This window comes from Neoarius graeffei, chromosome 8 (genome assembly GCF_027579695.1).
Source record: "Neoarius graeffei isolate fNeoGra1 chromosome 8, fNeoGra1.pri, whole genome shotgun sequence".
NCBI classification, from domain to species: Eukaryota; Metazoa; Chordata; class Actinopteri; order Siluriformes; family Ariidae; genus Neoarius; species Neoarius graeffei.
In genome coordinates, this window is record NC_083576.1 from 9269414 (window position 1) to 9413592 (window position 144179).

The following is a 144179-nucleotide window of genomic DNA, read 5'->3' on the forward strand; positions in this document are numbered from 1 at the left end:
TTTCTTTCTTTCTTTCTTTCTTTCTTTCTTTCTTTCTTTCACTGTGGCATGGGTGTTGCTTTGAGCCAGATGAGTATTTTTGGTTTGAGCATTTCAGAAACTGCTGATCTCCTCCTGGGGTTTTCACACACAACAGTCTCTAGACAGAATGGTGCGAGAAACAAAAAACATTGTGTGAGTGAGCGACAGTTCTGTGGGTGGAAAAACCAAACACCTTGTTGATAAGAGAGGTCAGAGGAAAATGGACAGATTTGAGGTGGTTCGAGGTGTTTTTTGTTTTTTTATTTGCCAGGAAGGATATAGTAACTCATATAATTACTCTTTACAACCGTGGTGAGCAGAAAAGCATCTCAGCATGCAACAGCAGATGGAAGACCACATTAGGTTCCACTCCTGCCAACCAAGAACAGTTAACACCATGTGCCAGGAGCCTGGTACCATTCGACAGAGCCATATGGCAATCCGACAGTTTTTAAAAATGAAGCAACTGATGCAGAACGGCAATGCTAACTGCAAAATAATAACAGCGTTCTATATCCGATGCCGTGTGTCTACACCATGTGTTTAAAGGAGAACTGAAGTCATTTTTAAACTTGCTTTATTTCTTAATTAACATGTTATTCAATTACATTTTCGGTTTTAGTAACCTTATATTGTGACTCATATTGGCAGCTAATTGCAATTAAATATTATACTTATCGGCCTATTCGGTTTTTAGCCGTGTTGAATTTAGTTCGTTTGGTCCACAGCAGGCGTCGCTTATCCGTGCGATCTTCACGAGACTTGTGTGAGACTTCGAAACGTGAAGTGTCAGCACCGCCATTTTGAAAACTGTTTTCCAAACGAAATATTGCACAAAAACGAGTTTAAATGACGATTACTGCCTACTTTTTTCAAACTTTCCTGATTGCTATCAAAACAAACAAAACTTCCGGCTTGATTACATCAGCATTCGAAAGAGGGCGCGTGCGTCTTTTGACAACGTCGGCAGATGTCGGTCACTTTGATTTCCGCTGTACGTTTTACTTCCGTCCTACGATGTCTCGCACAGGTCTCAACGAATCTCGTTTACGCCCATTGCTTTGACATATGGACTGATATATTACAGCATATTTCAAACACTCATAACTTGCTACAGTGGCGACAAAATAGCGATCAAAAATGCATTCCGATATTTAATAAAATGAGAAATAGAATTTTGATGATAAAAAAATTTGCCTTTAGTTCTCCTTTAAGGTGTAAATCTACACCTGAGGCTTGAATGATTAATGTGTTATGCAAGGCTGACACTTGCACGACTTTTGGCCACGATTTTGTCGTGGTAAGTCGTACCATTTTGGGGCACGAACTGGGAGGCTCTCGCACTGTTCACGACTAGTTCACGCATAGTTCACGACGAGTTCACGAATGCGTGCCCGTCCACATTCACGAACTGGCATGACGAGTTCACGCATAGTTTGCGCATAGTTTACGCACTTCCCGCATTGGCACGACGAGTTTGCGCAATTCGGACAGTGTCGTGCCGACTTGGGCACGCGATATAAAAAGGGGGCCTCCCCAACCCCTGGTCATTTTTGAATTGGCTGTGGAAGAGACAACATGCTGAATACCAGAGACACAATCATTGCAGAGAAGAGAAGATGCCTATACCTGGCAGCTGCTCTAGCCATTGTTGAAGAGCAGCAGAAAAGGCTGGAAGAGGCAGAAGAGCAAGAAAAGGCAACCCCACCTCGAAGAAAGACACAAAGGAAAGTGTGGGTCCGGGAATGGTTGACCAGAAGGCACGAGTTTGGACAGTATGACAGTCTGCTGTAAGTTGTCTCCTCGCTGGTGATCTCTGGAATGGCGAGAAGTGTCCGGGAAGCCCTATATATACCCCCGCACCGACGCGAGCGCCACTGTCGCGCAGTAGTCGTGAACTGCTCGTGAACTCGTCGTGAACTGCTCGTGCCATGCGCAAACTGTTCGTGAAGTGCGTAAACTAGTCGTGAACTGCTCGTGCCATCAATGCGTGACCGTGTCAGTGGGAAGGCATGGCCACGCTGCGACGCGCACCAATTCGTGAACATGTCGTGAACTACTCGTGAACTCGACGTGAGCTGTTCGTGAACTATTCGTGGCAGTTCGTGACAGTCGTGGCATGGCGCGCACTTCCACGCACTGGCACGCATCCTCCTGCATCGTCCCGACGAGATCACGAACAGTTTGTGCATAGTTCACGACCCGGTCGCGAAATTTTGTCGTGACCAAAATTTTGAACATTTCAAAATTCTCATCCCGACATGGCACGCAGTCACGACGGGTTTACGCACACTTCATGCCAGTTTACGACTAGTTTGCGCACTGGCACGACTCGAGTCGTGCCAATGCGTGCTACGGAATCGTGCAAGTGTCAGTCTTGCATTAGAGCTGAAGTGTACTGGGGAGGACGATTTTTAAAAAGAGAGACAGACAGAGAGAGAGAGAGAGCAAGTGGCCACACACAGTGGCTTATGGGACAATTTGGCCACAGATGCATTTTGAAGAGTGCACATTAGACAATGCCATAAAAACAAGACAAGACAGGAAGAGACGCATCAGCTGTTTCAAAGAGACATGAGTTCTCATACTTTTTGGTCCCAGGGTCCTTTTAAACTCTTAAACATGGACGCCCTCAGAACAGATTTATTTAATTAGCGTAAATATTTCAAATACATATAAAGACTACTAGCATTATTTAAACTCTCCACTCGCATGTCAAACTGTCTTAGGATTCATTATTCATCATTACACCACAGCGCAGTGGAATTCTTGATCCTGATTGGTTACTAGGTGTTGATTCATGTTATATAACAGCAGCTCTGACAGTAGTTCCAGCTGTTATTCCAATCACATTAATATCAATACACTCGTTCTGACATGCTAAGTAACATCCACTCATCGAACACTTTAATAGGAACTTGTTGTTGATTCTAAGATCCCTGTTCTTGGCTGCAGGACTGGGACCCGATGTGTTCTTCCATCTGGTGTTGCTTGGCTGCTGAGATGCTTTTCTGCTCACCACGGTTGTAAAGAGTGATTATATGAGTCACTATATCCTTCCTGGCAGCTTGAACCACCTCAAATTTTCCTCTGACCTCTTTTATCAACAAGGTGTTTGTTTTTTCCACCCACAGAACTATCGCTCACTCACTCACACAATGTTTTTTGTTTTTCGCACCATTCTGTTGTGAGACTGTTGTGCGTGAAAACCCCAGGAGGAGATCAGCAGTTTCTGAAATACTCAAGCCAAAAATACTCATCTGGCTCAAAGCAACACCCATGTCACGCTGAAAGAAAGAAAGAAAGAAAGAAAGAAAGAAAGAAAGAAAGAAAGAAAGAAAGAAAGAAAGTCACACTTCACTGTGAGATCACAATTTTTCCCATTCGGATGTTTGAACATTGTGAACGTTAACCGAAGCTCTTGATTTGTATCTGTGCGATTTGATGCATTATGCTGCTGATTAGAGAACTGCAGAAAACAGGACGTGGATGTAAAGGTGTTTGTAATAAAGCGGCCTGTGAGTGTTTTGTTAAAATTCAACTTCGCAAATGTCATTGACATTTTCATCCCAGTCTCACAAATCTAATTTAATTTTGAAATTTTTTTATCCCCCGCCCAAACGAAGTCAGCCATCCGTCCGGTCACGTTTTCGTTTCCGAGATATCTTCATGAAACTTTGTATACATATCAAGCAACATGTGAACTGCTGCCTTTTGCTATTTTGGATTGTTGACAAAAAGTACTTTTCAAAGTTTTACATAAAAAATAGATTTTGACGGCGGCACGGTGGTGTAGTGGTTAGCGCTGTCGCCTCACAGCAAGAAGGTCCTGGGTTCGAGCCCCGGGGCCGGCGAGGGCCTTTCTGTGTGGAGTTTGCATGTTCTCCCCGTGTCTGCGTGGGTTTCCTCCGGGTGCTCCGGTTTCCCCCACAGTCCAAAGACATGCAAGTTAGGTTAACTGGTGACTCTAAATTGACCGTAGGTGTGAATGTGAGTGTGAATGGTTGTCTGTGTCTCTGTGTCAGCCCTGTGATGACCTGGCGACTTGTCCAGGGTGTACCCCGCCTTTCGCCCGTAGTCAGCTGGGATAGGCTCCAGCTTGCCTGCGACCCTGTAGAAGGATAAAGCGGCTAGAGATAATGAGATGAGATGAGATAGATTTTGACTTAGTTTCTTAGAGCAATGTTCGTTTCCGGAGCATATATCCAAAACTATTCATGATACGGATTTGAAACTTGGTATACATGTTAACAAGGTGATGCAGATGTGCCTTTTCATACTGAGAAATTTGAGAAATTTTAACTTTTCATGTTTCCATGGAGCCCTGTGATGACCTGGCGACTTGTCCAGGGTGTACCTCGCCTTTCGCCCGTAGTCAGCTGGGATAGGCTCCAGCTTGCCTGTGACCCTGTAGAACAGGATAAAGCGGCTAGAGATAATGAGATGAGATGAGATGTTTCCATGGAAAGAATTTCAGACTTAGTCTTTCAGGTTAGTCTTAGGGCTAGGTTTTGTTTCCGGAGCAGAACTTGAAAACTATGAGTGGTATGGTGTTGAAAGTTGGTATATGTGTTGATTAAGTAATGTATATGTGCCTTTTGATATGAAGAAATGTGAGAAATTTTAATTTTTAGCTCAGCTGGACCAAAGGTCCGGTGGGTTTATGCCATGGGCTGCTGAGGTCAGTGCAGAGGTAGGGTTGGGTTCCTGCAGCAGAACTTGAAAAAAATGTGACAAATAATATCTTGAAACTTGGTATATAGTTGGTATATACGGTAGGGCGGGGGATATAGATGACTCTGGTGGGGTTTACATTAGACCGTATCAGCGGATCATCAGATTAACGTTTTTAAAAACGATTAGCGTGCACACAGCAACGCCAATACACGATTAGCGTGCACACAGCAACGCCAATACACGGATACGCTAATCACATGACTAATTCGGCACGTAAGTTGAAATGTGTCAGTGCGGCTCAGCGCTTCCTCCTCAGCGGCTGCGCTCCAAATCACTCCGCCCTGAACAGCGAGTGCCCTCTGGAGGGTGCGCACTCCGGCCCTGTGCAGCTCACAGAGCGCGCGAGTATAGCGCACGAGCAGTGATTCGGGACTGAGCCGCTGTGTGTGTGATCTCAGTGCATATCACTTACCACTTGCAAGTGGAAGGATGGCAAGCCTAAAGACAATCATAACTACACAATGGGCAGTATTTGCATCAGTATTTGCAGTATTTTCATACTTTTATACTCTTTAATGAAAGGTGATACAAGGCGGAAGTCCGCGCCGTTTTTCAGCAGTCGCGTCACATGATCAACGCCAGCGAATCAGGAAGGTGGATGTCACAGTGACGTTGTCCAATGACGACGCCAGCTAGAGCTCAGTACAGCGTATCCGCGTATCCTCAATGTTTACACAGCACCGGACCAGACATGATCTGGATTGAATACGTGGACCCTGGCGGATTCCCGTTTCCCAGCGTTTCAATGTAAACGGACAGTGCATCCGTGAAGAAAACAAGACAGATACGGTCTAATGTAAACTTGGCCTCTGTCTTCTTGTTTTGTTTTGTTTTTTGTTTGGACTTGACGACTTTGACTGCTTGTGCTGTAATTTATTAGAAATTGAAAAAAAAAGAAAACACAAAAACTACTGAACCTTTTCATTTTCCCCTCCATAAGTCACAGACCCACTCGTTCCATCAAATCAGAGTTCTCTTAACCAATCGGACCGCTTGTTCTACACCAGCAGTATTATCAAAGTACAAATCAGACACTGCTGCATTTTTAAAACCAGATGAATGACCCATTCTCAGCCTCAACTGTGACTCATTACAGATCAGTGCAGTTGTTAAGTGATGTTCAGACTTGAGCCGTTCCACTTAAGAGTTTCTGTGACTTTCTGAATACCTGCCGTGCCAACCCTCGAACAAACAAGCTCTGAGAAACCACATCCTCTAGAATTAATACGCTTCTTTTTTTTTTGGGGGGGCAAAAAACGTTTGGATGTGGGTGCGTGCGTATCCTGCTTTCCCCTCTGGCCTCCCACTCGACTGACAGGATGCACACAGATGCTTAGTTTTCATCATGCTGGATTTAACAAGAAACATCAAATGAGAAGAGACCAATTCGCTTTAGTGATTGATTTTTCTTTCGTGATATTGTTTCCAAATTGTTAAATCCTTACTAAATGATTTACTAAACACTAACAGCATGGTAAAGGACTCAGATATTTGCACTACACTTCACCGACCTCTTAAAACGATGTAGATCCGTTCTACACGGCGCTATTCGATTACCAGCAAGTGTTATCACTGTCACTCTGAATTCTGTTCTCGAAGGCTATAAACGAACCGTGTGTCTGAGATCAGAGCGCATTGACGTTCTCCTGGAAACCTTCAGCCATCTCTCTTTCCCAAGCTCACATTACACGTTCCTGTATCTCTAAAGTACCGCAATCAGCTCTTGGCAGCAGGGTCCCATTTGTGGTCAGGAAGGTTAATGAGAATCATAGGATTGAGTGTTTTCTGGGGCCTAAGCAGAGGTTTTTCCGCTTCCTCCTACACTACTGTGGTGACTTATAATCACAAATTATTCCACAAAATCGTCTCGCACATGAGCTGATATCGCCATGTACAACGAGATTGAGTGGAGTAACTGTTTTGTTCGATCCACATTCACTGGATTTTGAGAAACAGAGCATTTTTATTTTTATTTTTTTCACAAATTCAATAAATAAAAACTTCATACAAAATATCTGACAAAATAATTTCCGCTTCGTCGGACTTCTGAAAAACCTATCGATGGCTGCATGAATTGACTTTAGTGTTGTTTTTTGTAGAAAGTGCCGTCTTGCTGTCGTACCGAGGTATAGAATAGCTTTAGACATTTATTTAATTCTTCCTTGGATATTTCAGTTCTGTAATTTTCAAACTTCTTTGAGCTTTTGAACCAGTCTAAAAAAATTCAACAAATTTTAATGCTTAAAGATGAAGAATGTAAACCAACCGGCGAAATCACAGGAGCAATTTGTGAAAAATGCTATAATGATAATAATTCTTGAAAAATAAAAAACAAAAGATACATTCTTACCATCAAATACTTTTATTCCATATATATATATTTATTTTTTTCGCGGTCCAAATCCTGCGCTCTGATTGGCTGGCGAGCGGGTCTGTATCCTACGGTACGGACCCTGGTTACGGACCTCTGGCGACTCACTCGTTCACAACAACAACAAACATAGTAGCATTTTTTGTCAACATTTGTTTTCACATTTCTCAGGAGAATAGCATTAATTTTACAGCATGGATAGCGATAACGACAGTGTTCATAGTGAAAGCGAGTTTTACTACCCTGAGGAAGAAGAAATAAAAGAAAACATTTCAGGAGAAAGCTAAAAACCTGTAACTTGCTAACACCGAGCAAAAACATGGCTGAATCCTGAATGACTCAATTTTGTATAAATAGGGAACTACATAGGTGGCAAAATGTAGTTTTTTTCCTGCCGTGGAAGTGCATTTGTATACCGAGGAGGAAGCAATTTGCATTACAGCCGTGAATGAGGATTCAAAATGGTGGCTCGCTTCGGCCCGGTTTTCCCTTTCAGGCGCTCTCGTTTTCTGTTAGAATTTGGTAAAGAAAAAAATAAATATATTATTTACCAGCTTAAGGTCGTTCCGTATGGTGAAATACCATGACCTCAGCCTTGAATACTGACCTCGGCCCAGAGGGCCTCGCTCAGTACTTTCAAGACCTCAGTCACGGTATTTCACGATACGGACCTCCCAACTGGTAAATAACATATGTATCTCATCTCATTATCTCTAGCCGCTTTATCCTGTTCTACAGGGTCGCAGGCAAGCTGGAGCCTATCCCAGCTGACTACGGGCGAAAGGCGGGGTACACCCTGGACAAGTCGCCAGGTCATCACAGGGCTGACACATAGACACAGACAACCATTCACACTCACATTCACACCTACGGTCAATTTAGAGTCACTAGTTAACCTAACCTGCATGTCTTTGGACTGTGGGGGAAACCGGAGCACCCGGAGGAAACCCACGGGGAGAACATGCAAACTCCGCACAGAAAGGCCCTTGCTGGCCACGGGGCTCGAACCCAGACCTTTTTGCTGTGAGGCAACAGTGCTAACCACTACACCACTGTGCCGCCCCCTAATATAATATAATATAATATAATATAATATAATATAATATAATATAATATAATATAATATAATATAATATAATATAATATAATTAAGGAAAAGGCCAGATTGGTTTAGCGCAATAATGTTTGTTATTCACGGTTATTCCTGGTCCTGCTCTTACCTTGACCTACACCACTAATGATTCCTCTCGGAAGGAATTGTTTAAACAGCTAGCCGGCACCACAGCTGGCTCAGGATTACCACGGGAAATGAGCACACCGCTGCTTCTTCTTGACTGAAGTTTGAGGAAATGTTGAAATTTGAAGTCTTGGGGGGCATCTCGTGTAAACTAGCTCACCAGATGCATCCTTATTTAAATCTCCTGAATTTGCACCATGTTCTCACTCTGGTCCTGGAGTGTTGGGTGACTGGCAGTGTGAGCCTCGGGAAACATCAGTAAAGTTGTGTCAGGACAGGACGTACCAGCTTATAAAACCCCGAACCCCTGCATCCCCCATGGAGACACACACACACACACACACACACACACACACACACACACACACACACACACACACACACACACACCACACAGCTGGAGACCTCTGCACTTCTCCAGTGCCCTCTGGACCAGACTGACCCCATTTCAGGAAACGTTAAAAGGGGCTCATTAGCGTAAGGAGCTAATGATGTGGTAGGTAAGACCCCTGCTGGAGACATCATGGACAGTCTGTGTTCTGTCTTCAGGCTGTTTTTGGAGCACATACCTCATCAGTAGGACATTTTCAGGTCACACTGTGTGGAGAAATGCGTACAGAAATGTGCTGCATATTTTTATGTGCTATATATAAGCAGGAATCCAACCACATCAATGATTACGGACTTCTCAGTGAACCATGATTCTGGTTCAGGATACGAGCTGCTTTTTAAAGATGCATCCCACGTTTCCACAGTGGGATGAAATAAAAGTCAAATGATTATTTATTAATTCATGGCAGTAAAATAACTACAATTTTACATGTTGTTACACCGGCTTTGAGAATCTATTTTACAATCCAAGGTTGAATCCTATCTTGAAGGATGCTTATACAGCATGAATTTTATTCTCCGCTTCGAGTTGCCTATATCGTTGTCTATATTGTTGCAACCGAATGCAAAAATGTGGTCTAGTTCAACGTTTTTGTGACGGGTGATAACGTGGAAACGTCTGTTAAACCGAACACACGAAATATCTTTTGGTTGTAAATTTTGATTTGTGTTATTCATTTTGTCCTGAGGGTGTGCAAACTTTTGCACTCGACTCTACAGTGATTTACAGGCACTTGTAGTCGGATGTGCTGATCCTGACAGCGAGAAAGCAGAAACAGAAGCAGGAGAGCAGCTGAAAGTGATCAGCACGGCTCTAAAACTCTGAGTGGGTTATGATGAGACATGCTGCTGGGCCTGATTTTGTGTAAACTCTCGCAGCATCATGGTGTGAAGCTGACATTTTTAAACAACAGGTTTTTCTCATTACGTAACCTGACACCTGAAACCGAAGCCAACAGATCGCTTTTCTGTTCTGCCACATTGCAGTATCTCTGACATCACCGTGTTTCATGTGTTCTTGTTTCTGGAATCATCCATGATTCACTCTGTATTTAATTTATTAATTTAATGTAATTTTGGCTGTAGATTTAATTTTTTATTACGTACTCTATTATAATACTTCTGCTGTTGCATGCTGAGATGCTTTTCTGCTCACCACGGTTGTAAAAAGTGATTATACAGTGGTGCTTGAAAGTTTGTGAACCCTTTAGAATTTTCTATATTTCTGCATAAATATGACCTAATATATCGTCAGATTTTCACACAAGTCCTAAAAGTAGATAAAGAGAACCCAGTTAAACAAATGAGACAAAAATATTATACTTGGTCATTTATTTATTGAGGGAAATGATCCAATATTACATATCTATGAGTGGCAAAAGTATGTGAACCTCTAGGATTAGCAGTTAATTTGAAGGTGAAATTAGAGTCAGGCGGCACGGTGGTGTAGTGGTTAGCACTGTCGCCTCACAGCAAGAAGGTCTGGGTTCGAGCCCCGTGGCCAGCGAGGGCCTTTCTGTGCGGAGTTTGCATATTATCCGCATGGGTTTCCTCCGGGTGCTCCGGTTTCCCCCAAAGACATGCAGGTTAGGTTAACTGGTGACTCTAAATTGACCGTAGGTGTGAATGTGAGTGTGAATGGTTGTCTGTGTCTATGGCCAAATTTACATTAGACCGTATCTGTCTCGTTTTCTTCGCGGATGCACTGTCCGTTTACATTAAAACGCCTGGAAACGCCGGGAAACGGGAATCCGCCAGGGTCCACGTATTCAGTCCAGATCGTGTCTGGTCCGGTGCTGTGTAAACATTGAGAATACGCGGATACGCTGTGCTGAGCTCTAGCTGGCGTCGTCATTGGACAACGTCACTGTGACATCCACCTTCCTGATTCGCTGGTGTTGGTCATGTGACGCGACTGCTGAAAAAAGGCGCGGACTTCCGCCTTGTATCACCTTTCATTAAAGAGTATAAAAGTATGAAAATACTGCAAATACTGATGCAAATACTGCCCATTGTGTAGTTATGATTGTCTTTAGGCTTGCCATCCTTCCACTTGCAAGTGGTAAGTGACGCGCATGCCCGATATGCACTGGGATCACACACATAGTGGCTCAGTCCCGAATCACTGCTCGTGCGCTTCACTCGCGCGCTCTGTGAGCTGCGCAGGGCCGGAGTGCGCACCCTCCAGAGGGCACTTGCAGTTCAGGGCGGAGCGATTTGGAGCGCAGGATGCCTGCGGAGCCAAGCGTATCCGTGTATTGGCGTTGCTGTGTGCACGCGAATCGTGTATTGGCGTTGCTGTGTGCACGCTAATCGTTTTAAAAACGTTAATCTGATGATCCGCTGATACGGTCTAATGTAAACCCCACCTATGTGTCAGCCCTGTGATGACCTGGCGACCTGTCCAGGGTGTACCCCGCCTTTCGCCCGTAGTCAGCTGGGATAGGCTCCAGCTCGCCTGTGACCCTGTAGAACAGGATAAAGTGGCTAGAGATAATGAGATGAGATGAGAAATTAGAGTCCGGTGTTTTCAATCAATGGGTGACAATCAGGTGTGATTGGGCACCCTGTTTTATTTAAAGAACAGGGATCTATCAAAGTCTGATCTTCACAACACATGTTTGTGGAAGTGTATCATGGCACGAACAAAGGAGATTTCTGAGGACCTCAGAAAAAGCGTTGTTGATGCTCATCAGGCTGGAAAAGGTTACAAAACCATCTCTAAAGAGTTTGGACTCCACCAATCCACAGTCAGACAGATTGTGTACAAATGGAGGAAATTCAAGACCATCATTACCCTCCCCAGGAGTGGTCGACCAACAAAGATCATTCCAAGAGCAAGGCGTGTAATAGTTCTCGGTAATGTCACTGTTGTCCCATATTTTCTCCACTTCTTGATGATGGTCTTCACTGTGCTCCATGGTATATCTAATGCCGTGGAAATGTTTTTGTACCCTTCTCCTGACTGATACCTTTCAACAACGAGATCCCTGTGATGCTTTGTAAGCTCTCTGTGGACCCTGGCTTTTGCTGGAGGATGCAACTGAGTAAATGTCTGAACTTTATTTGGGGTTAATCAGAGTCATTTTAATTGATGGCAGGTGTGAACCCAAAAAGACTGAACGCTGTAATTAAATCAAAAGGTGCGTCGACAAAGTATTAGTTTAAGGGTGCGCACACTTATGCAACCAGCTTATTGTACGTTTTTTATTTTTTATGTTTTTCCCCTGAACAGATGTGTTTGTTTTTCAATTGAATTGTACAGGTTATAGGTCACATTAAAGGTGGGAAAAGTTTTTAAATAATTTATCGTGGTCTCATGTTTTTACATCAGAAAAACCTAGCATTTTAATCAGGGCTTTGAACCAGAATTTTTTTCCTATTGGTTCGTTCCGAACAGAAACGGAATTTTAACGTTTCCGGTTTTGGGTTCCACCATTAAATAGACGTTCCCGAACCGGTTAGAACAAAAAAATTTCGTTCCCGGAACGGTTAATTACGTTCCCTGTCAGCTGTTTAACAAATGGCTATAAAATTATGTCTCTGTCTCATCCAGCTTAAGCCAAATGTAGGCTAATTCTATTACAACCTTCATTAAATAAGACAATAAATAATTCAAAACAATTATTATTTCAAATGTTGGCGATTTGGATTCTCAGTATGTCTTCCCATCTACACAAACAGAAAAAGTGCCAAAAATGAAAGATAATTCGTTTAGTGTGTTACCAAAGGCTAGTCAGGCCCTATGCATTGATAGGCTAACAGAAGTTAATATCATTTAATGTTCGCGAGCCTCTCATTAACGTGGACAAATATATTGATATCGTGTTTGAAATTGACGTTTTTGAATAATGATAGACTGCAATATTTACCTCTTATTTAAGATGTGGAGACGTGATAGTAGTCCACCCTCCTGCTCTCTCCATTCAGTCAGCGAACGTCACACAGGAAATGAACCCCAGCGGGTCATAGAAACTTGCGCAGGAGAAGAATGACTTTTTTATTTGTAGGCTACGGAAACTTTGAGGAACGAAATAAAAACCGGTATTAACCGGTTACCATTATTTTTAATAAGCGTTTCTGTTCCGGAACATAAAAAATAATAAAGTTTCTGGTTTCGTTTCTGTTCCATGTGAAATAGAAAAAGTTCCCGGTTTTCGTTTTCGTTCCTTGAACCGGTTCAAAGCCCTGGTGAAAACCCCAGGACATCAGCAGTTTCTGAAATACTTGAACCAGCAGTCTGTCTGGCTCAAACCAACACCCATGCCACAGTGAAAGAAAGTCACACTTCACTGTGAGATCACAATTTTTCCTGTTCTGATGTTTGAACCGCAATTCAAAATGGCAAACTCACTATACCGGTATAGTCCACTAGATAGTGAGTAGTGAGTGATTTCGGACACAGGGCCTGTTTCAGGCAGTTAATATCTGCTCGTAGTTGCAATCGTGGGTGTGTCTTGGCCTTTCAGAAGCCTGGAGCGGCCATTATTTCTGCACTAAATCGTCCCATGCTTTGGTTGATTTCTTCTGTTAATTAGTAACTACAGTATGCTGTTGTTAATCATGTGACCAACGGGCGAGCTCACTTGTCTGTATCTACCTAGTAATGAATAAATGGATAAATCCTGATTGGATAATTTTCCATGTTTCCAGTGAAAGTAATTACTTCAAATCTCACAGAGATTACTTGTAAAAGAAAGACTGTTCCTGAAAAATGAGAGTTTTACATTTTGAATTCTTCAGAAGTCCCATAAGCGTAAGAAAATTTCCCCTTTGCTATTTTTATCCGGTTTACAAATTCTGAATTATCCTGACTTTTTTGAACTCCACTTCAGTACCACACCCGTCATTAACACTATCACTTTCACGAACACTAACAGGTTCTGGTGTGTTCTGCTGTTCTGGCAGCTCCTGATTGTCGATGTCATGTTTCATGTGTGGTCACGGAGTTTATGCTGACCTGTTCACGTCTCTTACATATGGTTAAGGTTTCGGCCGCATGCATTGCACATTACGACCCTGATAAGAGCTGTTCTAATGAAATGACGGAGGATTTGCTTAAGATTTTACAGATTAAGCCAATCACGGTCCATTAACCCCAAGTGTATGTGTGTGTGTGTGTGTGTGTGTGTGTGTGTGTGTGTGTGTGTGTATATATATGTGTGTGTGATTATTCAGTGGCGTGTGCGTGTGGCAGGCAGGCAGTAGATGCATATCTCAGGCCTCGAACATCCATTAGTTCCAGCAGCTCGTGATCCCAGCCGGCTGAGGAATTCCTGGGACAAGAACTATGACAGCCTGTTTTGGCCATGTTTACTGGAAATCCCAGCCTTTCACTCAATTAAACCAATTTTATCCTTACATGAACATTTCTTTCATGCGCATTCAATCCAGCTGTCTATAGCATCCTCATTTCAGCATGGTAATGTAAAGTAGAAATTAATTATCGAAAAAAGGTGACGGTCCATGTGATATCTGGTGTCACCTCAAAGAAAACTGATTCCTTTGGTACCAAACTGGTACCAAAGAATCTGGTGCCTTCTTTATTTCATCTCAGAGAGAGCCACTGTCACCTGTGGTCTAGGTTGAGATCCGGACTTTTGTGGAGCTGATTTTTATAATATTTATAAAAATATTTTAAATATTTATACTGTTTATATTGTTTCTCTGAGTGTTTAGTCTATGTCTAGTTCTTATCTAGAGTGTTTATACTGTTTATATTGTTTGTTTTTTCAATTATTCTATTTTTATTTTTATTTATTGCATTGCCTGTTTGCACCGTGGGTCAGAGAGGACTGAAATTTCATCTGTGCTGTATGTCGAGCATGTATAGCATATTTGACAATAAAGTTGACTTGACTTGACTTTTAGCTCATCCAGCCGTAGACCAGGCCAGATGAGCTTATGCGATCATGCGTCGTCCGTCCATCCATTGTCCGTCCACAATTTACAAAAATCAGTCTCTGATCACCTCAAAGATCAATCTCTGATCACCATTATTCTCCAAAGATCCATCACTGATCACCATTATTCCTCAAAGACCCATCACTGATCACCATTATTCCCCAAGGATCCATCACTGATCACCATTATTCATCAAAGATCAATCACTGATCACCATTATTCCCCAAAGATCCATCACTGATCACCATTATTCATCAAAGATAAATCACTGATCACCATTATTCCTCAAAGATCCACCACTGATCACCATTATTCCTCAAAGATCAATCATTGATCACCATTATTCCCCAAAGATCCATCATGATCGTCATTATTCCCCAAAGATCAATCACTGATCACCATTATTCCTCAAAGATCAATCGCTGATCACCATTATTCCACAAAGATCCATCGCTGATCACCATTATTCCCCAAAGATCCATCACTGATCACCATTATTCCCCAAAGATCCATCATGATCACCATTATTCCCCAAAGATCAATCTCTGATCACCATTATTCCTCAAAGATCCATCACTGATCACTATTATTCCCCAAAGATCAATCATTGATCACCATTATTCCTCAAAGATGAATCCCTGATCACCATTATTCCTCAAAGATCAATATCTGATCACTGTTATTCCCCAAAGATCCATCACTTACCACTGTTATTCTCCAATGATCCATAACTGACCACCATTATTCCCCAAAGATCAATCACTTATTACCATTATTCTCTAAAACTATTCCCTGATCACTTCCGTTCCCAAAAGCAAATCACTGATCACCATTGTTCCCAACATCAAATCACTAATCACCTTTGTTCCCCAAAACAAATCACTGATCACCATTGTTCCCAACATCAAATCATTAATCACCTTTGTTCCCCAAAACAAATCACTGATCACCATTGTTCCCAACATCCAATCACTAATCACAATTGTTGTCAGAGCATTTTCACTCATTAGTGCGGATAATCCTGAAATATTTGAAAACGCTGATGTCCTTTTCATCACACCAACTCATCGTTAATTATTTTCCTATGACAGCATGCAAGCAAGCGTTTTCTCTCTGAGATAACTCCCTTATGATTGATTCTCAATCCTGTGTGTGAGCAGGAGCTTGATGCTGTAAAGAGATCTGGCGCTCAGCCATCGTCTCTGCTGCTGCATCTCCAGATGTTTGTGTCTGCATGTCATGTTTGGACTGGAGAGTGTTTTGTCCTTTCCTTTGCCGCCGCGTGTATGAGAAAAGCCCGATCAGGAAACTCGCGGCTAAACTTAATTCAGCATGACTCACAAGCAAGCTGCTTTGTGTACAGCATCTGAACTGGCCAGATGCTGCGACGTAAACACTCTCACCTCAAAAGGGAAAGGAGCAAGGGGAAAACGCCTGGTGCGTGTGATGCGACTGAATTTTATCATCCTTGCTCATATACAGGCAAAACTGTTTGATGTCCTTGTGTTTAGTTTACAGAAAGTGGATGTGTAACGACTGAGCGCACATTTCACATGATTTACAACCATACTTAATATACGTCTGATGTCAGATGCTCCGTCTTGTCCTTGTCCTCTTTCCCCTCTCACCGGTTCACCTTTGTTCACTTGTGACTTGACTGACAGCTCGATACATTGAAATGACGCATGCACACAGGTCTTATTACTACAGTCTCTGAGGTTTACAGTGGTGCTTGAAAGTTTGTGAACCCTTGAGAATTTTCTATATTTCTGCATAAATATGGCCTAAAACTTCATCAGATTTTCACACAAGTCCTAAAAGTAGATAAAGAGAACCCAGTTAAACAAATGAGACAAAAATATTATACTTGGTCATTTATTTATTGAGGAAAATGATCCGATATTACATATCTGTGAGTGGCAAAAGTATGTGAACCATTGCTTTCAGTATCTGGTGTGACCCCCTTGTGCAGCAATAACTGCAACTAAACGTTTGCGGTAACTGTTGATCAGTCCTGCACACCGGCTTGGAGGTATTTTAGCCCATTTCTCTCTACAGAACAGCTTCAACTCTGGGATGTTGGTGGGTTTCTTCACATGAACTTCTCGCTTCAGGTCCTTCCACAACATTTTGATTGGATTAAGGTCAGGACTTTGACTTGGCCATTCCAAAACATTAACTTTATTCTTCTTTAACCATTCTTTGGTAGAACGACTTGTGTGCTTAGGGTCGTTGTCTTGCTGCATGACCCACCTTCTCTTGAGATTCAGTTCATGGACAGATGTCCTGACATTTTCTTTTAGAATTCGCTGGTATAATTCAGAATTCATTGCTCCATCAATGATGGCAAGCCGTCCTGGCCCAGATGCAGCAAAACAGGCCCAAACCATGATACTACCAGAACCATGTTTCACAGATGAGATAAGGTTCTTATGCTGGAATGCAGTGTTTTCCTTTCTCCAAACATAACGCTTCTCATTTAAACCAAAAAGTTCTATTTTGGTCTCATCCATACACAAAACATTTTTCCAATAGCCTGGCTTGTCCACGTGATCATTAGCAAACTGCAGACGAGCAGCAATGTTCTTTTTGGAGAGCAGTGGCTTTCTCCTTGCAACCCTGCCATGCACACCATTTGTTGTTCAGTGTTCTCCTGATGGTGGACTCTTGAACATTAACATTAGCCAATGTGAGAGAAGCCTTCAGTTGCTTAGAAGTTCCCCTGGGGTCCTTTGTGACCTCGCCGACTATTACACACCTTGCTCTTGGAGTGATCTTTTGCCGCTTTTCCACTACCAACGCGGCTGAGTTCGGCTGAGCCGTGCCGTGCTGAGTTGGGCTGAGCCGTGCCGTGCTGAGTCGGGCTGAGTTGAGCTGAGTGGGGCTGTTGGAGTTGCATTTCGACTACAACCACGCTGAACCGTGCTGGCTGGAAGTGGGTGGACAAATTGGGTGGAGTTAGCGAAAGTGGGTGGACGTCACGTGATGTCTTTAGGCAGCGCAAACAGTGACATCAGTGATCTTTTAAGCGGTAGTCTCACGACCCGGAGAGTAAACAATAAACATGGAGGACATGGAGTCGTTAGTGTTGCTGGTCTTGGTGCTGTGGCTTGTTGTCACCGACAACGCCAACACATACTGGCAAGAGCGTATAGATGAGGCGAGGCGCATAAGGCTTCAGAAATTCTCGTAATTTGTAATTCTTCTTCTTCCGGGTTTACGGTGTTTACAGATCCCAGCGTGCTCGCGGGGCGTGTGTGGGCGTGTGAGGACACTCCTCCTCACCAATCAGTGCACAGGGGAGTGTCTGCTCACGTCCCTAGCCCCACTCTGCTCGGTTTGGCTCGCTTCAGCCCCACTCCAAAACCGTGTGAGTTTTGGGTGCTGAGCAGGGCTGAAGCGAGCTGAGTCGTGCTGTTCTTAGATAGTCGAAACGCGAGCCGTGTCGGGCTAAAGTGAGCTGAAGTGAGCTGGAAAAGGGCCATATGTTGGTCGACCACTCCTGGGGAGGGTAACAATGGTCTTGAATTTCCTCCATTTGTACACAATCTGTCTGACTGTGGATTGGTGGAGTCCAAACTCTTTAGAGATGGTTTTGTAACCTTTTCCAGCCTGATGAGCATCAACAACGCTTTTTCTGAGGTCCTCAGAAATCTCCTTTGTTCCTGTCATGATACACTTCCACAAACATGTGTTGTGAAGATCAGACTTTGATAGATCCCTGTTCTTTAAATAAAACAGGGTGCCCACTCACACCTGATTGTCATCCCATTGATTGAAAACACCTGACTCTAATTTCACCTTCAAATTAACTGCTAATCCTAGAGGTTCACATACTTTTGCCACTCACAGATATGTAATATCAGATCATTTTTCTCAATAAATAAATGACCAAGTATATTATTTTTGTCTCATTTGTTTAACTGGGTTCTCTTTATCTACTTTTAGGACTTGTGTGAAAATCTGATAATGTTTTAGATCATATTTATGCAGAAATGTAGAACATTCTAAAGGGTTCACAAACTTTCAAGCACCACTGTAGCCTTTGCTCCGTTGCCCTGATGCTACTCTAAATATAGACACAGTAACCAGGTCACAGACGGAAACCTTCATCTCATAGATTTATTCTTATAGTCTCTGGGAACTTGTGTGTGCAGTGACACCTGTCACTCCTTAACCAATTTAGTCTTTCTTTCTTTCTTTCTTTCTTTCTTTCTTTCTTTCTTTCTTTCTTTCTTTCTTTCTTTCTTTCTTTCTTTCTTTCTTTCTTTCTTTTTTGTTCCTGGAAAGGAGGGGTGGAGCAGTGTTATCAGTGAGTGAGGACAGATGGACATCATTCATCACCAAGCCCTCTAACACATGACCTCACAGCTGGACAGAAGCCATAACATGTGTGCATGAAATAGACAGAGCTAGAGAGAGACAGAAATGAAAAGAGAGGTGAAAACAAATTATTCTTAAGAAATCGGATGAATTACTTAATAAGCCCTTTGAAAAAAAAAGATGTGCCCATTTCTCCAAGACATCTACAAGTATACGAGTATTTAAGTATGCTAAGACTACTTGTACACTTATTTTTCTTATTTTTGTTTGTTCTTACTGCTGGTTAAGTTTTATCATTCACTCTGAAATGCTTCATCCTACACCAGGAGGTTTAGGCCATTAAACAGTTTACTCAGTTTTAATGTATCTGCACCAGCAAAGACGGAACAGTGAAGTCAGAAGTCGTTCATACAGCGTTGGATTCAAAGCATTTCCTCTCACACATAAAAACAGCTTTTACTTTATAAAACTTTGAACAAAACATCACCAATATACTAGAAAAGCACTCGGAGAGTGCAGACCTCCGCCAAGAATCCTTTAAAAAAATCCAGGATCCAGAAGGTGATCCGGATCACCGCCAGAATTTAATGGATTGTTACTTGTGCCCAGTCACACCTCTGGAAAAAATTTCAGAGCAATCCGTTCATAAGTTTTTCCGTAATGTTGCTAACAGACAAACTAACAAACAAACCAATGCTACCGAAAACACAACCTCCTTGGTGGAGGTAACAAGGATCACATTAAATCGAGTCCTCTGGGATCATGTGACAGTCAGGAGCCAATCACAGGGCAGCAGATATCAGCATTTTCAAATATTTCAGGATCATCCACACTACTGAGTGAAAATTGCTCTGACTACAATGGTGATCAGTGCTTGGATGTTAGGAACAATGGTGCTCAGTGATTTGAGGAACAATGTTGATCAGTGATTGGATGTAGGGATCAGTGGTGATCAGTGATTTGTTTTGGGTAACAATGGTGATCAGTAATTGTATGTTGGGGAAATGGTGATTAGTTAGTGAATGTTGAGAACAATGGTGATCAGCGATTTGATTTGGGGAAGAGTGGGGATCAGTGATTGGATGTTGGGAACAATGGTGATCAGTGGTTTGAGGAATGATGGTGATCAGTGGTTTGAGGAACAATGGTGATCAGTGATTGGATGTTGGGGAACAATGGTGATCCTAGCAATAAAAAAGTGATTCTGATTCTGATGTTGGGGAACAATGGTGATCAGTGATTGGATGTTGGGGAACAATGGTGATCAGTTATTGGATGTTGGGAATGATGGCGATCAATTATTGGATGTTGGAAATGATGGTGAACAGTGATTGGTTTTGGGGAGTAGAAGTGATCAGGGAATAGTTTTGGGGAATAATAGTAATCAGTGATTGATCTTTGGGGAATAATTGTAATCAGTGATTGGATATTAGGAAACAATAGTGATCAGTTCTTGGTCGTTGGGAAATAATGGTGATCAGTGATTGCTCTTTGGGGAATAATGATGGTCAGTGATTGATCTTCAGAGAATAATGGTGATCAGTGATGGACCTTTGGGTAATAATGGTGATCACTGATTGATCTTTGGGAATAATGTTGATCAGTGATGGATCTTTGGGGAATAATGGTGATCAGTGATTTATCTTTGGGGAATAATGGTGATCAGTGATTTATCTTTGGGGAATAATGGTGGTTAGTGATGACTCTTTGAGGAATAATGGTGATCAGTGATGGATATTTGGGGAATAATGGTGATCAGTGATTTTATCTTTGGTGAATAATGGTGATCAGTGATGGATCTTTGAGGAATACCAGTGATGACTGATTGATCTTTGGGGAATGTTAGTGATCAGTGATGGATCTTTGAGGAATAATGGTGATCAGTGATGGATCTTTGAGGAATAATGGTGATCAGTGATGAATCTTTGGGAAATAATGATGATCAGTGATGGATCTTTGGGGAATAATGGTGATCAGTGATTGAGCTTTGGGAATAATGGTGATCAGTGATGGATCTTTGGGGAATAATGGTGATCAGTGATTGAGCTTTGGGGAATAATGGTGATCAGTGATGGATCTTTGGGGAATAATGGTGATCAGTGATTGAGCTTTGGGAATAATGGTGATCAGTGATGGATCTTTGGGGAATAATGGTGATCAGTGATTGGTTGCATCGACTTGGTAACATTGCGAGCAGTCATGCAAACAAACTTGCTCTCTCAAGTCAGTTGTGATGTGAGATGGAGAGCTGAATCAAATCCAGAAAATTCAATAATGTCTGCACAATCAGATACTAGATTTGTTCCTAGGTTCATTTTTGAAATAAATTTGCTAATAAAATTGAAAACACTATCCTCATTGTACGTTATAAATTAATAAATATTCTGTGAATTTATAATTGAAATAATTTCAGGCTTTGAGTGAGGGGAATTTTTTTTTAGTTATTTAGTTTCACTCATTAATTCCTTCTGGGTTTTTTCCCCCCATAATTTTAATTCATCATTTTTGGCAGTCCTTATTTTTATGTGCAATGCCTCCAAAAGCAAACAGTTCCTCATACATGTTCCTGCGATGTGTAATATTACAACACTGAACACTATTTCCCAACAAAGCAAAGATCTGCATTATAATATTGCTTTCCTAAGCAGTGCCATAAATACTTTGTGCATGTCACGGTGATGGATCCCTAATGGACCAGACAGCGGTCTACTGAAAGCGCACTGAGGGCTGTGAATGAAAGCCTGTCCTCAGTCCCCTGCGCTCCACTTGTCCCCGCTGTGTCTCTCTGTTGGCTTTGAGTGCACCGAAAACAACACTCATTCATCAGCACGCAGATATATGATGCAAATGGTTCTTATTAGCACTGTTTGGGCATGTTTCTTACCAAGGGGCCCTGTTTCAGCTGCACCATTCCAGATGTTCTGTTACAAGATGCAGAGGTGCAGCTTAGGAGAGGAACGTGACAGAACCGACCAACTGGAGTGAAAAGAAGCAGAAACTCACAGAGTATGTTATGCAAGCTTGAGGATTTCTATAAATCAAAGCGGATGATTCATAGCTGACCAAACAGTGGCTTATGGATTGTTTTTTTTTTTTTTTAATATATTAAAATATTAAATTAAAAATAATAGGAAGCACTGGATCAAGTGCTATTTTATAAAGCTGCTGAATAATGTGGGTAGAATTTTGCAGTGTTTAAATGTAATAATTATTTGATGTTTATGTTTATTTCAGCGATTAACATGGTATCTTATAGTCTTACAAGGATATCATCATAGTCGTCTGTTACTTTTCATTTTTTAAATCACCTCGTGTTTATTTTATGTTGTATTACATTTGACAGCAAAGACATGATTTGCATATTTAGCCCGTATTTTCTATCCCTGATTTTTTGGTGGGTTAAAAGTGAGGGTTTATGGTCATTTATTGCAAAAGTATTTTCGCACAACTCTAAAGTTCTTTCTCACAAGTTCTACGAACATTTAATCTTTATTATAAATACCGACTCATGTTTAAAGATGTTTGATTGATTTTTTTTAAAATGGAAGTTGCTGAGATTCTGATCGAATACGAGTGATTGTATTGCGCCATTCCGCCATCTTCAAACCACCATGTTTGATTTTGCCCATATGTTAGTCACCAATCCTCCCTCCAAACAATTTCACACAGTACACCAGTTTGTTTGTTTATATCTCGCAACTGTCGGTTACTACGGAGAACACGATTCTCATTTTCTCATAGAAATGCATCTTTGTCGGTCAAAGACTTTGTGGCATTATTCAGGGATGAGAGTTTTCCGCTTTTTCTGAGCAAAAATCGATATTATGCCAAATCCGTTGAGATGTTTTTTTCATTGAGGGGGGTTGGGGTATGTTCCTTCGTGATACTCAAGCGTACGACGATGTTACATGTTTACATTTTCGCCATCTTTAGTCTCGCTAAGTCTCGCGGTAGAATACGTGTTTTCTACAATGTAATTGGCCAAAACATCGCTGGCGAGAGCATGATAGCCAATCATAACAGTTCTTACAAGAGTGTGAGAGAGAACAAAAGCCAATCATAACAGTTCTTACAAAAGTACCCGCATCTGTTCTATTTTATCGAAACTTGCACATGTTCATCGTCGCTGCGCTTCAAAAATACGTTTCTCTTTCGTATCGGCTTTTTTACTCAAAGCGAGACGAAGCGAAGGTACGTGAAATCGGTGCTGGTATAAAAAACAGAGAGAGGACTGACAAGCTTTGGCTTTGGCCAAAAAGCTGAAGAAGTCGAAATGATGAAATGAAAATGAGAAGTGACTGTGAACTATAAATAATTGTATAAAGTGTACATAGACATTATCCCATAAACTTAGCATTCGTTTGATTTAATACATTGAACATGTATATGATGGTCAGTAAATCTGAGTTAATGCTGACAGTTTTGAAAACTTAAATATTTCAAAAGACTTTTAAATCATATGCAACTAATGAGGACATAGGGTGACTGACCTTTTCTCCCGAAGAAATTTTATTTAATATATGACCATTTTGATAATTAATAAAACTTGCGTTTAATGTGAATTTAGTTTGTCATTTTTGTTGATCATAAATTATAACCATACCCTTGAATGTAGAATGTGATTTTATTTTGAATTCAAACAATACTCCTATTGATTTGAAACATATTTTCATGTAAATATATAAAAAAGACAACAGATTTTTTATCTACTACAGCTCAGATTGCAGGAAAAGTGGTTTGTAAGGCCTTATTTTTCAACATTTTCCTGGGGGGGTATCCCTCCCAGACCCCCGGCTTCGGGCGCCATCTTGTTTTCTGCTTTTTTGGTGACCACCCTCTCATCCCTGATTATTAGTCAAATCCATACAAAAGCAATTATATGTGATATCAAATGGACTTGTAATAATTAGAGGAAGTTTTCAGGATTAGATTTTGCTCTCAGTCAGCAAAACACACATTATCAAGCAGAGTAAGAGACAAAATAATCCCAGTGAATTATTTTGGGAAATGCGTAAATGATTGACGGTCAGTGGAGTTTGTGATACGATCAGAAGTGACAGTGAAGTTCTCTGTGAAGATGCCCACAATTCAAGGTTTCTTATGACTTAAAGGAGAACTGAAGTCATTTTTAAACTTGCGTTATTTCTTAATTAATGTGTTATTCAATTACGTTTTCAGTTTTAGTAACCTTACAGCGCCCTCCACAATTATTGGCATCCCTGGTTAAGATGTGTTAAAAGCCTTAAAATAAATTAAATTTTTATTGCAGAAGCATAATCTCACACTGAACATTGTAGAAAAATGTAACCCTTAACTCAAGTGAATGAAAAAAAAAATCCCTGACTAAGAAATAATTAATATTCATAAAATCACCTGTTCCACAATTATTGGTACCCATAACAATTCCTAGAAAATAAATGTAATTGAAGCATTTCTGTCATTTCTACTGTAGTTTATAAAGTTGATCAGAGTATCTAGGAACCTTTAATTAGTAATTCATCGCATCCTGTTTCCCTGGGGTATAAATATGATGTGACACAGAGGCCTATTTCTCTTATCCAGTCTTCAACATGGGAAAGACAAGAGAACACACCATTCAAGTAAGGCAGATGTGCGTCGACCCTCATAAGTCAGGCAATGGCTACAAGAAAACAGCCGCTCGCCTACACCGGCCCGTATCTACAGTCAGAGGAATCATCAAAAAGTTTAAAACAACTGGAACAGTGGCAAACAAGCCTGGACGAGGATGCAAGTTTATCTTGCCACCACGCACAGTGAGGAGGATGGTAAGAGAAGTAAAAAGTTCTCCAAAGCTCACTGTTAGAGAATTGCATCAAAGAGGAGCATCTTGGGGTCACAAAGTCTCCATAACAACCATCAGGTGCCATCTACATGCCAACAAGCTGTTTGAGAGGCATGCACGGAAAAAGCCTTTTCTCACTTACAAGCATAAACGTAAACGTCTGGAGTTCGCTAAGCGGTACTGGGACTTCAACTGGGACTGTGTGCTTTGGTCAGATGAGACCAAGATAGAGCTTTTTGATAACAAACACTCTAAGTGGGTCTGGCGTAGCACAAAAGATGAGTATGCGGAAAAGCACCTCATGCCCACTGTGAAGTATGGGGGAGGATCGGTGATGCTGTGGGCCTGTTTCTCTTCCAAAGGCCCCGAGAACCTTGTTAGGGTGCATGGCATCATGAACTCTTTGAAATACCAGGACATTTTAAATCAAAATCTGGTGGCCTCTGCCCGAAAGCTGAAGAAGGGTCGTCACTGGGTCTTTCAGCAAGATAATGACCCTAAACATGTGGCCAAATCTACACAAAAATGGTTCACCAGACACAAAATCAAGCTCCTCCCATGGCCATCTCAGTCCCCAGACCTCAACCCAATTGAAAACCTGTGGGGTGAGCTGAAGAGGAGAGTGCATAGGAGAGGACCCAGGACTCTGGACGGTTTAGAGAGATTGTGCAAAGAGGAATGGTCGAAGATCCCTCTCTCTGTATTCTCCCATCTTGTGAAATGTTATCGGAGAATATTAAGTGCTGTCTTGTTGGCAAAAGGGGGTTGTACAAAGTATTAACATTAGGGGTGCCAATAATTGTGGCACATATGATTTCATGTAAAAGAATTATTTCTTAATGTGGAATTTTTTCCCCACTGAATAAATGCACTTGAATTAAAGGTTGGATTTTTCTCTTTTTTTGCATTGTTATCCTATATTATTTAAAAAAAAAAAGAATTTATTAGAAGCCTAAGAACATATCTCAACGAAGGGTGCCAATAATTGTGGAGGGCGCTGTATATTGTGACTCGTATTGGCAACTAATTGCAATTAAATATTACACTTATCGGCCTATTCGGTTTTTAGCCATGTTGAATTTAGTTCGTCTTTTGACAACGTTGGCAGATGTCGGTCGCTTTGATTTCCGCTGTACGTTTTACTTCCGTCCTACGATGTCTCGCACAGGTCTCAACGAATCTCGTTTATACCCATCGCTTTGACATATGGACTGATATATTACAGAGCATATTTCAAACCCTCATAACTTGCTATAGCAGCGACAAAATAGCGATCAAAAATGCATTTTTATATTTAATAAAATGAGATAAATAGAATTTTGATAATAAAAAATTTGCCTTCAGTTCTCCTTTACCTTCAAATATCTGACCACACCAAAGAATCGGATTTTCAGTCTGTGGTTCAGGAATCACTTGTCAAGAACTGATCCATAACATGCACAGGAGCAGAAAATGAACGTTTAATATTTGACGGTTATTCCGGTTTCTCATCCAGAAACAATCATAATGAACCCCTTGCTATATCAAGAAGAGGATTTTATTTTGATTATTGTGACCAGTCCACATTGAATGGTGGCTCGGTGGTGTAGTAGTTAACACTGTCGCCTCAGAGCAAGAAGGTTCTGGGTTCGAGCCCAGTGGCCGACGGGGGTCTTTCTGTGTGGAGTTTGCATGTTCTCCCCGTGTCTGTATGGGTTTCCTCCACAGTCCAAAGATGCGGTTAGGTTAACATGGGGCAGCCAGGGCCTGAGGTTGGGCTGAAGTGCCCTTGAGCAAGGAACCTAACCCCAACTGCTCTGTGGGCGCTGTAGCATAGCTGCCCACTGCTCTGGGTATGTGTGTGTGTGTGCATACGTGTATTCACTGCTTCAGATGGGTTAAATGCAGAGGTTGAATTTGAGTATGCATGTGACAAATAAAGACTTCTCCTTCTTTTTCGAAACGAGAGTTGTGCGCAAAGACTTTTGTGCTCAATGACCGGACACCAAAGTGCGGGTTCGGTTTAAAAGGGATCCTACAGCAGATTTATTCTCAAACTTCATCTCATCTCATTATCTCTAGCCGCTTTATCCTGTTCTACAGGGTCGCAGGCAAGCTGGAGCCTATCCCAGCTGACTACGGGCGAAAGACGGGGTACACCCTGGACAAGTCGCCAGGTCATCACAGGGCTGACACATAGACACAGACAACCATTCACACTCACATTCACACCTACGCTCAATTTAGAGTCACCAGTTAACCTAACCTGCATGTCTTTGGACTGTGGGGGAAACCGGAGCACCCGGAGGAAACCCACGCGGACACGGGGAGAACATGCAAACTCCGCACAGAAAGGCCCTCGCTGGCCACGGGGCTCGAACCCGGACCTTCTTGCTGTGAGGCGACAGCGCTAACCACTACACCACCGTGCCGCCCTATTCTCAAACTTATTTTAAGTAAAAGTAATCACAGATTTAAAAAATCAAACTTTCATTTTCAGACACCAAACAGTGTTTGAGAAAAATGAATTTTCTTTAAAATGTCAGATGGGCTTCCTGCTGTGGTGACGTACCGTATGCGATGACGTCAGGTAGTGCTCGCTTGGAACAACTCAGCTGTTTATATTCTCTGTTTACATCGTAGTTTTGCTAGTTTTACAAGTATTTTACCGAATTTATCAATTTTTAAATAAGTATGCCTGATTGTGTAGCATATAAATGCTACAGTGATGCTAAAAAGAAAGCATAAGCTGGAACTAGACTGCATTTCCACAGAGAAAATGCAAATTGTGCTTGAATAGCTGGAGCAGAGGGTCACTGACAAAAACTGGATCAAATATGAAACCTCGCGGTGCAAAATCTTTAAAATCCTATATATACACTACCGTTCAAAAGTTTGGGGTCACTTTGAAATGTCCTTATTTTTGAAAGAAAAGCACTGTTCTTTTCAATGAAGATCACTTTAAACTAATCAGAAATCCACTCTATACATTGCTAATGTGGTAAATGACTATTCTAGCTGCAAATGTCTGGTTTTTGGTGCAATATCTCCATAGGTGTATAGAGGCCCATTTCCAGCAACTCTCACTCCAGTGTTCTAATGGTACAATGTGTTTGCTCATTGCCTCAGAAGGTTAATGGATGATTAGAAAACCCTTGTACAATCATGTTAGCACAGCTGAAAACAGTTGAGCTCTTTAGAGAAGCTATAAAACTGACCTTCCTTTGAGCAGATTGAGTTTCTGGAGCATCACATTTGTGGGGTCGATTAAATGCTCAAAATGGCCAGAAAAATGTCTTGACTATATTTTCTATTCATTTTACAACTTATGGTGGTAAATAAAAGTGTGACTTTTCATGGAAAACACAAAATTGTCTGGGTGACCCCAAACTTTTGAACGGTAGTGTATAAGATTTTACACGGTGACACAAAGATATGAAGTTTATCTTCAAGTGGTGAACATATTCACAAGTGAGCAAAGCAATATATTTTTCAACACGAGAAGATAAACTTCATATCTTCCACCACTGTGTAATGTTCTTTATATTATATGGACACATCCACACAAAAAAAATACGCAAGTTAAATAAAATAATTTTAATTTTGAACCGGTTCAAAGTTGTCATTTTGACAACTCACATCTAGTCAGCAGGAAAACACTTGGAGTGACGTCATCGGAGTGAAATATTGGGAATTATTATACGTACAGGACACTTTTTCCATGGAATAAAAACATCTGTTCTATTCCCTTCTGGCAAGTTTCATTCATTTGGTTTGATAGCATGCAGTATTGTTAGCATATTGCTTATCCTACGTGTATTACGTCACTCTGCCCAATGGAGAATGAGCGTTGAATCTGGCTTACGATATTGCATGGTTGTCAAGACAACATGACGTCACACGTCAGAGACGTAAAACTTCCGCGCTAGCGAGCGACTGGGACAGTTTTAAGCAAACATGGCTGTCAGGTTTGCTTCGTTTCATATGGAGGACTTTGAAAGAATTTTGAAAGAGAAAGACTCGTCGAACACCCGAAAGTAATGCGTATGTAGAATAACGATGATAATAATAATAATATAGTTTCAAACCATGAGATAAAGAGAAGAACTGGGTGCTCTACACTAGCAACCGTCATCAGTTATCGACGTCTGCTCTACTTCGGCCATGTAGCTAGAATGCAAAGTGAAAGGCTCCCGTTACATCTCCTCTACTGGTTACCCACTCATGGATCTCGACGCGTGGGGCGTCCCAGGCTATCCCTGTTGAAGATCTTAGAACAAGACCTCCGGCTCCTCTTGGGTGACGATTGCAACATCTCGGATGGTGCGAGACTAGCATTAGATCGCAACAGATGGCGTCGCCTCTTGTTAACTGCACTGAACGAACGCAAAAAATGTGAGCAGGCAGAGCCGTCACCTGACGACGACTGAAGACCTGGACAAGGTACAAGGTACAATATGGTCTGGCTTTTTATTCATGTTATATCAGATATATTCCTTTCAACTAGCATGACTTGTCTTCAACTCGCTCAATATCATGGGAGCTGAATGGAATATATCTGATATACCATGGAAAAAAAGCCAGCCAATATTATTTAAATATGTCACTCAGATCCATGATGTATTTTCGAGTTTTTCAACACAAGAAGATAAACTTCGTACCTTCAAGCCAACATATGAGCTTCTTTTTATTATATCGACACATTCACAAACAAAAAGTGTCCAAATTTATCAAAACAAATTTATCATCGATTTTTTTCATAACTGATATATAGAGATTTATGTCACGGTTTTGGTTCTCCATGTCCCAGATGGAGCTCGGATGAAAAATACGAGTGGTGTATTTCCCAGTAAAACACTCATGTCTATATAATATTACAACCCCGATTCCAAAAAAGTTGGGACAAAGTACAAATTGTAAATAAAAACGGAATGCAATAATTTACAAATCTCAAAAACTGATATTGTATTCACAATAGAACATAGACAGCATATCAAATGTTGAAACTGAGACATTTTGAAATTTCATGCCAAATATTGGCTCATTTGAAATTTCATGACAGCAATGCATTTCAAAAAAGTTGGAACAGGGGCAATAAGAGGCTGGAAAAGTTAAAGGTACAAAAAAGGAACAGCTGGAGGACCAAATTGCAACTCATTAGGTCAATTGGCAATAGGTCATTAACATGACTGGGTATAAAAAGAGCATCTTGGAGTGGCAGCGGCTCTCAGAAGTAAAGATGGGAAGAGGATCACCAATCCCCCTAATTCTGTGCCGACAAATAGTGGAGCAATATCAGAAAGGAGTTCGACAGTGTAAAATTGCAAAGAGTTTGAACATATCATCATCTACAGTGCATAATATCATCAAAAGCTTCAGAGAATCTGGAAGAATCTCTGTGCGTAAGGGTCAAGGCCGGAAAACCATACTGGGTGCCCATGATCTTCGGGCCCTTAGACGGCACTGCATCACATACAGGCATGCTTCTGTATTGGAAATCACAAAATGGGCTCAGGAATATTTCCAGAGAACATTATCTGTGAACACAATTCACCGTGCCATCCGCCGTTGCCAGCTAAAACTCTGTAGTTCAAAGAAGAAGCCGTATCTAAACATGATCCAGAAGCGCAGACGTCTTCTCTGGGCCAAGGCTCATTTAAAATGGACTGTGGCAAAGTGGAAAATTGTTCTGTGGTCAGACGAATCAAAATTTGAAGTTCTTTATGGAAATCAGGGATGCCGTGTCATTCGGACTAAAGAGGAGAAGGACGACCCAAGTTGTTATCAGCGCTCAGTTCAGAAGCCTGCATCTCTGATGGTATGGGGTTGCATTATTGCGTGTGGCATGGGCAGCTTACACATCTGGAAAGACACCATCAATGCTGAAAGGTATATCCAGGTTCTAGAGCAACATATGCTCCCATCCAGACGACGTCTCTTTCAGGGAAGACCTTGCATTTTCCAACATGACAATGCCAAACCACATACTGCATCAATTACAGCATCATGGCTGCGTAGAAGAAGGGTCCGGGTACTGAACTGGCCAGCCTGCAGTCCAGATCTTTCACCCATAGAAAACATTTGGCGCATCATAAAACGGAAGATACGACAAAAAAAGACCTAAGACAGTTGAGCAACTAGAATCCTACATTAGACAAGAATGGGTTAACATTCCTATCCCTAAACTTGAGCAACTTGTCTCCTCAGTCCCCAGACGTTTACAGACTGTTGTAAAGAGAAAAGGGGATGTCTCACAGTGGTAAACATGGCCTTGTCCCAAATTTTTGAGATGTGTTGTTGTCATGAAATTTAAAATCACCTAATTTTTCTCTTTAAATGATACATTTTCTCAGTTTAAACATTTGATATGTCATCTATGTTCTATTCTGAATAAAATATGGAATTTTGAAACTTCCACATCATTCCATTCTGTTTTTATTTACAATTTGTACTTTGTCCCAACTTTTTTGGAATCAGGGTTGTATAATATAAGTAGGGTTTTTGTCTGATTTTTTTCTTCTGAGAAATGGTTATGGTTAGAGTTAAAAGCAAGTATCTTTTCTTCAGTCAATAATCAATATCTTAAATCTAATTTTCAAAATCCATTCGAGAATATTTGCTTTGTAGTTGCGTGTGTTTCATTAGTGACTGCTGGAAAGGTATGTGTGTCTAAAATGTGAGGTCAGATGTCAGAGGCAATGAAGATGTTTCACGCTCATTTTTGACACGGTTTCACTGTCACAAAGTCATAGCGACTGCAGAGGAGGATTTACACGGAGCCATCGACTAACTAACACATTCACTAGCTCACACCACATGAAGTCAGTTCTACAGTGCACAAGACTACAAGATATGTGTGTCGAGGTCACATTACTTTTCTGCAGCATTATGTCTTTTCTACGTGCCGATACCTCTTGTGCCTCAATTCATGTCCTTGATTTATATTACATCTCTTTTCCAACTGATCAGAACTGACTTATGGGAAATTTTATGGACCATTCCATGTGTCTGTACATCTTGTGGTTTATTTCATGTCCTTGGTTTAATTTAGTGCTAAGACTGGCAGACAAGTATAAATAATTAGTTTCTGTGTGTAAGTGTGTTTGTGCTTTGACCAGCTGGGGGATGTTGGGTCACTGGGGTTATCCTAAGCATGGCTTCATCTTCATCATGACCCTGTCTTTAGGTCAGCAGTTTCAGAGCAGCTTCAGTAACTACACTGACTTTCTGCTTCTTTGCTTCTTTATTATACCCTCGCTCCGAAGGGGGTGAGGGTGGGGGGTATACTGGTTTACCTCTGTCCGTCCGTCCATCCGTCTGTATCTCCGTCCATCCGAAACACCTTTTTTCTCAGCAACCACAAATCGGAGCCACTTGGTACTTGGTACCAAACTTCAGCTTGAGGTTCTATACCATGTATACCATTTTCAGGTCTGTCGCACATCGACTTCCTGTTTACCGACTGAATGTATTTACAAAACATATAACATGGATTTACAACATTTTCATAGCACTTTTCTCAGTAACTACAAATCATAACTGCTTGATATTTGGTACTGAGCTTCAGCTTGGGGTTTGATACCATGCATACCGTTTTCAGGTCTGTCGCACATCGACTTCCTGTTTACCGACTGAATATATTTACGAAACATATACGGTGGATTTACAAAATTTCGTAACATTTTTCTCAGCAACTACAAATCACAACTGCTTGATATTTGGTACCGAGCTTCAGCTTGGGGTTTGATACCATGCATACCGTTTTCAGGTCTGTCGCACATCGACTTCCTGTTTACCGACTGAATATATTTACAAAACATATACGGTGGATTTACAAAATTTCATAGCACTTTTCTCAGTAACTACAAATCATAACTGCTTGATATTTGGTACCGAGCTTCAGCTTGGGGTTTGATACCATGCATACCGTTTTCAGGTCTGTCGCACATCGATTTCCTGTTTACCGACCGAATATATTTACGAAACATATACGGTGGATTTACAAAATTTCGTAAAATTTTTCTCAGCAACTACAAATCACAACTGCTTGATATTTGGTACCGAGCTTCAGCTTGGGGTTCTATACCGTGTATACCATTTTCAGGTCTGTCGCACATCGATTTCCTGTTTACCGACTGAATATATTTACGAAACATATACGGTGGATTTACAAAATTTCGTAACATTTTTCTCAGCAACTACAAATCACAACTGCTTGATATTTGGTACCGAGCTTCAGCTTGGGGTTTGATACCATGCATACCGTTTTCAGGTCTGTCGCACATCGACTTCCTGTTTACCGACTGAATATATTTACAAAACATATATGGTGGATTTACAAAATTTCATAGCACTTTTCTCAGTAACTACAAATCATAACTGCTTGATATTTGGTACCGAGCTTCAGCTTGGGGTTTGATACCATGCATACCGTTTTCAGGTCTGTCGCACATCGATTTCCTGTTTACCGACTGAATATATTTACGAAACATATACGGTGGATTTACAAAATTTCGTAAAATTTTTCTCAGCAACTACAAATCACAACTGCTTGATATTTGGTACCGAGCTTCAGCTTGGGGTTTTATACCGTGTATACCATTTTCAGGTCTGTCGCACATCGATTTCCTGCTTACCGACTGAATGTATTTACGAAACATATGGCGTGGATTTTGACGCTATTTCAAGAAGCAAAATGCTGTTTCAAAATGACAGTTTACCAGGATGCAATTTGAAATCCCTGTGGAGAGACACTGCTCTTTACTTACTTGTTTCAGGGTTCATTATTTGTTGATGTCAACATTCATAATAAGTGTCCTATTCCTTCGATCGCTTGCATTCTGATACAAGTGAGAGCGGGGGGGGGGGATACGGGATACGTAAGTGAGCAGTAACTCACAGTTGATCTTGTTTGTCCTAAATTCTGAGTTACTGATGAAAGATGAAAAGACGAACATTGTCGCTTTTAATTTGATCTTACAGAGTCATCAGATCAAACATACATATGTTACTGATTGGTGGACTGGTGATGGCAGGTGGCTTTGAGTTACATGTTAAAAATTTGCATCTTATTGTTCATTGTACGCGGAAACAAAAGAACTGTATGTGCGGTTTGAATGTTTATTCACCAGATTGAGACAATCATTATGTTTACATGCACACAATATTCTGGTTCTGAAAAAGAAGAATATTCCTACTAAGCTGTTTACATGGCGAATAAAAATGCCCCCATGTTGGTTTGTGTACAGTGCACAGAGCAGACCATAAACAGGCAAGAGGCTGCGTGTCATAAACTGCCATAAAAATCCCAATTGAGACATATAAACACAATATGCTGTATACATGTCCTCAGAATGCTCTGAAAAACCAAATAATTCACAGTTATTCCATGAAATCGAGTCATACATGAGCTGAGTCATGTATGATGAGATTGAGTGGAATAATTATTTTATTCTATCTACATTCACTGGATTTTGAGAAACATCATTTTTTAGAGGCCCACATAGGGTCTCTCTCTCTCTCTCTCTCTCTCTCTCTCTCTTTATATATATATATATATATATATATATATATATATATATATATATATATATATATATATATACACTTTCAAAAATGCTTGTCACCAAACTCCAGGAAATACTAAGGCGTGGGACACACATATATTCAGAATGCCTTTTTCTCGACCTGGCAACAGTTTGGCGACAAACTGTCAACATCTAACATCAGAAAACTGACTTTTATTCTGTCAACCAGTCTTCGTCACCACTCATTTATATAGAGATTCACTTGCACGGATTCATGACCATTCTTGTCAGCAAACTCCAGGAAATACTAAGGCATGGGGCAAGCATTAATGGGCGGAAATATATTAAGGATGCCCTTTTCTTGACCTGGCTACAGTTTGGATAAAATCTGTCAACATTTCATATCAGAAAAAGTGACTTTTATTTAATGAACCGGGCATCAATCCAACCGCCATGGCAGTGGATGAACAGGCTGGATTTCTCTGAGAATGGATTCAATTCGTGTTCTTGTTTCACATGTTGGGGATTATTCCTGCTGAAATACCAAAAATGCTTTGAAAAAACTTGAAATAAACGCTTGATATTCCTCTTGCGTTATGCACGCTCTGCATCGTAATGTAATGCTCTGGATCTCATTGACACTGTGTTTAATTCTCAGGCGAATGGCGTGTGTGGTCCAATAAATCGACAGTATAGATTGGCCTCCTGTTTTTGGGCTCCTCTGTTGCTTCCATGCTCTCTATGGTGAAAATGACAAAGAACTATGACAGGCCAGCAGACTGATCTGCTTTTTTTTTCTTTGAATACCATAATAAGCTTTTTGACAGAAACTGTGATTCAACTTCCAGAAAAAAAATCATAGAAAAATCTCGATAACTGACCATTCATGACGGCTGCATGACCGCCTACAAAAATGCTGTCGGGAGGGGCCTCGTGTCCCTTGAACAAATTTCTAGTTTTATATATATATATATATATATATATATATATATATATATATATACTACCGTTCAAAAGTTTGGGGTCACTTTGAAATGTCCTTATTTTTGAAAGAAAAGCACTGTTCTTTTCAATGAAGATCACTTTAAACTAATCAGAAATCCACTCTATACATTGCTAATGTGGTAAATGACTATTCTAGCTGCAAATGTCTGGTTTTTGGTGCAATATCTCCATAGGTGTATAGAGGCCCATTTCCAGCAACTCTCACTCCAGTGTTCTAATGGTACAATGTGTTTGCTCATTGCCTCAGAAGGCTAATGGATGATTAGAAAACCCTTGTACAATCATGTTAGCACAGCTGAAAACAGTTGAGCTCTTTAGAGAAGCTATAAAACTGACCTTCCTTTGAGCAGATTGAGTTTCTGGAGCATCACATTTGTGGGGTCGATTAAATGCTCAAAATGGCCAGAAAAATGTCTTGACTATATTTTCTATTCATTTTACAACTTATGGTGGTAAATAAAAGTGTGACTTTTCATGGAAAACACAAAATTGTCTGGGTGACCCCAAACTTTTGAACAGTAGTGTATGATGAAAATTACAGGCCTCTCTCATCTTTTTAAGTGGGAGAACTTGCATAATTGGTGACTGACTAAATACTTTTTTGCCCCACTGTAATAATCATAATAATTCTTGAAAATTAAAAATTTGAAGTCCCTGGGGAGAACACTGCTCTTTACTAACTTGTTTCAGGGTTAATTATTTGTTGAAGTCAACATTTATAATAAGTGTCCTATTCCTTCGATTGCTTGCATTCTGATATAAGTGAGAGCGGGGGGAAACGGAAGTGGTCTTTTTTGGAATATGCTGCTCAGATACAGAGGGTTTTTTTCCTGTAACATTTAATTTTGTGCTGGAAAAAAATGAACGTTTGGAAGTGGAAAATGTTTTTGTACCAACAAAGTTAACGAAATGTCATTTCTCCAGGATTTTTGTGCAACATGTAATAACACAATAAGACTACACAAAGGGCAAATATACAACATGTGAGATGAGTGCAATACAATAAACAGAACAGTAAATACACAGGACATGGGCTGTAACCTGTAAACTAATTATTTGTAGTGTAGCAGTAATAAGTATAACATTCAGTAAAGTAGTACGGCGTTCATAAAGTCACGCGTCTGCCTTCAAACGCATTCCACAGATGCTCATGTGTAAAAGCCATATTGAACAAGTCTGAGGTCAGAGCAAACAGATTGTTCCACAAAGTGAGTCTCTTGGAGACGCTGTCTGAAACACGGTGTGTTATGGGGACCTGTGTGATGCTCCTGTGATAAGGAAGTTGTATCTGGCTGACGGTTGCTTCTGAATCTCACACGACGCAGACGGTGTTCCATTTGGTCCCTTTTTCTGACCTGTTAATGAGTAAAAGTGTTCAAGAGCATATACGTCTTTATAAGAACCGCATGTGAACTGACTTTTTATCACGGTGGAAATCTTGGCTTGGTGCGTGTTTGACACTGGAACCCCGTGTCTCAAAATTGTAAGATTATTACATCCAGTTTAAAGTGAGAAATTACTCTCACGTGAAGCGAAAACATGCCGTGTGTGTCTGTGTGTCAAAATTAATTCACAGAGGTGACCATGTATGGGGTGCCAAGTGTCACCGGGCCCATTTTGTGGACGAAATGCATTTCGTCCATCACAGAATGCATTTCGTCCATCACAGAATGCATTTCATCATCACAAAATGCATTTCGTCCATCACGAAATGCATTTCGTCCACGAAATGCATTCTGTGATGACGAAATGCTTTCTGTGATGGACGAAATGCATTTCGTCCCACGAAATGCATTTCGTCGGATGAAATGCATTTCGTCCATCATGAAATGAATTTCATCCATCACGAAATGCATTTTGTCCACAGAATGCAGTATGGTAGATCACGAAATGAATTTCGTGCATCACAGAATACATTTCGTCATCACAAAATGCATTTCGTCGGACAAAATGCATTTCGTCCATCACGAAATGCATTTCGTCCACGAAATGGGCCCGGTGATGGACGAAATGCATTTCGTCCGACGAAATGCATTCTGTGATGACGAAATGCATTCTGTGATGGACGAAATGCATTTTATCCCACGAAATGCATTTCGTCGGTTGAAATGCATTTCGTCCATCACGAAATGCATTTCGTTCACAGAATGCAGTACGGTAGATCACGAAATGAATTTCGCCCATCACAGAATGCATTTCGTCATCACAAAATGCATTTTGTCAGACGAAATGCATTCTGTGATGGACAAAATGCATTTCGTCGGACGAAATGCATTTTGTGATGACGAAATGCATTCTGTGATGGACGAAATGCATTTTGTCCACAAAATGGGCCCGGTGACACTTGGCACCCCATAACCATGTGCTACGTTTAACGCTTGTCTATAGTAATGATTGAAAGGTTTTTTAAAACGATTTTGGACACAGTGGCTATAAATACGTTCTGAGATTCTTTAAAGACGAACAGGAAAACGTGTTTGCATGCATCAGGTTTTAAATCTGGGTTAAAATGAGAGCGGATGTTTCACCAGCAGTCATGATTTACAACAACTGTAGACAGCGAACAGTGTAGATGCGTGTGAATTTATTCTGATGGGGTGAGACTGTAGGGCAGAGCTGCCTGACGTGATGCGTTATATTTAATGTCATGGAACAAAAGTTTGACCTTGCACCTACAGTTGTGGTCAGAAGTTTACATACAGTGACATGAATGTCATGGCAATATTTGGGCTTTCAGGAATTTCTTTGAACTGTTCTTTTTCTGTGGCCGAATGATTGTACAGCATACATCTTTAATAAAAAAAAAACCACTAGAATTTGGTGCACAAGTTTTAATTTTCTTTGGGTTTCCTGAAATCAACACAGAGTCAAAATTATACATACAGCACACCTAATATTTGGGTAAAATGTCTCTTCGTAAGATTCACCTTGACCAAATATTTTTGTTTACCATGAACAAGCTTCTGGCAGAATTCTGGTTGGATATTTCACGACTCTTCATCGTAGAATTGGTAGAGTTCAATAAAATGTTTTTTTTCTTGGCATGGACTCGACTTATAAGCACGGTCCATATATTTTCAATAGGGTTGAATTCAGGGCTTGTTTTAAGCTTAATGTTAGCCTGCTTTATCCTCCACAACCAGCTCTGATGCGTGTTTGGGTTCATTGTCCTGTTGTAACTCCCAAGTCGTGTTCAAGTTTCTGATGTTTTATGCTGAAGAATTCTTCATTATTCCACCCACTTTGTGCAATGAACCAGTTCCACTGGCAGCAAAACAGCCCCAGAGCATGATGATCCTACCACCACCAGCAGCTGGTACAGCGTCCCTCTGTACATGGTGGTCATTGTGGCCAAACAACTCAATCTTTGTCTCATCTGACCATACAGCTTTCCTCCAGAAGGCTTTTTCTTTGCCCGTGTGGTCAGCTTCAAACTGTAGTTAAGCTTGAAGGTGTCGATTTTGGAGCAGGGGGTTATTTCTTGGATAGCAGCCTCTTAGTCCACAGTGATCTGAACTGTAGACAGTGATCCATCAGCTTCCAGTTCATGGCAGGGCTGTGCCATTGTGGTTTTCAGGTTGTTTCCGACCATCCAAACCAATTACCTTTCAGCTGAGGGTGACAGTTTGGGTTTTCTTACGGCAAAGTGGCTTGGCAAAGTGACTACACCTCACAATAACTTGCATACAGTTGTTTGAAATGATCTTGGAATTTGCAGTTGTTTAGAAATGGCTCCAAGAGACATTCCTGAGTTGTGTATATCTGCGATTCTCTTTCTCAGATCTGCACTGAGCTCCTTGGACATTCCCATTTTACTGTGTGTTGGTCAATCCATTGAGTGCTGTAAACAAACCCTTTTTATGAAGGCACAGACAAGCTACCAGCTGTAGTCAATCATGATCACTAACAGGAAGTAAAGAGACCTCGGCCTTGGCAAGATAAGAGACATTTTGGAAGTTTCAGCACCTCTGAATTAATAACCTAAGTGAGCATATGTACATTTTTGACCCTGTATGTATAATTTTGACCCTGTGTTGATTTCAGAAAACCCAAAGAAAATTAAAACTTCTGCACCAAATTCTAGTGTTTTTTTTAATCAAAGCTGTATGCTGTACAATCATTCTGCCACAGAAAAAGAACAGTTCAAAGAAATGACTGAAAGCCCAAATATTACCATGACATTCATATCCAAGGTGACATTCATGTCACTGTATGTAAACTTCTGACCTAAACTGTAGCTCATGTACGAAGCTTAAAAATAATCCAAATGTTTTTAAAGATAGTTGAAGTAAAAAAAAAAAAAATTTGATCCAAACTCTAGACCATTCAGATAATGGAATACTTTTTATTTTTTACTAATTTAACACCAGAAGCATTATATACAAAACTTACCAGGTGCTATGGACAGGTCTCATCTCATTCATCTCATTATCTCTAGCCGCTTTATCCTGTTCTACAGGGTCGCAGGCAAGCTGGAGCCTATCCCAGCTGACTACGGGCGAAAGGTGGGGTACACCCTGGACAAGTCGCCAGGTCATCACAGGGCTGACACATAGACACAGACAACCATTCACACTCACATTCACACCTACGCTCAATTTAGAGTCACCAGTTAACCTAACCTGCATGTCTTTGGACTGTGGGGGAAACCGGAGCACCCGGAGGAAACCCACGCGGACACGGGGAGAACATGCAAACTCCGCACAGAAAGGCCCTCGCCGGCCACGGGGCTCGAACCCGGACCTTCTTGCTGTGAGGCGACAGTGCTAACCACTACACCACCGTGCCGCCCGCTATGGACAGGTCATTTTTTATTTTATTGCAACCACAACAACACCACCACCAATCCGACCACACTGAGTTGTCCAGCAAGAGTAATAACTGTAAGAACCCTATGGATAAATCACATTTACGACGTGTTCAGACACTGTTTCGAGGATTCTGGTTATAAGTCCTCTTAGAAATTCTTATTTCCGTGATAAGGTTTGGAAAGTGTAGCAGATGGTTTCTGTTTCATTGAAGCTTCTTTCACTGTCCGATTATTTTCACTTCATCGGTCATTCATGATGATTGCACATCTGCATGCAAGGAGAGGATCCTGAGCAGATGTGTGTATGGGTGTTTTACTGGGAGATTCACTCATATTTTTCATCCGAGCTCCATCCGGGACATGGAGAACCAAAACCGTGACATAAATCTCGCTATGTCACTCATGACAAAATGGATGAATTATTTCGATAAATTTGGGTACTTTTTGTTTATGAATGTGTCGATATAATAAAGAAAATCACGCGTTGGCTTGAAGATATGAAGTTTATCTTCTCATGTTGGAAAAACTCACATTTTTCATATGAAATAAATCGCGGATCTGAGTGACACATTTCCCGATATTTCACTCCAGTGACATCACTCCCAGTGTTTTCCCGCTGACTAGACACGTGTTGTCAAAATGGCGAGCTAATTTTATCCCTAATTTATCCCCGATGAGCAAGCCTGTGGCGATGGTGGGAAGGAAAAACTCCCTCAGACGATATGAAGAAGAAACCTTGAGAGGAACCAGACTCAAAATGGAACCCATCCTTATCTGGGTGATAACAGATAGCGTGATTATAAATAATTTGCTTCCATAAATAATTTGTGTCCGTCTAATATAAAGAACATCACATGGTGGTGCAAAGATATGAAGTTTGTCTTCTCGTGTTGAAAAATATTTTCACACGTTCATTTTGCTCACTTGTGAATATGTTCACCACTTGAAGATAAACTTCATATCTTTCCACAACTGTGTAATATCCTCTCTCTCTCTCTCTCTCTCTCTCTCTCTTTTATCATTCAAAAATTTGGACACACCTTCTAATTCAATGTTTTTTCTTCATTTTTATTCATTAGAAGCAGTGTTGTAGTCGAGTCACCAAACCTCGAGTCCGAGTCCAGTCTCGAGTCCCCAGTGTTCAAGTCCGAATCAAATCCAAGTCATTAAAAAATTTTGAGTCGAGTCCACTATTGATTCAAGTCGAGTCCGAGAACAAGACTCCAACCGCACCATTTGACGGTGGTTGTTTCAGCGCCATTAACATTAGTTTGTTCCTGAACATGACGTATGAACAGGTGAATGTGCTTCTCTTTATCAGGGAGTGTGAAGTATTTTGTCAGAGATGGTTGGGAGACGTATGTAAGTACAGAAGGTGTGTTTATTAATACAAGTGAAGACGGTAAACAATCCAGAACGGCAGGCAAAATCATAAAACGGTGAAACAGGCAATGAGGCACAAACAGGCTATCGTAGACTCGACAGAATCAAAGACAAGAAACAGGAAATCAGGGATCAGGAAACCAAACAAGGAAATAAGGCTCGGTCAGCAGCGCAGCTCAATACTTCGCAAAGTAAGTGCGTTTTCACAGTTTTTATATCGGCGCACTGATTGCGCCTTAATCCTGTGCAGGTGCAAATCATTTACGGCGTAGGCAAGAGTCCGCTTGGCGCGTGCGCTGTCTGGAGTGTGCCCGAGTCTATCTGATGCATGCGACAAGGTGCGTAGGTGTGACATTCTTGCATGAAATTAGTACAAAAATTAATGTAGATATAAATATCTTATGCCAAATTATTATGGCATGTTACAAAAAATAAAGAAAAAAATCCAAGTCCTCATCTCCAATTTACGAATCCGAATGCAGTTAATGCACGAGTCCGAGTCATCAGTGCTCAAGTCCAAGTCGAGTCACGAGTCCTTAAAATTAGGGCCCGAGTCAGACTTGAGTACTACAAGCCTGATTAGAAGATACTTCATGTCTTAAAGTAATGATGGATGTCATTTCTTTTTACTTAGTTGAGTGGTTCTTGACATAAGAAGAAGCCTTTATTCGTCACATGCACGCTTCAAGCACAGTGAAATTCATCCTCTGCATTTAACCCATCTGAAGCAGTGAACACACACACACCCAGAGCAGTGGGCAGCCACACCAGAGCGCCCGGGGAGCAGTCAGGGGTCAGGTACCTTGCTCAAGGGCACCTCAGCCCAAGGCCGCCCCACGTCAACCTAACTGCATGTCTTTGGACTATGGGGGAAACCAGAGCACCCGGAGGAAACCCACGCAGACACGGGGAGAACATGCAAACTCCACACAGAAAGGCCTTCGCTGGGCTCGAACCCAGAACCTTCTTGCTGTGAGGTGACCGTGCTAACCACTACACCACACTGTACGGATTATTACATTTATAGAATGTAGGGGATAGATTAGGGATAAAATTAGCTCATGTTTTAAGTTATTCAAATTCTGTAAAGCTGCTTTGTGGCAATGTTTATTGTTAAAAGCACTATACAAATAAACTTGACATTTGTGGAATAGAGCTATTTACCGTATACTTATTATTTACTGTTTGATGATTTCATTAAGTCGCATTAAGAAGGCGAGAAACTCATCCACTAATTAACTTTTGACGAAACACACCTGTTAATTGAAAAGCATTCCAGATGACTACCTCATGAAGCTGGTTAAGATAATAGTGTGTAAAGCGTCATCAAGGGACACGCTGGATACTTCAAAGAATCTAAAATATCAAACATTTTGTTTTTTAACCCTTTTTTGTTTACGACATAATTCTATATACAGTTGGGTCCATATATATTTGGACACTGACACAAATTTTGTTTTTTAACCTGTTTACTGAAACATATTCAAGTTATAGTTATATAATGGACATGGACATAAAGTCCAGACTTTCAGCTTTCATTTGAGGGTATCCACATTAAAATTGGATGAAGGGTTTAGGAGTCTCAGCTCCTTAACATGCGCCACCCTGTTTTTAAAGGGACCAAAAGTAATTGGACAGTTGACTCAAAGGCTATTTCATGGGCAGGTGTGGGCAATTCCTTCATTATGTCATTCTCAATTAAGCAGATAAAGGCCTGGAGTTGATTTGAGGTGTGGTGCTTGCATTTGGAAGATTTTGCTGTGAAGAAAACATGCGGTCAAAGGAGCTCTCCATGCAGGTGAAACAAGCCATCCTTAAGCTGCGAAAACAGAAAAAACCCATCCGAGAAATTGCTACAATATTAGGAGTGGCAAAATCTACAGTTTGGTACATCCTGAGAAAGAAAGAAAGAAAGAAAGAAAGCACTGGTGAACTCATCAATGCAAAAAGACCTGGACGCCCACAGAAGACAACAGTGGTGGGTGAATGATCGCAGAATAATTTCCATGGTGAAGAGAAACCCCTTCACAACAGCTAACCAAGTGAACAACACTCTCCAGGAAGTAGGCATATCAATATCCAAATCTACCATAAAGAGAAGACTGTATGAAAGTAAATACAGAGGGTTCACTGCACGGTGCAAGCCACTCATAAGCCTCAAGAATAAAAAGGCTAGATTGGACTTTGCTAAAAGAACATCTAAAAAAGCCAGCACAGTTCTGGAAGAACATTCTTTGGACAGATGAAACCAAGATCAACCTCGACCAGAATGATGGAAAGAAAAAAGTATGGTGAAGGCATGGTACAGCTCATGATCCAAAGCATACCACATCATCTGTAAAACACGGCGGAGGCAGTGTAATGGCTTGGGCATGCATGGCTGCCAGTGGCACTAGGTCACTAGTGTTTACTGATGATGTGACACAGGACAGAAGCAGCCGGATGAATTCTGAGGTGTTCAGAGACATACTGTGTGCTCAAATCCAGCCAAACTGATTGGTCGGCGTTTCATAATACAGATGGACACTGACCCAAAACATAAAGCCAAAGCAACCCAGGAGTTTATAAAAGCAAAGAAGTGGAATATTCTTGAATGGCCAAGTCAGTCACCTGATCTCAACCCAATTGAGCATGCATTTCACTTGTTAAAGACTAAACTTCAGACAGAAAGGCCCACAAACAAACAGCAACTGAAAACCGCTGCAGTAAAGGCCTGGCAGAGCATTAAAAAGGAGGAAACACAGCGTCTGGTGATGTCCATGAGTTCAAGACTTCAGGCAGTCATTGCCAACAAAGGGTTTTCAACCAAGTATTAGAAATTAACATTTTATTTACAATTATTTAATTTGTCCAATTACTTTTGAGCCCCTGAAATGAAGGGATTGTGTTTAAAAAATGCTTTAGTTCCTCACATTTTTATGCAATCATTTTGTTCAACCCACTGAATTAAAACTGAAAGTCTGAACTTCAACTGCATCTGAATTGTTTTGTTCACAATTCATTGTGGTAATGTACAGAACCAAAATTAGAAAAATATTGTCTCTGTCCAAATATTTATGGACCTAATTGTATGTTCCAGATGTTATTTCAGAGTTTTATGTCTTCAGTGTTGTTCTACAATGTAGAAAATCATCAAAATACAGAAAAACCTGTGAATGCGGAGAGTAAGGGTGTACAGGGTCTCATGCCTGGAAGTCCAGTTAACTAAAAAACAGCGAGTAATTTAACTCAAATGTATGATTACTGTGCTGTAATGAAAATGTGACAAATAAAGGTTTCTTCTTCTTTTTTTTCTTTATTCTCTCCTCTGTAGCCTAGTCTTTGGTTATGAAGTCTTTGGCAGCCATTTTGAATTCAGACAACACTTTAGAAAGACATCATTATGATTTTCTATTACATTATCAAATTATTCAAACTACTGAGTGAGCTGAAACCACGCAAACGCCGATGTATTCCGTTAAAATCAACCACCTTTCTTTCCCAACTTAATGAAAACTCCAGGAGTTTAATCCCCAATATAACATACACATCAAAAAGAGAGACATTCCCAGTATGAAGCTAAGCTATGCTTTTGACAAAAGTGTGTGAACTCACATACTACACCTGAGGTTCTGGATTTTCTCTTAGGCCCCAAAATCACTCCCTGCAGGTTTCCTGATTGGCCTGAAATCCCTTCTGGTTGTGCTCGGATGTTAATTTCCTGTCGCTCTCGCACCTCGCTGCACCTACTTGTGGATCTTGACCCCTTCTTCTCCGCCCTCCTCAAAGCCCCTGTGGGTAAACTGGCTTAGGATTAGTGGGGCAGACAGTGAGGTCAAAGGTTGCCTTGTGCCGGAGGATTGAGTCCTGGTGGAAAGTGTGAAAGGGTTTGACTTTGACTCAGTGGGGCGTTGTAGTTTGATGGTTTATTTAATGCTATTAAAGGCAAGGTCATGCAGGTCGAGAGACTGTGAGATAGTCCCAGTCAGTATGATGAAGGAGATTAAGTGTACTAAATGACCAGCGACAATATGACTCAGTAGTTATCATACACGTCCTGAGGAAGGGTGGACAAAACAGCAGTCTGGGTTCTCAGGACAAGCAGATTTTAGGTCTATATCTATTCATGTTTTATTTGTAGTTGCTCAGCAACCAGAAAGAATTCTACTCCTTAATGACTTTTGTAAAAGGTTTCATCTGGTGTGTCTGTTTAATATTAATGCAGTCACCCATGCTGCTAATTTATTCCATATCTATAACATGCACAAGTCATTCTGAATTAGCATGGATAACAGAAGGTTTTTCCAGAATCAGGAACAGGTATGTGCAAACTCTGAACAGGACAGGTCTGCTAATTACATGACTTTTTGTTGATGGAGTGAACATGATGTGTTGCATTAGACTTGTTGTTAAAGAAGCCAGCTCACACTTCCTAGAATCCTCTGCACCATGTAGCGAGCCACCATTTTTGTCCATCCATCCATCCATCCATCCATCCATCCATCCATCCATCCATCCATCCATCCATCCATCCATCCATCCATTTTTTGCCACTTATCTGGGTCCAGGTCGCAGGGGTAGCAGCCTAAGCAGAGCAGCCCAGACTTCCCTCTCCCTGGCCACCTCCACCAGCTCTTCCAGGGGAATACCGAGGTGTTCCCAGGCCAGCCAAGAGATGTAATCTCTCCAGCATGTCCTGGGTCTGCGCCGAGGTCTCCTCCCGGTGGGGCATGCCCAGAGAACCTCCCCTGGGAGGCGTCCAGTGGGCATCCTAACAAGGTGCCCGAACCACCTCAACTGACATCTTTTGATGTGGAGGAGCACCAGTTCTACTCTGAATCTCTCCTGAATGACCAAGCTTCTCACCCTGTCTCTAAGGGAGAGCCAAGCCACCCTGTGGAGAAAACTCATTTCAACCGCTTGTATCCGTGATCTCATTCTTTCAGTCACTACCTACAGCTTGTGACCATAGACGAGAGTGGGAACGTAGATGGACCAGTAAATTGAGAGCTTTGCCTTTTGGCTCAGCTCTCTCTTTACCACAACAGACTGGTTTAGCGTCCACATCACTGCTGACACTGCCCCGATCTGTCTGTCCAACTCTGTCCACCATTTTCGGTGCTAGCGATATTCCAAAAACAGTCCACAACAATTCAGCAACATCGTAGAGAAGCCTAATGGTTAAAGAAGCAGCTTCAAGACCAAAAGGTTACTGGTTTGATTCCCTGGACCAGCAGGAATGGCTGAAGTACTTTCAAGCAAGGCACCTAACCCCCAACTGCTCGCCAGGCTGCTCTGGGTATGTTGTACGTTGCTTTGGATAAGTGCATCTGCTAAATGTAATAATTCTAGGCCATAGATCTTAAATTGTAATATGAAATTGAAGATATTTTGTCAAACTGTTCTTTTGTACTGTATGACACAGACACGTAGATTAAGAAAAAGTCTGAGATGGTTTTTGAAGGGATCACGAGCAATGGATTTGCGTAGGTTTTGCTGCATAGAGAGCTAATAGAGTAATGGTTACCATGGTTCTAACTAGGCCTTTTCAGCGTATCGGGATAATACGCAATGTTTTCTTAGTGCTACGCCCACAATGTTGACGACATGCCTGTAAAAGTTGCCGCTACACTAATAAAAAGACTTGTCAATCTTGAAAATGTAGTCTTTTGTTTAATTTTCTCTCGTTATCCCCATGTGACGGTGACAGCGTGCCGCCATGTGAATGTTCTACATTCGGACATACTCCACTCCCCATCCACGTAAGCACCCAGTGCAGAGCTGCACGAGTAGTTCTGTGTGGAGATTGTCACTGATCATGCTAGTCTGGTTTACCTCCTTCCTTATGCTGTGTTCGTGGTGTAATGGAAATTTCTAATAAACACTTCAGAACGCTTAGCAGTCGTCTTTTCAGTTATTTATTATAGTAGATCATATAAAGATATATAAAATAGGAAAGGAAAGAGGAAGAAGAGAGAAGAAGAAGACATCACTTCAATGATGCCAAGAGTATGCGCACTCTGAGTTCTGTTTTAGTGGCTGTTATCTATTATACTCTAAAGGCATTCGCTTACTGCTTGCATCTTCACGTGATTGGCTCAAGATTTTCTATGAAGCTTTGTTAAAGCATACACCTGGTGTACTCTGGTATGTGCAGAAGTGATGTCTTCTCCTTCTCTCTTCTTCCTCTTTCCTATTTTATATATCTTTATATGATCTGCTATAATAAATAACTGAAAAGACGACTGCTAAGCTTTTTGAAGTGTTTATTAGAAATGTCCATTACAGTGGTAAAGTGCCATCCGTGTTAAGAGGTGCTTATGTGCCATGCATGTAATACATACCGGTCCCTGAGTTAGATCTGGATAGTCATGTATTGTAATTGAATGGCTGAAGCTGAAAATAAAGCTGACACTTGAACATCAACTGTTTTTTTAATTCTTATTCCATAAATATGTCACCACTATAGTTGAATTTTAATTATAGTAAGTCTTCAATCAAAAACAATCACAGCAACTTTTGGCAAAAAAAAAATCTCATTAATATTACCAAAAAAGATTGACTTTCATGGAGGCTGGCAAGTGCCAGGAAATGCGCTAGAATGCATCTCCAAGCGTGTAGAACCCGTGAACTTTCAGGAGCCTAAGGTGGCCCCTGAACCCCCAGCCATTATGACTGGTGCTACTATGCTGATATTTTGATCTAGTTAGAACCGTTACATGCTTTCAAACACAGTGATCTGCAGTGTCAACAAATTGCATTCTGGGAAAGTTGAGCTGGCCCCTTCACCCTTAGTTATTTCCTTAGTTGGTAGTAGTGCACTTAACTAGCTTTTAGTCCTGGGTATGACTTTAAACTGCAACCAGTGGTGAGTCTCAGGCCCAAGAAGACTTGAGTATTGGGGAAAGTGGAGTTACCACTTAACCACCATTGCTCCCAGGCCCGTTCTGACCTGGAGTGGTAGTACCTGCCTGGGTTCCAGCTATGGGCTAAATAGTACATCACCAATAAGGTGCTGGCAGCAGGGTGCTTGGTGCTTTTTGGCACCACTGTAGAAACGGCCTGGATGTGGGTGGAGCACAGAAGTACGGCAGGCTGTTACTTGCTTGTGAGTTTTCTTTATTTTGCTTTTCAGCACAACTCTGTTTGTTGGGGACACACTCGTACACATACACTCATACTACTATCGTGTTCTGGTCCCCTGATCTCCCCTACTCTATTCCTCTCACTCCTTTTATAGGGCGCCGTCACTGTAAGAGACACACAAATGCACGTTAATTGACAACAAGTGTAGCGATACGAACACTCACCTTCCCCGACTCCACCCTCCATTCACAGACCGACGCTCGGCCATGCCCCCGCTGCCACATGCACCACTTGGCATCAGGTCTGGAGGTCCAGAGAGACAACACAATGTGGGGCACAATATCGTTTGTCTTACCTTACTGTGAAAGGCGCTTCGTTAGGAAAGGAGAATAGTATGCAAGAGCTCACAACGCCAGACAGTCTGTGGCGGCTCAGCCGGGCCATTCGTGCCGCCCCTGTGGCGACTCTGTTGGTCTGGTGCGGGCCTCACGGCCCATCTGCGTTTCTACACATTCTAATAAAGCAGTCATCATTGCTAGTAATGGACAGCCAATGACTTAACTAGCTACTGGGCAACCAAAACAAGCAACTGGTAGGCTAGGTAATTAATTTTTTACTTGTTCATCTGAGCAGAGATTCTGAAATAATTCCATTATATGTGTTTGAAAAGTCATTTTGAAATGACAACTTAATAGATATTAATTGGAGAAATTTCTCAAAATTAAGCATCCTTGGATTGATGAAAGACACTATATACAGTAAATTGTTGTTGTTGTTGTTGTTTTTCTTCTTCTTCCTTATCCGACGGGTTCTATTGAATGGTGGAGGTGAACAGAGTAAATTGATTATAAATGCATTTATATATCTATTTGTGATGTCATGCTGATCAGCCTTAAAGAAATATTCCAGTTATTTTTTCCACTGCTTATGGAAATATACAGGGTTTCTGAAAAGTCAATAAACACTGAGTATACCAAGATGTACCAAGAAGCCTTATCTCTACCCTTTCACCCTTTCATCCAATGTTAAAGCCATTTTTTCACCTGTGAGGAAAAATACATATTCAAATGAGCGCAAATAAATAATAAATATAAAATTAGTTCTATGTAATTTAATTCGCAATGGTTCCTCACTTTTCAGACTCCATGTATTTGTGATTACAGTGACACATTTCCCTGTAGAATATGCAAATTGTATTGGTGCAGATGTTGACTCCTTGATAAATTTCATTTCTAACTTCTTGTAATCCTGTTTTCATGGATATTTTCTTTCTTTCTTTCTTTCTTTCTTTCTTTCTTTCTTTCTTTCTTTCTTTCTTTCTTTCTTTCTTTCTTTCTTTAAACCTAAAAACATTTACATTAATCTTGACTCCAGTTGCTAGAAATACAGGATCCTGGTGTGATCTGAGTCCCTAAGTCTGTCTAAAGTTTTACATGTTTGTCTTTGTATCCACATTGGGTTCTTCTGGGTTCTCCAGTTTCCTCCAACCTCCCAGAAACATGCTGGGAGATGAATTAGTGACTAAGGCTACATCCACACGACAACGGCAACGAGATGTTATTTAAAAAAATATCGCGTCCAAATGGGCAACGATCAGTAAAATATCAGGTCCATATGGCAACGCAACGCTTGCTGAAAACGATGCAATACACATGCCACACCTCTAGGGGCGCTGTAAGACGGTCCCTTCGGAGACACCAGAACAATAGAAGAAGTAAGGACGCATGCGCATAAACTATTATGCGCGAGACTTTATATTAGCCACAAAGTCAGGAAAATCTGTTCGTAAAATTACGTTATAATGACCAAATACAATGAAAAGTATTTTTCCAGTCTCACCTGTGAAAGGTAATCCCATGTGATCTCGTTTGGACGGTAAACCTGTTGGTACAGTTAAACACAGCACATGAATGAGGCATCTTTATTCTCCGCTTTGACCTATCCAATATGGCGGCGAGGATAACGTATGATTCTACGCGGAAGGCGGCGTCTTTAATGGTCCGGAATAAATTGAATGCTACACGTTGATGGATTAATTTGTTGTTCTACGCCCTTTTTGAGGAATGTATTGTAGGACTTAAACCAACATCTGAAGAGGTGAGATCGCTCCTTTTTTTCCCTATTTTTGCTGGCGGGATTGACTCTGCCCTAAGGGCTATTTTCTCTCTCTCTCACTCACTTTGCACCATTACACAATAAATATTCACAGTGAAAATATTTTGTAAGCGGGTTTCATGAACCAACTTATAGGATTTGTTGACAGCTCGCATCGAGTTCGTTACACTTCTACCCGGCGTGAAGCACTGACAGTCATGTGGTTGTGACGTCATCGTAAACAAATCCGTTCTACTCATCCAGACGACTTCGCAACGGCAACGTTGCCAGATCTTTCCACTCTGGAACCCGTTCTCAAAAGATTGCGTTTTGGGGCACCCAAAACGCCGGTGCCGTGTGGACGCCAGGCCTAAACGATAAACAATTGTATCGGATTCACCTGAATCCGTTGCCGTGTGGACAGGGCCTAAATTGCTCCTAGGTGTGAAATGTCCCATCCAGGGTGTATTCCCTCTTCGCTTTGGATAGACTCCAGATCCATTCTCCAGATGACCCTGACCAGGATAAAGTGCTTACTAAAGATGAATGAATGAATGAATGAACATTCAGACCTTGAGGCCATGCCTGAGGAATGTGGCAAATGGAAAGAAAGTCTTTATCTCTTGACAACTTCCTCAGCTCTGCATTCAGCCTGGTGGAAAGGACAGGTTGAGCTTTAAATCCTAGAATTAGTGCTCGCTTGTCTGCACCTCCAGAGCCGTCCTTCACTCCTGCTGCTTCTTCGTCTGATTCAGGCTTACTGGATAAGCTCGCTAAATTACTCCATATCTCTAACATGCACATATATTAGTGTTGTAGTACTTGAGATTGGTCTCAAGACCATTTTTTGAAGGTCTCAGTCTCGTCTCGGAATCTGACACATTTTTACTCGGTCTTGTCTCGATCTCAGAGAACTCTGGATTTTATTTCAAGACCATTCAAGACCACAACTGCAGGGATTTCACTAAATTGTCTGTACATTGTCTGATTTATTCGTTAACATAATTACTGTGATTGAATGTAAAACTTTCTGTTTCAAATGCGACCAATAACATGACTCATTCCTAATTTTAAAATTTTCTTCCTGTTAATGGTTGTCACCCCTTCACACACTGGTCTGGTCCTGGTCTTGACTTGGTTTCACCATGCCTCAGTCTTGGTCTTGACTTGATCTCAACCCCTCAAAGTTTTGGTCTTGTCTCGGTCTTGATGCACTCTGGTCTTGGTCACGACTTGGTCTCGGTTTTGGTGGTCTTCACTACAACACTAGTGTTTAATATGGTATCCAAACAGTCTTGCGATGAGTACGTATTTCCTGGCAAGGGCAATAACGCAGTTCATTGGTGATTGGTCCTTCGTTGCTGTATAGGATGCACGGAGGTGCCTTCATGTTCACACTCCGTGTGATGTGGCCGTATGCATTCCAGACTACCTCCGAATGTAGTTTGAATGATCAAAACACATTTGATCCAATCCCCCAGGACGCATTTGTATATTTGTGCATTCTGTAAATCATAAAATGGAAGATGAGGGAACATTTTCTTCTCTTGGCATCATGGCCTCGCTACATTTTTCTTCCTGTTAATGGCCATCACCCCTCCCCTCACCCGCCCCCCTTCACATACACTGGTCTGGTTCTGGTCTTGACTTGGTTTTGCTCTGCCTTGGTCTTGGTCTTGACTTGATTTCAACCCTTCAAAGTCTTGATCTTGTCTCGGTCTTGATGCACTTTGGCCTTGGTCATAACTTGGTCTTGGTTTAGGAGGTCTTAACAACAACAACAACACTAACATATACACAAACACATGATTAAAATCACAAATCACCATGTTATAAAAGGCGAAGTTGGATTTTCAGGTTGAGGATTTTGTCAGGATTTTTGCATCAGCTGCTATTGATACAAGCGAAACTTGTTCATTACGTTAGACTGAGAACAGAACAAACAGTGAAAACAGAGATTGAGTTAGAAATGTCACATTTAATTGCTACAACACACTATAATGAAGCTTGTAATTAAATACGAACATTAGCTTCTTAAGAAAACAATGGTATTGTCCTTTAAAACACAATTACTTTATTAATAGGTTTCAGAATCTGAATTCACGGCTGTCTTTTGTTTCATAACTACAATCCCATGTGCGAATATGTTTACAATTAATCGGATGAGGTGTTCCACAGATGTGCATCGGCATATCCCAGTCACGATTACTGCTATTTACTCTCTCAATAGATCATCATCCAGATGCTGAGCTTTAAGAGGGACGGGTAAAAACGGTACGATGCACATTTATCTTGTTCTGTTTTGCTGCTTGTGGTGTATCTTCTGAAGAACTTTTGAAGGAGCTGCAAACCTGGAGAGCTATACCATGTCCCGTGCTTTCTACTCCTTATCCTGAGTTTAAATAACCTTTGGGATGCAATGTTGATGTTTCTCAATGAGGTAGCCTCTGTGGACACTAGTGTTTGATTCTAAATACAGATTTATTTATTTATTTATTTTAACATATTTTTAATGTAAATTTATATTGTATTATATTTTATTATTTTTAAGTAGTATTTTATTATTAATATTTTTTATTAAATAATTGTATTTTATTTTAAATTTTATTTTATTTTTTATTTATACTAAATTATTTCTATTAATACATTTTTATTTTATTATTATTAATAATTTATTATTATTCATAATAATTTTAAATAAGATTTGTTATTATTATTATTTACTTGCACATTATCGATGGAGATTTCAGCATTCTTTGTTTCATTTGTAAACCAGATATTTTGATAATTTCTATTTAAATTGTGAGTCTAAGTCTTCAGAAATTTATAAATTAGTCTTTGCACCAGGCATGAGAGGACGTTGCATATAATTACACATGGCTCCCAAAGCCACAATGACCTCTTCAAGGTTGTTCAATTGTGCTTTGACCTTTTGACTTGCCAAAAAGGTTTGCAACGTGAAAAGCGAAAATAATTTTACCACCAGACTTACATCATGTTTATTCCCTTTCTTATCAAAATCATTTCAAGATGCAGATTATATAAACAAGTGGCGCTGTTTCGTAATACGCCACTTAATTACTCTTCAGCAGAACGTTAAACATCCACTCCACATGACTCAAAGCTTCCAAGAGTGTTTCTCAGAGCTTTCTTAGATGATGGACGATAGATGATAGAGCCCTGCCTTATCTCTGAGCACAGTAGGTCTTTATTCACCGAGTCACAATTTCCTGCCGCTACTAGCACATGCTGAAAGTCTGTATTTGATATCATATTTGGGAAGCTGACCTGGAGAACGCCTGTCGTTTTCCGTGACGTTGTTTGCTGCGTGACATTGCATTTGCGTGTCTGTTTTGTGGTTCTTCTGTTGTTGTAGGAATAAATGAAAGTGTTGTGTGGATGGTTTAGACCAGCAGCCTTGTGGGAAAGTTCTGCTTGTTTGTAGCCTGTTTATTTAGATAAACCAGACTCTAAATAATACCTCAGAGTCGGACGTTTTTATTTAATGTGTTTGCATTTTGTTTACATTTGTCAGAGTTTGAGAGCTCTGAGACAGAAAAACAGATGCGCACAGATGTTTTCTGTACACAATATCGGATGAGTTTCATGTGAATAAACCAGAATCAAGTCATAATGCAGCTTATTAAATCATTTTGGCTTGATTTTATTTCAGGGGCCATTTGAAAGATAAGGAATAACACAGTTTGGGTTGTGCTGTTATCGGAAAAAAATCCCAATATAGCCTGATGTGGAGTGGAGTTACTGTTAGCACGGCGAGTTGCCAGCGATGACATGGAGTAAAGTGTAAATTATCCTGTGCTATGCCTCTAAACATGTCTATTTTACTTACGAACAGGGAACGCTCCCAGACCGTTTACTCTTACCTTAAACAATCTGTACATTCTAACATTACTGCAGAACTCCATGTACCATCCACTGACTATAAAAACATCATAAATCTGCCTGCACAGGTTGTTTGATGATGTCATCATGATTCATGTCTGTCTTTCTGTCGGATTGTATGGAACTAAGTGAGGAACTAAACCCAAAGCTAAGCTCAGGGTTGTGTTATGATTCAGATTAGCAGACGGATGGATTAGGGGCTTTCCGCTATCTGGGTCAGTTTGTTTAGCGCTGTCTAAACTAGCCAGGCTGTGTACTGAACGGACTGAAACAGTCATATAACTTGCAGAGTTGCAAATAGTGGTGTAACAGATCTCACGGTTGTAACTTGCCTGATTTCAGAATCCCACCCCCTGCTGCACGACATACATCGGTTAAGTCAGTGTTAATGTGCTTAAAGGGGTTGACTTCAAAGTCGTCTGAAATTTATTTATTTTTTATCGTGCATGGCACTTTCCTATGTTTCGCAAGAAGAATATCATGTGGACGAGATGTGATCATTTTGATGTCCTGGGGGTTGCTTTTCTCCATTTTGGGACTGTTTTTCTCCCTCTTGAGGTAGCACTGTCCATCGCTAGCGATGATGACTGCTTCATTAGGATGCACAGAAATGCAGATGGTCCACAAGGCCTGCACCAGAGCACAGACTTATTCTCCTTTCCTAACAAAGCACCTTGTAGAGTAAGGTATGACAAACGATGTCATGTCCCCATCGTGTTGTCTCTCTGGACCTCCAGACCTGATGCCAAGTGGTGCACAAAAGTGCCACAAACCTGACGGGTATGGAAGTGACAACTGACTTGCCGAGTGATACCATCCATTGGCTATTTGAGTGGCTCTTCCGCATGCCATCTGGTGGTGTGCCATTGACGCTGTTGGGCTCATCTGCCACATTGCACTGAAAAGCACCCTGCTGCCAGTGCCTTATTGGTGATGTACTATTTAACCCATAGCTGTAACCCAGGCAGGTGCTACCACTCCGGGTCAGAGCGGACCTGGGAGCAATGGTGATTAAGAGGTAACTCTACTTTCCCCAATACTCAAGTCCTCCCGGACCTGAGACTCACCACCGGTTGCAGTTTAAAGTCGTACCCAGGACTAGGAATGACAGTATAATGCATTGCAGATAGAAATAGAGAATAGACTAGGACAGAGTAGGATAACTTAGGAGAGAATAGAATAGAATATGACAAATTAGTATATATTAAGGTAGAACATAGAGAATAGAGTGCATGTGCACAGAACAGAAGAGAGTGAGGTAAACAGTATGGCCCAATGGAAACAGTCGAACACCAGGAGTGTTAACTAATTACCATAACTATGGAACTGAGTCACACCAAGATGACGACGCGCGGAAAACATCGTGACTTTGCATCGACCTCGGAGAGTTTTGAGTCGCAGGGGTGTAATTTGTGGTTGACATTTGCGAATAGATCCATGAAGCAAAAGACGAATATATCTTTTCTCTGTTCCTGCTTTTGTGTTATTGTTTCTTTCTCTGTAAGATCAAAACATTAGGTGAATAACTCCATACTTGCTACCATGGAGTCGAGCGCATGCGTTCTAAGGCTAAGATAGCTAAGTGCTAGCTAGACTGATTTAGTTATCTGTCCAGAAAAATGTCATGTCATCTAACCTTGCACTGTCTTGCAGTTGCACTCGCTAGGCTGGCTTTCCTTTTCTTTGCCGTTGGAGGGAGAGCCGAGTCCACCATGTTTGCCCACGCCGACTTATTTTGGTTAAAAGTAGGTCAAACGCCCCATGGTGATCACGTGATATTGGTGCTTACTTGCTTCGGCAATCTCCGGAATTGTAAAACGCGGGCCGCTTTTTATCTTGGCAAAACATTTACACACGGTGTGTGTGTGCAGCAGTGAAACATCTCGAAACTCCGACAGCAATAGAAAAAGAACATTTTGCCCAGAATTCAACTTTGCACTCAGAACCTTTGAGCTAGCTAATTAGCTCGCCATATGTTGCTATGTTATGTTATGCTAACACTTTTTTGCCTAGTCAGCTAGCTTTCCAGGCAACCAACTGGGAATGAGACCAGGGCAACACTTGCTTGATTTTGTGCTAGCCAAATTTTTAATAAAGTTGAGAAGTTTGTTTGAAATCCGGCATTTAGTCTGTAGACTACCTACAGTTTTGGGTATTTTTTTTCCATAAAATCAATTTGTAAAGCCACAAAGAAAGTGAACAGTGTTTGGTTAATTAGTCATTTGTGAATCATTTTGCATCATTTTTCACCATGAATCCATGTTGAAAGCACATAAAAATACCAAAACAATTGTAGCTGAGAACCATGTTCCATACCGCACTTCCTGGTTTGATCAGTGTCGCTAATCCTCGCAATCTGTTTTTAGTTTGGATTTCTTCATTGGCAAAACTGTAAAGTATAAAATCAAGATGTTCAAGTTCAAATTTTATTGTCATATGTACAAAGTGCACTTAAATTTTTATTTGTAGCTTCTCCACGGGGCGGCACGGTGGTGTAGTGGTTAGCGCTGTCGCCTCACAGCAAGAAGGTTCTGGGTTCGAGCCCCGTGGCTGGCGAGGGCCTTTCTGTGCGGAGTTTGCATGTTCTCCCCGTGTCCGCGTGGGTTTCCTCCGGGTGCTCCGGTTTCCCCCACAGTCCAAAGACATGCAGGTTAGGTTAACTGGTGACTCTAAATTGACCGTAGGTGTGAATGTGAGTGTGAATGGTTGTCTGTGTCTATGTGTCAGCCCTGTGATGACCTGGCGACTTGTCCAGGGTGTACCCCGCCTTTCGCCCGTAGTCAGCTGGGATAGGCTCCAGCTTGCCTGCGACCCTGTAGAAGGATAAAGCGGCTAGAGATAATGAGATGAGATGAGATGAGATGAGCTTCTCCACAGACCAAATAATTAGTTTTAAGAAGCGAAACATTCCAGTGAGTGCAAAATACTAGCTACTATGAGATAGCTAGCAAATGTCTATCAAAACATAACACAGGGGCGTCGTGGCTCAGGTGATTAAGGCGTCATACCATAAATCCGGGAACCCGGGTTCGATTCCGACCTGAGTTCATTTCCTGATCCCTCCCCGTCTCTCTTTTCCTGTCTCTGCACTGTCCTATCCGGTGAAAAAGCCCAAAAAAATATCTTAAAAAAAAAACAAAACGTAACACAACATTTAATATGAGGTAGTAAAGTGTTTGTGAGCAACGTGGGTAGAGTATGGGGATTATAATACGGAGAAAGCTGCAGCAATCGAATAGACTGCTAAAACAATTATTTCACGAGTGTGTGTTGAACAGTGTTCAAGACTCCAAGATGTATCAGTATCATGTGTTCTGAAAGTGTACATCATAATAAAAGTATTCAGAAGATATGAGGATGAGCATTACAAAGGCTGCACGCTGAGAGGAAATGTGCTGACTCATGTAATAAGCATCGATCGGGAAAAATGGAATCCAGATTTGTGCCATTTATCTTGTTCTTTATTGATCATGTTTTGACATCTTGTGGTGTGGGTGGAACAAAAAAAAATCAAATTGAAAGATCGCTTTCCAAAAACATAAACAGGCATTAGAGAGGGGTAGAGGGAATGGGGGGGTGGCCAGTATGTGAGTGTTTTTTGTTTGGTGGTGGCATGTCCGGGGATGAAAGTGTGTCTGGTGGTGGAGGTGTGAACGGCAGTGGAGGTGGATCCCCTGGTGGAGGTGGATCTGGTGGTGGAGACGTGTCCGGTGTTGGAGGCATGAAAAATGGTGGAGGCGTGTCTGGTGGTGGAGGCGTGTCCGGTGGTGGAGGTGTGTCTGGTGATGAAGACGTGTCCGGTAATGGAAGTGTGAATGGTGGTGGTGTCCGGTGGAGGTATGTCTGGTGGTGGAGGCGTGTCTGGTGGTGGAGGCATGGCTGGTGGTGGAGGCGTGACTGGTGGTGGAGAAATGTCCGGTAGTGGAAGTGTGATTGGTGGTGGTGTCCGGTGGTGGAGGCGTATCTGGTGGTTGAGGCGTGTCCGGTGGTTGAGGCGTGTCCGGTAGTGGAAGTGTGAATGGTGGTAGTGTCCGGTGGAGGCGTGTCTGGTGGTGGTGGGAACAGTGGTGGAGGCATGTCTGATGGTGGAGGCGTGTCCGGTAGTGGAAGTGTGAATGGTGGTGGTGTCCGGTGATGGAGGTGTGTCTGGTGGTCAGTTTGCAATTTTTTTGTTGCCAAATGAGCACGTACTCAATAAACCACTGAGACAAGTGAGGTGTCCATCAGCTTCTTAGCATGTAACTGGACCAGTTGCATGCAACTTTATTGCCTCAGGGTTGCGTCTCCAGAGGTTCCCAACCTATTTTGGCTTGTGACCCCATTTTGACCTCGTACATTTTTGGCGACCCCACTGACATTTTTTTTTTAAATTAGTGTTTGATGTGTTTTATACTGTGTTGTAAATACAGAGTAACCAGTTTATTGCACAAACTCACATTTTATTTTCATCACATATCCTTCAATTTCACAAAAATGGAACTATGTAAAAGAGTCTCTCCACATCTAATGAGATGTCTGAGCCTTCACACTTCTCTGCAGCCTTTCAAAGTCCGGTTCTGTGGTAGAGAGTGTGCATCTTATCTCTGACGTAACATCCAAACGCGAGCGGTACTTTGATTTCATACAGACAAGTGCACTAAATCCAGCTTCACAAAGGTAAGTGCTTCCGAAAGGAACCAACAGTTTCAAAGCACGCAGTGCGATCTCGGGGTACTCCTCTCTGGCTCCAAACCAGAATTCTTCCACTGGCACGCGCGAATGTAATTGCTGGTGCATTTTGTCACGAGACATGTCAATGTCGCGTTCTATCGCGGTGGCAGGAAGGTCCACTGCGCTCACATCACAGTGAAACGGATTCCTCACCCATTCAAACTTTGACATATCCATATCTGGAAAGTATGTGGCGAAGTGCTCCTCAAGCCGTTCCAGGTGGCTGCACATCTCCATTGTAGAACACTTGTCGATGCTGTTGTCTTCCAAAAACTGACTTAACTGGGGGAAATGCGTGAAGTTTCCCTTTGCAAGACTTCCTCTCCAGTGTGTGATTTTGGCCCTGAATCCATCAATCCGATCACTCATCTGCATGACATTCTTATTTTTTCCTTGCATGCTTGTGTTCAGTTCGTTAAGTTTTCTGAATATGTCCGTGGCATATGCAAGGAGGCACATTTTCTGCTGGTCACAGAGAAAGTCAACGAAATCGTTTTTTTTCACATCCATTGAAAACGCCAACAGTTCGTTTCTCAGCTTGAAAAACCGCTCCAACGTGTTGCCTCTCGACAACCACCGGGCATCTGTGTGAAAATGCAGATCTTCATATTCAGAGCCCATATCGACGCATAGCTTTGCGAACAGGCGTGCTCGCAGAGGATGTGGCTTGATGTAGTTCACCATGGCTACCACCTGTTGCATGATGCCTGCGATGGACGCGCTCAGTTCTTTAGATGCCAGTTGTTCCCGATGAATCATGCAATGATTCCACAGTGCAGATGGTGCTCGCTGAATGACAAGTGTCCTCAAACCATTTCGCCGTCCGGCCATAGACGGAGCCCCGTCTGTGCAAAATCCCACCATATTCTCCCAGGGAATTCTGTGTTTCTCCATGTAATCCTGAAGAACATCGTACATTGCCTGTGCAGTCTCGTGCTCGGGAAGAGGCAGGCAGTATAGAATGTCCTCCTGAATGGCATTTTCTGCTAAGAAAAATATTTAGCATAATATTTAGCATAATTTAGCATAAAATATTTAGCATAATTAGCGTTTCTGCGATTGTGTGTGGGGTCTTGGTTTTCGCAATGAGGTAGCTAACTTCAAACAATGCATTCAGTGCCCCATCACTCACCATCGCAGCCTTTTTGAAATAAGATCGCTGCTGATTAAGCTCAGCACATTTCTTTTAAAAAAAACTTAGGGGTTTACCGAGATGTTCTTTGTGCACTGTTTCAAAGTGCCTTTTCAGCTTGTTGGGTTTGAGACTCTCCGCAGACAGCACGGCCGAACACAGAAGACACTTCGGCCTTTCCTCGTTTCTTTCCAGCACGCTGGTAAATCCAAATTGTAAGAAACTTTCGTCGTATCTTCTCAGCCTTTTTGTTTTCGGTTCATGTTCATCAGGTGTTGTTTGTCTGCTCTTTGTAGTGTCGGGCGGACGAAGAAATCGTTCCATTTTTTTGTTGCACTTGTAGGCTAATAGCTGTGACTGACGCTAGCAAGGCTGTGTGGGCAGCACTGGCTACCGTTCAGTTATTTAGTCAAGCGCGTAAACTGAAGTGGGCGTATCTTCGTGCCGTCATCGCAGTCATTTGAACGAATTTACATAAAAAATCCATATCGATCATGTATGTTCGTTTAAGTGTGTGTGTGTGGCGTTTTAATCGATGGTAATACTTTTTTGATAGTATTATTATTCATACAATTATTTTATTTTTTTAGCAGTATTTTTTTCCCCACTTCTGGATATTTCAAGCGACCCCATTGCAAGTTCAGGCGACCCCATGTGGGGTCGCGACCCCAGTGTTGAAAAACCCGGGCTAAACAAACCTTAACCACGCCTCCACACCTCATCTCATCTCATTATCTCTAGCCGCTTTATCCTGTTCTACAGGGTCGCAGGCAAGCTGGAGCCTATCCCAGCTGACTACGGGCGAGAGGCGGGGTACACCCTGGACAAGTCGCCAGGTCATCACAGGGCTGACACATAGACACAGACAACCATTCACACTCACATTCACACCTACGGTCAATTTAGAGTCACCAGTTAACCTAACCTGCATGTCTTTGGACTGTGGGGGAAACCGGAGCACCCGGAGGAAACCCACGCGGACACGGGGAGAACATGCAAACTCCGCACAGAAAGGCCCTCGCCGGCCACGGGACTCGAACCCAGGACCTTCTTGCTGTGAGGCGACAGTGCTAACCACTACACCACCGTGCTGCCCCGCCTCCACACCTTCTATGTTAAAAGCACTAAAGGAAGTCAGGTCGTGTGCCGCCATTTGTAATTAATTTTGCTACTTTTTTTTTCAGACTATCATTTCTCTGAGGCATTTTGTGAACCTGTGCTTTATTATCTCACTGTAATTTGATGGCACTTTTTGTTCCCTTTTTTGTTCAGGGACTGGGGGCAGACCGGAAACGCCATGCCAATGCATTCCCCAAGTGTAACTTTAATAAGAGGCAGGCCTCCACAGCTCCTTTGCTCTCAGTGCTTTTTCTCTCTTTTTTTTTTTTGCCTCTGGCACATATTATGAGGGGCAGATTTTGTAGATTGACTCGTATGTGCAGTTTCTTCCCACAGTCACGATAGTATTTTTGATAGAGTGATGCTGATGAAATGGCACAAATCTGTGAGCAGACCATGTGACCAAGAGCACTATGTATATATTTACACTACCGTTCAAAAGTTTGGGGTCACTTTGAAATGTCCTTATTTTTGAAAGAAAAGCACTGTTCTTTTCAATGAAGATCACTTTAAACTAATCAGAAATCCACTCTATACATTGCTAATGTGGTAAATGACTATTCTAGCTGCAAATGTCTGGTTTTTGGTGCAATATCTCCATAGGTGTATAGAGGCCCATTTCCAGCAACTCTCACTCCAGTGTTCTAATGGTACAATGTGTTTGCTCATTGCCTCAGAAGGCTAATGGATGATTAGAAAACCCTTGTACAATCATGTTAGCACAGCTGAAAACAGTTGAGCTCTTTAGAGAAGCTATAAAACTGACCTTCCTTTGAGCAGATTGAGTTTCTGGAGCATCACATTTGTGGGGTCGATTAAATGCTCAAAATGGCCAGAAAAATGTCTTGACTATATTTTCTATTCATTTTACAACTTATGGTGGTAAATAAAAGTGTGACTTTTCATGGAAAACACAAAATTGTCTGGGTGACCCCAAACTTTTGAACGGTAGTGTATATATGACCCAGAGTTTGTAGAGCATACATCACAAACAGATAAAGCATTCGGTATTTAAATTGAACAATTCGGTTACGCAAAAACCTTTAGATGTTCGCTCCATTTTGCTGAATTTGAACGCAGCTCATGTTTTGATTCGGAGTCAGGGGTTGCCAGATTGGATTGTAGTAATCGGTATTGTCTTTTCTATGTCATTGTCCCAAACATTTAAACTGAAATCGGTCTTCATGTTGGAAGGCATGCAAGTTAAATGCGTTAAAACTAAAATAACGAGCCTGATTTGAAAATGTAAGAAATAGAAAGAAATGTGTGGTGGGTAAGAGTAAAAATTTATCAGACAAAGAAATACTCAAATAAAGAACAGATAGCTGAAAACACTACTTAAGTACAGTATGGACGAATTTGTACTTTGTTATTTCCCACTTCTGGCGATGACAGATAGAAGATGAGTTTGTCCACCGATGGTTAGGACACGACAAAACAGCTGCACAGAAACAGCTGAATAGTGCACTGTATAGTAAATATGGAACAAATTCAGACCTGAGATCAAATCAAAGCATCTGCTGAATGAATAAATGGGAACATAAATGAAGAGGTGAGTGTGTATCGGTGTGCATCAGAGTGCGTGTGTCCCTGCTCTGCTTCTCTCTGCTTTGCATTAAACCCCCTCATTGTGCTCGAGCACCATCAGCCCACAACACAGCCACCTCAATAGGGTGCAGATTGTACAATGTTGTTTTAGCCCACTGGGGAGAGGAACCGCTTGCGATAAAGATCTTCAGGGCCTGCTTTTGTTAGAGTTATCGCACCGGTGCGGTGGAACAGTGAAGTGTGCGAGTGTACGCCTAGGTCACTGCACGTGTGTGTGTGTATATGTGTGTGGGCAATGCAAATATCAAGTTTGCATTTGTTACTTTCTTTTTTGTCTTGGATCGGAAGTTCGGATGGTGCTTGGACATGTTTTTTTTGATGTACATCATTTAGGAGAGCTTCAAAGTAGAGTCGGACTAGGATGCCTGCCAGAGTTCTCCAAGGTCTGTGTACGGTATGGAGAGTTTAAAATCGGAATGATCTCATGTATACACACGGGCATGTTTGGGAAGAATAAACATGTTGACTTTGTAGTCGTCGGTGCACTTAGCATAATCGAATACGCCAAAAAGAAAAACTTACTAAATAGATATATAACAGACTAATTGGACGTACATTATACCCCTTGTTTTTTTTATGTTCAGGAACTGCTTGAACTGAATTGCCCCCTTGGGGACTAATAAAGTTGTCTGAACTGAACTGAATAGAAGACCAGATAACGTTTTTTTTTTCCCCCAATCAGAACCAAAATACGATGCTGTAGTCCATGGTATGATTTGTTGTGCGATCTGAGTTGCTTTTCTTCTCACCACGGTTGCATAAAGTGGTTATTTGAGTTATCAGTCAGCTTGAACCAGTCTGGCCTGTGTTTCCCAAAAGCATCGTAGCACAAAGATCATCGTTAAATGGTAGCGCGAGCGGCACAATGAATGCTCTCTCTTTCTCTCTCCTAGTTAAGATGCTCTTAGCATTAGGAGGCTTTTGGGATACCCGCCCCAACCGTTCTCCTCTGACTTCTCTTATTAAAACTAATTCTTCTGATTCTTTCTAGAGCTCTTTCCAAAGAGTTATCAGATTTTTTTTTTTGGCTGATTGACTGATTAATTGTGATAGCGGCAAAGGACAAAGAAGATACTGTAATAAGACTGTCAATAAAGATTAGAAAGAATTATGAATTACATGTACCTTGGTCGGGACCAAATACGTATTATGATTTGCAAGTTCTGATTAAAAAAAACAACACGTTTTTGTAATTGCAGCTTTTATGAAAACAAAACAAAGCAAAACTGAACCCTAAAAGTGCCTAAATGTTCCTGTTTCCACTTTTTACTGAGATTAAGGTGAGGGTTAGATTTAGGTTTAGGATAGCAGTCAATAGAGGATATCACACGGTGGAGCAAAGATATGAAGTTTATCTTCGAGTGGTGAATGGATATCTCACGAGGGAGCGAAGCGAAGGAGTGAAAATATTTTCAACACAAGAAGGTAAACTTCCCCATGGCCGGCGAGGGCCTTTCTGTGCGGAGTTTGCATGTTCTCCCCGTGTCCACGTGGGTTTCCTCCGGGTGCTCCGGTTTCCCCCACAGTCCAAAGACATGCAGGTTAGGTTAACTGGTGACTCTAAATTGACCGTAGGTGTGAATGTGAGTGTGAATGGTTGTCTGTGTCTATGTGTCAGCCCTGTGATGACCTGGCGACTTGTCCAGGGTGTACCCGGCCTTTCGCCCGTAGTCAGCTGGGATAGGCTCCAGCTTGCCTGCGACCCTGTAGAACAGGATAAAGCGGCTAGAGATAATCAGATGAGATGAGATTTATCGATTTCCTTATGAGTGACATGGAAAGATGTATGTCACAGTTTTGGTTCTCCATGCCCCGGATGGAGCTCGTATAAAAAATATGAGTGGTGTATTTCCCAGTAAAACACTCATGTCTATATAATATTTAACAGTTATTCCATGAAATCGAGCCGTACATGAGCTGATAGCGGCTATAAGCCATGTACGACGAGATTGAGTGGAATAACTGTTTTATTCTATCCACATTCACTGGATTTTGAGAAACAAAGCATTTTTATTTAAATTTTTTGCAAATTCGATAAATAAAAGCTTTATACAAAACATCCGATAAAATCATTTCCGCTAAGGTGGACTTCTTAAAAACCTATCGATGGTGGCACGAATTGACTTTAGTGTTGTTTTTTGTAGAAAGTGCCGTTTTGCTGTCATGCCGAGGTATAGAATAGCTTTAGATATTTATTTAATTCTTCCTTGGACATTTCAGTTCTGTAATTTTCAAATTTCTTTGAGCTTTTGAACCAGTCTAAAAAAAATCAACAAATTTTAATGTTTAAAGATGAAGAATGTAAACAAACTGGCAAAATCACAGGAGCAATTAGTGAAAAATGCGATGATAATAATAATAATAATAATAATAATAATAATAATAATAATTCTTGAAAAACCAAAAAGATGCGTTCTTACTGTCAAATACTTTCATTCCATATTTCATTGCTTTTTTGTTTTGTGTTTTTTGGGGTTTTGTTTTCGAGTAGAGTTTTTATTTCGTCCTCGGTTGATTCAGCAACACGCTCCGCCACTTTGTTTTTCTCCACTCATGGTATATGAGCTGATATCCTAGTAGTAGAGTAGCCAGTCAGAGCGCGTGATTGCTCATATCCAGTGAATGTGGATAGAGTAATCCGAATTAAGTATGTGGAAAGTCCTCAAAGGGGTGTGTGTCTACAAATTTCTCTTCAAGCGCAATAAAAGAAAAATAGTTGGAATAGTAGAAGTTTAACCATGGGTTAAGAATTTGAGGTTTTCAACCAAAACCCAAAAGCAAAGGTTTATGAACATTCAAAGAGTCCAAGAGGGAAACATGGAAATGTGTTTAATGCCATCTGGGAAATAAAAAACCTTATCCTACTTATTCTATTTACCCAGTGTGCTTTAATGTGGTTTGAGAAGTAACTTGTCCCTTTTATTAATAAATTAATAAAATTTTCCCTGATAAATATTTAGCCTGACTGCTAACGCCATCCAAACATTTACATTTATTCACTCGGTAAACACTTTTATTCCAACTGACTTACACTGAGTGAGAAAGTATCAATATTGCACACAGTTCATCAGGGGCTCCTGAACTCATAACCTTCCCATCACTGTAAATAGAATAGAATAGAATAGAGTTTATTGCCATTTTCACAAATACACTGCAGTACAGGTACATCGGAATTCTTGAACGTTTTCCACGAGTCAGCTTCATAGACATTATTTAACAAAAAAAAAAGGGCTCCCCCTTCACAAATATACGAAACAACAAGAAACATTCTAAAATAAAAAACACACTATAATACACAATTATAACAATAACAAAGAAACAGTGAGAGTACATGTGTCTTGCATAAGTTTTCACCCCCTTTGAACTTTTCTGCATGTTGTAGCTTTACAAACTGAAATGGACTTCATTTGGAGTGTTTCCATTTTATTTACAAAAAAAAGGCTAAAATTTGAAGGTGGAGAATACAGTTATTGTGTCACAAAGACTAATTCAACAAAAAAGCAGCAATTTTTATGTTGCATAAGTATTCACTCCCCTCACTTACTGGTTGAAGAGAACATCTTCATACCTTTTCGCTCATTAAAGGACAACTGAAGTCATTTTTAAACTTGCTTTATTTCTTAATTAACGTGTTATTCAATTACGTTTTCCGTTTTAGTAACCTTATATCGTGACTCGTATTGGCAACTAGTTGCAATTAAATATTATACTTATCGGCCTATTCGGTTTGTAGCCGTGTTGAATTTAGTTCGTTTGGTCCACGGCAGGCGTCACTTATCTGCGCGATCTTCACGAGACTTGTGCGAGACTTTGAAATGTGAAGCGTCAGCCAGGTGTCTGTGCCGCCATTTTGAAAACTGTTTTCCAAACGAAATATTGCACAAAAACGAGTTTGAATGACGATTACTGCGTAATTTTTTCAAACTTTCCTGATTGCTATCAAAACAAACAAAACTTCCGGCTTGATTACGTCAGCATTCGAAAGAGGCCGCGCGTGTCTTTTGACAACGTTGGCAGATGTCGGTCGCTTTGATTTCCGCTGTACGTTTTACTTCCGGCCTACGATGTCTCGCACAGGTCTCAACGAATCTCATTTACGGCCATTGCTTTGACATATGGACTGATATATTACAGAGCATATTTAAACACTCATAACTTGCTATAGCAGCGACAAAATAGCGATCAAAAACGCATTCCGATAATTAATAAAATGAGAAATAGAATTTTGATGATAAAAAATTTGCCTTCAGTTCTCCTTTAACCAGACTGGTAATGCTAATTGTTAGCAAGCTCCCCAGATTTGCAGTTGAACGATGGTCCCATGCTTACCACTTTAATCTGGCTCACACAGTGCTGCAGAATGTCTGCGATGACCTCACCCGAATCTGGCTCCCAGAACACAGCCACAGCTCAGCTTAGATAAAACCACATGATTAACCAGAGTTTATAACATTGACATGGCTTAACGTTAACAGATTATGCTTTTTTTTTCTTTTTTGACTGGCACACTGATGTTTTCAAGAATTGCTGGTTTCCCTCAGAGCACATGTCTTGGTGATGCCTTCCTGGCATGGGATTTGGAGCTGAGCCAGACTTTTAAATCTCTACAGATGATTGACATGGTGATCCCTGAACCATAGCTGATTACGAGCTACCCTTACTGCGATAAGCTAAATGTTTGATTAAAAACAGACAGCATCACCTCCTTTACTGCAATCTCAACATCATTTCCCCCATTTCCTGTTATAAAAGCCTTAAAGCTAGACGGCCTTTTGATTTCATAAAATTGGTGAAATTTAGTTCCGTCTGAAATGTGGTCATTGTGATATATGTTTATTTCTGTAACATCTCACAAAATATCAGGCCGTTCTGTGGCTGGGAAGTTATTTAATTTGAGGGGATTAAAACAAATAATGTGCATGAAATCACTTGCTTTGCGCAGTCAAGCAGACAGAGGAAGTCCGTGTGTGTGCGCATGCGCAGGTTTCCCTTTGAGCGTGCACTGACAGTTCCAACGTTCTGTCGCTAAACGAACAGCTGATCACACCGAGGTGCTCCCTGGACGCCGATATTTATTACCGTAAAATACCAAATAATAGCCCGGGCGATTATTTGTCTCAATCACGTAAGAGACCCGGCGCGTATTAGAGACTAGGCGGCTATTTGGAACAGGCGATTAATTCCTTCTTCACAAATACCTTCCCCAAAATCTACCTCAAAACGGGGAAAAAAATCATTCTCAGATAGGCCTACTTTTAACCAGTATAACTTACAGTTTGTTTAGAGTTAGATTACAGATAGCACGGTGCCGACTTCGGGGAATTTTGAAGACGCAGAATGCATCTTCGCATGGCACAGTCGGGGTGGATAAAGGATAAATCACACACCTTTTCCTGTTAATGACTAGTTAAGCGCATGCTTTACAAAATAATCAAGAAACCACACCATTGTCTGTGCGCAGCACTGTGATTTAATTACTCTGCAAAGTTATGGTCACTTGCTATCACCCTCACCCATGCAGCCTCCACCCTTTGCGCTTCGCGATGTCTGTCAATCTGAAATTGCATGGAGGGCGCGACGTTGAAGCAACATAATTAGGGTGCGAAGTGTCAAACCAAAGGGTTTTTTCTTATGCTGAAAAATAAGTGACCTGCAGTGGCTACATACTGTCATCTTGCATCACGTTTCTCTCCAAGACGTCTCCCTATTTGGCCGATATGAGCCTATTCCCCGAGTGAGTTGGTACGGTGGCTCGACCCCGTAGAAAACTTAAAGTTCGGATGAAAGTTAGTTGAATAGGTTCCTGACTTGTAGGCCTACATGTTGCCTGCCTGACGCGTGCTTCTGCCCAACTTGCACGACAGATTACTTGTTGAAAAGGCTCCTTGGATTAGATTGGCCGCGAGCAGACTGAAATGCATGTTAGAACGCTCTCACCTTTTTTGTAAAGCGTCTTCCAGATCCGAATGGGTAAGGGCAAGTGAAATGGTATAAGGTCTTTAATAAAACTCAGTGTGTGCTTTGACGCATGCATTCGGCAATTTAGGTCGTTTAACAGAAGCAGCAGTCCAACCTTGGAAACCCGCAGTCCTCAATGTCACCACACACGCTGGCTTTCGTTGGGTATACCCAAAGGGGTGGCTAAGACATCTGTCAAAAGTTACGGAGTTGCATTCCTCAAGAAATATTACGGTAGACCAAGATTATAACATTGAAATGGCATGTTTATTATCACGTAACAAAATGTTGTAAACAGTATTATAGAAATAATTTCATTCATTCATTCATTCATTCATTCATTCATTCATATTGTTTCAGTAGAAAACTATGCAATGCAAAATCGTTTAAACACCAGAAAACCAGAAAAGTGCTGGGCCTCAAGATTCTAGATAGAACGTTCGGACGCTTTTTTTTTTTTTTTTTTTAGACCCCGGCGAGTATTCGGAACCGGCCTTTATTTGTCACAACACACGCGTACACCCGGCCGTTAAAGGGAACTCGGCGGTTAATTGGAACTCGGCTATTATTTGGTATTTTACGGTAGTTTGGTCCTGCGTTTCCTTTCCTTCGTATATAACATAACGTCATTACTGTAGTCGGTCTTTCACGTTTCATTCGCACACTCACGTCCTCCATTTTTCTCTCCTGTTTCAAATTTGTATCCCACAATGCCTTGTGCGAATGGGGAAAGCCCACCACATCATGCATGACATAGTACAGGGGTGGGCAATTATTTTTTCCGTGGGGCCACATGAGAAACAGAAAATTTAGTGGAGGGCCGGACCAAAAGGCTGAACTAAATTCTGCATAATATTAATTGTATTTCTTTATATAAAGCAGTAAATAACATTGCTTTTACAAGCTGCTAAGACTGGTAAGAGTATGGAAAAAACGAGGTTGCCTTACAAAAAATGTCATTTATTCAATCAAATTTCCCAAAACAATGGTTAACAAAATGTGAACGTTTGTACCATTTTTTTTCAGTCACATTCACCCCAAAACACAATAAAGACATCACAATATTGTCTTTCTACTTCAAATATCAAGCAAGATACATCATATAATAATGATGCCCACATTTGTAGTCTAATCACCTCATTTGGTGTTTTTCACTTTTTTATTTGTTCAGTGAGAGAAATCTCGTCTCTGTTGGTCTTTAACGAGTGCATCAGAGTCAGGTTGAATGTCTGAGGTGGAGATGCGAAGCACAGCTGACAGATGATCATCAGTCGATTCGGTGTAGGCATCAGATCTACAGATCGGCTCGGGCTCCGGCGCCTGCTGGTGACGTCACACTATGTGATTGGCTGGACCGTTTGAAGGATGACGTACAAGTTTGTGGTTGGTCTGGACAAATTACGGAAGTAGTTATCGCGGGATTAGGTTTCGTGGGATTTCATGTCATGTTCATGTCGCGTGCATTGCGTTTTTGTTGAACACAACTTCGAAATAAAAGCAATGCACATTCAGTCCATGCATGAGGTAAAATTAGAAAATACGTTTATTTTGTAATTTCTAATTAACCTTACGCGGGCCGGTCAGAATGAACCAAAGGGCCGGATGTGGCCCGCGGGCTGTAAAATGCCCAGGTCTGACATAGTATCTTGAATTGGGTCATGGTGAAGCAGGAAAAACTAGCGGAGAATTTAGGGCCATGTGGCTCTAAATTCATTAACTGTTCTGTTTTTAAAAAAATTATAAAATTGGAAGTCTGCGATTTGAATTCGGTAGCTTTCGGTCCACTAAACAAAAATAATTGGGTGTCGGGGAAAATTCTTTTCATGACCTACACTTGAAAAATCTGAAAGGCTGTCTACTTTTAACTCTTTAAACATCGGACTTCCTTGCGGTATATTCAGAATAAAGGAGTGATAAGACAAAAGAAGGATCGTACAGGAAGTGGCCTGAAGGCAGGAGGAAGTGTGTCTGAGGTCAAATTTTCTGAAAATGTACCAAGTGATATCTTTTATCTTCTGACCAATCACTGTGCAGCTCTGGGGGTAAGTAAGAACAACAAATACACAGTGAAGTCACACGAGCAGCTTAAATTCTCGTGATTTGAAAAGCTACAACGAAGGCAAACGAAATCTTCATCACCAGCGTTGAAGCAATTTTTATTTCTGCATTGCTGAGAATAATAAATAGAAACTAGAGCTCAAGCTAGGCTAGTTTGTTAGCCAGTACTAGCTCATCTCAAAGGAGGATGGCATTCGATGATGCAAATTCACAGCTACAAATACACTAGTGGTGATGGTGAAACCTAAACGAAACGGGCTAATAGACAGAAAAAACAAGTCTTATCAAATAAAGCTGACTTTGACGAATGTTTCTGTTTATGTGCCTCCATTTTAATTGATCGTGGAGACAGAATGTAGTCATTTTCTGTCGTTTGAGGACCTTAATTGTGTAATCGGACATTTCACACATTTCTTATTTATCGGGATCATCTTGTATAATGTGACAAGTAATAATTTTAAAAGACAGCTGAAATTGCACCATGGAAAACAGACATAAGGGACAAGGAAAGACATTCGCTCCCTCGTATGTCTTCAAGGACAGCTGAACACGCATGAAGGAGACAGCTGCCTCTGTTCTGTTTACATGAGCAGACAGACGCCTGCAGTTAGCGAGCGTTTTTCTAACTGAGGAGGGAAAGCCACCTGGAGAGCACAGCTAATTACACTCTTGTGGAATCTGGGCTGTGGTTGACTCTGACACGATCAGGATTTCTCTACTCTTGGAGATTTGCACCATTTAGGCACATAGTGCATCATGTGAGTCGTGTCAGTGGTTGATGTATTATGTACCGTACATGTGTGCACACTTGTGAATGAAGTGTGAGAAATGCTTGCTTTAATCAGAGATCATTTCTAAATCTCAGGGTTAACGAAATTTATTCAAGATATCATGAGGTAATTAATGTTCTATTATTATTAATGACTAATTCTGATTTCATCTCTGCTTTTGGCGGATGATGTTGTCCTGTTGGCTTCTTCAAACCAGGACCTTCAGCATGCACTGGGGCAGTTTGCAGTCGAATGTGAAGCGGCTGCGATGAGAATCAGCACCTCCAAGTCCGAGGCCATGGTTCTCGACCGGAAAAGGGTGGCTTGCCATCTCCAGGTTGGTGGAGAAGTCCTGCCTCAAGTGGAGGAGTTTAAGTATCTCAGGATCTTGTTCACGAGTGAGGGAAGGATAGAGCGTGAGATCGACAGGCGGATCGGTGCAGCCTCCGCAGTGATGCGGTCGCTTTACCGGTCTGTTGTGGTGAAGAAGGAGCTGAGCCAAAAGGCAAAGCTCTCGATTTACCGGTCGATCTACGTTCCGACTCTCACCTATGGTCATGAGCTTTGGGTAATGACCAAAAGAACAAGATCGCGAATACAAGCAGCCGAAATGAGTTTCCTTCGCAGGGTGGCTGGGCGCTCCCTTAGAGATAGGGTGAGAAGCACAGTCACTTGGGAGGAGCTCGGAGTAGAGCCGCTGCTCCTCCACATCGAGAGGAATCAGCTGAGGTGGCTTGGGCATCTCTTTCGGATCCCTCCTGGACGCCTCCCTGGGGAGGCGTTCCAGGCATGTCCCCCTGGAACGGCTGGCCTGGGAACGCCTCGGTGTTCTTCACAAGGAGCTGGCCGAGGTGTCTGGGGAGAGGGAAGTTTGGGCTTCCATGCTCAGACTGCTGCCTCCGCGACCCGGCCCGGGATAAGCGGATGAAGACAAGACGAGACGAGACTAATTCTGATTATTCTATCCACATTCACTGGATATGAGCAATCACGTATTCTGATTGGCTACTCTACTACTAGGATATCAGCTCATATACCGTGAGTAGAGAAAAACAAAACGGTGGAGCGTGTTCCTGAACTAACTGAGGACGAAATAAAAACTCTACTCGAAAACAAAACTCCAAAAAGATAAGTATTTGATGGCAAGAATGTACTTTTTTTTTCAAGAATTATTTTTCACAAATTGCTCCTGTCATTTCGCCGGTTTGTTTACATTCTAAGCGGAAATAAAGCTTTTATTTATCAAATTTGCTAAAAATAAAAATGCTCTGTTTCTCAAAATCCAGTGAATGTGGATAGAATAAAACAGTTATTCCACTCAATCTTGTCGTACATGGCTTATAGCCGACTCAACGCTATGTGCCTCGTCGACTATCAGCTCATGTACCACTTGATTTCGTGGAATAACTGTTAATTAGTCAGAAGGTGTTGATTCATTTTTATCACAGCAGTCCGAACAGGTTTATATGAATACCCTCATTCTAATACGCTATCGTTTCTATATACGTTTTCCACTGTGGGAAAGACTTCAAAATACCAGACTTTGTGTTTTCTATCTATCTAGGCAAGTTTTTTGAACAGGAGTGTGTGTTAATTATATCAATGACATTTAGCAGATACTCTTATCCAGAGTGTCATACAGTATACCTAGAGCAGCCTGGGGTTAGGTGCCTTACAAGGGCACTTCAGCCATTCCTGCTGGTCCAGGGATTTGAACCAGCAACCTTTTGGTCCCAAAGCTGCTTCTCTACCCTTTAGGCCATGGCTTCCCCTAAAGAAAGGTCCTAGCTAGACAGTCTGTCTACTTTACTACAGAACCTGGACTAAAGGCTTTGTAGGTTCCACTGAGATTTGAACTCAGATCACTGGCTTCAGAGTCCAGAGTGCTAACCATTACACATGGAACCAATCATAAATTAATTAGACAAAAGGCCTATCCTGTCTGGGAGAGATCATCTTGCGGAAAGAGGGTCGATGCAGACCTTCATGATAGCTGCAGATGCATCACTGGCTGCTACAAATGTAGACCGTTTGCATGTCCTGGCTGGGATTGCTCCACCTGAAGTCCATAGATCAACTGCAAGTAGAACTGAATGCAGCAGGCAAGTTGAAGACGTCCGTCACCCTCTTCACTCTGATCAACCAGCCCAAACGCACCTGAAGTCAAGGAAGAGCTTCCTCCACACAGTCCAACCACTTTCCCAACCCTCTCAAGCAACCAGAGTAGCTCTGTGAGATGAAAAATGTAGTGAAAACCATCACAATGAAAAGCTGCCAATTCCATCCAAGGAACAGCTGCCACCTGTTGATAGGACAGAATGGAAGACCTGGAAGTCCCTTAACAGACTTTGTACAGGGGTCGGATGGTGCAAGTATAACATGAATAAATGTGGCTATACAGGTACAGGAGACATTGACCTGTGATTGTGGAACAGCTGTACAATCTACATCCTACCTACTAAGGTACCCACTCCTAGATGACCAATGGTGCCTGGAAGATCTGATGGCAGCAAACGAAAAAGGTCTTCACTGGGCAAGAGCCTGGCAGAACCTACGACTGAGCAAAGATCAAAGTCCCTTCCTGTGCCAGGATCTGATCTTCCCAGGGGGTCTCCTGTCCCAGTACTAACTAGGCGCTTGAGGTGCATTGGGCAGCGCTGATCTCCATTTCAGTAGCCCTCAGCCTCTCATCTATTACATAGCTGGGCTTACAGCGGGGGTTCAGTCCTCTGATAACCACAAGAGTTTGACTCCCTACTTGCATCTGTATTGCGGCATGCCATGGCAGTAGGTACCATTTTGATAATGGTCTTTGGTATGACCCGACTGCAAGTAGAACTTGTGATCTCCTGTTTGAGAGGCGGACATGCTAACTACTAGGCCAGATCGTGGTACTGAGCAAAGATGGACACAAAAGAGAGAAAGACAGAAGTCCAAACAAAGAATGTTGCATGTTGGGAAATTCAATCACTCTCAGTGCCTCTCAACCAGGAGACTGCAAGTTCTACTTGTGGTCGGGTCATACCAAAGACCATCATAAAATGGTACCTAGTTCCATCTGGTGAGGCATGCCTCAATATAGACGTGAGTTGGGAGTCAAACTCTCACAGTTACCAGAGAACCAACCTCCTCATGTCATAGATGAGAGGCCAAAGGGCAATAGAAACAGAGATTGCCGCCACCCAGTGCGCCTTAACCTGGTTAGTACTTGGTGGAAGACTGACTGGGAATACCAGGTCCTGACATCTTGCTGTTACATTGTCATTTTTTGAAAAGTGGTGATTTAATACATACACGATTGAATGGGGAAACAAACTGGATAAGTCAAGCATGTCTGAGCTGTGTTTTGCTTTAAAGTGAAGCACAGAGCCGGAGCGCACAAGTTTAACGCTCATGTGCACTTGGCCTATATGGCAATTCCGAATCGGGTGATTTTATCATCTGTGGTTATTGGTTGCAGTTGGAACGCTGTAATCACATCAACCAGACTTTTCCTGTTCTCTGAGAATATACACAGCCTGTAATGCTTAAGTCCTCTGTTTTGGGTTTTTTTTTTTCAAACGTTTGTAGGAATTATAATGAGTGAAAGCATGAAAGCATTTGAATAAAGTCATACGGGTGCTAGCCCTGCCCCTTTCTCTAAGCGTTTTCATGAGTGGAAAGATTTGGACTGGCCTGTTGTTGATATGGTTGGATGTAAGACAGTTTTCTCCTGTTCTTGCTCAATTGCTGCGATTATAGTTTGCGTCTGCGCAGACGTAAGTGTTGCAGCACAAAAAAGGGTTAGAATTCAGAAACCTGCTTCGTACTCATTTCTATATTTGAAATCACTCTGAGCTAAAATTGAGTAATCACCTGCCAGGACACCGACAAAACTGTATTTTTATTTTAGTTTATAATTTCTGTCCCATTTCAAAAATAATCTGGGTTTGTGGGTGCTCGTCATTTATGGCACCCCAGTTCAAAACAAATAGGCTGAATCATGCAAATAATAGGGATGGCACGGTGGTGTCCTGGTGAGCACTGTCGCCTCACAGCAAGAAGGTTCTGGGTTCGAGCCCAGTGGCTGATGGGGGTCTTTCTGTGTGGAGTTTGCATGTTCTCTCTGTGTCTGTGTGGGTTTCCTCCAGGTGCTCCGGTTTCCCCCACAGTCCAAAGACATGCAGGTTAGGTTAACTGGTGACTCTAAATTGAGCGTAGGTGTGAATGTGAGTGTGAATGGTTGTGTCTCTATGTGTCAGCCCTGCTATGATCTGGTGACTTGTCCAGGGTGTACCCCGCCTCTCGCCCATAGTCAGCTGGGATAGGCTCCAGCTTGCCTGCAACCCTGCACAGGATAAGCGGTTATGGATGAATGCAAATAATAGCTAAATACAACTGACTGCATAATAAATTCACCAGTTGTGGCTATTAATGAGAATCAGACAATAACCAGAATGGCACAGAGTGCATACCTCCGTCAAGCCATGTATTAGAATGTCCAGATGTTTACTAATCTGGAATGTGCATCCATATATGTATATGCCTACTGAATATACAGTATTTTACTGAGTATACAGGGATTCGATTATACATGGCTTACACAATAATTACACATATTAACAATTTATTTTCGGATCTGGATCATCATCAAACGTTATATTTTTCCTTCTAGTATCAATACAAAGTCACTCACCAACTTAGAGTGAAATCCAACCAATACTTACCCTATTACATTTTTCTTGATCCAGGATATTGAAGAAGATATGGATCACTTCCAAAAGTTAACCAGTTCTAAGCTGGATTAGGACAAAGCTACATATCAAAATCCATGCACTACTTTTTGAGTTATCTTGATAACAATAAATTGATCTGGATTCAAAATCTGGATCTTGATTGATTGATTGATTGATTGATTGATTGATTGATTGATTGATTGATTTTATTTGACATTCTCAGTTCTTGTATAAAAAATAAATACATGATTTAGTTTCAAATAAACCACACCACATACTTAAACTAAAAACAGAGAGTCAGGATAACACAATAAAGCTCGAAAGCTTATTTCCATTGTGGTCCTTTGATGTTGGATGGCAGCAGATGTAAAAATGACAAGAGTGGCGCTGTGACATTACTAAAATTGTAAAACAAAATTACATAGACAGTATACACATCAGATTAACATTGTATACATACTATATAAGTGCAAACCCTACACTATCTGATCTCTAAGCCATGTTTTCACAGCATGTTTGAACCCATCCAAACTAATGATTACCTTAATATTACCTGGTAACTTATTCCACAGACTAGTTGCAACATATAAAAAGGAGTCCTTCCCTATTTTAGTTTGCACTCTTGGAGGAACAAAATCTGTGGAACACCCCCTAGTGAAGTAACTATGAACGTCCCTCACTCTACTAAAAAAATTATTTAAATATTTAGGGACATCTCCATTTACAATCTTATATACCATGCTCAATTCAATTTGAGAGACTCCATCCTCTACCCTCAACCATCCCAGCCTCTTAAAATGATGAGGATCAAGGTGGGTTCTTGGGGGCAAATCCAAAATGGTTCTTACTAATTTATTTTGTGAGGTCTGGAGCTTGTTCTTGAAATACCTAGTAAGGCCATTATACCAAGAGCAACAGGCATAATCATAGTAGGGCTGAATTATAGCGCCTGCTAAGGTCAACATAGCCTTCTTATCCAGATACATGGAAATTCTGGCCAGAAAACGTACTCGTTGATTTACTTTAGTAATTACTTTCTGGGCTTGACCAGCTCCAGACAACTGACTATCCAGTACACACTCAAGATAGCTGACTGAGTCCTTAGCATTAAGTGCAGTGTCACCAACTAATACTTCAAAGCCTGGGGTTTTGTTCAACTTAACTCTAGACCCAAACAAGATGGATTCAGTTTTTCCTATATGAAGAGATAATCTATTAAATGATAGCCAATGGCTGACTTTTAAAAGCTCAACACTTAAAGTTGATTCAACAGTGAGCTTGTCCTTGTGTGAAAACACTAGTGCAGAATCATCAGCAAATAAAAACAGTTCACATGAACAAACTGATTTAAGATCATTAATATATAAAAGAAAAAGAAGAGGACCTAAAACACTCCCCTGAGGGACCCCACATTGCACAGTTTGTGGCTGGGATAAAGTTCCCCCAACATCCACCACTTGTTTCCTATTCCTCAAATATGAGTCAAACCATCTAACTGCTGTGTTGTTAAAGCCAATAGCCCTCAATTTTGACGGTAAGATACTATGATCTACCATATCAAAAGCCTTTTGCAAATCCAACATGACCATACCACAGAAATTTCCCTTGTCAACCTCCTTTCTGATATAGTTAGTTAGATTTTGATGTTGATCCTGATCCAGATCAACATCAAAATCGAATCACTTGAACCTGGGATAATACTAAAGCTGTCCACCAAATTTCATCCAATTCTGTTCACTACTTTGCGAGTTACGTTGCGAAAAGAGAATCAAACAAAGGTGAAAACATAACCTACTCCAACAAAGTTAGCGGAAGTAATAGTGATATGTCATTATTATAATCAGTAGAATCTCTGTAATATTTCACAAAACTCAAGTAGCTAATGCCGCTTTTCCACTACCAACGCGGCTGAGTTGGGCTGAGCCGTGCCGTGCTGAGTCGGGCTGAGTCGAGCTGAGTGGGGCTGTTGGAGTTGCATTTCAACTACAACCGCGCTGAACCGTGCTGACTGGAAGTGGGTGGACACATTGGGTGGAGTTAGCGAAAGTGGGTGGATGTCACGTGATGTCGTTAGGCGGCGCAAACAGTGACATCAGTGATTTTTTAAGCGGTAGTCTCACGACCCGGATAGTAAACAATAAACATGGAGTCGTTAGTGTTGCTGGTCTTGGTGCTGTGGCTTGTTGTCACCGACAACGCCAACAGATACTGGCAAGAGCGTATAGATGAGGCGAGGCACATAAGGCTTCAGAAATTCTCGTAATTCGTAATTATTCTTCTTCCGGGTTTACGGTGTTTACAGATCCCAGCGTGCTCGTGGGGCGTGTGTGGGCATGTGAGGACACTCCTCCTCACCAATCAGTGCACAGGGGAGTGTCTGCTCACGCCCCTAGCCCCACTCGGCTCGGTTTGGCTCGCTTCAGCCCCACTCCAAAACCGTGCGAGTTTTGGGTGCTGAGTAGGGCTGAAGCGAGCTGAGTCGTGCTGCTCTAAGGTAGTCGAAATGCGAGCCGTGTCAGGCTGAAGTGAGCTGAAGCGAGCTGAAGTGAGCTAAAAAAGGGTAGTGGAAAAGGGCCATAAATCTACTGCCATTATAGAGTAGAGGAATTACAGTATATAATATAAGCTCTACACTCACTGGACACTTTAATAGGAACTTCTTGTTGATTCTAAGATCCCTGTTCTTGGCTGCAGGAGTGGAACCCAATGTGTTCTTCCATCTGCTGTTGCATGCCAAGATGCTTTTCTGCTCACCACGGTTGTAAAGAGTGATTATACGAGTCACTATACTCTTCCTGGCAAAAAAGCTCGAACCAGTCTGTCCATTTTCCTCTGACCTCTATTGTCAACAAGGCATTTGTTTCCACCCACAGAACTGTCGCTCACGCAACTCAGTGTTTTTTGTTTTTCGCACCATTCTGTGTAGAGACTGTTGTGTGTGAAAACCCCAGGAGGAGATCAGCAATTTCTGAAATACTCAAACCAGTCCATCTGGTGCTCAAACCAACACCCATGCCACAGTGAAAGAAAAAGTCACACATCACTGTAAGATCACAAATTTTTCCCATTCTGATGTTTGAAGTGAAGTGAACATTATCTGAAGCTCTTGATTTGTATCTGCATGATTTGATCCATTGTGCTGTTGTCTAGCAACCGCCGAGATGTGAACAACACGCAGCTGTTTTTCATAGCCTGAATGCATATTTGACTTAAGCATGTGCATAACCTGAGTCTGAATACACATAACTTTCTCTGTATCAGCAGTTAAAAAGAAGTTTGGACTTTAAGACTTGAAGTCCCTTTGAGTAAAATACTGTTACAGAAACTCCCTTTTGTGACTGCAGCTCTAGAAATCAGCCAGATTGGGATTACGCTGATTCGAGGAACATGGCTGGTGTTAAATCAACACCTAATCAAGCTCCGGTTAAGTTCCCGATGTGAGCGGGATTAAGCGATTAATGACAGGTAATAATACTCGTGTGTGAACTGGTTCTCTCCGTCTGTGATCTTGTGTACATAGTGAAGTGTGAATGCGTGCCTTGTGAATGTTGTCCACGGCGTTGGCTTACACACACACAGCATGAACTGGAGAGTGGAGAGAGTTGTAGATCACTGCAGGCATGTCAGTGCCTGAGGAAGGTTTGGGACATGTGCTCACACACACACACACACAAACACCTGACACACTGTGTTATGAACCAAGCATCGACTGCCAGCTGGAGGAAGGTGGAGGCGAGAATGTGTGTGCGTGAGTGTGTGTGTGAGTGAGTGTGATTGATGGCCAGGCATGTGAGTGTCTCATGAAACCGAATCTCATTGAGCAGAGAAGATGAGGAGGGAGCAGTTTGGTCCGAGGGCACGAGCCTGACATTACTGTCCATACTGTCACATCTATTCTTTGCCTGTATCTCACTGTGCCCCTTCTATCTATCTACACTACCGTTCAAAAGTTTGGGGTCACCCAGACAATTTTGTGTTTTCCATGAAAAGTCACACTTTTATTTACCACCATAAGTTGTAAAATGAATAGAAAATATAGTCAAGACATTTTTCTGGCCATTTCGAGCATTTAATCGACCCCACAAATGTGATGCTCCAGAAACTCAATCTGCTCAAAGGAAGGTCAGTTTTATAGCTTCTCTAAAGAGCTCAACTGTTTTCAGCTGTGCTAACATGATTGTACAAGGGTTTTCTAATCATCCATTAGCCTTCTGAGGCAATGAGCAAACACATTGTACCATTAGAACACTGGAGTGAGAGTTGCTGGAAATGGGCCTCTATACACCTATGGAGATATTGCACCAAAAACCAGACATTTGCAGCTAGAATAGTCATTTACCACATTAGCAATGTCTCATCTCATCTCATTATCTCTAGCCGCTTTTTAACCTTCTACAGGGTTGCAGGCAAGCTGGAGCCTATCCCAGCTGACTACAGGCGAAAGGCGGGGTACACCCTGGACAAGTCGCCAGGTCATCACAGGGCTGACACATAGACACGGACAACCATTTACACTCACATTCACACCTACGGTCAATTTAGAGTCACCAGTTAACCTAACCTGCATGTCTTTGGACTGTGGGGGAAACTGGAGCACCCGGAGGAAACCCACGCGGACACGGGGAGAACATGCAAACTCCGCACAGAAAGGCCCTCGCCGGCCCCCGAACCCGGACCTTCTTGCTGTGAGGCGACAGCGCTAACCACTACACCACCGTGCCGCCCATTAGCAATGTATAGAGTGTATTTCTGATTAGTTTAAAGTGATCTTCATTGAAAAGAACAGTGCTTTTCTTTCAAAAATAAGGACATTTCAAAGTGACCCCAAACTTTTGAACGGTAATCTATCTATCTATCTATCTATCTGGCCTGACGTGATGCAGAGTTACTACCCTAAAATTGATTATTTTCCAATGAGAGCGCAGCCTTTATTCCTTTCAATTCGCTCCAAGTACTTCATAACAAAGCGGCCAAATTAATCCTGGATTGATCACCGTGGTCCTCCTCTACTGACGCACTCAAAGAACTCACGTGGCTGGATTTATTTCAGCAAAGAGAACTCCATCGCTGTGTCTATATGTAGAATAAAGTATCTGAACTGAAGATACATCAAGCTTCTCTAAAGGCACAGATTTCCACAAGTACGACACATGTAATAAAAATATGCCAAGAACAGTTAAATCCAACACGAACTGGGGTTTGTTCAGATCTCAAATCTCGTGTGTACACAGCTGGAACGCTTTACTGGATGACATTCAATCACTGTCAACTATTAAGAAATTTGAAAGAGCGGTAAAAAGTTCCTTCGTGGTAAATAATTTGGCTTTGGTTTTTTTTTCCTTTTTTAATTATATTTATTTTATCGACATTATTGTTTTTTTGTCATTATCATGTTTTTATTATATTATTTATTAGAATCACTGTTTGATTAAGTGTAGTTTTTAATGATTATATATTTTCAATTTTTCCAGAACCCTACTGAAAATCATATTGTATGACGTAGGTCTTCTGAATAAAGATCCTTCCTATTTAAATTTATACCACAGAGATTTGACAACAATTACAATTTCTTTTATTAAAGAATGACACGATGTTACATTACATTACAGGCATTTAGCAGGTGCTCTTATCTCATCCAGAGCGACATACAACATACCCAGAGCAGCCTGGGGGAGCAGTTGGGGGTTAGGTACCTTGCTCAAGGGCACTTCAGCCATTCCTGTTGGTCCAGGGAATCAAACCAGCAACCTTTTGGTCCCAAAGCTGCTTTTTTAAACAGGCTTGTAGTACTCGAGTCCGACTCGTACCCAAATTTTAAGGACTCGTGACTTGACGTGGACTTGAGCACTGATGACTCGGACTTGGACTCGGACTCGAACACTAACTGCATTCGGACTCGTAAATTGGAGACGAGGACTCTGATTTTTTCTTTACTTTTTTTTGTAACATGCCATAATAATTTGGCATAAGATATTTATATTTATATCTACATTGATTTTTATACTAATTTCGTGCAAGAGAATGCACATTCACCTGTTCATACGTCATGTTCAGGAACAAACTAACGTTAATGGCGCTAAAATGCCTGGAGAGAACACCGCTAGGATTGTCCGCTTTGCTTCTACAGACTTCTCGTGCAGTGGGAAAAAAATGCACTGCTGTGTGTTCTATATGTAGAAGAACTATCGAGGAGACGACGGGGACAACCTTGAAATTCAATCGTCATTTGGTACAGTAAGACTCCACCCAGAGAAGGAAGTGACACGCTATGTTCATTGCTCTGTTGATAGTGGGCGGGGCTTGCTGAGTGATGAACTAGCTAGTGTTAACCTTCCCTCGTGTTATTTACCCTGTTGACAGTGGGTGGGGCTTGCTGAGCGATGAACAAGCTTTTTATCTGTAGCCTATTAACTAAAATGGTGCAGTCGAGCAGGAACGTTAGTCCAACACAGTAGCAGAGACGCTTTCACATAAAGGCAGCAACAGCCACCGTCAAATGGTGCGGTTGGAGTCTTGTTCTCGGACTTGACTCGAAATTTTCTTTTATGACTTGGACTTGGGGCAGCACGGTGGTGTAGTGGTTAGCGCTGTCGCCTCACAGCAAGAAGATCCGGGTTCGAGCCCCGTGGCTGGCGAGGGCCTTTCTGTGAGGAGTTTGCATGTTCTCCCCATGTCTGCATGGGTTTCCTCCGGGTGCTCCGGTTTCCCCCACAGTCCAAAGACATGCAGGTTAGGTTAACTGGTGACTTGAGTGCTGTGTTCACACTTATACCGGTACAAAAGTGGTATAACTGTATCGATGCAAAGTATACCGGTACAGTTTAGTGCATCTGTCCACACTAGCGAGAAATGTTTGTGGTTTTCTTTCACGGAAGTTGAAATGCGCGTGCGCAAAATGTTTCCGTGGTTACCGAGTAACTTCCTTCCTAGAATATGGCGGATGAAACAACGTGTGTGTGCTTTTTGTTGTCAATGTACAGTCTGTATTTCTGGTGGTCATTTATTCAGTCGAATCGTATAAAACGCGCGAGGCAGTTGAGAAAGAAACAGAGAAAACGAATCTCCCTTTCTCCCCCCTCACTTTCCCCCTCTTCCATTCTCTTCCCCTCCCTTTCTCTCCCTTTTCCCCTCTTCCTCCTTTCTTCCTCCCTCTTTCCCCCTCCCTCCCTCCCTCCCTTTCTCCCCCCTTTCTTTGTTCCATGTAGCGCCACGGTCGTTTTGAGCCATTTTACAGCTGGAAAGCACGGGCGTATTGTATTGTATGAATAACCCGGAAGACGTAGGAATGGTTCATTGCGCTTGCGCATTATATTTGTATCAATACAGAGCCGCTTCATCTGTCCACACTACAGCGAAGCACTACAGTACCGATACTGTACCGGTACGAAACCCATACATTTGTGGGTTTTGTACCGCTACAGTTATACCGCTACAGTACTGGTCTAGTTGCTAGTGTGGACAGGTGTTGCGGTACGAAAGTAGTATCGTATCGGTACAAAATCCCTAGTGTGGACAGGGTATAAATTGACCATAGGTGTGAATGTGAGTGTGAATGGTTGTCTGTGTCTATGTGTCAGCCCTGTGATGACCTGGCGACTTGTCCAGGGTGTACCCCGCCTTTCACCCGTAGTCAGCTGGGATAGGCTCCAGCTTGCCTGCGACCCTGTAGAACAGGATAAAGCGGCTAGAGATAATGAGATGAGGGACTTGAACACTGGGGACTCAAGACTGGACTCAGACTCAAGGTTTAGTGACTCGGCTACAACACTGATTCTAACCACTAGGCCATGGATCCCCCTGTTTGCTTTATTTCTCAATTCAATCTATTATAGATCATCCACAAAACAAATTAGTTCCTGTTGTTATCACTTACACTAAAGCAGCCTCTCCTTCGAAGTTAATAAGACAATATGATTGTATTGATATTATTACTGATCATTTTACCAGCTCATGCAATGTACAGTGGGAAAAAAAAGTCACCGAGTCAGAAAAGCAGGTGCATCTATAGGAGTGAATCCTGTAGATAAAACACTCGGAAGCTCAGTGTGAGTACTGACTGTCTCATCTCATTATCTCTAGCCACTTTATCCTGTTCTACAGGGTCGCAGGCAAGCTGGAGCCTATCCCAGCTGACTACGGGCGAAAGGCGGGGTACACCCTGGACAAGTCGCCAGGTCATCACAGGGCTGACACATAGACACAGACAACCATTCACACTCACATTCACACCTACGGTCAATTTAGAGTCACCAGTTAACCTAACCTGCATGTCTTTGGACTGTGGGGGAAACCGGAGCACCCGGAGGAAACCCACGCAGACACGGGGAGAACATGCAAATTCCGCACAGAAAGGCCCTCGCCGGCCACGGGGCTCGAACCCAGGACCTTCTTGCTGTGAGGCGACAGCGCTAACCACTACACTACACCACCGTGCCGCCAGTACTGACTGTATAACAAATAAATGTTGTGTGCAATGAGTGTTGGGAATGATGGGGTTCTTGGAAAGTCTGGAAAAATTGTGAAGTTTAAAGAAAATTCAGACTTGTTTGAAGAACTATGGATATATGGTTTCTTAAGGTTCTGGAGAAAAGTTAGGAGGGATTACCTAATATGCTAAACTATATGAATATGAAATATATGGACTCATTTTGAGTCTTGACATTAACTTCTCTCTCTCTCTCTCTCTCTCTCTCTGATATGTCCGGCCTGGCCCACCTGCTGCTCTCCATCAGGTACGTCCCTCATTTCTTATCTCTAGCTGTCAGTCTCTTTCAGCAGCTGCCTGTCAGTATGAATTCATAATGCCGATTGCCAGACCGTCCATCTGCCATCTGGACCCTGTCCATGACCTCGTCACCTCACTAAAGGTCCTTCAGCCTGTGAAAGAGGGCAAAGATTCTTACCTTCACCTCACCCTGCCTGTTATTGACATTATAACAAGCCTCACATTACACTGACCTGCTATGTAGACTATGCCAAGTACTTTTCACAGTCTTGGGCCGTGGTGACACTGAAAGGAACGAAGATATTAGTTTACAGTTCTCAGTGGGAGCGAATGCTATTTTTAGGAACAAACAGCATTAATAAACCCTACATCACTGAAATGATGTTTTTGAAACATAACGTACAGTGGTGCTTGAAAGTTTGTGAACCCTTTAGAATTTTCTATATTTCTGCATAAATATGACTGAAAACAAGATCAGATTTTCACACAAGTCCTAAAAGTAGATAAAGAGAACCCAGTTAAACAAATGAGACAAAAATATTATACTTAATCAATTATTTATTGAGGAAAATGATCCAATATTACATATCTGTGAGTGGCAAAAGTATGTGAACCATTGCTTTCAGTATCTGGTGTGACCCCCTTGTGCAGCAATAACTGCAACTAAACATTTCCGGTAATTGTTGATCAGTCCTGCACACCAGCTTGGAGGAATTTTAGCCCATTCCTCCGTACAGAACAGCTTCAACTCTGGGATGTTGGTAGGTTTCCTCACATGAACTGCTTGCTTCAGGTCCTTCCACAACATTTCGATTGGATTAAGGTCAGGACTTTGACTTGGCCATTCCAAAACATTAACTTTATTCTTCTTTAACCATTCTTTGGTAGAACGACTTGTGTGCTTAGGGTCGTTGTCTTGCTGCATGACCCACCTTCTCTTGAGATTCAGTTCATGGACAGATGTCCTGACATTTTCCTTTAGAATTCGCAGGTATAATTCAGAATTCATTGTTCCATCAAGGATGGCAAGCCGTCCTGACCTAGATGCAGCAAAACAGGCCCAAACCATGATACTACCACCACCATGTTTCACAGACGGGATAAGGTTCTTATGCTGGAATGCAGTGTTTACCTTTCTCCAAACATAACGCTTCTCATTTAATTCAAAAAGTTCTATTTTGGTCTCATCCATCCACAAAACATTTTTGCCAATAGCCTTCTGGCTTGTCCACGTGATCTTTAACAAACTGCAGAAGAGCAGCAATGTTCTTTTTGGAGAGCAGTGGCTTTCTCCTTGCAACCCTGCCATGCACACCATTGTTGTTCAGTGTTCTCCTGATGGTGGACTCATGAACATTAACGTTAGCCAATGTGAGAGAGGCCTTCAGTTGCTTAGAAGTTACCCTGGGGCCCTTTGTGACCTCGCCGACTATTACACGCCTTGCTCTTGGAGTGATCTTTGTTGGTCGACCACTCCTGGGGAGGGTAACAATGGTCTTGAATTCCCTCCATTTGTACACAATCTGTCTGACTGTGGATTGGTGGAGTCCAAACTCTTTAGAGATGGTTTTGTAACCTTTTCCAGCCTGATAAGCATCAACAATGCTTTTTCTGAGGTCCCCAGAAATCTCTTTTGTTCGTGCCATGATACACTTCCTCAAACATGTGTTGTGTAGGCTAGATCAAAAATAACAAAAAACCCAGTTTATTAGACCAATCACACATCAATGACTCCTCAAATCTATTAATTTATCTGCATTGATTTGAATGTTGCATTCTGAATGGACTGAAGGTACAGTATCTTCTTCTTCTTCATCATCCCATAGCCAGCAAGGGCCGTAGGGGCACCACTGATGACATTTTAACAGTCCATCATTGGTGTGTCTGGGCATTTTAAACTTGGTGGAGCCCATCGCTCTCCAAGCTTGATCAACGGACAATTTAGATTAGCCAGTTAACCTAACCTGCATATTTTTGGACTGTGGAGGAAACCAGAGTACCCAGAGGAAACCCACACAGACACCATGCAAACTCCACACAGAAAGGCCCCTCGTCAGCAACTGGGCTCAAACCTAGAACCTTCTTGCTGTGAGGTGACAGTGCTAACCACTACACCACCGTGCTGCCCTTAGATTCAGTATATCACCTACAAAATACATGAACAGTCTTCAATTCATTCCAAAAAGCCCCCCATTTTTAAAATTATACATAATGGCACAGTGGTGTAGTGGTTGGCACTGTTGGCTCACAGCAAGAAGGTTCTGGGTTCGGGCCCGGTGGCTCTGTGTGGAGTTTGCATGTTCTCCCCGTGTCTGTGTCGGTTTCCTTTGGGTGCTCCGGTTTCCCTCACAGTCCAAAGACATGCGGTTAGGTATCATGGGGTGGCCTTGGGCTGAAGTGCCCTTGAGCAAGGCACCGAACCCCCAACTTCTCCCTGGGTGCTGTAGCGTGGCTGCCCACTGCTCTGGGTATGTGTGTGTGTGTGTGTGTGTGTGTACTCATTGCTTGTGTGTGTGTGTTCACTGCTTCAGATGGGTTAAACACAGAGAGGAATTTCACAAGTGTACATGTGATGAATAAAGTTGTTCTTCTTAAAAATCGTAAAAGTTGTGAATGCATAATTTCCGCTGCTCTGGAAATAAACATGGTTACAGCATCCAAATTTGACCTTGCGAATGGACAATTAAACACTAAACATTAAACATCACTAACTCTTTGTGTTGGTAACCACATTTATGCGCTTGACTTTATTTGACATTATTATGACCCATAATGGAATCACAGAGGCATGCTTCAGTTTTTCAAACCTTTGAATTCAGTTATGAGATAATAATTTAATTTCCAAGACAGATTTTAAAATCATTTGGCGGGTCAGAATTAGAACCTTTACCAAGCTGGTCCTGGGTGCTGATCTATAAAAGGAAAGCTGCAATACTTAAGATGACTATACCTTTCATTCAAGACACGGTGTCTTTCACAGAGCAGCTTAACACGCTTGGAGGAGACACAAACTACCCAACAGACCCCTGTGTTTGGTTAGTACCACTCTGAGAGATGAGTTCTGTTCTGTTCGATTCCCACTCCTGGAAGGCTGTGGATTGGTTTTCATCAATAGGGTGAACTCTTAGACCATTAGCAAGACAGGAAGGCTGTGGCAACTTAAATAACTACTCTTTACAGCTGTGTTGAACAGAAAAGCATCTCAAGATACACAGCATTGTCAGATCTTTTCAATAAACATAGCAAGGAAATGAAATAACTTTGGTTTCGCAATAGTAAAAAACAAAACAAAACAAAAACCCAACAAAGTCCTTCCCATACCAGGATCTGGCCTTCCTGGGCAATCTCCCATCCTAATACTAACCAGGCGCATTGGGCAGCGCTGATCTCCACTTCTGTAGCCCTCGGCTTCTTGCCTATACAGCTCGGGTTACAGTGGGGGGATAGTCCTCTGGTAACCATGAGAGTTTGACTCCCCATTCACATCTGTATTGCAGCGTGCCTTGCCAGATGGCAGTAGGTACCATTTTTATGATGGTCTTTGGTATGACCCAAGTAGAACTCGCAATCTCTTGATCGAGAGGCAGATCACGCTAACTACTAGGCCAACTCGCAGTCAAAGGTCAATAGTAAGTCGGGGTTTCTCTTTCTCTCGTTGTTGAACAAGAAAGGAAAAAAAATGAAGAGTTTGGTTCCAAAACAGGATAAACACCAAATTTGAAAAATTGAAACTCCCATCACCAAACCATCAGCAATTATCATATCTTACTCGTACCATATTCAGTTTTCGCCGAAACACGATATCTGCCATTGATTTTCACACTGCATTACGGCCTTTCATTCCAAAACGCAACAAGCGCCATCACCGATTTTTCTCAAAACCAGACATATCAATTTGGCCAATCAGAGGCCATGGCTGTGCCCATGAAGTAGGAAATCGCTTCGTCATTTCTTGCATTTATTGGACAATTTCATGCTGAATTATGAATAATTTCGATAAAATAATTAAAAAATATATATAAAGTAAAATAATCTGTATGAAAGAACACGGTTAAATGCACTTTAAACAGAAAGGGATATTTAGCATTTTGGGCAAAAATGTCGTGTAGCGACTTGACAAAAAATAATTACTTGGTTCAGTTAAAAGCTGTTAACTAGTTCGGGATTTCATTTTTGGAGTTTATTATCATTAAGGAGTTAGTCAATCAATTTTAAAACAGGATACAGTGGTTTTCCTTTTATCACTTCCTGTAATCAGAAAAAAGTGATTTTTCTCGAAACAGTGGAATTGGATATATAGTGTTTTGGAACCAAACTCTTCAAATGTTGCTGACCCTTAGTCTACTGAGTGTACGGTACTTGACTTTTGTACATCTCTGAGTAAAAAACTAAAGACTTTCATGAATTAATTTGAAACGATAACTCATGCTTTAAATAATGTTATTTATTAATAGTCTACAATGCAAATCCAGAACATGTGGTTTTCGTGCGTTGGTGCTACTTAACATCTTGAGATTTATGTCCTTTGATAAGCGGCTACAATTTAGATAGTTTGATAAACGGCTAAGATTTGGATCTTTGATAAGCTGGTAAATAGAGTTGTAAATGTCACAGATGGAGTCTCAGCAGGCTGTTTGATTATGCTTTGTTCTTTCTGGCAGGCAAAGCCAGAGAATTATAAATTCCAGTGCAGAGTGGTCCATTCACTGGACGTGAAGAAGAGACTTCAGCTAAAAGTCTAAAAGTCTCTCCACACTCGAACCGAAACCTCAGGTTAAGTCAGTTTCCTGCGTTGCAGATCATTAAGAGGTTCATCTCGAGCGAAGCAGATCCGAGTTCTCTACTGTATTTGGACAATTTTGAAACAACTTCCCAATGGTGCTGTGACCATTTAAGAGCTCGAATCTCCTCCTGTTTAGATTTTCACTACTACTGAATCCGTGTCATCACATCCACACTAATGTAAACTAATTGGCAGTAGAGAGCGAGAGTTGATCCTTGTGTTGTGTTTCTGCTGCTCCATGTGCATATGGGAGTGATTTCTGCTGTCAGACGGGGTCATGTCTCAGCCATACCTCTGCTTTCTGCTTCTCTCGATGCTTTGCTTCGAGCTGTGGGTCTGTGTGACTCTGCAGTTGTTCACCCTGTTTAGCAACTAACATTTCCTCTGCCCCTGTGACTCAGGGGAAATTAATCATGCTTTAAAAGGAACATGCATTTTTTTTCTCCTTAATGAGCATGAATCATAGTAAAATGTGTTTTACACACACACACACACACACACACACACACACACACACACACACACACACACACACACACACTGCTGTGGTTTATACATACTGCCGTTTCCCACTAAGTGGGTAATTGAGGGTTTTTTTTTTTTGCTGTGAAGAGGATAACACTAATATAGACAGGATAATGATCATGTCAGTCATATCGTAACATAAAAGACTTTCCCATCGTGAACCATTAGAATGTTTCGGAAAGGGCGTGAATTTCTCAAGAATGGATGTCTTTGGAAATCCGAGTGGATTCCGTCAAACTTCAGACTTGCATTTTCATTCCTGGCCTTTCTTTTGTATCCAAATGCAGACTAATGATGTGCACTAAACAAGCCATCAAATAACTACAGAAATTTGATCGAAAGGTTCCGTGTTGCTGACGAATCAGACGGACACAGGACGATCTCATGAGTAACTCATTCAGTTTATCTCATCTCATTATCTCTAGCCGCTTTATCCTGTTCTACAGGGTCACAGGCAAGCTGGAGCCTATCCCAGCTGACTACGGGTGAAAGGCGGGGTACACCCTGGACAAGTCGCCAGGTCATCACAGGGCTGACACATAGACACAGACAACCATTCACACTCACATTCACACCTACGCTCAATTTAGAGTCACCAGTTAACCTAACCTGCATGTCTTTGGACTGTGGGGGAAACCGGAGCACCCGGAGGAAACCCACGCGGACACGGGGAGAACATGCAAACTCCACACAGAAAAGCCCTCGCCGGCCACAGGGCTCGAACCCGGACCTTCTTGCTGTGAGGCGACAGCGCTAACCACTACACCACCGTGCCACCCCTCATTCAATTTATATCAAATTATATTTGATTATCTAATGATATCTAATTAATTAACCCTTAAAGCTAGACGGCCTTTCGATTTCATAAAATCAGTGAAATTTAGTTCCGTCTAACATTCGGTCATTGTGATATATGTTTATTTCTGTAATATCTCACAAAATATTCTGTGGCTGGGAAGTTATTTAATTTGAAGAGATTAAAGCAAATAATATACATGAACTCGTTTGCTTCGTGCAGTCAAGCAGACAGAGGAAGTCCGTGTGTGCATGCGCAGGTTTACCTTTGAGCGTGCACTGACAGTTCCATCATTCCGTCGCTAAACGAACAGCTGATCACACCGAGGTGCTCGCTGAGTGCCGATATTTATTAGTTTGGGCCTGCGTTTCCTTTCCTTCATATATAACATAACGGCTTTTCTTTTCGCTTTCTGTTACTATAGTCGTTTCATTTCTTTCACGTTTCATTCGCACACTCGCATCCTCCATTTTTCTCTCCTGTTTCAAATTTGTATCCCACAATGCCTTGCGCGAACGGGGAAAGCCCACCACGTCATGCATGACGCAGTGTCTTGTGAAGCAGGAAAAAATAGCGGAGAATTTATGGCCACATGGCTCTAAATTCATTAAGTGTTCTATTTAAAAAAAAAACAGTTTTGGAGGTCTGTGATTCGAATTCAGTAGCTTTCCGTCCACGAAACAAAAATAATTCGGTGTCGGTGAAAACTCTTTTTATGACTTACACTTGAAAAATCTGAAAGGTGGTCCACCTTTAAGCGTTGTTTGATTTTCTCTAAAATCTGAAGGTTCTTTGGTGTAAGATCTGCTAACTATCCAGAGAAGCCCCTAATAAACCTGAAATGTTTTAAAATAATAATAATTTTAGTTAAGAAATGTTAATAGAAGCTAGAATGTGTTTCCAGAGAGCCACTTTGGAACTGATAAATGTTCCATGTTGAAACCCACACCAGGGAATTCCCATTTCGGGAATTTTTTAGGAACCGTTTGTACTTAAAGAGTAAAACGATAAACAGTATTCAGCCAAAAGCTTGAGGAAAATGTTCTTTATTGCATGTGACACATGATGCATGATTTCCGACCTGATGCAATGTATAATTATTTCAATGTGTAAGATGTAGAGGAAATTGTGGATCAGGTCACGTCTCCACCCCTTCCTGTTATTGGTGTGTTTCCCAATTGTGTCCAGGTGTTCTCTGTTTAGTTCCTGATTGGTTTGTCTATTTATACACCCTAGTGTGTCTTTGTCTCATTGCAAAGTTGTTGTCTTTTGGTATGTTTACATGCACACTACTTTTCCACTATTATTCCGAATATAACATTCGGAATTTGATACGGGTCATGTAAACAGTGTATTCCGTTTGGATATTCTAAATTCAGTATTTCTGATTTAGACCTGGGATATGCTGATATTATTATTTGGGTTTTAGGAGCATTCTTTGGATATACAGTGTATTCAGAATACGCGTCTCAATTAGGGATTTTACGGCAGTTTGTAACGCATGGCTTCTTGCCTATTTACGATCAGCTTGAGGTGTTGTACACAAACCTGCTGAGGCAGAGATTCAGCTGCATGTAAAGGGGAATATTAGTGTATTATTCTATCCACATTCACTAGATATGAACAATCGCATGCTCCGGTTGGCTACTCTACTACTAGGATATCAGCTCATATACTGTGAGTAGAGAAAAACAAAATGGCGGACGGAGCATGTTGCTGAACCAACCAAGGACAAAATAAAAACTCTACTTGAAAACAAAACCCCAAAAATGATCAAGTATTTAAAAGAAATAGAAATAGCTAAAAGAATTTTTTTTTTTTTCTTCCCAATATCGCCTGTTCCACACTCTGGCCCAGTCGGTGACAGTAATGCACCTTTAAGTTGGTTTACTGTACCAACCGCCAGAAAATCCTAAAGAAGAAGAAGAAACCCCCCCCCCCCCCCCCCCCCCAAAAAGGCAATAAATTATGGAATAAAAGTATTTGATAGTAAGAACGTGTTCAAGAATTATTATTATTATTATTATGGCATTTTTCACAAATTGCTCCTGTCATTTCGCCGGGTTGTTTACATTCTAAGCAGAAATGATTTTGTTGGACGTTTTGTATGAAGTTTTTATTTATCGAATTTCATTCATTTTCATCTCATTATCTGTAGCCGCTTTATCCTTCTACAGGGTCGCAGGCAAGCTGGAGCCTATCCCAGCTGACTACGGGCGAAAGGCGGGGTACACCCTGGACAAGTCGCCAGGTCATCACAGGGCTGACACATAGACACAGACAACCATTCACACTCACATTCACACCTATGCTCAATTTAGAGTCACCAGTTAACCTAACCTGCATGTCTTTGGACTGTGGGGGAAACCGGAGCACCCAGAGGAAACCCACGCGGACACGGGGAGAACATGCAAACTCCGCACAGAAAGGCCCTCGCCGGCCCCGGGGCTCGAACCCAGGAACTTCTCGCTGTGAGGCGACAGCGCTAACCACTACACCACCGTGCCACCCATTTATCGAATTTACAAAAAATAAAAATAAAAAAGCTCCGTTTCTCAAAATCCAATGAATGTGGATAGAATAAAAGTTATTCCACTCAATCTCATCGTACATGAGCTGAGAGCTTTCAGCTCATGTACGACTCGATTTCGTGGAATAACTGTTAAATATTCATTTTCATTAGCCATGTACACAGCTTAGTAGGAATATCGGAAACACTATTTCACTGAAAATAGTACAAAGACAACATATCAAATGTTCAAAATCAGAAAGTCTATTGTTTGTTTTTTAAAATAGACAGAGTGTTTCAAAAAATTTGATATCATTTCACAGTCTGATAACTTTGCCAATTCTCGTTCAACTGACCTCAAATTTTAACAGCATGTGTACACTTTTGGCCCTTTTCCACTACCCTTTTTCAGCTCACTTCAGCTTGCTTCAGCTCACTTCAGCCCGACACGGCTCGCGTTTCGACTACCTTAGAGCAGCACGACTCAGCTCGCTTCAGCCCTGCTTAGCACCCAAAACTCGCACGGTTTTGGAGTGGGGCTGAAGCGAGCAAAACCGTGCCGAGTGAGGCTGGGGGCGTGAGCAGACACTCCCCTGTGCACTGATTGGTGAGGAGGAGTGTCCTCACATGCCCACACACGCCCCGCGAGCACGCTGGGATCTGTAAACACCGTAAACCCGGAAGAAGAATAATTACGAGAATTTCTGAAGCCTTATGCATCTCGCCTCATCTATACGCTCTTGCCAGTATCTGTTGGCGTTGTCGGTGACAACAAGCCACAGCACCAAGACCAGCAACACTAACGACTCCATGTTTATTGTTTACTATCCGGGTCGTGAGACTACCGCTTAAAAGATCACTGATGTCACTGTTTGCGCCGCCTAATGACATCACGTGACGTCCACCCACTTTCGCTAACTCCACCCAATGTGTCCACCCACTTCCAGCCAGCACGGTTCAGCGCGGTTGTAGTCGAAATGCAACTCCAACAGCCCCGCTCAGCTCGACTCAGCCCAACTCAGCACGGCACGGCTCAGCCCGACTCAGCCGCATTGGTAGTGGAAAAGCGGCATTTTTATATCCACTGGATGCTCATATTGATTTTAATGCCAGCAACATGTTTCAAAAAATGTTGGGACAGGGGAATGTTTTCTACTAACGTTCCATCACCTCTACTTTTATCAACACTGTAAATTTTTGGAAACTGATGAGACCTTTCACACGAAGTGAGCTGTGTGAACTGTTCCCAGTTTAAAGGTTTAGAGTTACATGGTTGGACAAACCGTGCTCTCATCTTTCTTTCTGTACCAGTGACAGTTCGAACATGAATCTTGTCAGACCTGAGATTCTTCCCATAAATCCCTGTTCCACTGGGACCCATGTTATTGCAGGCTCTCAAGGCCTTGTAGACCTTTTGACCTTGCCAATGGAGACAAGTTCTCAGTCCTGACTGCGTCATGAAACGAGCTGTCCTGCAGTTGCTTTTCAGCCGAGGGCTTAATTTGTCTGAGACTAATTGTGCAGTTTGCATCTGATGACCTACGGTTGAATTTACAGGGTCTGTATTTTCTACAAACATTCACTGTGGTGTGGAGTCGAGCTGCGTTCCTTCTCAGAAGTCGTTATTCCTCTGGGACCTCAATTGTGGCAAATTCTGAAGAGCTCATAAGTGTCCACGACCTCATTCTGTCACTGTAACAAGGTTTAAATCATGATTACAAAGACAAGCTGTCTACTGGACAATCATACACACACACACACACACACTTACCCGAAGGCTGAAGACCTTAGCATACCATGTGCCAAGATGATGTTCGGCTGGTTTCCATGCAAAATATGATGTAATTGCGGTGCAAACAGATGTTGTGTGAAGGCTTTGCTTGCTGTGTTGCATACATCGCAGCTAGGCGAACACCACAGATGAACACGCTACGAAACCAAGGCTTTGATTATTGCAAATGAGGCGTGTCCAAGCCGAGCCGTTCCCAGTATCACGTAGGTTTCACCAGCATGCTAACTTCATGTTGGTCAACCCTGGATTTATTTAATGATCTCATGTACCACCTGTGTCTGAGTTTGCGTTTTCTTTTCCTCTTTGAAAATGTGATGAAAACAGCTCTTTCTCTTCAGTTGTCTTTACTGATTTCCAACAACTATTGCATTGCTACAATATCCGCTTATCTTCATGGTGTTATGGAAATTTACATGAAAATGATAAGTAGTGGAGGACGTGTACTCAAAGACCAATAGGGAACCTGCAACTCGTAGACGTTATATCCGTATGAAGTATTGCCGAGGCCTTTAGTGCGTCTGTGCCGTGTCATTTCTTCCTGGTGACCTGCAGTTAAAGTATATTTTAAGGGATTAAGTAATAATGACGTCGGAACAAACTTCTCAATCCCTGTTCACTCCATGAAAAAAATGGAAAAAACCAACAATGACAAAAGTTGATCTTGTACCACAACCAAATCTGCCTCTTCTGAAAGCAGCCTGCATGAAGCTTGGCCTTCTCCCAAACCCACAGTCTGTCCTGTGCCAAACCCCATCAATTTTAGGAAAATGGGAAGCCAACTTTAATCTGGAAGAACATTTAAAACCAGTCTGACACCAAGCAATGTTTCTATCATTGGATAAAATTGTACGTCATTACACAACCAGCTGCCGATCACATACAACACGTTTAATGTTGTGTATGGAATCTACTCACGATTGAGAACAGTTCTTCAAAGTTCCATAGATAGTGTTTAAACCTCCTAAAGAGCTTTTAATTGAATCTGATGGGATTTACAGTGCCTTGCAAAAGTATTCATCCCCCTGGGTGTTTGTCCTGTTTTGTCGCATTACAAGCTGGAATTAAAGTGGATTTTGGGGGGGTTAGCACCATTTGATTTACACAACATGCCTACCACTTTAAAGGTGCAAATTGTTGTTTTATTGTGACACAAACAATAATTAAGATGAAAAAAGAACAGAAATCTGGAGTGTGCATAGGTATCCCCCCCAAGTCAATACTTTGTAGAGTCACCTTTTGCTGCATTTACAGCTGTAAGTCTCTTGGGGTGTGTCTCTACTAGCTTAGCACATCTAGCCACTGGGATTTTTGCCCATTCCTCAAGGCAAAACTGCTCCAACTCCTTCAGGTTAGATGGGTTGTGTTGGTGTACAGCAATCTTCGTTATGCCACAGATTCTCAATTGGATTGAGGTCTGGGCTTTGACTAAGCCATTCCAAGACATTTAAATGTTTCCCTTTAAACCACTCCAGTGTAGCTTTAGCAGTAGGTTTAGGGTCATTGTCCTGCTGGAATGTGAATCTTCGTCCCAGTCTCAAACCTCTGTGTGACTCAAACAGGTTTTCCTTCAGAATTGCTCTATATTTAGTGCCATCCATCTTTCCTTCAGTCCTGACCAGTTTTCCTGTCCCTGCAGATAGAAAACATCTCCACAGCATGATGCTGCCATCACCATGCTTCACTGTAGGGATGGTGTTCTCAGGGTGTTGGGTTTGCGCCACACATTGCATTTCCCATGATGGCCAAAAAGTTCAATTTTAGTCTTATTTGACCAGAGAATCTTCTTCCATGTGTTTGGGGAGTCTGCCACATGATGTTGGGCAAACTTCAAATGTGTTTTCTTATTTTTTTTCTTTAAGCAGTGGCTTTTTTTCCTGGTTACTCTTCCATAAAGCCCCACTCTGTGGAGTGTACAGCTTAAAGTGGTCGTATGGACAGATTCTCCCATCTCCACTGTGGATCTTTGCAGCTCCTTCAGTGTTATCTTTGGTGTCTTTGTTGCATCTCTGATTAACGCCCTCCTTGCCCAGTCTGTGAGTTTTGGTGGGCGCCCTTCTCTTGTCAGGTTTGTAGTGGTGCCATATTCTTTCCATTTTGCTATAATGGATTTAATGGTGCTCCCTGGGATATTCAATGTTTGGGATATTTTTTTATAACCCAACCCTGATCTATACTTCTCCACAACTTTGTCTCTGACCTGTTTGGAGGCTCCTTGGTTTTCATGTTGCTTGCTTAGTAGTGTTGCAGAGTCAGGGTCCTTCCAGAACAGGTTGATTTATACAGACATCATGTGATAGATCATATGACACTTTGATTGCACACAGTTGGCTCTTAATCAACTAATTATGTGACTTACGAAGTGAATTGGTTGGACCAGCTCTTATTTAGCGGTTTCATACGAAAGGGGTGAAAACCTATGCACACTACAGATTTCTGTTTTTTTTCATCTTAATTATTGTTTGCGTCACAATAAAAAAAACAATTTGTACCTTTAAAGTTGTAGGCACATTGTGTAAATCATGTGCTAACCCTCCAAAAATACATTTTAATTCCAGCTTGTAATGCAACAAAACAGGACAAACACCAAGAGGGATGAATATTTTTGCAAGACACTGTACTTGGAGGACAAGCTGAATTATGGACCAAAATATACATTTTGTATGCAAATGAGGCTTCATCTAATTCAAAATTAATACATTTGCATACTTAAACCAAAAATCTATTCTTCTGATGTTGTTAGAATTCAAATAATTGTCCCTGTGAAGACTCTGTCTCAAAAAAGAAAAAGACTTTCACAGAACGGATTGTTGGAAAAGTCATTCTGTACTGTTTAATCAGGAAAATACCACACACTGAAATTTCTGATGGTTCTTCGCAAAACCAGCAATTTCCTCCTCTGACCACTATTTATCCTTCCTTATGAACCCTTGAGAAACGCTTGCTTATTCTTAACTGTCGTCGTCTTGACCGTCACTTGTTTGAGGATTTTTACAGTCTGCCCTTGCGCTGATCATTGCAAGCCGTTCTCATTTTATGGCAAAACAAATCAATCCCGGAGTGGAATTGTTTAAAACGCCTGATTCTAATTAGCCTGCTTTCAAGAAGTCTTTATCCTGATGGTTTGCATGTTTTCTTCCATTAAAGACATTAAAGATAAGGCACTGTAAAACATTTGTGCATGTTAAGTAGCTTATTCATTGCCATGACTTGGATGAGGCTCAGATTACAAGAGAGAATTTTTTCCCTTCACAACTGCATGCGATAACAGAAACAGCTGTACAAACGTGACGAGAAGCCGTCAGCTTGAAGTTTTTTATTACCCGTTTTTTCACGGCAGTTGAACATTGCTGGGATCCCGCAATGGGAAACTGTATGGTGTGAGATCAAAAGCTGAATTGCACCTTTCCATAATAAACTTGTGGCCCCCTGCACACAGAGACCTCTCAGCAAGCAAGCACTGAAACTGGGTCAAGGATTGTCGAAGCCTTCTGAATCAGCACTGGTTGAAGGTTCGGTCTTTCAACATCTGAAACAGTCAAGTTGTAAAACAAGGTGACATAGTTTCAGATTTTGTTGATTTACGACTTTTATTTCCCAAAACCTCTGTGTACCTTTCGGACACACTGACCTTCGTACACGCAAAAGGAAGTCCAGGGTCAGAGTGTAGTGTCAGACTCTTAAGCACCCATCGTGAAAGGTCTAGCTGAAGGATCCAGCCATGGTCGGACATAGCAGTAGAACTGGTATCCCTCAAGGCTGCATGTTCAGTCCTGACATCCTCTGCTAGTTCTGAAACTTGTCAGCTTGATCACAGTAACCTGGTCATGAACTTCGAACCTTGACCACAGAGATATAATGGCTCCATGAAGAACCTGACTTGGATCATCAGGCAGGGGAGTAAGTCCATTTAGCTGTACTGTTTTAAGACTAACAGTTTCCAGTCTGAGGAAAGCACCCGTTTGTAAGATGTTACACCAGATGATGTAGATGGTGCTGTCTGGATTGGATGGTTATCTGTGAGCTCATACATGAGGAAGACGGCAGTTGACAGTTTTTGTCAGACACAGCATGGGTAGCAGGTTGAAAATTTATATTGGCTTCATGTATCTTGGAGGAAGCACGTCCTGGCTTGGTACTTGTTATGTGATAGGAGAGAGGTAGCTAGTGGGTGGCAAACTGCCAAATTGGGAAAAGATGGGGGTAAAAATCATTCGAGAAAAACCTGCTTTTAAAGATGAACAAAGAGGGATTTACTGATTTGTTGATGCCACCAGGTCATGATAATATCACCATACCAGTCGAAGCTCATTTTAGAGGTAAAATTTGAGACTCCCATAAAATTCGAGACACCTGAAATTTTATTCTGCCCTGGAGTTCTAAATCTTTGACCTTGAAATATTTAGAAGCTTCATCAAGGAATTGGTAGCACGGTGGTGTCCTGGTGAGCACTGTCGCCTCACAGCAAGAAGTTTCTGGGTTCGAGCCCAGTGGCTGACGGGGGTCTTTCTGTGTGGAGTTTGCATGTTCTCCCCGTGTCTGTGTGGGTTTCCTCCAGGTGCTCCGGTTTCCCCCACAGTCCAAAGACATGCAGGTTAGGCTAATTGGTGGCTCTAAATTGACCGTAGGTGTGAATGTGAGTGTGAATGGTTGTTTGTGTCTATGTGTCAGCCCTGTGATGACCTGGCGACTTGTCCAGGGTGTATCCTGCCTCTCGCCCATAGTCAGCTGGGACAGGCTCCAGCTTGCCTGCGACCCAGTACAGGATAAGTGGTTACAGATAATGGATGGATCATCAAGAAACATCAGTTTCTTCGGTCCAACCATATGAGGACCATCTGACCATATCAGGTGGCAGCAGCAGAACAAATGGAGGGCTTTTAAATTTTTTTAATTTTTGTGTTTAAGGTAAGGAAACACAAACTTCTCACACTGTTTCTCATAAGAGCACCACGTCAACTTTTACATGCCTTTTCAGGTCAGAGGTTATAGTCAGATTTCACTTCAAGCCCCACAGCTGAAATCTTTGTGTTGGAGAAAATTGGCTTAAGCTATATTCATATAAAGGAGTCAAAGTAGCACAAATCTGATTTTTTTTTTGCCCTAATGGGATGCAGATCTGCTTTTTTCAGAGCCGTTTGATCGTAAATATTTTTCAAATCGGATTTGCGAGTCTTTTATGTGCTCTGAGACTGGATACATATCTGATATCTGGCCAAGTGACTGTAATGAAACCAGTCAGGTCACACTTAACTGTATGTGTACACATCACCGTGAATCTCAGCACAGACAAAGCCCCACTGGGGATATTCCTACTGAATAAAAATAATGTATGGCCATGAATTAAAACATGAGAACATAATCCTAATGCATGGTCACAGTTTCCCAGGTGTGGGAACGAGATCATTTAGACATGAGAATGAGATAATTAAATCATGGCCAAATAAGAAGTCGTTGTGTTGCGCTCTGAAACTGGAGTGCATGTACGGTAAGTACAGGGTATTTTTTTAAATTACAGTATCTGTCATGGCAACAGCATAAAGGTGCTGACTGCAAAGTAAATTGAAATTTTCAAAATTTTTTATTGTGCATGGCATTTTTCCTGTCTCGCAAGAACAATATCATGTGGACGAAATGTGATCACTTTGATGTCCCGAGGGTCATTTTGGGACCGTTTTGCTCCCTCTTGAGGTAAATACTACGACCCTACGGAAACAGGAAACAGCCGAACGCGAGGGAGGAGCTTTAACTAATTAATTAGCATAACTATGGAACTGCGTCACACCAAGATGGCGATGTGCGGAAAACATCGTGACTCTGCATCGACCTCGGAGAGTTTTGAGTCACAGGGATGTAATCTGTGGTTGACATTCGCGAATAGATCCGTGAAACAAAAGACAGATATATATTTTCTCTGTTCCTGCTTTTGTGTTCTCGTTTCTTTCTCTGCAAGATCAAAAACATTCGGTGGATAACTCCATACTTGCTACCGTGGAGTCGTGCGCATGCATTCTAAGGCTAAGATAGCTAAGTGCTAGCTAGAATAATTTAGTTATCTGTCCAGAAAAATGACACGCCCTCTAACCTTGCACTATCTTGCAGTTGCACTCATTAGGCAGGCTTTCCTTTTCTTGTCCACTGGAGGGAGAGACGAGTCCGCCATGCTTGCCTATAGACCCTTTTCAGTCACGTGACCTTCGTAAACGCGACCGCCATTTTGGACATGTAGTGGACTTCGGCTCGAATCAGTTTGAATGCGAGGAAGGCGACAAACGAAAAACATGAAAGAAAAAGGAGCGAGATGCAGAAAACACCTTCACTGTCCAGCGACGTAGGGCATTTACAGGGCGAGCAGAGGGAGAGGTATTTGCAAAAATTGAGGTTAGCAGGCTTAGAGAACGACGTTTACCTGCTTCCACCAGGATTGTTCACTGACATACGGAAGTACACGAAGCCCTCGTCTTTACCTGACTTCGGCCCACATGATCTGTATACCTATGTCATTAAAAACCCATCGCCATACACATACACGCCAACGTCCGAGGTTCCGGAGCGCGCTCTGGCTTGCTCCAGGAGTGCTCCGGCCGAGGTTCCGGAGCGCGCTCCGGCTTGCTCCAGGAGTGCTCCAGCCGAGGTTCCGGAGCGCGCTCCGGCTTGCTCCAGGAGTGCTCCGGCCGAGGTTACGGAGCGCGCTCCAGCTTGCTCCAGAGCAAGCTGGAGTGCGCTGCTTAATTTGAGGGCAACCTCGGCCGGAGCACTCCGGGAGCAAGCTGGCGCGCGCTGCTTAATTTGAGGGAGAGCAAGCCGGAGCGCGCTCCGGAATCTCGGACATTGGCTCCGGCAGCTATTTATACTGGATCCGGTGTAAATAGCTGCCGGATCATAATTACAGTAAACTAGTAAATACAGTAAAGGAAAAACTTGAGACTGAAAGGTTTTAACAGTCATCCAAATGACTGAACGTAAACATTGCTACAGTAACATACCAGCTACTTGTTGACATTAGCTAGTCAACAATAGCTACTACAGAAGAACAAAGAGGTTACAATGGGTTCATTATCTCATAATTATCTCGTTTTCTCTACTCAGCATATTCCTCATTAATTATCTTATTCTCATGGTCTTGATGATGTCTTGTCCTCGTGACTTGATTATCATGTTCCTATGGGTGTATTATCTCAGTCCCTCGCACTACAAACTTGTAGCCAAGACTTAATTATCTCATTCTCACAACTTAATATATCACATTAATTTAATTATCTCATTCTCATCTCATCTCATTATCTCTAGCTGCTTTATCCTTCTTTTTTTTTTTTTAAGATTTTTTTTGGGCTTTTTGCACCTTTATTGGATAGGACAGTGTAGAGACAGGAAATGAGCGGGAGAGAGAGAGACGGGAAGGGATCGGGAAATGACCTCGGGCCGGAACCGAACCCGGGTCGCCCGCATTCATGGCATGGCGCCTTAACCACCTGAGCCACGACGCCCCCTGCTTTATCCTTCTACAGGGTCGCAGGCAAGCTGGAGCCTATCCCAGCTGACTACGGGCGAAAGGCGGGGTACACCCTGGACAAGTCGCCAGGTCATCACAGGGCTGACACATAGACACAGACAACCATTCACACTCACATTCACACCTACGCTCAATTTAGAGTCACCAGTTAACCTAACCTGCATGTCTTTGGACTGTGGGGGAAACCGGAGCACCCGGAGGAAACCCACGCGGACACGGGGAGAACATGTAAACTCCGCACAGAAAGGCCCTCGCTGGCCACGGGGCTCGAACCCGGACCTTCTTGCTGTGAGGCGACAGCACTAACCACTACACCACCGTGCCGCCCATTATCTCATTCTGTCAAATTAATTTATCTTGTTCCCATGTCTTAATTATCTTGTGTTCATGACTTCTTATTCTCTCACATTCCCATGTTATTCACTCACCGGCCACTTTAATAGGAACTTATTCTTGAGTCTAAGATCCCTGTTCTTGGCTGCAGGAGTGGAACCCAATGTGTTCTTCTCTTTTTGTTGCATGCTGAGATGCTTTTCTGCTCACCACGGTTGTAAAGAGTGATTATATGAGTTACTATATCCTTCCTGGCAAAAAAGCTTGAACCACCTCAAATCTGTCCATTTTCCTCTGAGCTTTCTTATCAACAAGGCATTTGTTTCTACGCACAGAACTGTCCCTCCCTCCCTCCCTCCCTCCCTCCCTCACTTGATGTTTTTTGTTTTTTGCACCATTCTGTCTAGAGACTGTTGTGTGTGAAAATCCCAGGAGGAGATCAGCAGTTTCTAAAATACTCAAACCAAAAATACTCCTCTGGCTCAAACCAACACCCATACCACAGTGAAAGAAAGAAAGTCACACTTCACTGTGAGATCACAATTTTTCTCATTCTGATGTTTGAACATTGTGAACATTAACTGAAGCTCTTGATTTGTATCAGCATGATTTGATGCATTGTGCTGCTGAAATATTGAATTTTAAAACACATTTGATGTTCATGATATGTACGTAGATCATGCATGCGGTCATTTCAGGACAAATCTGTTTGCTCTACCTACTCATACTCTGTACGGTTGGTTTAACATGTACATTTAAACCGTCAAGGCGGACTCTGATCCGAACAACAACCTAAATTGAGCAAAATTATGAACAAAGCCATATTCTCTGGCACTCAGCCATGATCCAATAATGAACATCTGGCTTTCTTTTTAACGTGTTTGTTAATTCAGATTTACAGTCTGTATGTCATCGTGCATACTGAAGTTATTTTTTACAGAACGTAAAGACACATTTTTCCAATTCTGCAATAACAATTAGTAATTATCTCACTCTGTTTCACTCACTCGAGAATCGCAAATTGTTAGATTATTTTAAATAGAAACGTTGAGCACGGTGTAATTAATACTGGGGCTTAGCATTTCATACAAAGTTCCTTTTGATGTTGTCCAAGCTGCAGGCTATAGAGTTACAGAGTTTAATGAGTGTTTTTGTAATTTGGGAATAATAGATGGCCGTTCCTGGACATAGCAATCGTTCATTCGTTCATGTGTGTGTGTGTGTGTGTTAGGAAGTGCGAGAAACTTAAACAGAAAATGTAAGTCTGTTTAGATTTGGACTGCAGATTTCTGATGATGGAAATATGATTAGTATGATAAATATTATTGGGCTTTTCTCCATTGAGTAAACAGCATTCATCTACCTTTGAAAATAATACTGAGCATTTTACCCAAGTTAGGGTTGTTGGGATTTTTTTTTTGGCAAAAGAGACATTTAGCAAGCTAGAAGAGAAAGGTTATATTGTATTTATACTAGGGCTGCGTACCTAAACGTAACATCAGGTACAGGTACCGGTACAGAGGTTTAGGTACAGGTCCGGACCTGTACCTGTACAACTGACAAATTCTTCTGAACTCCTTTAATAATGACAGAAACATTAAACTGTTGACAACTTGTCAGTATCTTTATTCAAAGAAAACCGAACATAACTAGGCTTCCTACCTCACTTATCAGTCACCCTTTCAGTCTCGCACTATAGTTAACTTGGGACAAAAAGTCATAAGTTGTCTCACAGCTAGAAGTGACTACACTAGAGTACTATAGACTACGCACAGTCCGCGGCCTTTAACTTACGCGGCAAAATTACACAAAGCAGCAAAGACTGCCAATGCCAACAAAGGAAAACTGGCTGACCTGATTTTGAGTCTTTTAGACCAATCAGAACACTGGATCAGCCAAGCTCTTGCAATGTCTCGTGAGACTGTGGCGAGAGGATCTCAAATCAAAGATGGCTCTGATTTCAAGTTTCAGCGCGGCATTTTACGTCTTTTCCAGTGCTAAATTTTCGTCTTTGTGGTAGGATTTACGCATCTTCAGTCACAAAATAAGCAGATACTTGGTGTAAATTTATATCGGTCCAGTACCGGTACTTCATGATCCGGTATTTTGGACCTGTACCGAATCGATTTTCACGGTACAGTACCGGTACACAGTACCGGTACACAGCCCTAATTTATACCCTATAAAGCCAAGTCATCCTGTGTGCTTTTCATTTCTCGGACCTCCAAAGCAGCATTTCAGGTGAAGTTTACATCCTTTCTAATGTTCAGAGGCCCAGAATTTAGTAACGGTACATGAAATATGTTTACTTATTTACTGAAACCAACCAAGCTGAACTGAAACACATTCCTTGTAAATCACCAGTTCCTCTATGCTTCAGTTTCTGATATGGAGAGCTTCTTCGCATTGTGCACGCTCCTGGTTGGCTCCTCTACCCTTAATCTAGTAAATATTTAGTTAATTATGTAATCTGATGGTGGACTCGAAGCTTCTTTAACAGGAGGATTATTTAACAGGAGCAGTTACTGTACATGAGCCATGATGTCACTTTCTAGGAATTATAATGAGCATAAGAGATTGGCTCTAATATCCAGTAAATAGGATCGTAACTACAGCTATGATCATTAGTCATATAAATCCTGCTGTACATATCCTTATAAATAAGTTTTACGTTTGAGCCATGCAACAGTGAATTCTTACAGATTGTTTTCCAATCTTGAGATCTAATCCAATCTTCTCAGCATGATGACGCATATATTTCTGCCTTCCAGAAACTTCCATTTTGGTCAATAACTGCCAGCTTGGTCTTTGGAAGGCTGGAGACCAGCATTATAGTTCAAATCCATCCATGGAATTAAGTACTAGGTTTAGTAGATATCTTTGTCCTGGTTCAACCAAACCTTTGAGCGTGTGTTGAAGTTGAAGATGGGTATCTCTGTCCTACTACCATTTGCAAGGTGTTTGTCTGGCTGATATAAATGACAGTGTTGTGCCAATGCTCACATTCAAGGGTCAGTGAGGGGTCTGTGGTTCACCGCAGCCACTTCTGAACTTCTGGGGTTCTCAGTAACCATGGTCAGGAACAACAAAGAGTTTGTTTAGCTAGCATTTATAAGTACTCATTAAGGGCTTGATCTGATTTCATAACAGCTCCAAAACAAGTTTTTTGATGCCGAGGTTATCACCGTTACATGTGATCCATACATGTGGGTTAAACGTCAGTCCTGGGGTTTGTCTTGGAGGATGGGAATGTTATATTTATTTCCAAAAAATGGGGTGTGTTTTTATTAGCATGTAGATTACAGTATGTTATTTTATTGCAGGCATTTAGCAGATACTCTTATCCAGAACGACGTACAACATACCCAGGGCAGTCTGGGGAACAGTTGGGGGTTAGGTGCCTTGTTCAAGGACGCTCCAGAAAATCAAACCAGCAACCTTTTGGTCCCAGAGCTGCTTCTCTAACCATTAGGCCATGGTTTCCCAGTGTGGTTACAGTAATAGTGGAAGGATGTTTCAGAAGCTGTTCAACTTTTCATTCCAGCTCTGATTTGTTGTTGTTGTTGCTGGAATTACCAAAGCGATAATCATAATCACATTCGTAAATTATCTTTGTTTTATTTATTCCAGTGAAAACGAGCTGGAGTAGTACACCATTGGAGCAGAGGGGGACAAATCAGTAGCTGGCCACCTTGGACAAGCAGTGCAGGGCAGGCTATTACATAGTTTTTTCATTAAAAAAATAAATAAATAAATAGTGGATAAGTAGTTTTAATGACCAGAAAAACCAACAAAAAAGCCTCCTTCATATTGACTTTTGCAAAACCAATAGTTTTCATTTGGTATATCGCTAAGTTTAAACTTACTCACCAAGCACCACCTGCTGCACTACATACATCAGCTAAGATATGATCCATAATTGTAGGAATGATCTTTTCCGAATCAGGGAAAAGCATATATAGGAAACACCGATAAACTTGAGCACAATAAAGTCTAACGCAATGTTATCATATAACTTTTCTGTTATAAGTAATAGTGAAATCAAGTTTAAACATCTCATCTCATCTCATCTCATTATCTCTAGCCGCTTTATCCTTCTACAGGGTCGCAGGCAAGCTGGAGCCTATCCCAGCTGACTACAGGCGAAAGGCGGGGTACACCCTGGACAAGTCGCCAGGTCATCACAGGGCTGACACATAGACAACCATTCACACTCACACCTACGGTCAATTTAGAGTCATCAGTTAACCTAACCTGCATGTCTTTGGACTGTGGCGGAAACCGGAGCACCCGGAGGAAACCCACGCGGACACGGGGAGAACATGCAAACTCCACACAGAAAGGCCCTCGCCGGCCCCGGGGCTCGAACCCAGGACCTTCTTGCTGTGAGGCGACAGCGCTAACCACTACACCACCGTGCCGCCCAAGTTTAAACATCTCTAGAAAAAAATAAAATGTTAGTCAGAGTCAAATAATATTTTTTACACATGATGTGAAGACAGAACACCCTAGTTGAAACATCAGCCAGTGACCTTTCGTCAAAAGCCCCTTTTGGACTGCGTGAGCTCGTTGCTGAGTTTGACATCGGGGCTGTCCAACACTGTGTGTGGCGGTGCTTTTGTGCTTGGCGTGGTATTCCAGGCGGTGTTGCTTAGTGGCGTCGCGGCGGCTGTGCAGGCAGTTTGAGACATACCGATGCTCTGTTTGGTGGTGCATCTGTGCTCGCTTCGTGAATCCATGGCGCGGTGTTCCGGGCGGTGTTGCTTGGTGGCATCGCGGCAGCTGTGCAGGCAGTATGGGACTTGTTTTTGTGTGCCTTTTGGTGGGACTGTGGCTCGCTACACCATTGGAATGACATCCTGACCTTTATTTGGTGGACTTTTTTTTTACCCTTTCCTTATAAGCAACTTTGGGTATGAGAAAGGCGCTATATAAATTTAACATTATTATTATTATTATTATTATTATTATTATTATACGGGAATCTTACACCATTTTTCTGCCTTGCATTCTCTTATAAAACGTCCGTCTGTGGAACGGGGGTCTGTGTTCTGCCTCTGAGCTGAAACGATTTGTTGTAACAGAGCCAGAATCCGTGTAAAAGGGACAGCCGGTACTGTGGGACAGGGGTGTAACATTTTTAATATTGGCATTCACATTCTTCTTTCCGAGAGCAGCACAAATTTAAACGTCTCTGTCTACACTGTCTAAGGTCCGTGTGCTTTTCTGCATCAAATTAATCCCTACTTCTCTTCACGTTCTCCTCAACATATTTTTGATCACACAGACATGTTGCTTCCACGAGTCTCTCCACTCCTCTCTTCATCATTATCTTTCACTCTTATTCTCTCACTCTCTCTCTTTCTTTCTGTCCATTTGCGAGTGCAGTTTTCCGTGACACTTTTTTTTTCCCTGTAAAGCCACAAGCCTAAAGGAAACAATCATGTTCTTGGTATATATACTGAGGCTGATGCTTCCCTTCCTTTGGGTATATTTGGCGTTTGCTAACTGTTAAGGTGTGAATAAGGGTGTATGTGTGTGTGTGTGTGTGTGTATACATCTGTCAATCTGTCAGCATGGCTTTCTCACCTTCTGCAGAAACAAAGCGAGTTAATGCTAGCGTTTGCTTGGACACGTTGTTCTTGACCATAATCGAGTCCATGTGCTTGTGCAGATTTCAAGGTTTCAGGGTTTTGTTGTTGTTTTTTTAATATGGTGCACCACTTTGGTTTCCACTTTTTCATACTTATTTATCTGTGAATTGGAAATAAATCTCACCAAGCAATTATGGAAAACATTATATATTTTCATTACACATTAGTCATATAAAACATACAGAAAAAATACAAATAAAAGTGTTGTCAGATGTGAGACATGCAGCTGTGAGAGCAGCTAAAGTGAAGCATGCTAGGCTAATGCCACCAAACAGCTAACAGCACACGGAAATCATTTCCTTTTAATGAAAAATGAGTTTTGTATTTTTGACCCCACATTTGCTTCCTAGTCATTGATATTTGCTAACATTAACATTTTTGTTCAAACAGTATGAGTAATACGTTTTGTTTTTGTCCTTGTGCATTTGGATGCTAGCCAGTTGATGTTAGCTAGCTCGCAAATACAGCAGTCCATACAGGAATAGCTTGGGTTCTCAACAGCTAGCTAGCTGGCTAACTCCTGTTAGTGAGTCATATTGTGAAAATCATACACAGGAAGTACAACCCCGATTCCAAAAAAGTTGGGACAGGGGCAATAAGAGGCTGGAAAAGTTAAAGGTACAAAAAAGGAACAGCTGGAGGACCAAATTGCAACTCATTAGGTCAATTGGCAATAGGTCATTAACATGACTGGGTATAAAAAGAGCATCTTGGAGTGGCAGCGGCTCTCAGAAGTAAAGATGGAAAGAGGATCACCAATCCCCCTAATTCTGCGCCGACAAATAGTGGAGCAATATCAGAAAGGAGTTCGACAGTGTAAAATTGCAAAGAGTTTGAACATATCATCATCTACAGTGCATAATATCATCAAAAGATTCAGAGAATCTGGAAGAATCTCTGTGCGTAAGGGTCAAGGCCGGAAAACCATACTGGGTGCCCGTGATCTTCGGGCCCTTAGACGGCACTGCATCACATACAGGCATGCTTCTGTATTGGAAATCACAAAATGGGCTCAGGAATATTTCCAGAGAACATTATCTGTGAACACAATTCATCGTGCCATCCGCCGTTGCCAGCTAAAACTCTATAGTTCAAAGAAGAAGCCGTATCTAAACATGATCCAGAAGCGCAGACGTCTTCTCTGGGCCAAGGCTCATTTAAAATGGACTGTGGCAAAGTGGAAAACTGTTCTGTGGTCAGACGAATCAAAATTTGAAGTTCTTTATGGAAATCAGGGACGCCGTGTCATTCGGACTAAAGAGGAGAAGGACGACCCAAGTTGTTATCAGCGCTCAGTTCAGAAGCCTGCATCTTTGATGGTATGGGGTTGCATTAGTGCGTGTGGCATGGGCAGCTTACACATCTGGAAAGACACCATCAATGCTGAAAGGTATATCCAGGTTCTAGAGCAACATATGCTCCCATCCAGACGACGTCTCTTTCAGGGAAGACCTTGCATTTTCCAACATGACAATGCCAAATCACATACTGCATCAATTACAGCATCATGGCTGCGTAGAAGAAGGGTCCGGGTACTGAACTGGCCAGCCTGCAGTCCAGATCTTTCACCCATAGAAAACATTTGGTGCATCATAAAACGGAAGATACGACAAAAAAGACCTAAGACAGTTGAGCAACTAGAATCCTACATTAGACAAGAATGGGTTAACATTCCTATCCCTAAACTTGAGCAACTTGTCTCCTCAGTCCCCAGACGTTTACAGACTGTTGTAAAGAGAAAAGGGGATGTCTCACAGTGGTAAACATGGCCTTGTCCCAACTTTTTTGAGATGTGTTATTGTCATGAAATTTAAAATCACCTAATTTTTCTCTTTAAATGATACATTTTCTCAGTTTAAACATTTGATATGTCATCTATGTTCTATTCTGAATAAAATATGGAATTTTGAAACTTCCACATCATTGCATTCCGTTTTTATTTACAATTTGTACTTTGTCCCAACTTTTTTGGAATCGGGGTTGTAAATTATTAACATTTTGTCAGCTTTAAATGTTTTATCTAGGCTACAATTAAAAAAAAAAACATTTGTGCCCATAATTAAAAATATTCCTTCTTAGCTAACGTGCCGTATCTATGAGGGTACCTTGTAGAAATGCATGTTTTTTATTTTTTTAATTTTTTTACACAATTCACCCACTTCACTTGAGGGGGTCATCAGGTATTTTTAAGAGCTTAAGATCATTTTTCTGATTATGTACTATCACGCTTTAGTATTTCACTCCTTTTTTTTGTGAAAAAATAACACACCAAAAAGCTGCTATTTATGACTTTACATGCCAGTGAAACTTATTAAATCATATATTAAAACAGTTTTTAGTTCTCAGTCCACAACTGCGGGTTTAAAAAAAAAAGTAATAATCTCCATGTTCTGCCTCTGAAACCCACGAGACTGTTCACACTTTGTGGTCAGTAGAGCCTTAGCCTGGAGGTGCTGGAGGTTGTTTTTAGGCTCCAACCCCACCTAAAGACCACAGATCTCCATGATGTTTGTACAGCTGTCCTGCCGTAATAGAAACGTAATGGCCTGTCATGAGTTTCCTCACTAAAGATGTGAGAACTAATCCAGATCTGAATGTGATACCAAGTGCTCCAGTGGAGAGGCGTATGAATATCCCCATAATGATGACGTACTGATCATAGAAGAGATGTAATTGTATACAAATACATTATTTGGATTAAGCAGATCATATGTTCTATACAATCGAGAGGTGCAGTAGTGTTGTTTTGTTTTGTTTTTTATTAATCCTTTCCCACACTGGGCATCTAGTTAAAACTAGAGGTGTCCATGAGGCAGAAAAAAAATCACATGGTGTCTTTTTTTCTTCCTGCACACGATTGGTCCAATATGAAACTTTTATGATTTCATGACAAAGAAAGAAAGATTGCCATGTGATGGATTTGCAGCATTAATTCTTTCATCTTCGGTCTCACAATCACTTCACGGTAGACGCTGGTAGATGATATTGGGCTTTCCAGGGGTCAACTGGCCTGGCACGCGTTCCGGGCCTTTCCATCAGAATACGTGAGAACCGGGAAGCTAACTTGATAACCAAGACGGCGTGGCTTCTATCCCTGGAAAGTTTCATCATATTGAAAATTGCTGTGGGTCAAGTGTTGGATGAATTAATCTGTCACAACTTTGAAGGCATTCGTGAGCATCCTTAAGGCATACGTGAGGCTTAAGTGGGCTACCAGGGGTTACTGTAGCATTCCAGTGAAGTGAAAAGTTTGCCTAGGGGGCGTGGTTTATTTCGTCTTGCCATGGCTATGCTGTACTGCAGTGGTGAAAACCGTACACATTGCCGTAATGCCATATGTCACTATATTTTGCTGCTGACACCCAACCGACCTCAACTACGGAGGCTACTGCCGTCCAGTCGTCATTACCGTCGGCAACCATAATGGCATCCGTTGTTGCTGGCAGTGCTTCCGGCATCTACTGTCACAGCTACCATAGCTTCATTTGCATATTTACTAAGACCAAATTTGTGCGAAGGATCACGTCCAAAATCTGACGGAATGGTCACAGTAGCCTCAACTATGGCTTCTCACAGATCAACCAGTTACGTGTGACCTTAGCGTTAGTAACTGCCTGGTCAGGATTGCGGTAGTTTAAATTTGATTATTAGTTTGTTTATATTTTGGAAATTAAAGACAACCATACAAACAAAATTAATAATTCCATGAGTGGGAGTTTCCATGATTTTCTACTGTTTCCAGGACTATAGTGGTAGGGTTCATATTTAATAATTAAAAAAATATATCCTTCTGGTCTAGGCCATACTCACTTTACATTTAAATCCAAATGCAGATACAGATAAGAATATCTGGAGCACTAAACAGATCCAGATGAAGATTGCATTGCATTGCACTCCTATATCATAGTGAATTGGACAACATTTGTTTGATTAGAATCAGATTGATAAATGGGAAAAGAAAGAGTTGAAAATTTACATACATTTATTTTCCTATGTTGTCTGTATTTGCGTCATTAGTCCTGTGTATGTTTTATTAAACACTGCTGGTCTTAAGAGCGAAATAACATCATATGTTACGACTGGAGGACGTTCATATGGTTATAATAATCACAGATGGGTTGCACTGAAAGAAAGAAAGAAAAAGAAAGAAAGAAAGAAAGCACATATTTTAAAGAACGCCTCTGTAAAGATGAGGATGTTGTGTTCAGGGGATATGAGTGGTCATGAAAAACATAAAAGAATTCCAATGCATTGGACATACCGCTTTACTTTCTGTTGTGTGGCACGATTATACGGATAAACTTTCCTATTCCTGCCGTCAAACCTCCAGTTACCATCCAAACCTGTACGGTTTGAGGTGATTGCTCTGACTTGTCATTTTAACAATAACCTCCTCACTGTGAATTACTCATTTGATTAACCAATTTTCCCATATTTGCCCTCCTGGAGGTGTACACTGCTCAAAGTGGTCTTTTTTTTTGTATACGTGTTCTTGACATTATATGAATGCTTGAGCTGCACTGTCAACATAACCCACAATAACCGTAACCCCTCCTATCATCGTCGTTGGTTGTCAATCGCTAGCGATGATGACTGCTTCATTAGGATGCGCAGATACGCAGATGAGCCGCAAGGCCTGCACCAGAGCGACAGTCGCCCGCAGCAGCGGCACGAACGGCCTAGCCGAGCCACCATGGAAAATCTGGCCTCGTGAGCTCTTGCATACTATTCTCCTCTCCTAATGAAGCGCCTTGCACAGTAAGGTAAGACAAATGATGTCATGTCCCCATTGTGTTGTCTCTCTGGACCTCCAGACCTGATGCCAAGTGGTGCACAGAAGTGCCACAGACCTGACGGGTATGGAAGTGACAACTGACTTGCCCAGTGATGCCATCCATTGGTCATTTGAGTGGCTCTTCCACATGCCATCTGGTGGTGCACCATTGACCCTGTTGGGTTCATCTGCCACATTGCACCAAAAAGCGCCCTGCTGTCAGTGCTTTATTGGTGATGCACTATTTAACCCATAGCTGGAACCCAGGCAGGTGCTACCACTCCGGGTCAGAGTGGACCTGGGAGCAATGGTGATTAAGGAATAACTCCACTTTCCCCAATACTCAAGTCCTGAGACCTGAGACTCACCACCAGTTGCAGTTTAAAGTCATACCCAGGACTCAAGGACCTATACACACAGTACTGTGCAAAAGTCTTAGGCACATGTAAAGAAATGCTGTAGATAAGTAAAAAAAAAATGGCTTTAAAATAATGAAATAATGTTTCAATATTTAAAAAAATACTATAAACAGTAATCAGTAAGCGATAATAAATGAAACAAAGTCAATATGTGGTGTGAGACGAAATTTCCTTTGCTTAAAAAAAAAAATAGTAGTCTCCGGTCCAGTGAGTGCAGTTTTATCAGGAAATGAGCTGTAGGTTTTACGGAGCATCTTCCAGAACCAGCCACAGTTCTTCTGGACACTTTGACTGTCACACTCGCTTCTTTATTTTGCACTAAAACCCAGTAGCCTTCATTATGTTTTCTTTTTTAATCTGAAAAGAAAGTGCTGTCTTATGTAATATGCTGCTCAGATACAAACCTTATTTTTTCTGTAACGTTTAATTTTGTGCTGGAAAAAACCCGAACATTTGGAACTCTAAAATGTTTTTGTACTGACTCGATAATGTAGAAGTCATCAAATAGAAATCGATAACAAATATATATATAGTCGTTCATTGTTTGTGTAATAAACCCTTTTAGTTTCACTGTGATGAATTACAGATGGATTGCAGAGTACAATGTGAGTGTCTTTTCCATCAGTCTGTAATGGATATATACAGCACTGTCTACAAGTATTAATCAAATCTGTAATTTTGAACCATGCGTCTGATGCGTTGACTATTTTTTCCACCGTTAAACTAGCAAAAGTGGATTTGGATACACCCTAAATGCACTCGTACCATCCAGAACGTGCATTTAGATCATTAAAATAGATCCCTTTATATTTTTGTCCAACTTAAATTGTGGAAATTGTTGCAAATTTGTGAACAGTTTCTGACCGCACATCATGCTGAGGCAGAACTCCAGATGTGCAGTCCTCAACCAAATCTCTCTCATCATGTACGGTCACGTCATTTTTCAAGCTCATATGGAAAGTTAACAGAGATGTAGCCTGATCTTGATGTTGCTCATGATTGAATATGATTGCTTTCATTACCTATTAGAGCTGCGCTGCCTTTTGCCACTATAGCACCCATTCATCGTGATCTTACACCCATCTTCCTCCTCCTGTTCTCATCCTGCCATCTTGCTGACCTTTTCCAGGTCCAGTTTTACCCCCTGATCATTTTTGATTGAGGTGATGGATCATGTGAGCTGGATGGCACGGTGGTGTAGTGGTTATCATTGTCGCCTCACAGCAAGAAGGTTCCGAGTTCGAATGTGGAGTTCTGTGTGGAGTTTGCATGTTGTCTGCATGGGTTTCCTCTGGGTTCTCCGGTTTCCTCTTACAGGTCAAAGACATGCAGATTAGGTAAAATACCCAGCCACTGGGGTTGCACAAGCCAGTGCATACTTATGGCCCTTTTCCACTACCCTTTTTCAGCTCACTTCAGCTCGCTTCAGCTCACTTCAGCCCGACACGGCTCGCGTTTCGACTACCAAAAACCAGCACGACTCAGCTCGCTTCAGCCCTGCTTAGCCCCTAAAACTCGCACCGTTTTGGAGTGGGGCTGAAGCGAGCCGAGTGAGGCTGGGGGCGTGAGCAGACACTCCCCTGTGCACTGATTGGTGAGGAGGAGTGTCCTCACATGCCCACACACGCCCCGCGAGCGCGCTGGGATCTGTAAACACCGCAAACCCGGAAGGAGAAGAATTACGAATTACGAGAATTTCTGAAGCCTTATGCGCCTCGCCTCATCTATACGCTCTTGCCAGTATCTGTCCGCGTTGTCGGTGACAACAAGCCACAGCACCAAGACCAGCAACACTAACGACTCCATGTCCTCCATGTTTATTGTTTACTATCCGGGTCGTGAGACTACCGCTTAAAAGCTCACTGATGTCACTGTTTGCGCTGCTTAACGACATCACGTGACGTCCACCCACTTTCGCTAACTCCACCCAATGTGTCCACCCACTTCCAGCCAGCACGGTTCAGCGCGGTTGTAGTCGAAATGCAACTCCAACAGCCCCGCTCAGCCCGACTCAGCACGGCACGGCTCAGCCCGACTCAGCCGCGTTTGTAGTGGAAAAGCGGCAATAGTGCTGGTCCCAAACCTGGAAAGATTGGGAAGGGTTGCGTCAGGAAGGGCATCTGGTGTAAAAACCTGTGCCAAATCAAATATGCAGATCATGATGATCTGCTGTGGTGACACCGAAGGAGAAGATGGGTCATCAGAGTTACAGTGGATATACGTAAAAAGTGTACACACCCCGTTAAAATGATCGGTTTTTCTGATGTAAAAAAATGAGACCACGATAAATAACTTCAAAACTTTTCCCACGTTTAATGTGACCTGTACAATTTAGTTGAAAAACAAACAAATCTGTTAGGGGGAAAAACATAAAAAATAAAAAACGTACAATAAGCTGGTTGTGTAAGTGTGCACACCCTTAAACTAATACTTTGTTGAAGCACCTTTTGATTTAATTACAGCGTTCAGTCTTTTTGGGTCAGAGTCGATCAGCCTGCCACATCTAGACTTGGCAATATTTGCCCACTCTTCCTTGCAAAAGCGCTCCAAATCTGTCAGATTGCTGGGCGTCTCTTGTGCACAGCCCTCTTCAGGTCACCCCACAGATTTTCAATTTGATTTAGGTCTGGGCTCTGGCTGGGCCGTTCCAAAACTTTTTTGGGGTCATTGTTGTGCTGAAAGATGAAATTCCTCTTCAGCTTTCTGGCAGACACCTGAAGGTTTTGGGCCAAAATTGACTGATATTTAGAACTGTTCATAATTCCCTCCACCTTGACTAAAGCCCCTGTTCCAGCTGAAGGAAAACAACCCCAAAACATGATGCTGCCACTACCGTGCTTCACCGTGGGTATGGGGTTCTTTTGGTGATGCGCAGTGTTGTTTTTGTGCCAAACATACCTTTTGGAATTGTGGCCAAAAAGTTCAACCTTGGTTTCATCAGACCATAACACATTTTCCCACATGCTTTTGGAAGCATGTGGGAAAAAAAGCACTTTTTGATGTATTTTTTTTTGCAAAATTTAGCTGAGCCTGGATGTTTTTCTTTGACCCTACCTCATAGTCCAGACATATGGAGAATACAGGAGATTGTTGTCACATGTAGGACACAACCAGTACTTGCCAGAAATTCCTGCAGCTCCTTCAGTGTTGCTGTAGGCCTCTCGGCAGCCTCCCTGACCAGTTTTTGTCTCTTCTTTTCATCAATTTTTGAGGGACGTCCAGTTCTCGGTAATGTCACTGTTGTCCCATATTTTCTCCACTTCTTGATGATGGTCTTCACTGTGCTCCATGGTATATCTAATGCAGTGGAAATGTTTTTGTCCCCTTCTCCTGACTGATACCTTTCAACAACGAGATCCCTGTGATGCTTTGTAAGCTCTCTGTGAACCCTGGCTTTTGCTGGAGGATGCAACTGAGTAAATGTCTGAACTTTATTTGGGGTTAATCAGAGTCATTTTAATTGATGGCAGGTGTGAACCCAAAAAGACTGAACGCTGTAATTAAATCAAAAGGTGCGTCGACAAAGTATTAGTTTAAGGGTGCGCACACTTATGCAACCAGCTTATTGTACGTTTTTTATTTTTTATGTTTTTCCCCTGAACAGATGTGTTTGTTTTTCAATTGAATTGTACAGGTTATAGGTCACATTAAAGGTGGGAAAAGTTTTTAAATAATTTATCGTGGTCTCATGTTTTTACATCAGAAAAACCTAGCATTTTAATCAGGGCTTTGAACCAGAATTTTTTTCCTATTGGTTCGTTCCGAACAGAAACGGAATTTTAACGTTTCCGGTTTTGGGTTCCACCATTAAATAGACGTTCCCGAACCGGTTAGAACAAAAAATTTCGTTCCCGGAACGGTTAATTACGTTCCCTGTCAGCTGTTTAACAAATGGCTATAAAATTATGTCTCTGTCTCATCCAGCTTAAGCCAAATGTAGGCTAATTCTATTACAACCTTCATTAAATAAGACAAGAAATAATTCAAAACAATTATTATTTCAAATGTTGGCGATTTGGATCTCAGTATGTCTTCCCATCTACACAAACAGAAAAAGTGCCAAAAATGAAAGATAATTCGTTTAGTGTGTTACCAAAGGCTAGTCAGGCCCTATAGAGGGCTACCGCATGACGTCACCGTGCCGCGAGATTTTGTTAGGCGCCATATTGGAAGACCAAGTACACATCTATGCAAGTACATACATACATAAAACAAACTACACCTGAAATGTAGCCAGGGCCGGTTCTGCCCTAATCTGGACCCGGGTGCAACGTCGCGCAACCCCCCCCCCCAAAAAAAAACAGTCTAAATAAGGACAACCATCACATAACTATAAACATTTTATATCAACTATTTTAACTAAATGGGCTATAATAAATAAGCCTGCAGGCAGCCACGGCGGGCTGCCTCAGAAAAGTAACCATTCAATGACACAACTGAAAGCCTGCAGCCATGGCAGGCTGCCTCAGAAAAGTAACCATTTGTCCTACCTTAAAACTCGTTTTGCATTTTCTGCCTCCTTTTTTGTATTTTCGACCCTCCGTTTATTTTCTTTCCTTTTCTGAAAACCCGATTTGTGTCCAGACATTTTGTTCTGCTACCAACGAACTAACTCGTCAGGTCTCGTCTCTCGAAGCCCGCGATGATTCCCGTGGGAAGGGCAACAACTGATACATTTTTACAAACAGCCAATAGGGAGGTTGCATCGTTCAGGCTCTTCTTTGCTCAGACACTCAGTAATGCACTTACTCACTTATTATCACATGGAGACATGATAGTAGTCCACCTTCCCGCGCTCTCCATTCAATCAGCGAACGTCACACAGGAAGTGAACCCCAGCGGGTCATAGAAACTTGTGCAGGAGAAGAATGACTTATTTGTAGGCTACAGAAACTTTGAGGAACGAAATAAAAACCGGTATTAACCGGTTACCATTATTTTTAATAAGCGTTTCTGTTCCGGAACATAAAAAATAAAAGTTTCTGGTTTCGTTTCTGTTCCATGTGAAATAGAAAAAGTTCCCGGTTTTCGTTTTCGTTCCTTGAACCGGTTCAAAGCCCTGATTTTAATGGGGTGTGTACACTTTTTATATCAACTGTATATTGGCTTACCTGATTGAGGGAACTTTGGCCAATGGTAGGTGTTATAATGACCTTATGATTAAATTTACTGGAGAATGTTTGTGCTAGAATGATAGAAGACTTGTGCGATGATGCAAATTTTAGATTCGCTAAATTATGGCACATCGCAGGATTTCAGCCAGGACTCATTGCCAAGAGGGAATTGTTACATAACCGTTTCATAGGCATGTTTCATTTTCTTTTCATGGCAGCTGGAGTATTTGTTTATTTGTTTATCTCTGTGGCCATCATGTGAAACGGCTGGCGACAGTGGAGATTCAGGAGAACTCCAGTGGTTTGCGTGTGTGTGTTTTCAGATGAAAAGCAGACCTCTTTGATCTTTGTCCTTCTTTCTTTCTGTCTCAATTCTCTCCCTCTATAACCCCTTCTTGTTGTCTTAGTCTCACACAAATACACTGCACATATATAATCAGCTTTACCCCTAGACGAGACGATGCTAGGCGCCTTTAACGGATGGTGTTTTATTTCCTTATTTCTCTCACACACATCGCCAGGCCCACCTTTGCCCTCTGTGCCTGAATGCTGTCTTCCTGTGAGTAGGACTTTTATGGGAGATCAGATCGCAGGGTCATGTGACCTCTATAGAGTTTGACTCACTGCTGTGTGTTCTTCTGCATGTTTCTGATAAAGTACAGTGACATGACTGAGCGTATTTTGGAAAATGTCTCCAGCTATGATAATGCTGACTGGGAGGATGTGTGTTGTTCTAATGATGAATATGTCCAGCTTGTCTGCTCGATCAGTAGCAGATCTGTTGGTACAAAGAATGTAGTTTTTGTGCAACTTTGCCCCCTGGCTAAACCCCCTACCATACATTTGTTGACCTTTGACCCTGACCTTGCTACTTTTGAGTGTTTGTTTTTGACTAGGCTTTCCACTCCCTCTCGGTTTGCAGACTCATTGCTTCAGGCAACAAGTTAAGATGATTCATCACATAGAATAGTGATCTATAATGTTATAATGTTGATCTAGCTTCTTACAGAATTCAGTTCCGGCCCTAATCGAACAGAGCAGATTGGTAAATTCTGTAAGAATGAACATCTCCAGCAGGAATTCATGATCAAATACACCACATTATACACTAGTCTATGATAATCAAGCCTGCATTTTAAAAATGTCTGCTTATTTATTTTTACTTTACTTGGTAACATGGGGATTCAATTTGATAACAGAATGTTTACTTTATAACTATGAAAACATTAAAGATAACTGCTGAAGTTTCAATGACAACTATGAAAATTAATAATGTTTGAGTAATTTATGTAAACATTTATTAATAACTGAAATTATACTTCAAGAATCCTTCATTAGTAACTATAGAAATGCATCTTATAGCTATGGAAATGTTTTAGAATCTATGAAAATTGTCTTTTATAAATACAAAAATATTTATTAATAAATGAAAATTTACCTATACAATATTTCTACAGAAATTTTCTTTGATAACTATATAAATGTATTGTTATAAATATGAAAGCAATTATGAATACCTGGAAATATACTTATTGACTCTTTTATTTATTTATTTTTACTATAGAGATTTATAACTATGGGAATTTTCTTTGATAATTCTCAAAAGTTTTTTTTTTAAATGGCAAAATATATATTTTTTTAAACTATGAAAACATTTATTAATAAGTGACATTGTTATAAATGTGCATACTGTATGAATCTTTTTTGAGTACTATAGAAATGTACTTAATGACTGAAAACTTTAGGTAATAGCTATAAAACGTAACTTGTAACAATACAAACATTCTTTAATAAACAGGGAAACTTTGAGAGATTTTATTTTACTTTTATTAGTGTGAAAACATTCATTCATAGCTGGAAATCTACTTATAAAAGGAAAAAAATTAACTATAGAAACTTAAAACTATGAAAACTTTGTACAATAATTATGGGAGGTTTTATAAAACTTGAATCTTACCTTTATAACAATAAAGCATAGAATTTTTAGCTGGCAACTATAGAAATTTACCTCATAACTGTTGAAACTTCTCAGATGGAAAGTTTTTAGAATATTGGTATCTTACCTGTATAATTATTAACATTTATTAATACCTGAAGATTTACTTATCAAAATTAACCTCATACTGTAACTATGGAAACATTATTTAAGAATAATGGAAAATTTACTTTTATAACTATGAAAACATATATTAATAACTAAATATACTTCTAAAAGTGTTTTGTTAACTATAGAAATTGGACATTTTAATATAGAAATACATTATAACTATGGAAACTTTGTATAAAAACTTTCAAAAGTTATTATACAAAGTTTCCATAGGTATAATGTAACTGGATGGTTGCTTTTATAACTTAACTGGAAGGTTGCTTTTATAACTATAAAAACATCGATTAATAACTGAAATTTTACTTTTATCATTTTTATTTGGTAACTTGACAAATTTACCTCATGACTATTGAAATTCTCTGATGGAAGGTTTTTAGAAAATTGCTATCTTAGCTTTATAACTATTAAAACATTTATTAATACCTGAAAATTTACTTATAGGATCTTTATTTGGTAACTATAGAAATTAATCTCATACTTTAACTATGGAAACATTATTTGAGAACTATGGAAACTTTTCTTTTTTTGGAAAACTATGGAAATTTACTTTTAAAACCATGAAAACATTTATTAATAACTGCATTTATATTTATAAAAGTGTTTTGTTAACTGTAGAAATTAGACATTTTAATATAGAAATACATTTTAACAATGGAAACTTTGTATAATAAGTATGGAAAATTTTTTATAAAGCTGGAATCTTGGATTTATAACTATAAAAACATCAATTAATAACTGAAATTTTACTTTTATAATTTTTTACTGGGTAACTATACAAATTTATTTCATGACTATAGAAATGTTCTCTGATGAAGTTTTTAGAAAATTGTAAATTACTTAACTATAAATTTAAAAACATTTATTAATAACTGGACACTTTAAACCAATGGTACAGGAATTACTTGTTGAATTTCCAGATGTAAAGAACATGATGTACATACTGTATGTGTATGAATCTATCAACACAGTTTTACGAAACAAATAATTTTCTGACTGCACCTTTAAATTTGGTTCTTTTTTCAACTTTTATTTTTTTCTACAACAGAAAAGAGATTGCCCAGATGTCCCTGATGACAAAAACATAGCTTTTTTTATGCTGAGTCTTCATAAAACACAGAAACATGCCACACATTGCTTTGCTTATGTGAAAAAAAGACGATGATGACAGACTGAAAAAAAAGAGAATGTTTGGGTCCTCAATCTGTGTATTGTAAAAGGAAAGAGTGGTAAATAATGTACAAAATAAATGTTAACCTCATCCAAACGATGTGTTTCATAAGCTACATTGAGGAAGTTCAGCTGCTTCTCCTTGACCTTTCTGATTGTCTGCGCTTCCTGTCCAGACTACAGGAAACATGAGCTGTGTGTGCATCACATAGTGATATGGTTCTCCTCCTGGCCTTCTACTCCTCCTAATATAGAATTTCAGAGATTATTATGAGCAATAAGCAGAGAGGGATTTCAATCATAAATCACCTTAATGAAAAGCTAAATCTGAGCCAGGTGAAGGAAAAATGTCTGTTTTACCAATTCAGGACAAGATCCTACACACCGTATATGTGTCAGTTATGTTTTTATTTTTGGGGTTGGGAGTGGTCATGAAAATAAAATGGTGGAGTGCCCCACCTTAACCATGATTAACTCTTGTTAATACTTGACGTAAGCTCCTATAAAATTACCACTGGGAGATCTTATTAGTTTTATCCCTCTGTTTCTGTGCCAAAATTTTCATTCTGTTCAGCTGTGTTGGAGGTGGTTATGTTTTTGGTTTTGCCTTTGTTTGTTTTTTCCCAATGTAACTCAAAATGTGGTGAACAGATTTTGATGACATTTTGATGAAAGTTGAGCCATGGGCCAAGGAACAATTGATTAGATTTTGTTGCAAATCTGGATATGTATGCAGATCCAGGACTTTTTTGTCTGTTTCCAATGCAACTCAAAAAGTAGTGAATGGATTTGGGTGAAATTTGGTGGGCAGCTTTAGTATTATCCGAGGTTCAAATGATTTGATTTTGATGTTGATAATATGTGTCTTGGTGGAGATATGCGCTCTACCAAATGTCCTTCTAGTTGTTTTTGTATGGTTAGACAGGCCCAATCATCTGTTTTCAATCCTACTCCACATGTTTTCTTTGGAATGACAGATATCAATTCTTCTTCTTCTTCTTCTTCTTCAAGCCATGGTCAAAGAAGAGAGTTACAGGATTTAACAAAGCATTTTCTTACTTTTCACAATTTTTTTTCTGTCTTAAACAAGGACGTTGTGTTATTGACGTACAGCTGTAACATCTAGCAGGTTTTCCTAATGACTTCTGAACGTCATCAAGTATTTCTGTTTTATAGAACAGGCCTAGACATGTTTGGTAAGCCAGTACATTACATGACATTTAGCAGACGCTCTTATCCAGAGCTACGTACAATGTGTGCAAAAGTCAGGTACACGAAGTGCTGAACTTCTAGAGAAGAAAGTTCTAGGGCCAAGTGAACAAGTGACAACAATATCTAGTGTAATATTCTGTTGAAGTATCAATACTCAAACAGCCAAGGAAACAAACCAACCATATAAAGTACAGCTAAATAGAGAACTCAAACGGCTAACCCCAGGCTAGACAGTACACAGCTTGGGTTGGTCTAGACTGAAACTAGATCGGTCTACATAGATGTAATGATAGCTATCTTTATTTGGTTAACTAATAAATTCTGATTATGGATGTCTAATCTCTTTATCTCTGGTGTTATGTAACATATTAGAATTCTTTTGTAAGCCTGGGTTACACACATACACAACCCTGCTTAGTGTCTTATATTATATACATGTATATGACTGCACAGCATGTTGGCTGAGATTCAATTTGACATAAAATGCTGTTTTATTTTTTGCACTTGACACGTGGGGGGCTGTCTGTTTTTAGGGTGTGGACGTTTGGATAAACAGGACTGACTTCAAGAAAAATTATACTGTATGCGTTTTCCTCAAAATGAAGGAAATATGCTGCAAAAATGATCTCTGGGCAGCATAGTTGTTGCATCGCAGATCTAGGATTCCTGGATCGGTCTTGTGCTCTGGTTAGTCTGTGTGGAGATTCTCCCATTATTTTCAGGTTTTCTAGTTTTCTCTCTCCCATGTTCCATAAATATGTTGTTAGTTGAATTGGCTATGCTAAATTGTCTGACAAATGTTTGTGAACGGTGTTTGATGCACTGGATTCCATCAAGGGTGTATTCCTAGCTTATTCTCAATGCATACCTCTGTCAAGCCACGTCGTATCAACATCAAAATGGGATCACTTGAACCTTGGATCATACTAAATCTGTTCACCAAATTTCATCCAAATCCATTCACTACTTTTTGAGTTACATTGGGAACAGCCAAAAAAATCCTGGATCCACATACATATCCGGATTTGCATCAAAATCTAACCATTGGTTCCTTGGCCCATGGCTCACCTTTCCTCCAAATTTCTTCAAAATCCATTCACTATTTTTTGAGTTACACTGAGAACAGGCAAACAAACTGAGGCGAAAACATAACCTCCTGCAACAAAGTTGGCGGAGGTAATCAGGTTCAGGTTCAGGTTTATTATAAAGCCCTTTAAAAACAACAACAACAGTTGACCAAAGTGCTGAACAGTCCAACTAAGTAAAGAGTCATACATATGGCCTAAAAACAGATCAAGGACACAGAAAGGGTAATGAATGAATGAATATGCTGAGTACAAAAATTATGTTAGACAAGACCAATTCACACCAAAATCAAGCATGTCTCACTGAAAAGATACCTTTATTTTAGCCAGCATTTAAATTCCCACAACCATGGCAGGTGATGACAGAATAATGGGAATATGGCTTATGTGCTAGTGTTTGGAGCAGTTTTTAAAAACTAAAGTAAAAACGGACTCCATTTTCTGAATGTGATATGGACATGTCCCCAGAGCTTCCAGAGTACATTATGTCTCTATACAAACCCAGCTGATGTACACAGGTCTGGCCTACATATGTTGAGATGAGATAACTGAAATTTATCTTTCTTCAAATATGGAAGTTATTCTGCTTTTTACCGCAGTGTTGTATTGAAATGGAAACAGATCCGGCACCAGCACATTTATTGCCCTTGGCGGGCTTTAACTCTCTGTAACCCCCTTCAACTCTCACTACAAATAACAATAATAATAATAATCAATGTGTATCAGCTGTAGTGGTTCAGCAGCATTCTCACGACAGTAAAGCCTGTGGTATTGTTATCTAGTGCCCATTACAGATACACATGTAAACATATGCATAACATGCGTGCAGTTTTTACTGTCTGGTTCTAAGCAGGATTGCACAAAACTTACCAGACCAAGTTCCATGAAATTGGTGGAAGGGTGGAGCATTGGCCAAGGAAGAACCCATGAAATTGTGGAGCGGCTCCGAGTCACGAGACGGATCCACATATTTAGTTTCACCAATGGCTTTGGTGGAAGTCTGCACTGAAGAACGCTATACATCTTAAAACCCGGTCAAGTCAAAGTCCCTTCCACGCCAGGATCTGGTCTTTCCAGGCAGTCTCCTGTCCCAATACTAACCAGCTCTTTGAGGCACATAGGTGTGGCGCCAATCTCCATTTCTGTAGCCCTCTGCCTCTCGCCTATACACCTAGGGTTACAGTAGGGGACTAGTCCTCTGGTAACCGCGAGAGTTTGACTTCCCTACTCGCATCTGTATTGCAGTATGCCTTGCCAGATGGGAAGGTACTTGCCAGATGGCAGTAGGTACCATTTTTATGATGGTCTTTGGTATGACCTGACCATGAGTAGAACTCACGATCACCACGAGGCCAACTCATGTTCTTAAAACCCAGTAGATGGCAGTAAAGTTCAGTAGTGACAAAACATAACCAATGTAGAAACACGATGACTCCATATTACAATCCACATTCATGGGTATCAGTAATCCTCTAGGATACACATCTTGGAAAGTATTTCTTCAGTCGAAATAATATCTTCAGTAAAAATTGTACTTGCAAAAGTTTGTATTTGTGACATCAGTGACAGTTAATAACTTTATTGACTTAAAGTAATGGCACCACATTACAGAGCAAGAATATTGATTTTTCATGCCAAAAATGATGTGAATACATGTCTAAAATAAATATTTGATATGAAAATATTGTACTAGTTGGAAATACACTATATTTTGAGAACGATACTTATGACCCACAGCAATTTCTTCATTCTTCCCCAGGGCAATAAGAGCATTCCCATAAGAGACTGTAATTTTATCCAAGCAAGTAAAATGAAACTGTATTGAGAAATCTGTTTTAGTAGAAAATAAACAAACATATACATACATTTGGTTTAGACGACATTTAACACACTTGTAAATAGCAATATTTCAACCCAGTGTTTTGACGTCAGAGTACATATAAACAGTTTGAAATAAAATCTTTGCCTGGAAATTTTGCTTCTGTCCTGTGTGTGTGTGTTAATGATGAAGGACTTCTATAGACCTGATGAAAGAGTCATGACTCAGATATCAATTAACTGTCCATCAGACTCCAAAGCTCGACATAATAAATGAGTAAAACATGATTATAGTAGCCCCTTTCAGCAACCAGGTTTGTCTTGAGTATCTGCAGGTTGCCATGTTGATCTGATTCTTTTCAGACAGTGCCTGTGAGACATAATTAGCAAGGGCCAGTGGACTGAGATGCGATAAATAGGATGAAACTGTAGATGTCACATGGGAGAACGGTTCTGCCTGAGTGGATTAAGTCTTGGACCAACTGTCTGCATTTGGCCTCGAGTTCTTGAGCTTTGGAAAGCCGATGATGGAAATTGAAGCTCTTATAAGACCAGAGGAAAGATGTGAACCTTTCTTTGAATGTATGTTTTCATTGGACAATTAGCATTTTTGCAACAAACACAAATGAATATCAAACAGAAGTTCAAATGTGCTGAAGAAAAGCCCTCCCAGTACCCCCCCCCAAAAAAAAACAACAACTCAATGGTGGTGCAATGGCTAGCATTGGCACCTCACAGAAAGAAGGTTCTGGGTTTGAACCTGCTGGCTGACTGGAGCCTTTCTGTGTGGAGTTTGCATGTTCTCTCCGTGTCTGCATGGGTTTCCTCTGGGTGATTATGATTGTGGATTAGGTCAGCTGGCCACTCTAAATTACCCATAGGTGTGAATGAGTGTGAATGGTTGTTTGCCTTGTGTTAGCTCTGCGATAGATTGGTGACCTGTCCAGGCTGAACCCCTGAAGTCAGTTAGGATTGGCTTCAGCTCACCCATGGCCCACAGTTCTTTGTGTGCAACCATGTGATAAAAATAGTGTGACATATGCATCTGCCACCGTGTTGGATGATATACAACAGGCTTGTAGTACTCGAGTCCAGGACTTGAATCAGTAGTGGACTTGACTCTGACTCGACTCAGATCAGTAGTGGACTCAACTCAGACTCGACTCAGATCAGTAGTGGACTCGACTCGGATCAGTAGTGGACTTGACTCGGACTCGACTCGGATCAGTAGTGGACTTGACTCGGATCAGTAGTGGACTTGACTTGGACTTAACTCGAAATTTTCTTTAATGACTTGGACTTGAACACTGAGGACTCGAGACTGGACTCGGACTTGAGGTTTAGTGACTCAATACTAATATACAAATCCAGAATGCCGTCTCATACGAAAAATAACTGTGATGCATGTCTGACTTTCTCAAAATATTATGATTCTCTGGAGTCCTCTGTCAAGTTAAGATTCAGAGAAAAATTTGAAATTTGTGGCTTTGATCCGTATATGTTAAAGCCATCTGATTATACAGAGGATTTAGCCTCATTACCACCAATTGAATATCCTGATATTGTGAACGGGGCGGCACGGTGGTGTAGTGGTTAGCGCTGTCGCCTCACAGCAAGAAGGTCCTGGGTTCGAGCCCCGGGGCCGGCGAGGGCCTTTCTGTGTGGAGTTTGCATGTTCTCCCCGTGTCCGCGTGGGTTTCCTCCGGGTGCTCCGGTTTCCCCCACAGTCCAAAGACATGCAGGTTAGGTTGACTGGTGACTCTAAATTGACCGTAGGTGTGAATGTGAGTGTGAATGGTTGTCTGTGTCTATGTGTCAGCCCTGTGATGACCTGGCGACTTGTCCAGGGTGTACCCCGCCTTTCGCCCGTAGTCAGCTGGGATAGGCTCCAGCTTGCCTGCGACCCTGTAGAAGGATAAAGCGGCTAGAGATAATGAGATGAGATGAGATATTGTGAACGCGCGTTCTAACAAAAAAAAAAAAAAACACGAAGTTACTGGGTTACTGGAATGGCATTGCCAATATCTCACCTGGCAAAATTGACCCACATTGTTCTCCTTGTGTATCCAAACTCTTGATCCTAATGCTTGTGTCCTAATTTGAGTCTTGGTGCCCAATCTGGATTTGTTTTATCGCGCAAGTTTGCCAGTGCTTCTGCAAGATGAGAAGCAGAGTTGGCGCTGAAGCTCAAAAGTTCAATTTAATCAGCAGAAAACACAGCTTTAATTAGCAATGAACTCCTACCAGATACAATGTGGTCACGGCATACACACACGGGTGTAATTAGCTTTTTCCTCAGTTAAGTCCTTACGATGGTTGTTTGTGAACCATACCGTACGCATGGCGCTCTCCGAACAGTTCTCCATCTGTTTTGCTGGTGTTTTTAATTATTTTGGGAACTCTGAAAAACCGTTTCTGTTTGTCACAAGTAGCATTATTACCACAATTATATCCCGCACACAAAGGAGGCATCGTCTTTTTTCAAAGGCAACGAAATCAAAATTGGATGAAGTTATCGTCATCCAATATGGCGGACTTCCGGGTTGGAAAATAAACGTGACATTATGTGCACACGAAGAATGGATAAGTGATGACACTAATAATAATAATTTATAGTGCACAGGATGCATGAATATATGATCACCTGTGCATTACAGAATTAACTATAAAACAATATTTACTTATTAAAAGCTAAGACTCTACAATAATGTAGAAATTGAGCTAAAACTACAATAAAATTATGATGAGAATAAATACAAAATAGATAATCAAGATTCTAATTAGATCTTAATTATAAAAGCTAACTTAAATAAACGTGTTTTCAACACATTTTTAAAATCGTCCGGAGTTTTACAGTTACAAATACTGCAGTTTTTTATTTCTTCGCCAGCGCAGTGAGAGCATTCCCACAAGAGACTGCAGTTTTATGCAAGCTGGTAAAATGAAACCGAAATCAGCTTTAGTGGAAAATAGTGGATGGATGGATGAATAAATGAATGAATGAATTACTTAATTCATGAATAAATAAATAAATAAATAAATACATGATTAGCAAAAAAAAGACTTACGCAAAAGAGGTATCAAATAATTAAAATAAAATAAAGGCCTTTAGTCACACAGTATGCTCAGGTTAATTAAAGAAATGCGATCTCAATTAGAAACTGTCTATGGAGAAAAGTGGCTGGTCAAAATTACCTAGCTGATTTTAAGCAAAGTGCATTAGCTAGTTATATTAGTTAGCGTTAATTGCGTAAGTTTGCAGTGGAAAAGAGCAGCTATAGCTGTGAATAAAGTATGATTTTGTTTTCACTGCATCTGAATCCCTTACTGTTGATAACCAATCAAGTTCAATCATCAAGAACAACATACTGAGAAAGAGCTGTTTTTTTTTTCACTCATCCAGCATTGTCTGTTTTTTTTCTCCGCAACCAGCATTTGCTGTAGTGTTGGTGGCTAGAGTTGTGCATCTTTTACTTTCACGCACTGTTGTAATCGAGTCACTAAACCTCAAGTCCGAGTCCAGTCTCGAGTCCTCAGTGTTCAAGTCGAAGTCATTAAAGAAAATTTCAAGTCGAGTCAGAGTTGAGTTCAGTACTCATCCGAGTTGAGTCCGAGAACAAGCCTCGCCCACTATCAACAGGGCAAATAACATAAGAGAGGGTTAACACTAGCTAGTTCATCGCTCAGCAAGCAAGCCCCACTATCAACAGAGCAATGAACATAGCATGTCACTTCCTTCTCTGGGTGGAGTCTTACCAAATGACGATTGAAGTTCGAGGTTGTCTCCGTCGTCTCCTCGATAGTTCTTCTACATATCGAACACAAAGCAGTGCATTTTTTCCCACTGCACGAGAAGTCTGTAGAAGCAAAGCGGACAATCCTAGCGGCGTTCTCTCCAGGCATTTTAGCTCCATTAACGTTAGTTTGTTCCTGAATATGGCGTATGAACAGGTGAATGTGCATTCTTTTGCACGAAATTAGTATAAAAATTAATGTAAATATCTATGCCAAATTAGTATGTCATGTTACAGAAAATAAAGAAAAAAATCTGAGCCTTCGTCTTCAATTTCCGAGTCCGAATGCAGTTAATGCACAAGTCCGAGTCATCAGTGCTCAAGTCCAAGTCAAGTCATGAGTCCTTAAAATTGGGGCACGAGTCGGACTTGAGTACTACACGCCTGCTTCCACGAATGGCTGAAAGACCTTTTTTTTTTTTTTAACATGAACATGCAGTTTTCATTCACGCATCCTTAGTAACTGCCTGGTCCGGGTCAGTGAGTTTTAAAATTAGGCTACTAGTTTGCTTACATTCTGGGAAACAGAACCAAATTAATTTGTGTGGCAGCGGGGGCGTGGTCAAGCGCCGGTCTGTGACAGGAGGGCGGAGTCAGGGAAGGTAAGTGGCAGAATCACGCCACCTGAGAGCAATTAACCTGTTTGTGTGTCTTCCCAGTGACTGCGCCCTATATCAGGGGGGAGAGCGAGAGCAGAAGGAGCTCAGCCCTGAACCAGACGCCGGTTGTGTGTCTGTCATTGTTATACTGAAAAGTGTGGCAATAAAGCCCTTTATAAAACCTGATCTCTGTTCTGCCGTCCTCTGTGCTCCACCCACACGTAGGGTCTCTTACAGTGGTGCCGAAACCCGGGACAGTGGAGCACCAAACCAGCAGCCCCATGGAATCCTCCCCGTTCGCCGATCTGGTCCACGCCCTCGCCACGGCTCAGCAAAGCCAGCACCAGGCACTCGTTACGCTCCGAAAGGAGCAGGAGCAGCGCTTCGAAGCCCTGGTGCTGGCCCAGCAGGAAGATCGCGAGGCGTTCCAGCATCTCCTCGCGTCGGCGGGGTCCACCAGCGCTCCGGCCGCGGGCCCGTCTCCCCTCATTGTCACCAAGATGGGCCCGCAGGACGACCCCGAGGCGTTCATCACGTTGTTTGAACAGGTCGCCGAAGCCTCGGGGTGGCCGATGGAGCAGCGCGCGGCGCGCCTCCTCCCCCTGCTCACGGGAGAGGCACAGCTGGCCGCGCTACAGCTCCCCGCCGACCGCCGGCTGGCCTTCGCGGACCTCCGCCGGGCCGTCCTCCAGCGCGTGGGGCGCACACCGGAGCAACAGCGCCAGCGCTTCCGCGCGCTGCGACTGGAGGAAGTCGGCCGGCCGTTCGCGTTCGGCCAGCAGCTCCGGGACGCCTGCTGGCGGTGGCTGAGGGCCAACGATCGCGACGCCGAGGGAATCGTCGACCAGGTGGTACTGGAACAGTTCATCGCCCGCTTACCAGCCGGAACCGCGGAGTGGGTCCAGTGCCACCGCCCGGCGTCGCTGGATCAGGCAGTCGAGCTGGCGGAGGATCATCTGGCGGCTGTCCCGGCGGCAGGACAGCAGATGGCATCTCTTCTCTCCTCTTCTCTCTCTCTCTCCCCCCCTCCTCCTGTGTCCTGTCCTCGCCCCATTCCCCCTCCGCGGAGGCGGGGGCCGGCACCCCCCCAGCCGGCCCGCCGCACCCGCGGTGCCCTCCCGTTTCTCCCTTCTGTGTCTGTCTCTCCCCCACCTCAGGTGAGTGAGCCCCAGAACACCGGTGCAGAGGGAAAGCCCGGGCCGGTTTGCTGGCGCTGCGGGGAACCGGGCCACCTTCAACAGCAGTGCACGGCAATGGAAGTGGGCGCGGTGGTTCGGATCCCCGACGCGCCAGAGGCCGCCCTCGATCGGGCCGGAGCGTATCGCATACCGGTGAGTATCCAAGGGGCTACATATCAGGCGTTGGTGGATTCTGGTTGTAATCAGACCTCAATTCGCCAAAGCCTGGTTCAAAACGAGGCATTGGGGGGAGCACAAGGGGTGAAGGTGTTATGTGTGCACGGGGATGTTCACAGCTACCCTTTGGTGTCGGTCCACATTATTTTCAGAGGGGAAAAATTCATAGTAAAGGCGGCGGTTAATCCTCGCCTTACCCACTCTCTAATTTTGGGGACTGATTGGCCGGGATTTCGGGGTTTAATGACACGCCTAGTCGAGAGTGGGTCCTGCCATTTGACAGGGGGAGGTCCCGGTGTCGCTTTGGCGGGAGCAGCTGTCACAGAGCCGTCTACGTCATCTCCGCGTCAGAGTGAGGAGCCGCCGGCTCCTCCTCTCTCTATTGGGGAATCCCTCGCGGATTTCCCATTAGAGCAGTCGCGAGACGAGACTCTGCGGCATGCGTTTGACCAAGTGAGAGTAATCGATGGTCAAACGCTCCAGCCGAACGCCACCCCGTCCTTCCCCTACTTCGCGATTATGAAGGATAGATTATACCGAGTGACGCAGGACACTCAAACGAAAGAGCGAGTCACGCAGCTTTTAATTCCGAAGAGCCGCCGGGAATTGGTATTCCAGGCGGCTCACTTTAATCCCATGGCTGGACACTTAGGGCAGGATAAAACACTAGCCCGAATAATGGCCCGTTTCTATTGGCCGGGGATTCGCGGCGATGTCCGTAGGTGGTGTACGGCATGCCGCGAATGCCAGTTAGTAAACCCAGCGGCCATTCCAAAAGCGCCTTTGCGCCCTCTACCGTTAATCGAGACCCCGTTTGAGAGAATTGGGATGGATCTCGTCGGGCCATTAGATCGGTCAACACGAGGGTACCGCTTTATATTAGTTCTGGTGGACTATGCAACGCGATACCCGGAAGCAGTGCCTCTGCGCAATATCTCAGCACGCAGTATTGCAGAGGCACTCTTCCGCGTCATCTCCCGAGTTGGAATCCCGAAAGAGATTCTGACTGATCAAGGCACTACGTTTATGTCACGAACACTGCGCGAACTGTATGGGTTATTGGGGATTAAGCCGATCCGCACCAGCGTGTATCACCCACAAACGGACGGTTTAGTGGAACGATTCAACCGCACCCTCAAAAATATTATAAAAAAATTCGTAAGTGAGGACGCACGTAACTGGGATAAGTGGCTCGAACCCTTGCTGTTCTCAGTGCGAGAGGTCCCCCAAGCCTCCACGGGGTTCTCCCCGTTTGAATTATTATATGGGCGTAAGCCGCGCGGCATCCTGGACGTGCTGCGGGAAAATTGGGAGGAGGGACCTTCACAAAGTAAGAACGAAATTCAGTACGTTATGGACCTGCGCGCAAAACTCCACACGCTCACCCACCTAACTCAGGAGAATTTGCGGCAGGCCCAGGAACGGCAAGCCCGCCTGTACAACAAGGGTACGCGCCTTAGAGAGTTCACTCCGGGAGATAAGGTACTCGTACTGTTGCCCACGTCGAGCTCCAAATTGATCGCCAAGTGGCAAGGACCCTTTGAGGTCACACGGCGAGTCGGGGACGTCGACTATGAGGTGAGGCGAACGGACAGGGGTGGGGCGCTACAGATTTACCACCTCAACCTGCTTAAACTCTGGAACGAGGAGGTCCCCGTGGCGTTGGTGTCGGTAGTTCCAGAGAAGGCGGAGCTGGGGCCGGAGGTTCAAAAAGGGACATTGGCATCACGTACCTCTCCGGTCCCCTGTGGAGACCACCTCTCCCCGACCCAACTCACGGAGGTCGCCCAGTTGCAGACCGAGTTTTCGGATGTGTTCTCGCCCCTGCCCGGTCGCACTAACCTCATAGAGCACCACATAGAGACGCCCCCGGGGGTGGTAGTGCGTAGCCGCCCTTACAGGCTACCTGAACACAAAAAAAAGGTGGTTCGGGAAGAACTTCAGACCATGCTCGAAATGGGCATCGTCGAGGAGTCCTACAGTGACTGGAGCAGCCCGGTGGTCTTGGTACCCAAGGCCGACGGGTCGGTCCGGTTCTGTGTGGACTATAGAAAAGTCAACGCGGTGTCTAAATTTGACGCGTACCCAATGCCTCGTATTGATGAGTTGCTCGATCGACTCGGCACTGCTCGCTTTTATTCGACACTGGATTTGACGAAGGGATATTGGCAGATCCCCTTGACTCCACTATCCCGAGAAAAAACGGCCTTTTCCACACCGTTTGGTTTACACCAATTCGTCACCCTTCCGTTTGGGCTGTTTGGGGCCCCCGCAACGTTTCAGCGGCTGATGGACAGAGTCCTCCGCCCTCACGCCACATATGCGGCAGCATATTTAGATGACATAATCATCTATAGCAATGACTGGCAGCGGCACCTCGAACATCTGAGGGCCGTCCTTAGGTCGCTGAGGCGAGCGGGGCTCACAGCCAACCCAAAGAAGTGTGCGATTGGGCGGGTGGAAGTACGGTATCTGGGCTTCCACTTGGGCAACGGGCAGGTGCGTCCCCAAATTAATAAGACGGCAGCAATTGCGGCCTGCCCGAGGCCCAAGACCAAAAAGGGGGTGAGACAGTTCCTGGGGCTGGCTGGCTATTATCGCAGGTTTATACCTAATTATTCGGACGTCACCAGCCCGCTGACTGATCTCACTAAAAAGGGGGCACCAGATCCGGTCCAGTGGACGGAGCAGTGCCAGCGGGCTTTCTCAGAGGTAAAGGCTGCACTGTGTGGGGGGCCACTTCTACACTCCCCTGACTTTTCTCTCCCTTTTATGTTGCAGACCGATGCGTCGGACAGAGGGCTGGGGGCGGTTTTGTCCCAGGAGGTGGAGGGGGAGGACCGCCCTGTCCTGTATATCAGCAGGAAGCTGTCGGTGCGTGAGGGGCGCTACAGCACCATAGAGAAAGAGTGTCTGGCCATCAAGTGGGCGGTTCTTGCCCTCCGGTACTACCTGCTGGGGCGCCCTTTCACCCTCTGTTCGGACCACGCGCCCCTCCAGTGGCTCCACCGCATGAAAGATGCCAACGCGCGGATCACCCGTTGGTATCTGGCGCTCCAACCCTTTAATTTCAAGGTGGTCCACAGGCCGGGGGCGCAGATGGTCGTGGCGGACTTCCTCTCCCGTCAAGGGGGGGGGGAGTCGGCTGCAGGCCGGACGGCCGCCCGGCCTGAGTCGGGCGGTGGGGGTATGTGGCAGCGGGGGCGTGGTCAAGCGCCGGTCTGTGACAGGAGGGCGGAGTCAGGGAAGGTAAGTGGCAGAATCACGCCACCTGAGAGCAATTAACCTGTTTGTGTGTCTTCCCAGTGACTGCGCCCTATATCAGGGGGGAGAGCGAGAGCAGAAGGAGCTCAGCCCTGAACCAGACGCCGGTTGTGTGTCTGTCATTGTTATACTGAAAAGTGTGGCAATAAAGCCCTTTATAAAACCTGATCTCTGTTCTGCCGTCCTCTGTGCTCCACCCACACGTAGGGTCTCTTACAATTTGTTTAAAAAAATCACAGGCAGGTACAAATAAAAACAACAGCTGTGTGAGCGAAATTGGAAAAAAGCCAGTCCTGCATATGTCTCTAGTTGTGACCAACTTTGAACTGGAGTGATGTAGCTGAGGTTGAGGAACTGAGCCAGAATTCACACACCATTAGGAAAATATACCCACTTTGTGCCACCTGTAGGGGATAGGATGAGGTTTATGGTCTCTAGGTGCAACCTGCATGCATCCTGACCTCATAATATTTTATATACTCCACTTTCTCATGCACACTCAAGTTGTGAGCTTATTTGCTCTAACCCATATGTACAATATTATGATTGGGGTGAATCTTGTTCAGGCGTCTCTGTGAGCGTGAGATATGGGACCCCTCCTAGAGAACCGGCTCAGCACAGCCCACATTGTTGATAGGAAGCAGCAGCAGGGGAGCTTCCTTTGGTTTGCAGTATAGAAAGCAAACAACTTTAATCAAACGCAGCAAGCTTTTCACTTTCAACTCGGCAGTTGTCAGACAGAGGGGGCACTGAGGACACCCTTTAAAACTTGGGGTGAGGAGATGGGACAGCTGCTTGCCCGAGGACATCAAGGTCACTGATGTAAAAGGCACGAGGCATACCGTACAGGCAGCCGTCCAACCATCGGGTTCATATGGAACAAAGCGAACTGTACACGACAACGCGAGCAGACATGCCTGCTGCACTTCACGGCCAAACATTACTCAAATAAATGCAATTCCATCTCTCAGCAGGACACTTTGATCAAACACAATCATCACAGAATCATCCTGATTATGTCTCTGGTTAGAAGGAGCAGTGTAGTTTCTAGTGACGGCTGGTCATGATATTACAATCCCAATTCCAAAAAGTTGGGACAGCATAAATAAAAACAGAATGTGAAGATTTGCAAAACATGAAAACCCTATATTTCATTGAAAATAGTACAAAGAAAACATATCAAATGTTGAAACTGAGGTTTTTTTTTTTAATATCTGCTCGTTTTGAATTTGATGTCAACAACACATTTCAGAAAGGTTGGGACTGGGCAACAAAAGACTGAAAGTTGTGTAATGCTTAAAAAACTAATTTGGTTAATTGGCAACAGGTCAGTAAAATGATTGGGTGTAAAAAGAACATCCCAGAAAGGCGGAGTCTCTCAGACGTAAAGATGGGGCAGGGTTCACCGCTCTGTGAAAGACTGCGTGGGCAAACAGTGCAGCGATTTAAGAATAACATAACATTCTCAATGTAAAATTGCAAAGAATTTGGGGATCACATCATCTGTGGTGCATAATATCATGAAAAAATTCAGAGAATCTGGAGAAATCTCTGTATATAAGAGACAAGGCTGAAAACTGGCATTGGATGCCTGTGATCTTCAGGCCCTCAGGTGACACTGCATTAAAAGTAGACACGTGTCTGTAGGGCGCGGCACGGTGGTGTAGTGGTTAGCACTGTCGCCTCACAGCAAGAAGGTCCAGGTTCGAGCCCCATGGCCGGCGAGGGCCTTTCTGTGTGGAGTTTGCATGTTCTCCCCGTGTCCGCGTGGGTTTCCTCCGGGTGCTCCGGTTTCCCCCACAGTCCAAAGACATGCAGGTTAGGTTAACTGGTGACTCTAAATTGACCGTAGGTGTGAATGTGAGTGTGAATGGTTGTCTGTGTCTATGTGTCAGCCCTGTGATGACCTGGCGACTTGTCCAGGGTGTACCCTGCCTTTCGCCCATAGTCAGCTGGGATAGGCTCCAGCTTGCCTGCGACCCTGTAGAACAGGATAAAGCGGCTAGAGATAATGAGATGAGATGAGACGTGTCTGTAGTGGAAATCACTGTATGGGCTCAGGAACACTTCAGAAAACTATTGTCTGTGAAAACAGTTAATTACTGCATCCACAAATGCAAGTTAAAACCAGATATAAACAATATCCAGAAACACCGCCAGCTTCTCTGGGCCCGAGTTCTTTTACGATGAACTGAGGCGAAGTGGAAAACTGTCCCGAGGTCTGACGAATCAAAAGTAGAAATTCTTTTTAGAAATCATGGACACCATGTCCTCCAGGCTAAAGAGGAGAGGGACCATCCGGCTTGATATGAGCGCACAGTTCAAAAGCAGCATCTGTGATGGTATGAGGGTGCATTAGTGCACATGACATGGGGAGCTTGTACATCTGGGAAGGCATCATTAATGCCAAATGATATATATACGTTTCAGAGCAATATGCTGCCATCCAGACAAAAACTTTTTCAGGGAAGGCCTTCCTTCTTTCAGCAAGACAATGCCAAACCGCTTTCTGCACATATTAAAACTGCATGGCTCTGTAGTAAAAGAGTCCAGGTGCTAAACTGGCCTGCCTGCAGTCCAGACCTGTCTCCCGAACTGTTGAGCAACTGAAATTGTATATAAGGAAAGAATGGGACAACATTTCTTTCTCAAAACTACAACAATTGGTCTCCTCAGTTCCCAAATGGGGCGGCACGGTGGTGTAGTGGTTAGCGCTGTCGCCTCACAGCAAGAAGGTCCTGGGTTCGAGCCCCGGGGCCGGCGAGGGCCTTTCTGTGTGGAGTTTGCATGTTCTCCCCGTGTCCGCGTGGGTTTCCTCCGGGTGCTCCGGTTTCCCCCCACAGTCCAAAGACATGCAGGTTAGGTTAACTGGTGACTCTAAATTGACCGTAGGTGTGAATGTGAGTGTGAATGGTTGTCTGTGTCTATGTGTCAGCCCTGTGATGACCTGGCGACTTGTCCAGGGTGTACCCCGCCTTTCGCCCGTAGTCAGCTGGGATAGGCTCCAGCTTGCCTGCGACCCTGTAGACGGATACAGCGGCTACAGATAATGAGATGAGATGAGTTCCCAAACGTATACAGAGCATTTTTAAAAGTAAAGATGCAACACAGTCGTAAATATGCCTGTCCCAACTTTTTTGAAATTAGTTGCTGACATCAAATTCAAAATGAGCATATATTTTTCAAAAAACAATAAAATTTCTCAGTTTCAGCATTTGATATGCTGTCTTCATACTATTTTCAATGAAATATCAGGTTTCCATGATTTGCAAATTATCGCATTCTGTTTTCATTTACAGTTTACACAGCGTCCCAACTTTTTGGGAATTGTGGTTGTAGAAATGACGACTAAAATTCAATAAACGATCAAATTCGTTCTTGTCTAGGTATAACCTAGTGATGCTCAGTGCACTACAAGGACACTAGAATGTCATTTGAGATTCAGCCACAAAAAAAGGCTTTTATTATGATTGTATATTAAGATCGTCGGACATTCTCTGTACTTTTCGCTGGGGTGAAAGTATTGGCACCCACGGCTGCATATGGCTATCTCATTTACTTTTAAAACAAACTTCCTGAGATCAATAGTTCAAAAGCTAGAAGTAGAGAATGTTTAATAAACTATGTCTCTTTGCAGTTCCATCAGTTATACTACGCTGGCTGGATTTGCTTTCCTGTCGACACTTTTAGTCCCTTTTCCTGTTTCCTTTTGATTTTCTAACATAAACATAATCATCACAAATATCAGTTTTCTCCATTTTTCCAGATCTAGATGTTTTTTTCCTCCTGAAATTAATCAGACGCACTCAGCTGCTTGCACAGAGTCACAGGTTTCTTGTTTCTGACATCTTTGTCTGCATTCTGAATCTAAACTGCGCTTAGAATCGACGAAATCTAAACATCAGAATGTTTCTGATTGTCGTTGAAATTGTGGCTCCATGATGGATGATTACATTGAAAATTAATTGTCATTTGCTGCTTATTCACATGCTTTTATTCTCAGAGTACTGTTCTTGTCTGACCTGATCTCACACAAAATACACTTTTAACACTTCAAGCCATCACAGTTTTATTTGGATTTCATATAAGCAAAGTCACAGCAATTCACTGTGTGAGCAATGCTGGAAAATGTGCTTTGTTGGGATTTAATACCACAGTCAAATGCTTCATCATCATCATCATATATCGTATATAAACCACATCACATATGCGTTTAATCTCCGCTTGGCCCTGACGCACAGAAAGGGCTGGAAGTGTACGTGTAATGCGCCGTACTGGGAGTTAAGAGTTTCGAAATAAATGTCGGCTGATTATCAGGTCCTGACTGCTGTGTTTATGTGAATAAGCACCAGAACAGGAAGAGAAATGCCCTGTCTGGATGATTTCAGAGAGATTAAAATTCAGGATGCTGACTTGTTACCATAATCGTTCTCAGCTCAAAAAGGATGATGGTATCAGGAAGAGGAAAAGAACAGTGCAAAATATGACAAAGATTGACAAAATATGACATAGATTACTGATAGAGAGCTAGAAATGGAGAATATTTGTTTGTGTGTGTATATATATATATATATTAGTGCTGTCAAGCGATTAAAATATTTAATCGCGATTAATGTCGCGACTGTCATAGTTAACTCGCGATTAATCGCAATTTAATCGCACATTTTTGTCACATGAAAAACCATTGTAATTCTCTTATCAGCATAAAAAAGTGAATGGGCTTGCTCACCGTTCGAACTACGGGGGTACTCGGGGGATCCGAGATCCCCTGAAACAGACATGAGATCCCTTGAAAACATGATTTGGGAAATGTTGGGGGGTCTCTAAAATATTGGCAAAATGATGTTTATTGACATAGCAATCGTGTGTAACAGGAAGCATTTGCATATCCGAAGTGAGCGCACGATGGAGATCCGCGCTCTGAGACAAGCGCAAGCACCCCCCCAGGGAAAAAAGGGACCCCCCGAAAATATCGGCATAGTTCGAACACTGGTTGTACCAATGTTTTTTTTTTATTGCAGAGCATAACACGTCTTGTCACAGCCACTGCAAAGTGGGGCTGGAGCCGCCGATGGGAAAACGAAACCTAAGCCGAGCACCGTGGCTCTTCGGGGGAGGGCAGAGGACTCTGGCTGTGCGGGGCGTGGCATCATGTCACAGAGCGTTAATCTCGCGATAAAAAAATTATCGCCGTTAAAATTGAGTCAAGTTAACGCGTTAATAACGTGACATTTTTGACAGCACTAATATATATATATATATATATATATATATATATATATATATATATATTTCCATTCTATCCACATTCACTGGATATGAGCAATCACGTGCTCTGATTGGCTACTCTACTACTAGGATATCAGCTCATATACTGTGAGTAGAGAAAAACAAAATGGCATCTTTATCAAGTATTTAAAAGAAACAGAAATAGCTAAAAGAATCTAGTTTTTTTCCCCTAAATATCTCCTGTTCCACACTCCAACAAAGTCAGTGGCGATAATACACCATTAAAGCTTAGACTGCCTTTCAGATTTTTCAAGTGTAGGTCATAAAAAGAATTTTCCCCGACACCCAATTATTATTTTCTTTTAGTGGACCGAAAGCTACTGAATTCAACTCGCAGATTTTCAATTTTATTCGGCTTTTTTCCTAAAAGAGCAATTAATGAATTTATCTCCACGTGGCCCTAAATTCTCCACTATTTTTTCCTGTTTCACCATGACCCAATTCAAGATACTACGTCATGCATCACGTGGTGGGTTTTCCCCGTTCACACAAGGCATTGTGGCACTGGCGCCATCTGCGGGGGGGCACGGACCTTTTTGACCCCCCAAAGATAAAGTTGGGGGGGCAAAAACACCCCAATAATGAAACATGAAAAAGTAGTAAACAGTACAGATGAATTCATGTTAACTGACGATTGAAACCAACTAAACAAATAATAGCCTAGCTTTGAATGCAAAATAAGTAATCTATAGAAACGTCACCTAAAATGTTATGATCGGACATGACCCGCCCCCTTTTCCGCTTGCAATATTCCAATGGTTGGCAGTGAGTGATTGACAGGTTGCACTCCGCAAAATTTACACTGCGTAGCACTAGGCCTATGCGGCCCAGTAAAAAAATAAATAAATAAATAAAATGGTTCGTTGCGTGGCAACCAAGGCAGCACTACTGAGGCAAAAAGTTCTGTGTGGCCTCCCGCAACCGTTTTCACTGAACATAGAAATGAAGCAAAATGGACAAGTGGATTATCCGAACCAATAGGCCGGCAGCCACCAGCAATGAAGGTGATCATGTTGTGCAGAATTTGTACACTGAAGTCTGTGTTAAAGCCGATGCAGATATAGGAGTTTAACGCGCTTAAGCCTTTTTATGGCGTATGGTGCACTTTTTTTTTTTGCACTATTCTTGTCAGTTATCTGCCGAATTCATCTCAAAGAAAATTGCATTGAACTAAATTTGTTTATTGAATAAATTGTGTTTCATACAATGTTTAAAGTCGTGAGATTTTTTTAATGCATCATAAGTTATCGTTAAAATGGGCGCTTCTCACTTGCAACGGTGAATAGTAATGAATGAAAATGACTTACAACTGAGTCTTTGATATTCAACTACATACACTGCCGACGTCATGACATCACGGTGCAAGAACATAATTCTGACCCCCCAATGTTGACATGAAGTTGGCGCCTATGCATTGTGGGATACAAATTTGAAACAGGAGAGAAAAATGGAGGACATGAGTGTGTGAATGAAACGTGAAAGACCGACTACAGTAACGGAAAGAAAGCGAGAAGAAAAGACATTGTTATATACGAAGGAAAGGAAACACAGAACCAAACTAATATTGGCTGTCAGCGAGCACCTCGGTGTGATCAGCTGTTCATTTAGCGACAGAATGATGGAACTGTCAGTGCACGCTCAAAGGTAAACCTGCACATGCGCGCACACATGGATTTCCTCTGTCTGCTTGACTGCACGAAGCGAGCGATTTCATGCACATCTCATTATCTCTAGCCGCTTTATCCTGTTCTACAGGGTCACAGGCAAGCTGGAGCCTATCCCAGCTGACTATGGGCGAAAGGCGGGATACACCCTGGACAAGTCGCCAGGTCATCACAGGGCTGACACATAAACACAGACAACCATTCACACTCACACCTACGGTCAATTTAGAGTCACCAGTTAACCTAACCTGCATGTCTTTGGACTGTGGGGGAAACCGGAGCACCCGGAGGAAATCCACGCGGACACGGGGAGAACATGCAAACGCCACACAGAAAGGCCCTCGCTGGCCACGGGGCTCAAACCCGGACCTTCTTGCTGTGAGGCGACAGCGCTAACCACTACACCACCGTGCCGCCCATTCATGCACATTATTTGCTTTAATCCCCTCAAATTAAATAACTTCCCAGCCACAGAATGGCCTGATATTTTGTGAGATATTCCAGAAATAAAACACATCACAATGACCAAATTTCAGAGGGAACTAAATTTCACCAATTTGATGAAATCGAAAGGCCATCTAGCTTTAAGTTGGTTTGCCAACTGCCAAAAAACCCTAAAGAAGAAGAATAACAAACTGAGGATGAAATAAAAACCATGTTAGGGTTTTGCTGGGAATCGAACTCGGATCGCTGGTGTAGTGATCCAGCAAACCCCCACTAGGCCACCAGGGGAACAACTCAAGTGCAGAGGCGTGAGGCGAAAGTAGAGTATCAAAAAAACAGTTTATTTACAATATATACACTATATACAATCCAGGGCAAAAAACAAGAAGTATAATCCAAAGGTTCAAAGTCCAAAAAATGAGAAAAGAAGAGGCCAAATGCAAAACGCTCAGAAGATCCAAAAAGGTAGCACAAAGTCCAAAGAAAAGAAAATGCAAAACGCTCAGAAGATCCAAAAGGGTAGAACAAATCCAAAGAAACCAAAATACCAAAAAATACAAGCACATAAGCAAGGTACACGGGAAAGAGGAAACAAACCATAGGTAGCACAAAGACTCCATGACTAGGGACCAAACTGAGGGAGTATATATACACAAAACTAAATGGGAAACAGGTGACACTGATGAGGACAAACAGGCAATCAACACAAACACAAAACACAGGAACAGTGACGGCCTCTAGAGGCCAAAACAAACAAGACAAGATAAGGAAATAACAGCGGCCTCTAGAGGCCAAAACAGTCCCAGTCCTAACACTGTACTTGAA